This window comes from Polypterus senegalus, chromosome 17 (genome assembly GCF_016835505.1).
Source record: "Polypterus senegalus isolate Bchr_013 chromosome 17, ASM1683550v1, whole genome shotgun sequence".
Lineage (NCBI taxonomy): Eukaryota > Metazoa > Chordata > Cladistia > Polypteriformes > Polypteridae > Polypterus > Polypterus senegalus.
The window spans coordinates 93,358,975-93,479,366 of NC_053170.1; the positions used below are offsets into that span (position 1 = coordinate 93,358,975).

The window sequence follows — 120,392 nt, forward strand, 5'->3', positions numbered from 1 at the left end:
CCTCAAAATGACAAAATCGGAGAAGCGGTCTTTAAGGAAACGGGATCAAGAGACGAACCACCAGGCAAGAGATATTCAGACATGCGAAGATACAAAGGAAAAGTGCAGAAGGTACATGTACGGTAAGAGATCTTCTTATATAATATGCTACTGTAGCTGTCCGTTTGTCTGTCCAGGATTTTAAATCACCTGTTGCTCACCAACTGTTTGACCTATTGACATGAAATTTGGTACACACATACCACGTGACGTCTACTGTCAGCTTTTGGGGTGATGATTGATCTCCATGGTCAAGGTCAAAAATCAACCTGTAGCTTGTAATTTGGGACACTCATACTATGCTTTAACTCTACCCTGCAGCTTCATATTAAAAACGACGAGTTTTGGAATTACTCTTTACTTTATTGTAGAATCAACTCTCTGCAGCAGGGCGGCGGTGTGGCGCATGCGTATGGGTGCGGAATAAGGTCAAGTGTATTCACTGCAGGTTATCGTGCTATCAAATAATTTTTAAATACAGTATGTATGTATTCTCTTTGACGGGTAACTAGCCATTCCTTCAATAAAAAAGTACAAGGTATACAAAAATCGTGAATAATAAAATCTGCACTTCGAGGTGCGGTATGCATAAACTGTATTTATTGCGCCAAAGTAGATATTACTTTAAAAAGAATGCATGTAGACTTATTTAGTGAAGTATTTATATTTAACACAAAAAACGTGAATAAGAAAATGTGCATTAAAAGCACATTTCTCAAAATCAAATCACGTTTGAAGGGTTGCAAGGGAGCCACCCTTACAATCTGGAAAACCCGTTCTCGCTGTCTAAACTCGGAGAGAGAAGAGAGAGGGCATGCCGGGGGTGGGGGGGCAGTTTAAAAATACAAAATTCGCCCTAAAGCCGCTTCTGCCGGTCCACAACTCAGCTAAACCGAGCGGATCTCCCTCTAATCGGAACAGACCGTCTCCTAGCAAACAGACCCACGTTTATCCCGGGCTAAAAGATCACCTGACCAGGGTCTAACAACTCTCTACCCGGTCACGCGCCCAACCCAAGCCTCATCTACGGATGTCACGCCCCGAGACTCCCAGCAGCCTCAGCGCCTGCCGCCCGCCAAAAAAAACCGACGGGCGATGGACGCGAATTTCCACTCGAGGGCCAGTGAAATGAATCGGCCCGCCATACCATCGACCCAAATGTGCGGCCGCTCCTCCTGTGCACCTGGAGAACAAACCGGTAAATAGCACCGCGCATTTTCCTCTCCCTCTTTTTATTTAAGAGACTGTGCCTGCCTTCTTGCTTTTATGTGTTTTTTATTAAAAAAAGCGCAATTCTGTAAGGCGTTTTCTAACATTAACCCAAGTTAAGTCAGTGTCATCGGGGCATCTAATTAGAGAAAACACTCACAAAGCCCTTCGTTAAGGTCAATCGATGGCAGTAGTCCAGTTGTTTTTCATGATCTTCTCAAGTGTTTTCTTTTTAACCATTCATCCTATGTATTAAATATCCTGTTCTTCACAGCAATAACCACCCACCCATGTGGACGTTTGCTGCTCATCATGTAACACAATCTCATTTACTGAGCCTGCTTTTTTTTTGGTAACGAGAGGAAAACACATATTGCAGATACAAATTGGGAGTTGCTTCATGTCAAGTGGCTGTTGCTCTTTGAAGCTAAAGATGAGCTGTGATTCATATTATGATTAGTATAATTGAGACTGTGGACGCCAGGAGCGCGTACATCCGCCCTAACCCGACACAGGATTTTAATACTCTTTCTGTGGGAACCACTCTACTTCACTTCTCACCGTTACAGCACCGATCTACATAACAGTTCAACACACGACAGATCATCTTCGGCCGCTTACTGCCTCTCTGTTAAGCCTCTGTCGTCGTCTTCTTCTTCCTCCAGACTCTCGCTTTCCATTAGCAGTGGCAGGCTCCCTTGAAGCAGATCCTGGGAGCGTTCCAGGTGCTTCATCAATATTACCTGGAATCACTCCCATCACTGCCGGACTCAGCAGCTCCCCCTGCCGGCCCCTACGGAAACCAACAGGGCTTCTCACTCCCAGTCTACGCTGCTGGAGAGGGCTGCCCTGTAGCGTCCCAGTGTGAGCTCCCCCTAATAATAACATCCTATAAGCGTCTTCCCCGTCCGTCACAAGACTAAAGGTTGCATTGTTAATTTTTCCACTGAAAGCTATCTGACTGACATTGGAATATCACAGTATCAATCATTTTTATTATTAACACAGTGGGGACCCCATGTAGCTTGATTGGTGTTTTCATTCTCTTGGTCTAATTTGGATCAATGACTGGCACAGGTGGGTAGAGTAGCCAAAACTTGTACTCAAGTAAGAGTAGCTTTACTTCAAAATAATATTACTCGTATAGAAGTTAAAAGTAGTCCACCAAAAACTTACTCAAGTAAGAGTAAAAAAGTACTTAGTGAAAAGACTACTCAAGTACTGAGTAACTGTTTGAATATAATAAATGGTTTATTCTTTAGAAATGTAATAAGAGACAAAAATATAAAATAATTTGCAGATTCTGCTATTTCCAAATAATAAAATAAAGAGTAAAAATAAATCACATCTTTACAAAATAGATGCACAAATAACACAAAGTTCCAAATCTCAGTTTTTCACAACAAAGCTTTTGAAGCTGATACCTATAACGTAAGGTAACGTATGTTTGAACAGTGCAGACTACTTACAGTGGCGAGATATCCTGTAAACTGACAGTATAATACTGCATATGCACTTTGTGGTGTAGTAGGTCCGTGGCTTCAAAAGAAAAAGGCCAATTTCAAATCCATAAAGCCGTGTCACTTTCTGTGGGCGCAATTGCATGACTGCAGGGAGTTAATGAGGTAGTTGGAGCGAGTCGCACCTGCATGCACGGGTCAGATCGTTCTCAATTGCTTTATTGGTTTCCTGCGGCGTGTGATTAAGGCCCATGGAGACGGGAGTGTATACGGGTCAGTACAAAAAAAAGAAAAGGAGAAAAGACATGAGGTTAAAAGACATGAAAGGCAGGCTTGGGAACGACGATCTGGTCCTTGAAGTGAACAGGAGCCCCGCATGACTAAAAAGTCTCTCACAGGCTGCAAGACGCAGGAAGTTTGTGTGTGGTCATGTGGCTATATGGCTACATTGGTGAAACAGTGGATTGTGAAGCAGTAGATCCACTGGCAACTTCTGTCTTGTAAAAATATAGTTTAATGTAGAAATGGAAAAAAGTAACGAGTCGAGTGTTGCCCAATGTAGCGGAGTAAGAGTAGCGTTTCCTCTTCACAAATGTACTCAAGTAAAAGTAAAAAGTATGGTGCAGTAAAACTACTCTTAGAAGTACATTTTTTTTAAAAGAAAAAGTTATTTAAGTAAATGTAACTCGTTACTACCCACCTCTGACTGGGATCATTCTTATTTTGGTGGCACAGTGGTTAGAGATGCTGCCTCACAGCTCACGAGTTCTGGGTTCAAATTTTGACCTGCACTTTCTCAGAGTGTCTCTGCCCAAGTTTCATCTATCCATCCATCCCCGCTTATCCTGGTCAGGGTTGTGGAGAAGTTGGAGTCTATTCCACCAAGCATTGGGCAAAAGGCAGGAACAAACCCTGGACATGGTGCCAGCCCATCACAGGTTGAACACACAATTGAGGATTGACGGGGCAACAACAACAACATTTATTTCTATAGCACATTTCCATACAAACAGTAGCTCAAAGTGCTTTACATAATAAAAAAATAAAAGACACAATAAGAAAACAAAATAAGTCAACATTAATCAACATCGAATAAGAGTAAGGTTCAATGGCCAGGGGGAACAGAAAAAACAAAAAAAAACTCCAGACGGCTGGAGAAAAAAATAAAATCTGCAGGGATTCCAGACCATGAGACCGCCCAGTCCCCTCTGGGCATTCTACCTAACATAAATGAAACAGTCCTCTTTGGATTTAGGGTTCTCATGGAAGGACTTGATGATGATGGTCACGTAGACTTCTGGCTTTTAATCCATCCATCATTGTTGGAGCATCATGAAGCTTTGAGTAGGTGGTGGTGACGCAGGTCACCACCACAAAGAAACCGGAAAAAGAAACAGAAGAGAGAGTTGGGGTCAGTACAGATTTAAGAGCCATCATGAATAGTTATTATGAAGAATTGAACATACAGAGTATCAGGATTAAGTTAAAGTGAAGTTAAATTGAAGTTATGAGAAGGCCATGTTAAAGTAATATGTTTTCAGCAGTGTTTTAAAGTGCTCTACTGTATCAGCCTGGTGAATTCCTATTGGCAGGCTATTCCAGATTTTAGGTGCATAGCAGCAGAAGGCTGCCCGCCTCACAACTTTTAAGTTTTGTTCTTGGAATTCTAAGGAGACACTCATTTGAGGATCTGAGGTTACGATTTGGAATATAACGTGTCAGACATTCCAATATATAAGACGGGGCAAGATTATTTAAGGCTTTATAAACCCTAAACAGAATTTTAAAGTCAATCCTGAATGACACAGGTAACCAGTGTAGTGACATCAAAACTGGAGGGATGTGTTCGGATTTTCTTTTCCCAGTTAGGATTCTAGCAGCTGCGTTCTACACTCATTGCAAACGATTTATGTCTTTCTTGGGTAGTCCTGAGAGGAGTGCGTTACAGTAATCTAGTCGACTGAAAACAAACGCCTGAACTCATTTCTCAGCATCTTTCAATGATATAAGAGGTCTAACTTTTGCTATGTTTCTTAAGTGAAAAAATGCTGTCCTAGTGATCTGATTAATATGCGATTTAAAATTCAGATTACAGTCAACAATCACCCCTAAGCTTTTTACCTCTGTCTTGACTTTAAATCCTAATGTATCCAGTTTATTTCTAATAGCCTCATTGTATCCATTATTGCTAATCGCTAAGATTTCAGTTTTCTCTTTATTCAACTTGAGAAAGTTACTATTCATCCATTCTGAGATACAAGTCAGACATTGTGTTAGTGAATCAAGAGAGTCGGAGTCATCAGGTGCTATTGATAAGTACAGCTGTGTGTCATCAGCATAGCTGTGGTAGCTCACATTGTGCCCTGAGATAATCTGACCTAACGGAAGCATGTAGATTGAGAAGAGCAGCAGACCCAGGATAGAGCCTTGTGGACCACCATATCGGATATCATGTGTCTTCGAGATGTAATTACCACAACTAACAAAGAATTTTCTCCCTGCCAGGTAGGATTCAAACCAATTTAAGACCCTGCCAGAGAGGCCCACCCATTGACTAAGTCGATTTCTAAGAATATTATGATCAATGGTGTCAAATGCGGCACTCAGATCTAAGAGGATGAGAACAGATAAATGGCCTCTGTCTGCATTCACTCGCAAATCATTTACTACTTTAACGAGTGCAGTTTCTGTGCTGTGATTTGTTCTAAAACCCGACTGAAATTTATCAAGAGCAATAAAGGCTAGAAACGACACTGTGTCCAAGTTTGCAGGATTTTGCCCTTTTTAATTTTAAATGAATTTTTGTGCTTTATAATCTCTGAGGCTGACGCTGGAGTTGATTGGTTGAAGTCAGAAGGTTGTCCTGGAATGAGCACTGATGGAGTTCAGGTAGTAATAGCAACACAAGGATTCAGGACCAGTATGAAAATATCAAAAAGGAAGTGGATGCAAATTACTAAACCTAACAATGGTGATATTAGCAATAAATGTCAAAAAACATGCAGTGGTATAAAACTAATGTTAAGACTGAAACGGTTTTTCCGTGGTTTCTTGGGATTTGTTTCCAAAGCCTTACGACATACTGTACATTTGAGTTAAAGTAGACCTTATTGTTCAAGAGGGTAGCATTTTTAAGTTAGAATGAAGTGAGCGAGTTAACTCTCTCAGCTGACAGTGCAGTGGTCACCACTGCCGCGTTTTCAGCTCAGCCGTGATCCTGAACTAAATAAGCAGAATAAGTTAGAAAGTGGATAGCTAAGTGAAAGTTGATTCTGGGGTTTGTAGGGTAACTTCAAATTAAATGGACTCGGATTTCAGAAGCAAATTTAAACTGTGCCGGCCAGCAGGCTTCACAGTCAATCTTCGCCATGTCTGTTCCACACACGGTTTTGGAGCGAATGACAATTTTAAATAAGGTGTTAGTTTTAACATTCTGGACAACCATGAATATTTGCCCATGTCCCGTTATCTGCTATTCCATGTTACAGTGTGCCATAAACCCCAAAGGTGGCCGCAGCAATCAGGGCTGCACCAATAGTGCGTTAGTTCGCAGACGTTAATAAACCTTGTAGACTGTGAATTTAATGGCTGCCACTATTATTTCTTTTATCTGCAGAGCAAAAGATTAAAGACGTAATAAACAGAAGAGTCGACTCCGTAAAAATGCAAGTTAATTAAATTTTGATTCGTTTGGCTTCGTCTTCATTCTTTCATTTAGAATGTCTGAATGCTCTAATAAGAAAACCGTTAATCATGCAGCGCTTTTAAGTATCCAGTAATAAGCATGGACTTTTTAATAACGTGAAGAGCCTCGGCTTTATGCAAATTATTGATAAATTTAGAAAATGAATAAGGCTGCAGTGTGACCAAGTAGTTGTACTACTTCAGTCAGTTACCAACCTGGTCATTGTCTGTGTACATTTTTCATGTTCTCTCTGTGTCTGCTTCAGTTTATTTTCCGGTTGCTTTAATTTTCCTCCCATATCTGAAAAAAAATGTGTTTATTGCGAGTCTGAATTAGCTCCTGTGAATGTGTGTGCCCTATGAAAGAATGGCACCCCATCTGCAGCTTTCTCTTATCTTGCACCTGATGCTGCAGTGAACAATGAAGGCACAGAAAATGAATGGAATATCGTATTACTGCCCACGATTACCAACATGATCTCTCTTGGTAGGACTTTCCTAATATCTGCTTCTGTACAGCACAAGCCGATCCACAGGGGTGTATAGTGGAATGGCGAATGGTCCAAGATAGTGGGCTTCCATAACTCTAAAACAGGATTGATGATTAAATGTGGGTGGCCTCATTTAGGCCTTGTACCCACATTGTGCTTTGTGCTGCTTGTAATTGAGGAGGTGCACCTTGCCTTTATGGCAAAGGTGGTTGCTTTGGCCTACCCCAATAGCAAATGACAAGAAAGAGCTCAGTGGCTGATTCTTAACAAGAAGCAAACCTAATGGATGTATGAGGGAGGATGACCATATGCATTATGAAGGGAAAATGGCAAGTTATTATTGTTAGTGCAGAGCAAATTATTAGAAAGTAATGCACTACTGCACTTCACAAAGACCTGCTCATGGAAGAAGGTACGCTTTAAAGTGTAATTGTAACAAAGAATTGTAGCTTCTACTGCAAGATATAAATAGAGCCTGTTTTTTGCACTAAATTTTAAAATACTTGGAGCCCAGAATCAGGAGTAAGGAGTACATCAGGGTAGTATTGTGGGAGTTCACCTGTGCTATATAGTTTTAGCTAACAGTGATGTGTGTATGAGTGCCGTGTATGTCTGCTTTATAGTGCACTACGTGTACAGCTTTATCTGCCTCAGGTAAAGTTGGAATTCTGTGTAGCTGCTTTATAGTGCGATACATGTACTGTCTTATCTGCCCGCAGACAGCTGCCTTAAGCAAAATGAGACTTCTGTGTAGCTGCTTTATAGCACCCCGTTTGTACTGCCTCACTCACATGTGGATAGCTGCCTCTAGTAATGAGATTTATTAGATGGACATGAGTAGACCAAACGGTTGTCTGCAGACCTGAGAATAACTAAACACCTGTGCCACTTACAGAAGCAGGTGCCAATTCACTGGGTTGCGTTCCTATTGAAGATGTCTGTTCTCACCTGTTTACCTTTGTAGGAATGTGGCACTCGCCCACACTAGGTGCTGATGACACAATTCAAACAATACCTGTATGTACTTGCAATGGCAACAAAGCAAAATTAATAAAACCCATAAAACAAACTATAGCAAAACATAGGAAATATATTTTAAGGAGTATTCCGTGGGTGCTGTATTGACCTGCAGATGCGAGACACAGAGGAATGGACTGCACAAAGCTGGCCCTTAGAAGGACCATTGGTTTCTGTGATCCGGCCCTCTACCTCTTTCATCAGCTGGTCCTCTCTCTACACCACACAGGTCTTCTGCTACTTTATCTCAGTGCCCATTCATTCATGCCACCAGCCTTACTTCACAATGCTCACCCGTCAGAGGAAATTCACCTGCCACCAAACACAGCTAACTTGCAGTCACCTTCAACACTCTCAGGAACTGCTTGTATGACCAGCTTCTTCAGGTAGCCCTGTCCCTTCTGACAGTCACCAGCCACTTGAGGAATGTGACCCTTTCAGGTCCGGACCCACAAGTTTACACTACTTCCTTGTTAAGGATACGTATGATGAGAATCCCCTTCAAACCTGGCTGCATAGCTGCTTTAGAGTTTCTTCAGTTGGCTAAGATTTTGCTTCTTGTCAGTTTCAATGGGAATGCAGGCGTGTTGTCTGGGTGGTGGTGGAGATCTCGTCTCTCTTTGTGGAGCATGCATCCCAATCTTAAAGGCCTCTCTTAATGTGGAGTTAACATTGATTACATAACTGATTGATAATCTTAAAACCATTTATCATGCTTATATTATTTAGCATTCTGTTTTTTGGTATTCTAAAAGAATTATGTTCAAATCAATAAAGATTTAGAGTTTTAATTAATACATACAGTAGCAGTTTATCCTACTATCTGCAGTTTGAGTTTGAGCAAACAGTCTTTAGTATGGCTTGTTAGAAAACTTTTCATAGTGTAGCTGCTTGTTGTTCAGTCTTTTTTAAGCTTGTTACAGCTCTTAGTTTATTGTATATTTAACATTCATTGTTCAGTATGGTTGGTTTGATCATTTACTGGATTAAAACAGTCTTCAGTGTAGTTTGCAAACGGGTAAGCTGTATTTTGTATTATGTAAAATGGTATTTTGTCTTTTAATGTCCTCTCATTTAGCATGACACTAGAGAGGACTCGACTACTTGAATGGTGGTCATATATGCAGGTAAGAATTTCACTGGACGCATGACAGTATTAATACCGATACTACTGGCTACTGCCTTGTGTCCAGTGCTGACCCTTAAATTGGATAACTGGGCACTGTTAACTGTGCAGCGAAGCTGAGTGAAACAACCTCTCTATCTGATAACTGTGAAACAGTACTTGAGTGCAGCTGTTTTGCGATTCAAAGAGTAAAAGTCCAACTGTCCATTCTGACCTCATGCTAACATCACCATTCAGATAAGCTTGAGGAAAGCCGTATGGATGCATCTGGACTGTTAAATCTATAGAGACGTGACTGCAACTGAACCTGGGTCCAATGTGTCACCAACCAGAAGTGCGTGTTTAATAAATAATAATTAATTAAGTTTATTTATATAGCACCCATTGGCCATGTTATTAGGTCCACCTGCTCTTTAACATAAAATGTCTTATTCCTCAAACAGCCCATCATGTGGCTGCTCCTAATTTTATACTGCATATGGATATTGTCAAGAGGTTTCATTTTTTTTTGTCCAGACATTAGTATGGATGCCTGATCTAAATCACATTGACTGTGGTATGATTGCTGGTGCCAGCTTGTCACTCACTGCAGCCACTAGATCTGACAGAGAACGAGGCCATAAACAAAAAACATGAAAGAAGAGGCGGTCCTGTTAATGAGAAAGATCATCAGATAATGGCCAGATTGGCTCAAACTAACGGAAAGGCCACACATATCCCAATAACAGCTCTTTACCTTTGAGGCATGGGGGAGGACATCTCTGAACACACAGCATGTCAGACATTGAAGAGGATGAGCTACAATGGCAGTACACACTGCCAGGTTCAAGTCCTGTGAACATGTGATCAACAAAACTGGAAGACTGAAGAGTAGAAAAATGTCTTTTGCTCTGCTGAACCTTGGATTGTGCCTTTACATACAGATGACAGGGTCAGAATTTGTTGTAAACAGCATAGCTCTATGGACCCCTTCTGTCTTGAGTCAGTAGTCCTGGCTAGTGGTGGTAGTTTAATAGCTTGTGAATGTTTTCTTGGCACACCTTAGGCCTTTGAATATCATCTCAATGATGAATGCCACAGCGTACCCAAACATTACCACTGATCACGTGAACCCCTTTATAAATGGATATTCTGCCACGTCAGAGAAGACGCATCTCTTCAGTTTAATCCAGTAACCTACAAAATCCCCAGAACTCAATCCAATAGAACCCTTTGGGATAAGATGGAGTGAGAGTTTGCAACATGAAAGTTGGGCAAAAGATTCACCAGGAATTTGTGATGGTGTAAAGTTATGTTGTTACTTAAGCATTCAATTAGAGAAGTAAATGTTTAAGTAACAACATAACTACAATGGTATTAAGTCAGCATGGAGTGACATCCCTAAGGAATCCATCCTGCCTGCCGTGGAGGCAGAAGGAAGTCAAGCCAAATACTGGAGAGGTGGCCAAAAAGCTGGACACAGAGCATGTATCAATGTTCATTGACTCTCTCAGTTCACCTAATGAATAAACACAAATACTGTACCAAGATGATAGCAGGAAGCACATCTCTCCATCATGGCCTCTGTAATGACTTGTTTGAATGGCTAGCTAGGTATGTGATTTTCTTCTTGAAGTCTTTGTAGTTCTCTTTTTTTTATGGTGTAAGCATTATGTAGCTATAAAAAGTTTAAATCGTGTGTCTCTTTGCTGCTTTCACTTTGTTATTCAGATCTCCCCGTCACTGTTTATTCTTGCTGTTCTAGCAAATGACAGCAAAGTGCAAAAAAGTCATAAATAAACATGAAACAGCAAAATAAAATCCAAACTATTGGTAGATTTGAACTTGTGTGTACAGCCCATTCAGCCACCATTCTAGCAGGACTGAGCCTGGGAGGAGGTCGTCATTGTGTTCATCCTGATTCTCACTGAGCCACTTTAGACTTACTGAGTGCTTGGAGTGGTAAAGTAGATGAGAGGAAAACAAGAACATGCAGAAAGTCAATACCAGAGTTAGATGTAATGCGCAAAATGACTGCTGATAAACACCCCGGAGAATCTACAGTACAGAGGTCTTTTTGTAGCCGTTGGCACAGATTCATCTGTTGTTCTGTTCCTCCTCCCCCCCACCTCGTCAGTATAACGTATCCTATTTTCTAAATTCTCAGTTTTTCTATTAATTTAATTATCTTAATTAGAATCACTACTGAAACTCATTAGGCATCTATGAGTAGCTTTTGTAATGAGATGAGCACAACTGGCTGGAATGAATCAGAAGGTCCGGGTTATTAATAAAGACAACAACACTAAGCTTGACGTGGCTAATGCTGTTTGTACAGTTCAGTTCACTTGGCGTTTTTAGTCACGTGTCAGAGAGTAGGGGTAGATTCAGAGACTTGGTCTGTGGCACAGCAGCCAATGGGTGATTCTTGGGGCTCATGTACTTGATGGTTACTGCTGTGTATGAGAACGGAGTGAAACTTGGAGGAAGTGAGTCACACATCACATCAAGCCGAGTGTCCCCTTTATTTATTTGGGTTTCAGACTCTCACAGTCTGCTCATCTTCTAGCTGGCACTGATAACACACTGAGAGGCATATTTGGCTATTTTGAGAGATGTCAACATACTGAAGCAGGTGCATGGCAGGAGTTGGATGGCGACTCTTAAGCTGACCCTGTAAGATGGAGTGTGTGTGCCATGTGTGCAGCTGTGTCCAGCTATGAACTGGAACCTCATCCGCCCGCCTGGGATATGCACTTGCTCTTTTCATTCCTAAACTGAATAAATTAGCTAAAAATGGATGTAAGAATGCACAGATGTCCTTATTGTTTGGCTATAGTGTTTTCACTTTTAGTTTGTCATGAAATTACCTTCTTGGTTTAATGTGGTCTTAACTTGTGGGCCATCATGGCAGTAGGTTATTTAATTCAAAAAAAATGGCAGACTTCCAAAATAAATCCCCCTTATCAACTCTGTCTATTGTATTGTGCCTTTTTATACAGTTGCCTGCCTGCCTGTATCTATCTATCTATCTATCTATCTGTCTGTCTGTCTATTGAGAAAAACAAACACCCATAAAGTATACAGAGTAACTTAAAAAGTTTAAGGTTGTTAAAATCATTACCTATTTTGACTGTACATAATGATGTAATGGAGTCGCTATTTTATTATTTTGTAGTAGTTATGAGCTATTGGCAATGCAGAAGAACCAAAACTTCCAGGAAACAGGAAAGACACTATACGGTATAAAATCACAGTGTTACCAGTGTAATTATTTCCCACGTAACCACCTGTGCCGTCATTGAAAATATGCACAGAGTAAAGGACCACTTAGGGGGACACTTCCACTCACCACTTGTTGTCATCTCTGAGACTGCAGGGCATCCAAGCCTGAGTTATCCAGCTGAGCAAAAAGATCCCCCGGCTCTGCCCAGCCTACACTGGGCCTCTGCTTTGTACAGTACCTGGGAGCCTATCACATTACACAATGCAGTGGCAGGCGCTCACTCGGCATTCATGTCACATTGACCCCTCTCTTGAGAGATCCTGGATTAGTTCCCAGTTGTTACCAGCAAGAAATCACATGATGAAGATTGCAAAAGTCTTATCATATTTCCTAATCCATGTCACCAACCTCCATTGCTCTAGATGTTTGAACTCGGCCAATACCCAGTGATTCAACATAGCAGACATGCTTCACCTCGCCTTTTAAATTCAAAGAACTTTCAATCCCAGCTAAAGGCCTTTCTGCAATCCAGCACTTCTCTACCTTGCTTGTCCTCCACATCTGATATTCGAATTTCCTTTCTTATCTCATTTTCTTTTTTCTTCATGTGTATCTTACAGGAGGGCTTCTGTGCGTGAAGGAGTTTCTCCCCCTGACTTGGCTTTTGAGGCAAGCAGCCAAGGACCAAGGAGACTCATCCACCTCAGCCTCCATCACAGCTGAATGCCCCTCCATTATAAGGCCCACTCTGGCACAAACCCACTCTCACATGATCTACTTTAATTAAAGGATAAGTGTGTGTGTGTGTCGTGATCTGGAGAGTCCCGAAAGGAGAGGTACAAAATACTTTCTAAAGCTGCCCACTGGTGGGGGAGTAGCTTCCTTGTTTCCCAATACTATTGTCTATCAAAACTCAGCAGGTTCCTTTTTTTTAATTTTGTTATAGATCATGTCTCTTTCAAGTGAGAAATGACTTCATTAAAATGCCTGCATATTTTTAGACGCTTCCTGAAGTGAAATGGCACTGCTGGGCTGTCAGGGTTCTTATTAAGCAGTAGAAACTACTCATTGGGTCTAATAAATCAGCAGGAAAGGCAATTCCATCTTCTTGTACTTTTATCATTTGACTGCATCAGTAAATAGGATACAATCATCACGATGCAATTTCAGTTATTATTGTCTATTTTTACTTGACATCAAGCATTAATGTCTATTTGTTTTTCATTATAAGATCTTCCTTTAAACCCAATCGTTACTTAATCCAAACTTGTGTCAGAATTGATTTTATCATGCTGGTCCTGCAAGTAAGTACTGATCAATCCAGCAGCTGATCAAAGCAACAAAAATATGTCCACAGAATTTGACGTTGTGCCCCGACGGCACAATGACTTAGATGGTAAGGTTTGTGTGGAATGGACCTCTTCTGCTGCTGTTGGTGAGAAGCTGTGCTCTTGGTGGGTGGACATCTGTGTGGGCTGACGGGCATGACCGGCCTTGGTATAGTGTAGCTGGCTTAAATTTCACTTAAATATTCATCGATCGTATTATTGCATGGACCAGTTTGAGTGAGTGTGGATTGTGCCCCCTGTGATGGACTGGTGCCATGCACAGAATTGGTTCCCACTTCCTACTAAATGTTGTCAGGATAGGCAACGTCTTGCCCAGACCTTAATCTGGATAGGTGATTCGAGTACAGATGAATGACTTCTTCATTTTGGCAGTGGACTCGTGTATCCACCAGGGCTGGTTCTCAACGTGCACCCAATTCTATCAGCCAAAGTGCTGGCTACCTGCAATTCTGAAATGGATATGTGTTTAGAAAATAAAGAGATGAATTATTATTGTCTGCAATGACCTGGCACCCCACCCAGGGTACTGTCACCCAGTTTACTCACTGTAAAACTGGGTTAGAAAATAATTGCACTGATGAATTACCGTATAACATTTTCCAGTGGACAGGTTCCCCGTTCAGTGTTTGTTTCTGTCATGTGCCCAGTGGTGACAGGATAGACACAAGCTTCCTAAGAGACTGCAGTGGATACTGTGATCGATGGTTGGTGGATGGATGGATGGTGTTCCCTTGCCTGGTTAGAAGGCAATTATGGGTGGATGGTCATCCCACTCGGGATGGTTTCTGTTCCTTTTCCCAGTCAGGAGGCCAGTGTAGTGGAAAGACAGGGAGAGGCTGCCTCCTGGGGTCTTGAGTTCCCCTAGTATACTAGATGGCAGCTTATAGTTCAATCATGGATACCCACAAGGCTGTATGGGAGATGTAGTTCTGAAGGGCACCCCTGTTTAAGCTACTGGGAGGTTCTGCCGAAACTGGAAGTGCTGTCTGGTTATGGTGTTGACAAGGTAGAAGGACACCCAGGTCTGGCTTAAAAAGGAGCCCTCCACCTCACCTAAGGAGTCCTAGTCTGGAGTGGACGTGAAGCCTAGTTTTGAAGGCCAGGTGAGTCCTCCTTTAGTACAGATAGGTAGGCTGGTGCTTTCTGATTTGGAGGCTCTGAGTCTGTGGCCAGGCTGTCTGTGTGAGGATATAAAAACATAGAGGGCTGGGGCAGGGTCCGATTTCTTGTCTGTGACAAACACCAGAGTTCTTCTCATGAAGATGAGTTGATAGCTTAACCCCTCTTCATTGTCTGATATGTTTACTTCTTATGTGTATCGCTTCAAGTTTATTTATGTTGACGTTTCATTGGCTAAATAGCCATCCAGATATTGTGCACCCTAATCCCATTATCTCCAAGCCTTGATTTGTAAGACTTCAGGTACTGAATTTGGAACACTCAAGATAAATAATCCTTAGTTACTTCATCATAAAACTTCAGCAAGCACTAATGATGGAGAAATCGAGTAAAAATTACACTAAATAAAATGCTACAATTAACAGTACTGTATTGACCAGCCCTCACGCAGGATCTGAGAGCAGTTACCATTAGTCGTGCCAACTGAAACAAATCAACAATATTTGTTGGATCATTTTTCACATCCTGGTTACTGTCTTGTGTTTTTCTTGACTATGTTACTTTCCAGCCATATTTTCTTACAATTGGAACACAACCTATTACTTCCTCAGGGTCACAAACTGAACTGAAGGCAGTGAAAGAATACTAGCTGCTTAGATAAAAAAAATAACATTTGCTATGTTATAATCTTTACAAGGTTTGGGATTCCCAAAAAAAATCTATTAATATACACACCAAGTGCCAATGCTGTTGCTGGTGGCCCTGCATGTATAGCCGGTGTGTGAAAAGGGCCCTCAGGGACACACGGGCACATCCAGAGGATCAGAAAAACCGCTCCTGCAGCCTAGTGTGTGTTCATTAGAGCACATCTGACACTTTTTCACCATGTCCGGTGTTTAATATCCCTGAAATGTGACAAGGAGTGAAGAAAGGTTAGTAGGTATTTGAATAAGTCAAAGAGAATTACAAAACAAATCATTGTACCTTCAGACACGCTGACCTTTAACTTCAGACCAAGAGGCCACTGGTACTCTTTCTGCAACTCAATGATGGACCACATTTTTAATGCTTTAGAGATTCGAAAAGATCAGCTGTCTTGTCAATAAGTTAACATCACAGTGAGAATGACAGAGTAGTTAAGGATGGTGGGGTGATGGGGGGTCTGTGCCCCCTATTGGAAGGTTGGGGGAGTACACAGAGCTACGGTAGAACCACTGCACACCCATTCAGCAGTGGTATTTGGTAAATGTTATAAAGATTATTAAAAATCATTTAAAGTTTGTCGTGGTTTAGCCAGGGCTTTGTAATTTGATATTTTTGTTATTTCCTTGCAGTATGTTGCTTTTGTGCATATTATGTTGATTATGTCTTTGGTCTGTTTGTATTTTGTGTTTTGAACATTGTTTATGTATTATATGTATCAATAGAGTTTCCCTTACATGCCCTGTCCCCTTTATCTAGAGCTGAAGGGGACGGGGCCACCTCAGTCTGTCAGCTTGAGAACTTCCCCTCTGCCTAAATATTCCATATGTATGGAGAACTGTGGTGGAAATGTCATTTTTGTGTATTTTCTGGTTTTTGATTCTTTTGTGAATTTTGAAATTTGATTTACAGTTTGGATTTGTTTGAATTTTAGGCAAGTCCTTTCCTCCTATTTTTGAGCTCTGCTTTGCCCATATATGTTTGGTAGTAAAATGTTTAAATTGTAAAGACACAGCATTTTCACAGTTACTCTCCAGCTTTGTGAATTTTGATTAAAGTCTTTGAAGTTTACTAAGGATTATTTTAGTGTGGGATTTTTCCCCTTTTTGGTGCTGCACAGGCCAAATCCTCCTTGTAATTTGGGAAAAGGCCAACTTTAGCCATCATCTGTGGCTTGGAGGTACGCTTTTGTTGGGAAAGCTTTGTTTTTTTTTTTTATAGTTGTGTGTTTGAGATCCAGAAAGATACTAACAAAGTAGAATGTACGAATCACAACTCTATATTAGCATCTACACCTACAAGCAGAATTGAACAGATTTCTACAGAGAAGAAGAAGTAGTAGTAAAAAGTTAACTCATTACTTCTATTCACTCAGGAGTTCATTTTCTTTCTAGCATATTCTCAACAAGAGTGAAAAAAGATCAGTTATTATTGTATGGCTCTCCATTTTGTTTCCTCACATCTTAGCTCTGTTTGTGTCTTACGTTCTTACCACTCTCATCTGAACTTTCTCTAGTGCTGTTGTGGTTTATAAAGAGGCCAGAACTCTCCACCTTTACACAGGCGAGGCCTTACTTGTGCGTTATACAACTTAAGCTCCACACATCGCAGGTGCTATATAACCTAAGAGTCTGTTAGCTTTTTAATCTGTCCACTGTCTGGAAGTCGAAAATGATGAGTTCCCTGTGACCTCCAAGTCATTCTCATTAAGTGTACTTTCAAAATCCTCACTGTGTATTGAAATGTAACATTTTTACTCCATACATTCCAGTGTGTGTGTGTATTTATTGATTTACTTACTTGTCTCCCAATTTATATATTTATTTAAAGAGCTTCTGTAAAAAGCCAAATTCCCCCTGGGGGATGGATGTCTGTCTGTCTGTCTGTCTGTCTGTCTGTGCTAATTATCAATTATTTGGTATTCCACCTAGTTTAGTGTTGGCTGATAAATTGACCAGCTCGTTATTTATACTTTTATCAAAAAGTGGATTAAGCATTTAAAAAATGGACAAATAGACAGAGAAGTTGTGCCTAACTCCAGTGACAACAAAGTCCTTTGCGATTTATTGCCCTCTCCACGTTTGGGGGGCTAAGTCAGTCTGCTGCCTGTGCGTGTTTGTTGTTGATTTTGTTCTAATCATCCCCTTCCATTTTCTGTTCTGCAGTGCAGTTCTCTTTCATCTTTGATGCAGGACCTCACTGAAGCTGAGAATCCAAAAGCATCCTGCTTTATCACCAGTTCACTGTTCTGGGTTCACTTCTTGAAGTTAACATGTTTTCCTTGTGAGTTTTCCTCAGGGCTTTTTTTACACAATATTGATTCCAAAGTGGCAGGCCATTCATTTATGGGCCTCTTCCCGCTGCTGCTCTGTAAAAATATTCAGTCATTTTCCTAATTATAAGCACAGTTTTTCTTCACACCGCACAAAGAGGAACAAATTATGCAAGCTTTAGCAAATTGAGATAAAAAAAGTGGTTAGGCCTCTGGCATTGTGCGAGCAACACAGAGTCCTTTTAAAAAATTAAATGACTAAGAGCATTTTCCCTGTGGCCGAGTTAAGAATTATGGTTATTATGCAGAACATGCACCCATTGATTCTGAACAAGTAGCCTTCATTTAGTGGAGCTCTGAAGTCACTAGTAATTATGCTAAGCTGCCACTGTGAATTAGTCTAATGGTGAAGGTGGACAGGTCAAGTGTTCATTGGGAGCGCTTTGGCTAACACACTTGGAACAGAATTTTTCCTTTTTTTTTTTTTTTTTATCGCTTCTCAACTCTTCTACATTGTCTCTGAAGTAAAGTGCCAGTGGCTTTCCAGCGGTCCATTTCCTCTTTTTGCCTTCCCCCTTTACGTTTATATTTTTATTTTCCCGTGCTCAATATGAAATGCAGCTCTGAATGATGCCTCCTGGGTTTTCGGGTCCCAGGCTTGGTGTAGTATTAGAGCTGACCTTCTGCCAGGCCAGCCTCCCGTCCAACAGCTGAAGGCTAATCGCACTAACTGAACAGAAGACTGACAGATTATTATGGGTAGGCGTTATTGTATCTATAACATCAATCATGGCTAATTAACAAAACTACTTCTGTCATTGATAATGACAGCTCCGAGTGAGTGTCAGTCAATGGAGAGGATTGAAGCACATGTCTTCAAAGTTTTGAAAAAAAAATGCAAAAAGAGACAAATCCAGAAAAATGAAATCCATAGATCTTCAAGCCCACCCAGAGGCCTATCTTCCGCAACATTGCATGTTCATCTGACATTGTTGTCCAAAGTGACACATAACAACAGCTTACATATATTTTGAGCACAGGCAGGTTATAGGATGTCCTTGGGTTGACACAATGAGTCAGAAGCAGGGACTGAAACACTAGCTTAAGGGGTTAAGATCCTGTGCATGGCCAGGTGTAAAAGGGGCCCGAACCGCACTGCCATCGACCCCTTGTGTGTTCATTAAAGGAAGCTCAAACAAAAAGGATTTTTTTTAAATGTTATACTTACACCATGTAGTTTGTAATGATAGCCAAGAAAAATAATTTAATCTCATGTTTTCCTGCAAAATGGAGATAAAATGTTTGATACAAAACAAGTGAATGGTGACTGATGCTGTACAGCAGCAAACAATGTGAAAAATGTCTATGAAATACAGAAAAATAAAAATCACAGTGCTCATGTGACACAATTCACACATCAGTTATCCAGATTTAACCCCCGGTTGCTGCTTCTAGGAATTGAGTAAAGGGTACCACTCACTAAACGACGACGTAAATTAAGAGTAAGAACGACGCACTTGCAGGGTTTGATTTCTCACACAGTTTTGTGAAACTGACGCTAAAATTTGTTTTGCAGGTGATTTCAAAATGCAGAATTGTCTAAATAGAGTTGGGGGGGGGGTTAAAGGTGTTTTTTGGGGTCGAAAACACACAATATGTCTGCCAAAGGCTTTGTTCACACGTCCAGGTCTACCCTCAGTATGTCTTGCCGCTGCACAATGCATGTAATCCGTCACACGGCAGTAAAACCAATTCTGTTTATGCCTGTCGGTCATTCACTTCACCAAATAAGTGTAGGCTTTTTTTTATTTTTTGACATTTACCATATGAAGACACACCAGTTGAGTACATTGCTGTGTGTTCTCCATAGGAAATCTCCATTGCCCTTGCAGTAGAGGTTGAGGATACGCACTCTCCATGCTCTGGGGACCTTCACATTTCTTTTCAGTCTCCAAAGCATCTTTCAGGCTGCAATCTCCAAGATTGTTATCATCATTGACAAAGTGGCAGTCATACCACCAGGACACGTCCAGTAGCTCAAGAAAATATCTACAGGTGATTGACCCTCCAGAGACTGCTATTTAAATACTAAATAACAGGCAGTCACCTGCAGAATTAAGCCATGTAATTGCCTTCAGACAGACGCTAAACGTGTTTCTTTCTTTTTGTTTCATCCGTAGTGACTGCGTTTTGTGAAAATCGTTTAACTCGTCGTTAATTGGAGTAAAAACCTGCAGCTATGGGGCCCGAGGACTGAGCTAGGGAGCAGTTTGCACAAGTGCAAAATGAAATACAGCAACCAGATAAAGCAAATGCTTCGGAGCAGCCGTAACATTACGTGTGGTGGGTGACTCGGGGTACTAAGTCAAGAAAAGGCGTCTCAAAGCTGACCCTAGAGGAACACGGCAACAGCATCATGAGGCAGCAGTGCTTGCTTTTTGACGGAAATAAGAGCACGCCTTCAAGTTTTTACAAAACAAACCCCTCTTGATGTTAGGGGCTTTAGTTTTGGTTCGTTTATGCCGCCATCATCTCCCCGGGCCTACCCTCGCACGTCTGAAAAGTGCCATTGAGTTTAGCACTTCATGCTGTAAATGAGAGTACGCTGCTCTCACGATCGACTTACCTTCAGAAACTCTCCAGAGATGCGCTCTGATTTATGGACTGAACCTCTGAATCGCTCTGAAAATGTTACATCTCTGAAGGCCGATATGCATTAGCAGCAGCTTTTTCTCAGAAGCTTTTAAAAGCAGCCACATGGCCACCTGGTGTGAGGATTGCCCTTTCCCTGGGTTCTGCATTTTCACCTGCTCTATGTTATTTAATGTTTAAATGGGCTGCGTGGTGGCGCAGTGGGTAGTGCTGCTGCCTCACAGTTAAGAGACCTGGGGTTCGCTTCCCGGGTCCTCCCAGTGTGGAGTTTGCATGTTCTCCCCGTGTCTGTGTGGGTTTCCTCCCACAGTCCAAAGACATGCAGGTTAGGTGCATTGGTGATCCTAAATTGTCCTTAGTGTCTGCTTGGTGTGTGGACGTGTGTTTGTGTGCGCCCTGCATTGGGCTGGCACCCTGCCCGGGATTTGTTTCCTGCCTTGCGCCCTGTGTTGGCTGGGATTGGCGCCAGCAGACCCCCATTTAACGGGTTGGATAATGGATGGATGGATGTGTAAATGAAACATCTCGCTAGGAATGCATACCACCACCAGCATTAGAAAGGAGCTGCAGTAATGGAGGCCTTCTTCTCAGTTTTACTCACCGCCATGTGCCGTCGCTGAGCATAATGATGATGAACACAAAGCTGTTGGCGCTCATCCCCTAAAGGCCTTTACACTTCTAAAATCCTTATCTTTAGATATCTAGAAGCTGTTATGCTGACCTCACATGCTAGCGCTATGAGGTTGGTGGCCAACCAGAAATCAGTCAGTCAGTCATTTTTGTTGTGATATGACATTTTGCATACAATTTAATAAATATTTTGTATATCTTTATTTGTAATTTTGACAAAGCAATGTAATATTAGTGTTACATCATTGATAATGACAGCAATGGACTGATGATTAAGCACCCTTTTTAGGACTGAGTCTCCTTGTAATTTTACGACAGGGTTGGGGTGAAGTGCCTCAAACAACTTTGGCTAATATTTCTCTGCCAAAGTCTCTCAGTCAACCCCCACAGGAAAGCCAGGCTGCCTAACTGCCAAGCTTCACGGGGGCAGGTATGAGGGTATTCTGTCTCCCCCATTGGTCTGAAGTATGGCTGTTTGGAAGTGGCTTGTATCAGAAGCCTTTAAGTACCACAACGGGGTTGGACACAAAATCTATAAATTTGCTTGCTTTACCTCATCCTCTCTCTCACACCATGAACTGAAAAGGACAACACAATGAAGAGCACAGCTCGGCAGCCATATTGAGACAGGCATGCGGCCTGTTCTGAAGAAAGCCGACCACAAAATGAGGCCTTAACTCGAGACATTTTAAGTAACTAACAAGTCTGTGTGCCGCCTGAAACTACACATCACCATTTATCAGGTTGTATGGTTGCCAATATTCACTTATACTTTGTTATTATTTATGAATATTATCAATAATACATTATTTAAATTGTAACTTAACTCCTTCTTGTCTTTTAGTGCACCTAATTGCCTGTTATAAATGTAGAAGGGAAGATGAGGAGAAGTTATATGGTACAATAGCTTATAAACAGTGGCAAGTCTGTGACATTCGAGGCATTCTGACAAAGGCTACATATTAATAATACAAAAGGGGAAGTCAAGTAAAATATTACTCTACCAAGACAAAAAAATTGTCTAACCCGCTTAATCCTGAACAGGGTCGAGTGGGTCAGCCTGAGCCAATCCCAGCTACCACAGAGTGCAAGAGGAACAAACCATGGATAGGACGCCCGTCCAACATGCATCAGCCTCAGCCACACACTAAGACCAATTCACCTTGCCTGTGTGTCTGTGGGCTGTGGGAGGAAACCCACTCAGACACAAGGAAAATAGGCAAACTCCACGCAGGGAAGACCCGGGACGTGAACTCTGGTCTTCTTACTGCGAGACGGGAGCGCTATGACTGCATTATCATGTCGCCTCAACCAGAAGTGTAATGAGACAATGGGAAGTCCTCCTCCCTCCATTGGTGTACCATACACCACATCCACTGACTGAGTCTTCCCTCAAATGTTACCTTTTTTTCAAAATTCCACAGTGGAGAGTCAGACTGTAATTGTTTTAGTAGAAGCACACCCACAAACAACTTAAAGACTTTAGAGACCAGACCAAGAAGAATAAGATGTGGAGAAGGATTGCTGCAGGACTTTATACATCAGGTTAAGTGTTTTTATCTGTAGAATGGCTGACGGTTTGCACACGTTGTACAGCTCACAGATTATTAATAAACATTCTAACATAACAGTTTTATCTTGGTGTGCAAAATGTGATAATTCATGGTGATGGACTGCCAACATTAGACTGAGGCATTCTAAACCCACATCCTCACCATCACACTGCGTATGCCATCTTGTTGCTTCTGCCACTGTAGCCATGCTTATTCTAGGTTACCACACAGTGTACTGGCATTACCATCAACATATCAACAGGCTATTAGGGGTCTGTCCTGCACCCTGGTGGGCATGAAAGCCATGTGGTGGTCTTATAGGGATTCACTGTGTACCTACAGACGTTGACTATAATAATAATTCTTTACATTTATATAGCTCTTTTCTCACTTCTCAAAGTGCTTCAGTGAGTGGGGAACCACTTCAACTACCACAAATGTGTAGCATCCACCTGAATGATGCGATGGCAGCACATTTTGTGCCAGTATGCTCACCACACATTAGCTGTTACATGGTGAAGGGGTGTGCAATAGTTATCCAGATAGAAACAGGGGATGGTCAGGGTGCCAGAATGACTAGGCCATGCTGGGCAATTTAGCCTGGACATCGGGACCCTCCCAGCTCTTTACGAAGGATGCCCAGGGATCTTTTATGAGCACAGAGAGTCAGAACCTCAGTTTTACTTCTGATGCAAAAGAAAGCGTCATTTTTACAGAAGTGTCCCCATCACTGCACTGGGGTATTGGGATCTACACACAGACCACAGGGTTAAGCACCCTCTGCTGGTGTTGCCAATACCCCTTCCAGCAGCAACCCAAGCTTTCTGAGATGGTCTCTCATCCAAGTACTGGCCAGGCATGGAGATGCTTAGCGCCCAGTAGATGACCTCTTCTGAAGTGCATGTGGTATGGCTGCTGGACATAGACAGAGAGATCTGGGCTTTCTTTAGATGTATGGTAGCTGAGGTGTTGGTGTGCCTTCTCGATTGTGATCAAAATGTGCTGCGCCTAATGCAGGTCATCCGTGATGGTGACTCTCTCCACAGATATAAACGGTTGTAAGCCTTGCATTAGGAAAAACTACGAAGTAGAGAGCTGAAACCAAAAGTCAGTCCTATTGAACATCTACACCCAAATCGAAATGCCAACACCAGAGTGAGGAAATTGAACGTACAAGTGAAGCACCAGGAAGTCAACATTGTAGAGCTGGCACAGGCCAAAGGTATTTTTTCTTTATATATCTGCAGATTAGAGATACAGGAGGGAGGCGCACGGAGAATGCCAGTCCTGTAACTTCCAGAGCCATATTCCACAGAAACCATCGGTATGCCGTCACCCCAGGGAAAACTAAATGGTGCAAAATAATTTCTAATAACTGAAAACCATTTCCATTATGAAAAATAATATATATATATATATAATACTTTTTAAAAAACACGCTTATATTAAGTTAAAAAGTGTACTAAAAAGTAAAAAATAAGTCTCTCATACTTCACTCGTAAAATACTGTAAAAGCGTGGGCGCTTTTCATCAATCAACATTCAAAAAAACACTTCTTAAAATCTTAGCGAAAGTGCCCACCTTTTATTTTACGAGTGATGTATGAGAGACTTATTTTTTACTTTTTAGTACACTTTTTAACTTAATATAAGTGTGGCTTTTAAAAAGTATTTTTTATATATTGTGACAGTTTAGGGACTTTCTCGCTCCCTTGTACCCTCAGACCACACGTCAGCCACCAGGTAAAAGTCCAATTATAAGATTTATTATAATAATAAAGTGCACACAGCACGCTTCTCTCCACAATACTCCACTAACAATAACAATAATCAATAATCCAGTCCTCCACTCCTCCAGATGCTTAGCCACCCTGCCTCCCAACTCAGCTCGTCCGTCTGGGATTTCCCAGAGTCGTTTATAGTCCTTGACCTGGAAGTGTTTGTCCCTCCCTCAGTCCATGTGACTTTCTATCACTTCCGGGTCAGGTAAAAACTCCTTTTCTTCATCCTGGAAGCACGTCATTTCTTCTGTTCATGTGACTGGGACGTACTTCCGGGGTGTAGGGAAAATAGTCTCTGGGCCGCCCTGCAGCGACTCCTGGTGGCCCCCATGGTATCCAGCAGGGCTGTGCATTAAAAGTCCACTGTCCATAATTCCCTGCTGGCATTCGGAGCACCTCTATGCTGCAAGGAGGGCTCCATCTGGTGGCCTGGGGGTATTGGCCGGGATGAATGGCCGGCCATATCTCACAGTATATATTTTCAACTTTTTAGTCTCGGGTTTGTTGGGTTTTATTTTATCACTTCCTTTATTGTTTCTATCCGTGACTAGCGCCATCTATTGGTGAAATCTTGAACTATTCTTCATATGAAATTTAAATTTCTTAATTAACATGGATTAATTGATCAATTAGTAAAACCAATTATTGATTCATGTATTGTCATCGAAATTGTGCAAAATTTCAAGTCATTTGGACAACAGGAAGTGGGTTAAATATCGATGACAAGATTTGTACCAGACAACAAACAGGTGAAGTTAAAAGAAGCGTGGTAAGTAATAATAATAATAAAATAATAAATGCAAAATTCATATTTAGCAACGCAACATCATGAGAAATAACCAGTAAGGAAAACAGTGAGTGAACAAAACATTTGTAATTCTAACATTCTGTTTTGTAGCTGATTAGAAGGCCAGATGCATATATGCAACTATCATGGGACATTTTCATCTTGTGGCGAAGTGTATCAGACAAGCATGGATTTCATTTGTGCCTCCAGCAGCTGCCTTAGAGGGGCTGCTGTTTTGCTTTCTCAATTATGGTGGTCTAATCTGGTCTGCCTATGGGGCTTTTCCTCCCACACCCTATAGATGTGTGTGTTAGGTGTGTGAGCCCTTGTGCCTGAGTCTGCCTTTAATGGACCGGTGCCTTGTCCCGGATTGGTTCTTGCCTTGAGCTCAGTGGTATCGGGGTCTGAAAGTCTCCTGTAACCCCTGAACGGCTGAAACAGTTTATAGAACAGACAGATGGATGCTGTTTGTCGCCATTCATTCAGTATGGCAGCATGAGTAACTAACCCCATTCTTGCTTGTGTGCTTCTTTTAAAAGCTGTTCTTTTCTGTCTGCACAGCCGTGCTGTTTGCTTGCTTTTTTCAAATCTGTACATGATATTCCAACACTTGGCCATGTGTGACCAGATGGTGTGAGTGAACGTCTCTGGTAAAGGCCCTGGCTTGGCCTTTTGATGACACGTGTGCTGAAGAGAAAAGTGACTCCCCTGTCACAGGCTTGTGGTGGCCTGCCTCTTAAACCAGAGCCTTTACCCTCCTGCCAGTGAGCCCTGACACTTGTCGGATGGAGGTATTGTTTTCTACTTGTCCCACAAAGTGGGAGTGTGCTGAGCAGAGAGCTGTCCAAAAATCCACTTACTTAACTTGCTTCTTCTTATATGGAGTTCTGAGCAAAGGGCAGTGGCTAACACCTCAAAGGGGTCCCAGTCCATCACAGGACACACTCACTCGCATCTGTCACCAACTAACTTAACCTGCATGTGTTAGGGATATGGCAAAGCCAAGATGGTGACAGAGAGGACATGCAAACTGCACACAGATGGGCATCAAAGAGCAGAAGTTAAGCCCCTGAAGCTGCCAGGTAGGGGTACTAACTGCTATGCTGCAAAGCCATCTGGCAAAGAAATGTTGAATATTGTTACAGTTTCTAAAAGATACAGTTCCCCTTATAAACGCACTCAGGGAAAACCTGACTGGCACCTTTGTTAGAAATCAGAGCGTCATAACGTGTTATTTAGAGCACTTGGCCTCGTTAAGGGTAATGGAACGTGAAAACCGTCACAAATGGAATTCACGCGTTTTCAAAGGCAAGGAATGAAGAGACCTCCTATCAAACAGTTTCCAGGCTTCTGCCTCTAAATTCTGAGAAAATGTCACCCATGATTTATGGAAGGCGGCGTGGCCTTGACAGAGTCGCTCCTAATCAAGACACCGTTTCATTTCAGTGAGCGCTTATCAGTTTTCTTCATTGCACTGCTTGGCTTGTAAGCAGCTGTCTGTCTTGACTTTGTGTGGAACTTTTCTTCATGAGAAAGGACGCAGAACACAGTCACACACACGTGCATTTTATAGAGAGATAGACCGGTTAAAGGCACTCTAAAATACATAGATAGATAGATAGACAGATAGATGTGAAAGGCACTATACGATAAATAGATAGAAATAAGAATGAACAAACTTTTTTTGTCCCCTGAGGGAAATTTCACTTTTACAGAAACTCCTTAAATAAAGAAATACCTAAATAGGTAGAAAAGCAAGTAAGTAACTAAATAAATATAAACGCATATACTTTGCTGTGAACACACACCAGATAACTATAAAGCAAAAACAAATTAGAAAGAAAACGTCTGACACGGCAGACTCGGTCACGGAGAGGCGCTATACAGGCGTATTACTGTTGTTATTAAGGAGCCCCTTTCGTGTTTCTTGACAGCCAGAATAATAAACAGATGTCATGTTAACGGGGATTGTTGCAAGCTGAGAATTACTAACGGGGCAGACAGACACAAGTTGCACACCTCCAGCGGTAGCAGTTGCAATTCTCAGATAAAGGGGCAGAGAAGTCAGGGCTGTCCGAAAATCAAGTGCAGTTGTTTGAATTTTGAAAACATGTGAGGAGGACCCCCACCCAAAATCTGCTAGCATGTCCTAATTACCCAAACTTCCTACATTCACATAGACTAGACCGGTGTTTCCCTTCCCAACCTATGAAGGGAATTAGTCCAGTGGATCGAGACGGTGACTTTAAAATGAGCTCATCAAGAACACGGGGACACAGTTGGAAACTTGTGAAGGGGAAATTTCACACAAACATTAGAAAGTTTTTCTTTACACAAAGAACGATAGACACTTGGAATAAGCGATCAAGTAGTGTGGTGGACAGTAAGACATTAGGGACTTTCAAAACTCGACTTGTTTTATTGGAGGAAATAAGGGAATAGGACTGGCAAGCTTTGTTGGGCTGAGTGGCCTGTTCTCGTCTCGATGGTTCTAATGTTCTAACCTCGGCCCTGTGGCCCCCCTGTGACTGCAGGTTTTTGTTCCCACCAGCTTCTGTTTCTAATTGAACTCCTGGACTAATTAAGTGATGTGTTATTTCCCAAGTTCTGTGTTTTGGGAACAATATAGAAATTAGAAAACTAATTTTGCTAAAAAACAAAATATATATTGAAATGTACCAAGCAGTTATATAGGAATAATGCATTTTTTTCTTTTTAACAGTATTTTCATCTTGATTTTCATTCTACTTTTCTAGGTGTTCTAATTGTTTAATTAATCCATTATTTACTAATTAGTGGGTCTGACGCTAAAGTAGCTGCAGCCTTTGATTATTCCTGGGTGTCTGCTCTGCTCATTTTAAATTGTCATTAATAAGATACAATGAAGGGGAAAAACTGCACAGAGAAAGGGCAAAGTAGAATGAAATCATCAAAAGAGCGGTAAGGATTTAAATCAATAGCAAAAGCAGAAATATTTCTAAATGTCTTATAAAGGTAAAAATCACGCTGCTGTGCTTTTCTGAATGTAGAATAAAAGAAAAAAAAAAAAAACAGCTAATTAAATGAGATCGGTGCTCTCAGGTGTTGTCACTGATTAGGATGCTGATGGGAACAAAAACCTGCAGCCACAGGGGGTCGCCCAGGACTGAGTTTGGGAAACGCTGGACTAGAGTGTGTTCTGGCAGTACTGGGCACAAATCAAATGCCAGTCCTGGAAGGGACACCAGTGCATTATTCATGTACTAGCAGAAGAGGTCATCTACGTGAAGCTAAACATGTCCAGGCCTGGCCAATACTTGGATGGGAGACCATCTAGGAAAGCTTAGGTTGCTGCTGGATAGGAGTTGATGAGGCCAGCAGGGGTTGCTTACCCTGTGGTCTGTGTGTGGAACCCAATGCCCCAGTGCAGTGACAGGGACACTATGCTGAAGAACTTGGCACTGTCCTTTAGATGAGATGTAAAAGTGGGGTCCTGACTCTCTGTGGTCATAAAAGATCACTGGGCATTTTTGTAAAGAGCAGGGTGTATCCCAATGTCCTGGCAAAGCTGCCCACCATGGCCTGATCCTTCTGGCCCCCTAAACATCCCCTGTCTCTAATTTTCTCTCTCGCCACTTCACCACCTAACAGTTAATGTGTGGTGAGCATACTGGCAAAAAATGGCTGCTGTTGCATCATCCAGGTGGGTGTTACACATTAGTGGTGGTTGAAGTGGTTCTCCACTCACTATGTAATAGCTCTTTGAGTAGTGTGAGAAGTGCCATATACATGTAAAGAATTATTATTATGATTCGCCGACGGCAGGCGCCTAGTGCTTCGGCCTCCCCATTGCCATGAAAATGTCAGTTACCTGTATGAAGCCATGGCTGGTTCCTTTTATTAACGGCGTCTTGTTGGCTGTTGGCTTTGCTATGTAAAAGTTGCTCTTTGGTTAAGAGGGGCTCAATAAAAATAAAGGTGGCAAAGTATTTTTAAGGCAATGCCATAGTGAAACATTTTTTTTGTTCCCAAAAGACCCATCCACATGAAGATTCCAGACAGACCCTTTATTTGTTTTGTTCCATAAATGAGATTCTCAAATGAACAGATGATAACAGATTTGTAAAATGCCAGTAGGTTTGTGGTTTTTAAAGGGCGCTTGCCACACACAATCACACAGGCTGAGGCGACACTTTCATGACCTGTCAGAATCCCATAGGTCGCCTACTAGACATTAAAGATTTCTGTTTCGTCCACGTATAAGGAACCTGGTGAAAGACCAAAGAACCAATTTCATGTGCAAAGAGCCCATCCCAGAATTCAGTGGTTCAATTTCAAGCAATAGTTCAGCAAAGAGCCACACAAGCCAGTAAAACGCCTTAGCACCACTTTGGCTTTGGGCCTTTCTGGGATTTTGACCGACCTCAGTAACATAGCAGAGAAATCCTCACACTGCACTCGGAGATGGCCATCCCAGCGTGAAGGTTACTTTCCAAATCCACCCATGAACTTGCAATGTCTTTTCTCTCCAGCTGGCTACTCTTTTCCCCTCACTAGTTGTTTCTCCTCATAACTTTATTGACATCACCGTAGGACCTTCTGCTTAAATTATTTTTTTTGTGAGAGCTGCCCTGCTTACCTTTGATGTTTACTGCCATTTTACAGCACTACAGGATACACACTGCACAGATCATGGACACTTCATGCTGGATGGGACAAGAACACCGAGCCAAACATCAGCTTTGTCCGGACCACCCACGACCCAACTCCAGGTAAGCCTTTCTTCAGCTTTAGCCAATCTGCAGTGCATCATCAGAGCCTGTGAAAAGATCATAGGCTGTAACTTACCTCACATTCAAGTCCAATATGAGTTCAAGGTAAGGAAGGGGGGCACAAAGATCATTGCTGATCCAGCTCGCCCAGGGCACCACCTATTCCAAAGACTTCCAGCAAATGGATGATGATATGCAGTAGGTCTATAAGTGGGCTCCAGCAGGTCTATTGTGCAGTGAAAGCTAAAACAACACATCACCTAAACAGTTTTTTTCCCACCTTCCGTTATTCTGTTTAATTAGGTCTGAGCTTCTACTCAGAATCCATGTATACCTTCACCCAGACTCTCTGGACATTGTAATCCTACAGTCTCTTTATTTTTTGTATTGCCCTTGTATGCTGCATCATATTTTATCATTTGGTATTTATCTTTTGTATTCTGTGTTGTCCTTGTATGTTGCAGCAAATGCCGAGTACCCTATTAGTGTACCTGGCCAGTAAAGTAGATTCGGATTCTAAAATTAAAATAGAATGTATTTCCAGTATTTTTATTTAGTATCTCTATTGTATTTTAAAATGTCATTACATAGTGAAGGTGTTTCTGCTGGGGTACAGGACTACGTTCTGTAAGCTAGTAAATATTTTTCTTCAGTGATGCATTTATCTCGTTACCGGCAAAACACATTTAATCCCAGTAAATGTTCCTGACTAGAGAGAGGTTAGGATCACGCGCTGATACAGCGAATTGCCGCACCCACCACATGACAAACCAACTCAGGATCCCAGATTAGGACCCGAGTAGAGCCATGCAATGGGAGACACCTCAGCACCACACTAGTTCAGATGGAGTGGACCCAGTGGGAGGTTTTTTATGGTGGCTGGAGTGCCAATTCTGCCACCAAGCCCCAGGTTTTTCACTGCAGGTTAGAGGGCCTACATGCAGGGCTGGATGCAGATTAACGTCATACCCTGGACGGAGCAATTGCAGGTTAAGGGCCCAACAGAGCAGAGTCCCTCTACGGGATTCAAACCAGCAACCTTCCGAATGCCAGTGCAGATCCCTAGCCTCAGAGCCAGCACTCCACCACTCCCTGCATAGGTGTCAATAATATTTCTTCATATTTATAGACTGTACATCATCATTTAAACTTTCTTTTAATTTTTCTTTTGTGTAACTTTCATTACTTTTTAGAGTATTAAGCATCTGAGGTGACAGACCTTATACAGAACTAAGATAACAGCAGTTGAATGATAGAAGTGTACATGTGTGTTGTTGCCTAGAGGGGCTGGGTGGTCTCGTGGCCTTGGAACCCCTGCAGATTTTTTTTTTTCTCCAGCTGTATGGAGTTTTTTTTTTTTTTGTTTTGTTTTTTCTGTCCTCCCTGGACATCGGACCTTATTTTTATTCTATGTTAATTAGTGTTGCCAAATTTTATTTTCTTATATATTTTGTCTTTTTTCTCTTTCTTCGTCATGTAAAGCCCTTTGAGTGACATCATTTGTATGAAAATGTGCTATAGAAATAAATGTTGTTTAGAGCCCTGCCACCGTGCACACACCTGCACGTACACACAAAGCAGAAGGGCGCCCTTTTATACCAAAGCAGCTATCGGCTTGTTTTCATGTGCAAGTTGTCTTCTTGCTCCTCGAAAACATCCAAAAATTTGGAACTGCGTGGCCTGCTCTGCTGACGAGTGTTGTGTTTGGCTGCGCTCACACTGAACGTATGGCAGCACTGAACATTCACAGACTGGCTTCAGCCAATTCAGGGTGGTGTAGGCCCAGAGCCTTTTATGGTAACGCTGGGCACAAGGCAGGAAACGGCCCTGGTGAGGGCACAAGTCCCCTACTGATTCCACCCAAACATTCACCCACTGACGGGCCAATTTGAATCCGCACCATTAACTGTACCTTCACGTCTTTGGGGATGTGGGAGGAAATCCCCCACGTGCACAGAGAGGGTGAGCTGACTACACACAGATAGAGTTCAGGCCCAGGATCTGTGAGGTGGTAGCGCCAAATACTGCACCACCCTGACACCTGCAGAAGACGTGATTTGGCCCTCAAACCAAGAGCATATGTTAAATGTACTGAGCTGGCATCCCTGAGAAGCAGGTCTGCATAACGATGAGGTTTCAAGTGAGGGATTAGATGCTCAGTTTTGCATTCAGCATTTCATTATCGTAAGAGCTAATGAAGCGGTGATTTACTGCACGTTGGGAGCCAGCTTGTTGCGAATTCTTCATTTTGAAGGCGCGGTCTTTAAAACTCTACGTCGATCTGCATATTTCTCTGTGCAGTTTTCTTTGGTCTAACACATAAATCTTCTTTGCCAACTGCTGTTTTTCTAAACAACACACATCAGGCAGATTAAGAGGTGGAAGGATCTCGGGAGCCCAGTTTACATGCGTCTTTATGGATACGAAATTACTAATGGCACCTGCTGCTTATTACAAGGATGGAAAAAGTTAAAATAAATAAATGTTCCAGAACTTAAAAATAAAGAATACATCCGAATATCAAAAAGCAAAGCATATGATCCTTATGTACATTTTAGGTGGTTGTTTAACTTGCTCCATCCATCCGCAGTCACACCTGGGTGATTTGGAGCTTCTGATCAGCCAGACGGCTTTTCTTTGGTGTGTTAAGTGTGACACAGCGAGGACCTGCACACTCAAAATAGTCTGACAATGCTACTGTGAACCAAAAAGGGTCAATAATGAAAAGGAGCTGACAAAATAAACAAACACTTTCTACTCTGTGGTGTCTTATAGCTTTAAATTAAATCTGGGTGAGTGAATGGGTGGGCAAAGTAGATAAGGGTCAGAGCTGCCCCCAGAAAAAAAAGGCATATTGATTATTGAGACACATAACTTGAGCCAGGAGCCTAGCAATGTGACATTGACTTGACATTTTTTTAATTTAAATCAATGCTCCCTAAACCTGTTGACGGGTGGCTTAAAAAGACGACATTGGAAGCATTGATGTGCACTGCCGTGATCCTCGACAATTGTGCATTGAAACTGTAGATTTCACCCATTTTAAAACCCTACTTTATCTTACAATATAAGGATGGCAGTCCATTGCAGGACACACACACATACATACAGTTAGGTCCATAATTATTTTGACAGAGACAACTTTTTTCTAATTTTGGTTCTGTACATCACCACAATGAATTTTAAATGAAACAACTCAGATGCAGTTGAAGTGCAGACTTTCAGCTTTAATTCAGTGGGGTGAACAAAACGATTGCATAAAAATGTTGTCTCTGTCCAAATATTTATGGACCTAACTGTGTGTGTGTATATATATATATATATATATATATATATATATATATATATATATATATATATATATATATATATATATATATATATATATACTGTGTTATAATAATAACATGTATGTCCAGTGTGCAAACAAAGTTGGACCAATTTCTGTCAAAATTTGCATACCACCAGTCCGTGGCAGTGCCAGGTTATTCTGTACATTAGGCCAAACCTATTAGTGCACCAACTGACTGTTTGGTAGCAAACCTGTATGGCTGGATTCCTCCCCACCCTTATGATCTGCACCTTAGGCGAGTGCCCAATTTGCCTTAATGGTGGCGCCAGCCCTGCCTCCATGTTTGTCAGGTTTTTAATAAAATCTATAATCCATGGACAGCTTAAAAATAGCAAATTTGTTTAAAAAAAAAAAATACCTGAGGTAGCCAAACTGACACTGAAAAACTGGGGGGCCGTGTCAAGAGCGAGAGGGTGTTAGGTATGTACCATGACAGCCCTTAACTCTCCTTGGTGATATTTTGTAGGAATAGAATGAGTATATATAATCACACAAGGGGTTGGGTTAGGAATAGAAGGGTGAAAGTGATACAATGTTTAAATAATAAAAGTGTGGGGGGGGTGAAAAATAGCCCACAATACTCCATTGTTTTTGTTTTTTTGTTTTTTTTAAAAGTAGCCCCCAAAAAAAACACAACCCACAAAAGCCTATTTTTTCCTCTGCAGACAATGAACAAAAACAGCCCAACTGAGTGGGAAAACCGCAAACTGGGCTACACAGCACACCTCCCTCATTTGATCAGTAGAGGATCATAGACTCAACTAGGCCCCAGCCTGGCAGTACCTTCGGTATTTTTTTTCCTTCCTTTGCACTAAAACTTGAATGACAGTGCCACCTAGTGGCTCGGAGCAAGTGAAACAACAGAAGAGACGAGATGTTCTCGACCAGCAGATCCACAACACCTGATGTCACCACAGGTCTATGTCAGCAGTTTCAGGGCAGACGTTTCATCACCGCATGGCTAGACCAGCAGTTTGGTAATAAATGTTTACAGCTCATCACAAATCAAATCGATTGATATGGTAACCACACCAAACTGACCCCTAACTTTCACCATTTTTCCTACATGCTAACCATACTCACCCCTAACCTTAACTTCTGTCCTATAACTGCTGGCGTAGACCAGCGGTGACATATGGTGCTCTGGTTCTGCAGTTAGACATTATTGGAAGAGCCCAAAGCCAGACTAGCAGACAAACAGAAAAGAACTTAAAATGGTGTACCTGTGCAATGCTGGATGCTGCTTCTAGTGCCTTATAAATGTAAAAACCCACACTGGTGTGCTTTTTCTGAATGTGGAAAAAAAAAAAAACAGAACAAAAAAGAAAAAGACCAGCAACGTAAATGGGGTCAGTTAAAGGTAAAAATGGCTCGCTGGGGATGAAATTGGTTGGAACAAAAACCTGCAGCCACAGGGGTCCCCAGAACAGTGTTTGAGGACCTCTGTCTTTACTCAGTCGAGCTCAGATGACAACATGGAGGAGTAACAAGTGAATACGAGTCAGAGTTGGGAGGACATATAGGATATATCAAATAGCTTGGATACCAAAACAAATCTTCAGTTTTATTCATATGTAGACTTTACATTAAAGACATACAGTTTTAAAATGTATATTTTTCATAATCCACAGAAGTTTTGTAAACAAAAATAAAGGTAACACTTTATTCAAGCGGACTAGGAAGCCGTTCATGTTTTCTCAGCCATCAGCAAGGCCTTCCAATGCACGTGACTACAGCTGACTGGACAGGTGAGGTTGTCATAAACAGCTATAAAGATATAGAGGGCGACCAGTCTAGAATGGGGTCTTGGGGGAAAAATTACTTATAAATGAATATTCAAAAAGCATAAAAGTACTTTGAAATGTGACACAAAATACAAAATAACATGAAATGTGAGCAAAATAATGACACGTGTCACAAAATGTTTTTGTTGCTTATTTCTTGTATACGTATTTATGTAATCATTTCTTCATTTAACTTTGTTCAGTCACACCACCTGTTACATAAAACAAGCCCTGAAACGACGGGCTGTCACTTTCACTCCTCAAAGCTGAGAGGAGGTGGGCTCTAGCCAGTGCAGTTTTTTGATTGGTGAATCATTCGCAGAGTTGGCGCATGTGCTTTGCGCGACTTCGGTATCCTCATGTGGCACAAAGCTGTTGACTGTGTGTGTGCGCCTCCGATAGGAGTGCAAGAAAAAGTTACCTAGAATGGTCGTGTGAAGCAGCAGGTTCAATTCAAGAAACTCCTTATTAGGAGACTGTGAGTGAAGTGCCTTGTGTTTTTCGGAGCTTCTGTAAAATTTGAAGTTCCTAATGAGGAAAAGTAAAGTATAATCTAATGCAGTGCTTCCCAAACGTAGTCCTGGGGACCCACTCTGCCTGCAGGTTTTTGTTCCTACCCAATTCTGTTTTTAGTTGGACTTCTAGAACAAATGAAGTGAACTGTTATTTCTCAGTTGCTGTGTTTTGGAGTAAATAGAGAAATAACTAATTTTAGTATTTTTTTTATTGAAATGCTAGGCACTTATAAGGGGATAGTTTTTTTTAACAGTTTTCATTCTGCTTTTACAGGTAATCTGATTGTTTAATTTGTTATCTACTAATTAGTGGGTCTGACGCTAAAGTTATTGCAGCGTTTCATCATTCAGTGTTGTTCAGCTGGCTGTCAGTTCTGTTTGTTTTAATTAGCATTATTAGGATATAATGAAGGGCGCAAAAAAATTGAACAACTATAGAAGAGAGGTAAGCGCTTAAAGCAAAAGTGGAAATATATATCTAAATGACTTATAAGTGTAAAAATCATACTGCCATGCTTTACTAAAGGTAGAATAAGAGAAGGGAAAAAAGACCATCTAATTAAATGAGACCAGCTATTATCACTAATTGTATGGCAAGCCAAATTAACATTTAGAGATATCTCAAAATGAATTTTGGATATCTTAAAATGTAATTTACTTTTTAAGATATCTGAAACTCGCTTTGAGATATCTTAAAACAATTTCCTTTACATTTTAAGATATCTGCAATACATTTTGAGATATCTCAAATGTATTTCAAGATATCTCAAATACAGTTTCAGATATCTCAAAATAATTGTGTCTGCATTTCAAGATATCTCAAATGAATTTTCAGATATCTTAAATTGACCTTTCATGCATTTTAAGATATCTTAAATGCATTTCAAGATATCTCAAAATCATTTCCTGTAAAATTGCCTATTATTTCAATGGGACTACTTGTTTATTATAAGATATCTTAAAATGTATTTGAGATATCTTGAAATGTGCAGGAAGTCATTTTAAGATATCTTGAAATGTATTTGAGATATCTGAAAATGGACAGGAAGCTGTTTTAAGATATCTGGAAATGTATTTGAGATATCTTAAATTGTATTGTAGATATCTGAAAATGCTATTGAGATATCTTGAAATAATTGAGTGTCCTTTTAAAGATATCTTAAAATGCATTTTAGATATCTTGAAATACAATTTGAGATATCTTGAAATACATTGTTAGATATCTGAAATGGAGCAGAGACCCATTTTAAGATATCATGAAATTAATTTTAGATATCTAAAAATGTATTTGAGATATCTGAAAAAAAATGAATTTCAAGATATCTTGAATGCTTTTAAGATATCTAAATTATATTTCGAGATATCTCAAAATAACTTCCTGTGTATTTCAAGATATCTCAAATTCATTTTGGGATATCTCGAAATAGACAGGAAGTCCCATTGAAAGAATAGGAAATGTTACAGGAAGTGATTTTGAGATATCTCAAAATGTATTTGAGATATCTTGAAATGCACAGGAAGTTATTTTAAGATATCTCGAAATGTATTTGCGATATCTCAAAATGCACAGGAACGTATTTCAAGATATCTCGAATTGCATTAAAGATATCTTAAAATGCATTTCAGATATTTCAAAATCTACAGCATATCATTTCAAGATATCTTGAAATCTATTTAAGATATCATAAAATGCTTTTTAGATATCTTAAAATAGATGCATTTTTAGATATCTGTAAGTCAATTTGAGATATCTAAAATGCATTTCCAGATATCTTAAAATCCATTTTGAGATATCTCTAAATGTTAATTCGGCTTGCCATACTAATTGTGAATTTGGCTGGAATGAAAACCACAGTGGGTCTTGAGGAACCGCTGAAATCTAAATATGACACTTGATGGTTGCAGGTTTGCCTCCGCGTTACCGGATGATTCACCAATCAAATCACAGTACTCGATAGAACCCGCCCTCTCAAATTTGACAGTTTTCATTTCAGGGCTGATTTCATGACGCGCGCATGTCACTGAAATAAACACATAACGAAATAAGGAATCATCGGACTATTTAGTGGCACGAGTAATTATTTATACTCACGTTTCACGTTGTTGTTATTCGTTTAGTGTCATATTTCACACAACTTGGTCCGAAATTCCCCTCCAGAGCAGCCTACCGCACTCAGCCGAACACGGTTTCGCACACGGTCACCGAGGAGATGCTTTTGGATTTCGTGAGGCGGCTGCTTGGATCGTCACACTCCTTCCAGCCTCCGACTTCCAGACCCGGGTTATCGTGCGCGTATCTGTAGGAGATCAGCATCGGGGTGGCAGTGCTGCCCTGGGATTGTGACAAGGACAAGTTGAAGACGGAGGACATTTTTTTCCCGTAGCTTCTTCGAAACTTCTTTGCAGATCGATACAAGTTCCCCACAAAGCAGTAGCACAGCGGGTTGAGGGCCGAGTTGGTGAGCCCTAACCACTGTGCAAAAGGTCGAAGGTGGACAATCCACTCGTGTCTGTCCTGCTCAAAACCGACGTCCTCAGCCAAAGGCCCATTTGGCAGGTTCAAATCGATCCAAATGTCCACCACATAAAGAGGCAACCATGAGAGCGTGAAGAGCACGACCAAGGCCACCACCATTTTGGCCACTTTTTTGCGTACCTTCAGTCGTGACTCCAACTGAGCAAAGGTGCACTTGTTGTATTCTTTCAGTTTGTCGTCAGGGTTCCACAGTTTTCGAATTGTGAGAAAGCAGATGATGAGATTGAAAAGCACCGGAAAGCCATAAAGCGTGCAAAAGAGCAGAAAGTTATAGGCTTGTCTGAGCTTGAAGTAAGGCCAATTTTCCACGCAGAGATCGATCACATGCTTTCGGTCTGGTAGTTCTAAACGCTTAGTCTTATTCATAAATGCAAGGGGAACACAAAGCCCTGAGGAGAGCGTCCAGACCACCCCGACCATCCAGCAAATCTTCCTCCACGTAAAGAAGTACCTGGCGTTCAGGGGGTTGTGGACGCTGTAGAAGCGGTTCAGGCTGATGACTGCCAGGCTGAGGACGCTGGCGGAGACAGATACAGCCTGCACAAAGGGGACTGCCCGGCACAAGAAGTCCCCAAAGACCCAGGCTTTGTACACCTGGTGCCCGAGATTGACCGGCATGCAGATGCACAACACCATCATGTCGCACACGGCCAAGTTGATGAGGAGGCTGCGTGTTGCGGAGACCCCGATGAGCTGTGTCCGTCTTTTCTTTGTTAAGACCCTTAGAGCCATGACGTTTCCCACGAGCCCGACGATAAAGGAGAGCGCGTAGATAACGATCAGCGCGATGGTGCCAGGTTCATGGCCAGAGAACAGCACATCATCCGTCATAGCGAGCGACTCCTTAAGGCTGGGGTTGTTAATGTGCCTGAGAAGGGACAGATTCTTAGGGAACAGGTGACCGAAATTTACATAGAACTCCGTAAAATTCATGTTGACCCAAAGTCGTCCCCTCCGTTATCCACAAGCGCGATCCCGCTCTTCTTTAACACGCAAGCCTCCCGGCAGAAGCAGAACTCTCCCGTAAAGTCAAACGGCTTCAATCAGACGAGTAAAGTAGCATCGTACTTGGCTAAAGTCCACGAAAGACATTAAGTTCAGTAACGGGTAACAACAAATCCCCGCGATGGTGTGGGCGACAGCTCCCTCCACTCTGATACCCTCTCGTGGCGCTCCTGCCCATTTCTGAGAAGATCGGCGGCTTCGGGTCCAGAGCCGTCAGGTCTGTGTGAGAAATGCGTCTGTGTGGCGCTCAGGTATTCAGTGAGCAAAGTGACGCACTGAGGCAAGCGGGGGGGGGGGGGGTCTTGAGAGAGGGAGAGAGAGAGAGAATAGGAGACAACCCGAAAGGAAAACTGACAGAAAATGAGACGGGGAGAAATAGAGAATTGGTGAGTGGGAAAAGGGCAATGAAGGAGTGAGAGAAAGAGAGGATAAGAGAGACGAAAAGAGAAAGAATGTGAAGGGAAGGATTTCCATTTTACACGAGAGGTGGCGAGATGTCTTTACCAAGACCAACGATTACTTCGGATATCTTGTTACCGATGAACTTATGCCCTTTATGCGTTTTATTTCAAAGTTATGTCATATGTGTAATATTAGCGTACGTCAATATACACCACATACCCCCCGGGATATCTACCTATCTATCCATCGATGCACATCAGGCGCTCGATGGTCGCTTTATTTATTATTAATTTATTGATTGTGCGCGTAATCAAGCGATAATCTAAGCACAAATGCCACTTTCCACAAACGGAGTATAAATTTGGATACATCAATCACCTGTAGGGCTGACGGAAGATCCTAAAAAGGACCTTACATTCCACGAAAGCTCGCCTTATGGATACGTTTAGCGCCGGGCTTGGGGCGACTTTAGTTCAGGATTTCAAACATTAAACATTATCAGGTGCACATAAAGTGCGTTTCACTTTTATATTTAATATAAACATAAAAATTAACGCTAGGCATCCGTCTGTCCAGCCATCCATCCGTTTTCTTAACCTGGTTACCCAGGCAGGGATAGGCGCAATAGACCAGGGGCTAAAGCATCTGATTGCCCCTTCCGTTATTTGCATTATCCATCCATCCAATCCCATCTATTCTGAGCATCGTATCTCAGCAAGCATCGGGCTAAAGGCAGGAACACCACCTGGACAGGGGGTCAGTCCATCAATTGGGCACACACTCACCAGGAGCTGATTTAAGAGCCGCCTAACCAACATCTGCACCTGGGAAGGCGACGCCATTGGTGACCTCCAATTTAGTACCAAACAGCCGATCCAAGCTGCAGATACAACGAGCCTCAAGAATCCCGTGCACGCTTGCAGTGGATCAGATTAATCAACTCCATTGATTTTGAAGATACCCGTGTTAGACACAGGTGTGTGCACAAACCCGGATTAAGAACTTGGATGTCTAAGCTAAAAAGCTTTGACAAGTTTGCATTTTCGTTTCGTTGTCCTTTTGTCAGTGTTTGCTTACGGCGAGGAGTTCACATATTATACACCTAAGAAGATGGGCGCACAGCAATAAAAATGAACCGATGGTTGAGTTTTTGCCCAAATGTTTTCATCAGCGCACTCTTATAATCTGCAGTCACGATGAACTGGACTGGCCTTGCAGTTCATGTTGGTAGGCGATAAACTTGTCACGCGTGTTTCGGCAATTAGGGACACAATAATTTTGCAGATCTCCTCCTTCCACGGTGGACACGCTGTTGTTCATTTTTTAAAACGGCCGAATTTTCGAGCGGAGGCAAACGACCAGTCACAGGGCGTTTATCACGTGACGATCTGTTGCGCTAAATTATGTCAAGATCGACCATCACTGTACTGTCGCACGTTCTGCCATAAAGGGACCGGACACTTCGTCTTCCTATTCAGACTTACAAGATTTATTTTCATCCCTCTAACAAAAAAAATCCTTACTGGAAAAAGAAATGTAACAAAATGTATCACAGATGCTAAAAGTCGCCTCGAATAAAGGTGTCAGCTAAAATACGTAAATGTAAAATTCCTGCCCAGTTGCCCGTGTTTTCTTCTAGGTTCTCCATGTTACTCCTCACCTCCAACTTATGCATATTAAATTAGCGAGTGACTTTAAATTGTCTCCGTATGAGTGAGCTTGGGTTTTACCTGAGTGTACACTACAGTGAACTGGAGCGCCACCTATTGTTGGGCTCTGCCTTACACTTGCTTCTAAATCTCTCGAAAAATGACACATTTTATTGGCAAACTTAAAAGATTACAATACGCAGGCTTCGATGCCAACTCCGGCCCCTGTTCAGGCAGTTGAAGGAGGGGCCTGAGTTGCCTCGAAAGCTTGCATATTGTAATATTTTTAGATGGCAAATAAAATGTGTCATTTTGCTTGACTTCTCATTGCATCAACAATGGCTAACTCAGTACAGCGCTCGACCACTACAAACCTCTAGAAATAAACTCGCACCCAGCGACCCGGACCTCGATTAAGGGACTGTAAACTGCTGGGTAAAACTTAGTTACTGACAGAATGACTTCATCCAGGGGCGTCGTTAAGATTTGCAGAGATCAGGATTTTAGTTGGCTTGGGGGGGCTGAGGCGGGTGGTGTTGTCTCTTTTAGCTTTACGCGCAGTGATTACGGGGCAGAATCACTTAATCTGATTAATCTGAATTAAGAGATCAGGGGTTTACCGATATTATTATTGTACATTCTTGATAAAAGATCATTGACTTGGCGCAACAAATCAGGGTCCAAAGCCTCTGATGTCACCCCTAGGACCCACGCCACTTACTTCATTCATCCATCCTATCGCACATATCCTTAGCAGTGAGGCTGAAGCCAATCCCAGCAAGCACCTGGCGCGAGGCAGGAACATCACCTGGTTAGGATGCCAGATTAATTTATCCTTGAAAAATCATCTATCCATGTTCTATCTCGCTTGTTACTTGTAACTGATTTAGCGGCCACATGAAGAGTTTGGCTTAATATTGAAGGCGGTTTTAATCTTAAATTGGCGATCGCGCGGTTTAAATGTGAATTCGATGCGCACGATATGACAGATATTTTCCATTTTTCGAATGTTGTCCATTTTAAAAATGCAGGCCACAGCTGAAGATTGCTAAATGCACCACTGATCACATCCAGGAAGAGTTTAATTGGGTTAATTAAATGCGACTTTATTCTTTAAATACTTCTCAACGAGAGCCCGACAGTTTTTATCGATTGAACTTCTCAGTGTGGTGTAGAACGAGAAAGGCACTACGTGCCATCATTTGTTCTTTAAAAATCAATAATTGGAGTCAATCCGAGTCGATCTTTCTTTGTACCCCCTTACAATATGCAAAGCAAAGCAATTCGGCACGGGAGCTGTCCAACGGTACTGGTGCTGAAACACCACAGTGATTGCAGCAGGTCACATGAAGTGAATCAGCATTAATGGCTGCCAGTGATTTACACAGGAGAGGTGGCACGGTGGTAGCTGCAATGCTGCCTCACGATAAAGCAATTCAGTGTGTGGGGTTTGCATGTTCTCCCTGTGTGTGTTTCCACCCAGGTGCTCTCGTTTTCTTTGATACTCCAAAAACAGATGAATAGGTGAATTGGTGATGCCAAATTGGCACAGAAGCGTATGTGTGTTCACCATGAAATGGACTGGAACCCTGTCCAATGATTGTTCATGCCTTGTGCCCAGTGTGATAGGCTCCAGCTTCCCTATGACCCAGCTCTGTCTTGGAAGATGGATGGCTTGAATTTAAACAGATGTACCTGTGTAAGGTTACACTGGTTGCACCACACAAGGAGCAAAATAATCCTAGACAGGGTGACAGTCCACTACTGGGCAAAACCATACCTAAGTGCACACTCGGCGAGACTGCGGCTGTAGAGCCTTCATACAAACAGCGGGGATGTCTTGCAGGACATTCTTTCAGCTCCCTGCTGCCAATCAAGGTGTTGTTTCAGCCCCAGCGCCACTGGACAGCTCTCGTACCAATTTGTCTTGGTTTGCAGCATCATGTTTTATTGTAAGGATGTACCAAGAAAGAGCTGTTTTGATTGACTCTGAGCCATGTACCCTAACACACTTCTCTAAAATGAACAGCCCATAAGGAGATCGCATGGATAGGACATTGAATGTAACAATCAAATGGAATTTTATAATGGCACACAGTACCTGCAGAGTGTTCCTTGGTCATTAGATCACAGGCTTCTATCCCAAAAAATCTTGTTCAGTCTTTAATGATAACAAGAGATCTGTTTATACCACAAGACTAGTTAACTGGCTTCCAATCTTAACCTCATTCTCATTAAAAAAAAAAAAAGGAATCTTTTTATTTTAAATGCACATTGGCTTCTTTGTCAGCCTGCGCATAATGATGGAAATCTAAAGGACTGCCTTTGTCCACAACCCCTTTAAAGATTTTGAACACCTGGTCCCTGGCACTTATTTTTCATGTACGAGCTGATTTATCCTGTAGTTGATGGCCACAAAAAATTTGTATTTATTTATTTATTTATTTATTAGAACAGAGGAGGCTAGAATGGCAGACTTTGGATTCCATCTCACTACCCCATTTCCTGTGCACAATCTTTATTAAATAGTCAAATTTCTTATTCATTCTTTCCTCCCATTGCTTTGAAGATGAGTGTCTTTCATATTAGAAATCACAAACCTCATTTTCAGCATCGTTGTGTTCTGCATATCTCAATTTATAGTAAGTACCAGCACAGGCTCTGTACGTCCTCTTAGTCTACATGGGTTTCTTCCCACATTTCTGAGACATGCTGGTTAGAGCACAACTAATTTGACAATATAATGAAGGAGAGTACAGTGGCATGGGTTAGCGCTCCATGCACAGTGGGTTTGTGCTTTGCATCCCATGCTACTGCGACAGACGCCACCCTGCAATCCTGTATTGGAACAGGAGGGTTCAGGTAATGAATGAATAAACTAACAAAAGAAATAACTTGCAGGGTGTAAGTGTCTTTGGCTCAGTGCCATTCTTCTTTTAGTGTTGCATATTTAAATGCAATTTTATGAACCGAGGCACTTAAAGAAACCAGGAACAAAGAACCAGTCTTATTCTGAATGTTACATGTCATCTAAGTCTGCTACAGTGACTTATCATGTGCTCAAAGGATGGCGGCACTTGGCACTTTCAGTCACCCTGGGGGGAAGTTTACTTCACATAGCTTGGTGCACAAAATATAAAAGATATGCACCTGTGTAAAAATGTTTGACATTGTGCATAAGAATGGGGTGCGTCAACAGCCATGGCCACCGTCTCCGTACTTTATGAGGTAATGACATTTTTGTTATAAATAAAATAGTCATTAGTCATTTGCACAGATTCCTTCCTTATTGTGTGTGTTTACATTTCCACAGTGTTTCTAGCATACTCCATTCAATAACCGATGATTGATAAAGTTGTCATGGCTGACAATACGCTCGGCTTTGCCTGTAAGTAGACATATCTGTCAAGATTACATTGGCGTATTGAAAGATGAAAGCCACTTAGCTCCAGGACTACAGAGTAGAATAAGCCTCTCTGTTGCTTTGCTTTTGTGAACATCCATTTTCTTAACTGAGTTTCTCCCTTGCATTGCCACAAGGAGCTGATGCCTAATCTTCTTGCTTCATCAGTCCCTTATTTAACATGCACAGTCAACCCTCTCATGCGGAGCCAAAATGAAGTTCGTAATCAACCTGATGAGCATGCAGTAGGGACATGAACCCTGGTCTCATTACTGCAAGGCAGCAGCACTACCACTGCACCACCGTGCCACCCACCTACAGTATCGTATGTATTTTAAATATCTCTAAAACACCTTGGGTAAAGAAAAGTACAGTGGAAAAAAAATCTCAACTCTAATAATATCTAACTCTTATACTGTATAAAGGTCATACAACCTAAGCAGTTCTTTGCCAGGTTTTTCTCACAGCTTTCAAAATAAATGTTATTTTATATAATTGTAGGCCAAGCTATTAAAATGATGTTTTATTACACAAGGAGTTCCTGCTGGGAACTGAACCTGCTACCTTGTGCTTCATAATCTGCCATGTAAGCCACAGGGTGCCACGCTGCATAGCCAGAAACACAGTACACTGTACAGTACCACAAAATGTAAACTTGTATTTACTAATCGCTCAGTAATGACGCATTATATATTAGTTATAAGAGCTGATTTACTCACTCTTACCCCTGGTTGGCCAGGTTTGCTTTTTGCCTTTGTGGACTATGGCTGGCAGCTTATCTCAGCCAAGACCCCCAAGCCGCCAGATGGAGCCCTCCCTGCAATGTGGAGATGCCCCGAATTCCAGCAGGACATCATGGAATATGGAGTTGTAATACACAACCCTGCTGGATAACGTTGGGGCCACCAGGGGACGCTGCAGGGAGACACAGAGACATTTGGTTTTTCTACAGCCCGGAAGTACTTGCAGATCACGAGGACGGAAGAAATAAAGTGCTTCCGGGCTAATGAAGAAAGAAGAGTTTTGATTTGACCTGCAAGTGCTAGGAAGTCACATGGGCTGCAGGTTAAGGAGCACTTCCGGGTCACGAACTATAAAAGGACTGTGGGAGCTCCCAGACGACGACGAGCTGAGCTGGGTGGTAGGTGGGCAACACGTCTGGGAGTGGAGGATTGTGCTAAATTGGATTAGTGTATTATTTATTGAGAATAGTGGAATGGTGGTGCTTTGTGCACTTTATTATTATAATAAATAATGGTTCAAGGGAGCAATAGCGCCCCCTACTGCTACACCTTGTTGACAGGATAGGCTTCAATCCGTGTGACCCTATGGCTTCAAAAATGGTTGGATGAATGAATACAATGTTTGCACTGTTAATTATAAATCAAATCACAAATGAATACTGAGTTAAGACAATGCACATCCCATTTAGCATTTTATGCTATTACTAAAATTACTGGTCCTGTACATTTAAATGGGTCTAGCAGTCGTGACTTCTTTTCTTCAGCTAGAGGACCTGGCCACATCTGAAACCTCGGTAATACAAATTTACTACCTCATGCAAGGAGATGTTCCAGTTACAATAAATGTATAATGTATTTCAAAGCTACAATGAAAGAGAACATATATTCCCTGCTGCTGCACAGCTTGAACAATTCAAATGGTAATCATTCCTGGAAAACCGGTTGTGTCATCGGGATCTTGTCTTCTGTCAGCCGCCTACTTGAGGAGGCCCTTCAGCAAAGAAAGGGATTAATAGAAAGGGTTATTGCTCACATAACTTTTCATGTGTCATGAAAAGTGCAAAGAGCTTTTAGCCCTTAATTCACCCATCAGATTCATTGTTCCAGTAAGGCCATCTGATGCAGCACTTGCTGCTTGGATTGCGTTAGGGCGGTTTGGTGTCCTCAAACAAATGTTAATTCTCTTTGGACGCAGGACTGCTGGCCATGGTGCGCACACACACAATTACTTAGTCATGGCCAAGCCATTTCACAAATACTAGACTGCATATTTCATTTATTTCTCGTTCTTTTGCTGTCACCCTTCTTTTTTTTCTGCCTCTGATTTGTCATTCACAGCAGACACTTCAGCACATGTCAAGACATGGATTATTAGGATTAATAAAAGGTTATTATTTAATATTGCACTGTTTTCGGCTGTTGAACATGCTTACTTGTATTCCAAAACTAGACAACATCAGGCAGTGGGGACAGTGCCTATACAAAGTGTCCCCTGGAACTTTCTGTATTTTATTGTTTTACAACCTTGAATCACAGACAATTTAATTTGGATTTCTTGACATCATTCAACAGAAAAACTCTTTAATGTCAAAATGAAAACAGATCTTTGTATGGTTGTCTAAATTAATTACAAATGTAAAACACACAATACTTGATCTCATAAATACCCACCTCTTTCATCTGACACTCCTGAATTATCACTGAAGGAATTACGTCAACCACCGTCTAAGGTTTCAGATTGTAGTCCAAATGCTCCTGGATGTTGAAGTTACAACTTGTGTGAGTCAGTATGGTGGGCTAACCTACAGCATGAAAACAAAAGAAAACCAATGAAAAGCACAGGGCAGGGAATGGAAACCAGAAAAGATCCAAGTCACTGAACATCCAGTTAAATCAGTCAATGAGAAATGGAAAGAGTATGGCAGACTAGAGCAGGCCGTCCACCATAATCCTCCAATATAGACATGTAAAGGAGGCCACCAAGAGATCGCCGAGAACTCTAAAGGAGTAACAAGCTACAATGGATGAGAATGAAGAGACTGTGCAGACACCAAATGTTCCCAGGGCTTGACAAGTTTCAGCTTTATGGAAGACTGGCAAAGAGAAGAAAAACACACAGGACATCTCAGCAGGAGCACATGAAAAAGGGTCAGTGGTCAGATAAGACCAAAGCAGGGCTTTTCAACTCTCAGACTAAACGCCATGTTTGAACACCGCACATCAAAAAAGACGCCATCATCACCACGAAGTGTGGCCGTAGCAGCATCATAATGTTGGGCAGCTTCATTAAAGGCCCTTCAAGGCTTGTGAAAGTAAAATGACGGCAGCAAATACGGGGAAAATCTGCAACGTGGGAAAAGATTTAGTTTCTAACAAGAACCCAAAGGTACATAGGAATGGCTTCAAAACAACAATGTGAATTGTCCTGGATGCAAGTCCAACTGAGAATTCGTGGGTGGAGTTGACAAAGGCTGTTCGCTCGTGATCTCCATGACACTTGACAGAGCTTGAGCAGTTTAGTGAAGGAAAATGAAGAAACCTGGCAGGGCTGATAGAGAGACATCTGAACACTGAGACTCAAGGCTGTCATGGCTGACATCTGCTAAATATTGACGTGAAATGGGGCGAACACTTATGCGATGGTTTATTTTGTGTTTTATACTTGAAAATAATTTAGAGCACTTTGCAGAAGTCTATTTTCACTTTGACATTAAAAAGCATTGTCTGTGGATAAACATAGAAAAATAATTTAATATTTTATAACAATAAAATGTGAAACCCACCAAGAAGGTGAATACTTTTTATAGGCTCTGTACGTTATAGGAAACCTGCTGTTTGGGTCAGACAAGGGGTTATGTGTTCATGGCATTCGAACTGTGTGATAGTTTGGAGTTAGCGGCTATTACTGATGGGAAAATGAAGTCTTGTGAAGCTTTGAGGCTTTGAGGCTTTCTTTCTAGTTGTGCCAATAAAGATTTGAAATTTTGAAGCCAAAGCCCCAGTATGAACAGCAACATCTGGTGGTTAACTGAGGTCAAAGCAAGCTCTCAAGGGCACAAGTAAAGCAGCATTCACTGTTTCAGTCTCATGTCACCAGTAAAAGGTCAGAAAAGTCTGTGTTCATTTTATTCTGTAAGGTCCTTGTCCGTTTATACTATTTAATGAGTACACTGTCATTCAAGTTTGTATCCGAAATACTGGATTAAAAAGACATACCAGAGGTATTTCCTGCTGCAGCTTTACAAGTGGCGACGCAGGTATATCAACATGGATGACACACCTACACAGTATTGTATAATTGTGACGCGACAATTTTATCATTCCATTTAACAGTGTTAGAATAAGATTCTAATCAGAACATAAAATGTAGACCATAAGGAGGCAACATATTCTACTTTATTTGGTTGTATGAGTACTCAAACGTTTGTACGCCTTTTTCCGCTGTTAGTTGCCATCTGTCGCCAAAGCTCTCCAAATCTCTCTCCTCACAACCCAACATTGTTGAATGAGAATGATGCATTTTATATACGCTACCTGTTAATTTAGCACCACAGCTGTCAAACAAATGAAGCGCACTGTGAAGCTCTAATGACGTTTGTCGCAGTAGGGGGCAGTAGTGCTCCCTTGAACCCTCAGGTACCACACCAACCACCTGGTAAAAGTGCTACAATAATTATATTTATTATAATAATGTGCACCAAGCACCCTCCACTCCACACTATTCATAAATCAATAACAATAATAAATCAATAATAATCCTCCACTCCCAGACGCGTTGCCCTCCTACCACCCAGCTCAGCTCAGTGTCTGAGAGTTCCCAGAGTCCTTTTATTCCTCCTGACCCGGAAGTCTTTCTGCCCAACAGTTCCACAAGTCCTTACTCCTTCCGGGTCAGGGTAAACAGTACTTTTCTTCACCCCGGAAGCCCGTCGCTCTTCCTGTGACGAACTTCCGGGTCATGGTCAAATGAGTCCATTGGCCTCCTGACAGCGACTCCCAGTGGCCCCCAAGGTATCCAGCAGGGCTGTGTATAAAAACTACATAGTCCATGAGGCCCTGCTGGAATCCGGGGCCCGTATATGCTCTCGGGAGAGCTCCTCCTAGCGGCCAGGGGTTGAGGGCCGGAGTAAAATGCCGGCAATCCACCACACGTTCGAAGCTTTAAATGTCACTGGTCACATGTCAGTGGTGTTTTGTAGAGATGGGAAAATGATACTGAAGCATCGAAGTCAGTCATTCTGAACTGTATTGAGTCAAATTACTGTGTCTGTGCTTGGGTCAAAACATTGCTGTCACGTGACCCATGACGTTTAAAGCTTCGAATGTCATCAGTGCTTCACTCTGCGCTTCATTGGTTTGACAGCTGTGGTGCTAAATGAACAGGTAGCTTATGTAAAATGCATCATTCTCATTCAACAATGTTGGGTTGTGAGGAGAGAGAGTTTTGGAGAGCTTTGGCAACAGATGGCAACTAACAGCAGAAAACGGCGTTCAAAAGTTAAATACTATAAATGGACAAGGACCTTAGCAGCTGACCTTTTACTGGTGACACGAGACTGAAACAGTGAGTGCTGCTTCACTTACGCTCTTGAGAGCCTGCCTTAACCACCAGATGTCGCTGTTCATACTGGGGCTGAGCCTTCAAAGCCTCAAATCTTTTTCGGCACAACTAGAAAGAAAGCCTCAAATTTTCCCATCACTAGTGTTTTGACACAGCGATTCGACTCACTACGCTTCAGATTGACTGACACAATCTTCGATGCTTCGGTATCATTTTCCCATCTCTAGTGGCTCTACAAACCACTGAAAGGAAACTGGCAATTACAGATAGAAGTTTTCTCAAACACTACATATTGAAGTTATTTAATGCGAGCGTCTTAGCTCTTTGATGTTGTATCAGCCATCCACTTTCTGAACCTGCTTACTGTAGTTCAGAGTCACAGGGATTGACGGAAAATCCTAACACCATGGACATTGACTGGGATGTTGTCCATCGTGGAACACATTCAGGTACAAACCCACACTTATAATGGAGCAAGTTAATATCATCCATCTAAACACAAAAGACAAGAATACGTTTCTTGAAAACATCTCCAACAGTCAAGATGTCAGAGATTACGGCCAAGCAAAAAATCAAAACTAGCTCTCTATAGTTTGGAAATTCTGATGTTAAGCACTGCCATCCGGCTCATTTATTACGATGTTAAAAATGTGATTCTCTCTGTCTTCACTTTACTGGGGATACAAGTACAAATGACTACTGATCAATCTGCAAATCATTCACATCCCTACTTGGTGCGAGCATAAACTCTGGTAATTACATCACATTTCTGTTTTCTGCCGTGTTTTATTATTTACTGCTGTTGCCCTGCTATACTCGTGTGACTCCAGCGCTTCATATAACAGATCAGAATCCCAGTGCCTTCTCACACGGCCGAGGCTGGCGGCTTCCTTAAACGGTTTTCAGATTTGTATTCATAAACAGAATGATGACTTGGATTACTGAGAAGTAACAAATCAATAAACTGTGCGCTAAAAGAAGTGATTTCACATTGTGCTGCTATATTTCAAAAAGCCAACAGTAGTTTCATTGAACAGCGCAAAATATGCGGCACATCTTTCAGCATTCATCTCAAAGGGCAGGAAGCCAATGCACTGCAATTGAAAAATAAATCCTTTTTAATGCATACAGTATGTTTTGTGCAGCAGAACAGCAGCCTGTTTTTTAATGTCCTCTTATGACTTGAGGAGGAGTGACAGTAAACCTGGGGACAACCTGAATCACGTGACATTCTGTGAGAAAGTGGAAGTTAAAAGGCAAAGGCAGCTGCTGGAATTTAATTACTGTCCTTTATCAAGGCAAGTGGGGCAGAAAACGTCTACCCCTAAGTCACTGAAACAAAGCCATGTGTTAGAAGAGTCCACTTTTCGGTATCCCTGGATTTGTGCTCTGATTGGTTTGGAGCTCTTCGCCAGTGCTGATAACTTTTGTTCCCTTGTCCTGTAACACTTGCTCTTCTTAAACAGACTGCCAGAGTGATGTTTACTCAGTCACGTTGTCATCTTTTGTAAGACAGTTTGGATAAAAGCATCTAGTAAGTGAATTAATTGTAAATTTAAATCCCAAGATTACTTAAGTCTGATTCCCATTCCACTTTTACATTCCTACATTGGAATCCAGTGGGTTCATAAAGTGAAAAGGTGGATGGAGTTCAAAATATTGACCACCAACAGTATGCGTTACTTTAATTTGGACGTGAATGATTTTTGCTTTAAGAGTATTCACTTTTGTTGTGTAGTTTAACATAAACAGTGTGGCACCTTCCTTGGTAAGTGGCACAGATGTTGGCTGATGCTCAATGCTTTTGCCATTTTATTAAGTCTCTGTGCTTGAGGCAACTGTCTACACCTTGCATTTGGGACACTGTAAGTAGTTATGCTCATGTCTCATTTTGCTTGATTACTTGACACAGGCATCCTTGGGTGGATAGTCATACGTGTAAGGCGCTATAAAGTAGTGTCCATGTGTAGATAAAGCTTTACAGTTGGGGCATTATTAAACTTATTTAGCTGTCATACACATACCAGAGTTAACTATTGGCTATGTAGCGTACAAGAACCAAAATAATTAACAGAGGAACGTTTACAATAATGAATGCAAGAGCCAATCTTAGAATGTTAATGCTTTAATTTAAACTCTTAATTTGAATAGAATATAATTTTCTTTCATTGTCATAGAAAATGCTATTAGTCCAGGGGTCCTCAATCACAGTCCTGGAGGGGCGCAGTGGCTGCAGGTTTTTGTCCTAACCCGGTTGCTTAATTAGAAAGCAATTCTTGCCAATAATTTAATTTCATGGCTTGCTAGGCTTTAACTCTGCTATGTCAGCTCATTCTCATATCCTCGATTTTCTTCCCCTTTCTAAGGATATCATCCAAATGATCTGAAGGCTAAAATGGAGGAGTAATTCTCAGTCCTTCACTTTTTTCTCTTCACTTTCCTTCCAAGTATTTAATTAAACCCAATAGTGCACGATAAATACACACGGGTGTAAATGGAAACAAGCTAAATGGAGAAATGCTGCTCTCTTTTGTCATTTGCATGTTATTGCTAATTTGGAGCAAATAAAAACCAAAACTACAGCCATTTAAGACTAAAATAAGCAATAAGGGTTCAAAATCGTAACAAGCGAGACAACGAAAACAAAGCAGAAGTGTCACTTGAGCCATAAGAGCTCCTCATTAAGCAATTAGGTTGGAGCAAAAACCTCCAGGACTGCGACTGGGGACCCCTGCAAGTTAATATGAGATAGAACTGTCTTGCTATATCTGTAATACAGAGCGTTAATTGAGGCAGCTGTCGTTTAGAATGAGCCCAGCACTGGTAGGGACTGAAAAATGTAAATGGGATATGTAGACAGTTCTCTGACCAGTTAGAAATGGTTCAACTGTATGAGAGAACTTAAAGAAACAAACAAGACAGAACAACAACATTTAATAATATAGCACATTTTAATAATAGTAATATATTTTATTTGTGGGCACCTTTCTAAACACTCAAGGACACCGAACAACAGATAACACACACAATATAAAATTTAAAATCAGTCAGTCAGTCATAAAATCAGACGGAGCAATTGTAGTCAAAGTGAAAAAGCCGTCTTAAACAGATGAGCTTTAAGTTTAGATTTGAAAAGTGAGAATGATTTAATATTACTAAGCTCAGATGGTATTGAGTTTAGAACTGAACTGAGTGCTCTGCTCCCCATGGTGGTAAGATGGACGAAGGAGACATTGAAGTGGACGGAGGAAGAGGATCTAAGGGTACGGGAGGGAATGGCAACATGGAGGAGGTCGGACAGAAATGGAGGGGTGAGGTCATGGAGAGCCTCAAAGGTTAACAGGAGAATTTTAAACTGTGGAACTGAACTGGAAGACAGGAGTGATATGGTGAGTAGAGAGGCTTCTAGTAATGATGCGGGCAGCTGAATTCTGGACCAGTTGAAGCTTATAAAGGGACTTGCGAGAAAGACCAAAGAAAAGGGAATTGCAATAATCCAGACGAGAAGTGACGAGGCTATGAACAAGGATAGCAGTGGTGTGGGGAGTGAGGGAGAGGTGAATACAATGAATATTACGCAAGTGGAACTGAAAGGATAAAGTACTGTCAAGGATGACACCTGTGGGGAAGGGGAGACAGAGGAATTATAATAATAATAATAATAATACATTTTATTTATAGAAGGCGCCTTTCAGAGAACTCAAGGACACCAAACAAACAATAAATAAACAAATTAATAAATACAAAACACAATTTTAAACAACTTAAAACATCAGAAAATCTAAAAGTTAAAACCAAACAAAACCACTATAATTAGGAGGAAGAAGAAAAGCCATTTTAAACAAATGTGTTTTAAGTTTACATTTGAAAGATGAATATGATTTGATATTTCGGAGATCCGCAGGTAATGAGTTCCAGTGCTTGGGAGCAGAACGGCTGAAAGCTCCGCTCCCCTGGTGGTTAGACGGGAGGGAGGAACGGTCAGATGGGTGGAGGAAGAGGATCTAAGGTTATGGGATGGAATGGCAACATGTAGAAGGTCAGACAGATATGGAGGTGCGAGGTTATGGATGGCTTTAAAAGTTAGTAGCAGAATCTTAAAATCAATACAAAACTTGATGGGGAGCCAATGAAGCTGCTGCAAGACCGGAGTAATATGGTGAAAAGATGGGATTCCAGTGATGATACGTGCTGCAGAATTCTGGACTAACTGAAGCTTGTGAAGAGATTTATTAGGGAGACCAAAGAGGAGTGAATTGCAGTAGTCCAGCCGAGAAGTGACAAGACTGTGAACAAGAATGGCAGTGGTATGAGGAGTGAGGGAGGGACGAATGTGATTAATATTACGTAAGTGGAAGTAAGCAGACCGGGTGATGTTATTAATGTGACATTGGAAAGATAGAGTACTGTCGAGGATGACACCCAGACTCTTGACCTGAGATGATGGGGAAACAACAGAGTTATCAATAATAAAAGAAAGATTATTGGTTTTGGATAATGATGATTTTGAACCAATGAGGAGAACCTCAGTTTTGTCACTGTTTAATTTAAGAAAATTTGAAGAGAACCAGGATTTAATTTCAGAAATGCAGTCAATAAGTGAGGGTGGTGGAAAAGAGGAGGTGGGTTTACCAGCAAGGTAGAGCTGGGTGTCATCAGCATAACAGTGAAAATTAATGTTATATTTGCGAAAAATATTGCCAAGGGAAGAAGGTAAATAATAAAAAGAAGAGGCCCCAGGACAGAGCCTTGTGGCACACCAGAAGTAACAGCGGTGGGTTGGGATGTGAAAGTTTTAAGCTGTATGAACTGAGTGCGGCCTGAGAGGTAAGATCTAAACCAATCAAGTGGAGTGTGAGTAATGCCAATCAAAGATAATCTATTAAGGAGAGTGGTATGACAAATAGTATCAAAGGCCGCACTCAGATCAAGAAGGATGAGAATAGTGATTAGACCAGAATCAGCAGCCATAAGGAGGTCATTGGTAATTTTAACAAGTGCCGTTTCTGTACTATGAAGGGGGCGAAAACCAGACTGGAACTTCTCATATAGATTATTGTGAGACAAGTAGGTGTGAAGTTGGATAGCTACTATTTTTTCAAGAATTTTGGAGATAAAGGGCAAATTCGAAATGGGGCGAAAATTATTGAAATTAGTAGGATCACAACCAGGTTTTTTTAATATTGGGGTTATAGCAGCAGTTTTGAAAGATGAGGGAATAATACCAGTAGTAAGAGAAGAGTGAATGATGGCAGAAATAAGAGGGACTAGAGAGGGGAGGCAGGCTTTAACCAAAACTGTAGGCAGGGGGTCCAGCTGACAAGTAGATGACTTGGATTTACAGATGAGATCTGAGAGTTCAGAGGAAGTGGGAAGCTGGAAAGAAGAGAAAGAGTCAAAGCCAGAAGTCCACATGACTGTCATCATCAAGTCCTTCCATGAGAACCCTGAATACCATGAGGACTGATCAGTAATGTTAGGTAGAATGCCCAGAGGGGACCGGGTGGTCCTGTGGCCTGGAACCCCTGCAAATTTTTTCTTCTCCAGCCGTCTGGAGTTTGTTTTGTTTTTTCTGTCCTCCGTGGCCATCAGACCTTACTTTTATTCTATGTTAATTAGTGTTGTCTTATTTTAAGTCTTACTTTGTGTGTTTTTCTCTTTTCTTCATCATGTAACGCACTATGAAAATGTGCTATATAAATAAATAATAAATATATAAATAAATGTTGTTGTTGTACAATAAATAAAAATAGTTATGAAAAGCAAGGAAAAAAAACTCAAACTAAAGCACAGGTGTTTATATGCTTAGAATGAGGATGGAAGACAACTACAAGATGAAGTTTGAAGTTACCATTAATTAGCTAACACTAGAGGACCATTTTTCTTTGAGATTCATTTCTGTCGACCTTGATAAATGCATTTCAAAATGTAAACAATTACAACGATAATAAAAAATCCACTAACAAAACACCAAGTTATGATGAAATAATTATTAGCTTACCGCTGTGCAGTCTTCTTAACAAAGAATGAAAACTTCTTGGGCCTTTTTCTCTCCTTTCCTGCTGCACATCTGCCTCTCAAGAATTGCGCAGGTCCTTTCAAATGCCATCTGAATGAGCCAAAGGCCGCGTCCTTCACTGTTCAGAATTCTGTTTAATGTTGAGTGTTGTGTTTATTTTGGATTCTTTTATGAATGCTGCACTTGTTTACACAATAAGATTTTAAAGAATAGAAAGCAGCCATCTCTCCTCAGAAATATGCCTAAGGAATTGACAAAAATCAAACCTGGGCCTGTTTGACACCACTAGGGTACAATGGCAGAGACGTCATGTGAGTTGGTGCTGCAGCAGAGCACAGCTGGGCCTCGATGGAATAATGGCTGGTCAGTGCCACTGCCGATACCAGGTGTCTTGAGTGGTTGGGCTAGCAGTAGTTTTGGTGCTAGAGTGGGTGGCATATCTCGGGATGTCTTAGCTAATGTTAGTGTAGCAGAAATTGATTTGCACAGCTGACTTTTTAATTGTATCAATGTTCTAATTTACATAAAATGAATTAAACAAAACGAAACAACAGATATTGTTACACACACAAGCTGAGGGAGCAACTTACCAGCTTTGGGCAAGAAAGACAGATTAGGAAAGATAAGGGTGAATCAAAGTCCTGGACAGATCCTGCTAAAAGGCCAAACCCTGACATCACTGCCACCACACACTTCCACCACGGCTCCCATACAGGCCGGCATACAACCGGGCGTCAGCATGCATTCTGAACTCTGATCACAACAAGAACAGAACTCTTGGTTTGAAGACCAAAAGAACGATTGGAAAGGGCTGACAGTCCCCACGTTTGTTGCCTCTTTTCACTTGCAATCCTTGCCTAATTAAATGGAGCTTCCATCTTGTTACTTCAACACCGTACAATAAACAGATAGATAAGGCACTAGATACTAAGTAGACAGATGGATAGGATATAAATTTTAGGTTTTTAGAGATGCTCAAGAAATATAATAAACCTCTTCACCTTTCTTTGCAGTGAGAGAAAACTGAGGCACCTGGAGGAACCTCACATGGACATGGGGAGAACATGCCAACTCCATGCTGGGAGCAGCTGGGATGTCAACCCTAGTCTCTCTGTGTTGCAAGGCAGCAGCGATACCATTTCCCTGCCATGCTCAGCATTTCTTATGATGAGATTACAAATAAAACAGGAAAAAAATCGGAGGTTAATTTTTTGAAGGTTAGTATAGTATCTTAAAATGAAAATACATTTACATTTTTGTTGTTAAGTAATTGCTTCTTTATGCTGTGTTCTCGTACATTCAATGTTATGTGTCATTTATTCAGCAATGAATGTTTTAACAAAACTTGCTCTTTGCTTTGAGTGTCACAAGCAGGCGCAGTAGGCTGCCAGTGAGAACAAATTGAATGAACACAATGAATCAAAGACAATGTGATGTTTTTAATTTGCCTCTTGCTTACCTTCATTATTCAGTGATCAATAGCTCATTTGGAAAAAAACTTAGCTGACTCTGGGGACAACAGGAAAAAAATCCTATTTAATAGTGTGTGTGCCAGCAAAATCTCTTCAAACTGACCTCTTGACATGATTTCTGCATTGAAAACAGAGAATATGACTGTCTGCTTATTCAGCTCAAACATGTCGCCTCCCTCTGTGCAAGTGAAATGTTGATTATGTGTGTGGAAACACAACTGGAAAGCAACATCGCACACTGCAAGGAGAGAGAGACGAAAAAGACTGTAGGAGTATATTTTATTAAAACAATAAAAGTTAAATAACCTGAAGCATAGTGAAAACAGCATTCATATTTTCAAGATAAAAGATCATTTAAAAAACACATGGCATCCACGAGACAGAAATCCTGTGGCTTTTCTTCATCATGCAGCTATTACATTTGAGTTAGCAGTCACAAACAATGGAACATTATTAAAGATAAAGAAACAAAACGCCACTAAAATAGTATTTAGTAGCCAGTTAGTAGGACCTCCTACTACCAAACACTATATATATATATATATATATATATATATATATATATATATATATATAGATATATATATATATATATAGATATATATATATATATATAGATATAGATATAGTGAAGTCCAGGGAGCATACAGCCACCTTAACACAGACAGGCTGAGACACAAGTTGCCACACAGCACACTATTTATTTACACAAAGCAGCCCAGTATATAACAGCAACACAGTAGCAAAGTAAAGCACAGTCCCTTCCCTTTGCCAGTCCTTCCGTCTCCACTCCTCCTTACAAGCTTCATCCACTTTCTCCCGACTCAGGCCATTGCGTGGTGATGATTGGCTTCTTTTATAGGGTACCTGGAATGACTCCAGGTGCCCAACAACCTTCTTCTGGCAGCACTTCTGCCAAAATTGGACCCTGCAAGCATTCAGACGCACCCTGGCAGTGGCTATGGGCCCCAGCAGGGTGAACTTCCATGATCATGACCTGTGGCCCTGCTGAGAGACAATGGGGCCTGTACATCTGTCAGTCCGGGGGAGAAACTGTCCTGAAAATACTCTCTCCCCTGGTCCTTCCATGGTTGGTGGCATCCCAGCCAGGTAAGGACCCTAGCCGTTTGCTACAATCTTATATATAAAGCAGACTTGTAACAGTCTTGCAGTCTTGTATGTATGTTATCATCCAGTTGACGCTCGGAATATTTACTGAAGTGCCAGCTATCGGCTGACTAGGAAGATGACATGTAACTATCTATATATAAAATCAAATGTCTGTCTGTGGGTCTGTCCACGTTTCACAAGAGAACTACTTAACAGATATAGATATAGATATATATAGATTATATATATATATATATATATATATATACACTAGCAAAATACCCGTGCTTTGCAGCGGAGAAGTAGTGTGTTAAAGAAGTAATGAAAAAGAAAAGGAAACATTTTGAAAATAACGTAACATGATTGTCAATGTAATTGTTTTGTCACTGTTATATATATACAGTATATATGACAGCAACACTCATATTAGAACACTCTAGACAAGAACAGGCCATTCAGCCCAACAAAGTTCACCAGTCCTATCCACTTGTTTCCTCCAAGAAAACATCAAGTCAAGTTTTGAAAGTCCCTAATGTCTTACTGTCTACCACACTACTTGGTCGCTTATTCCAAGTGTCTATCGTTCTTTGTGTAAAGAAAAACTTCCTAATGTTTGTCCAAAATTTACCCTTAACAAGTTTCCAACTGTGTCCCCGTGTTCTTGATGAACTCATTTTAAAATACAGTCTCGATCCACTGTACTAATTCCCTTCATAATTTTAAACACTTCAATCATGTCACCTCTTAATCTTCTTTTGCTTAAACTGTAAAGGCTCAGCTCTTTTAATCTTTCCTCATAATTCAACCCTGTAGTCCTGGAATCAGCCTAGTCGCTCTTCTCTGGACCTTTCTCTAGTGCTGCTATGTCCTTTTGTAGCCTGGAGACCAAAACTGCACACAGTACTCAAGATGAGGCCTCACCAGTGCATTATAAAGGTTGAGCAGAACCTCCTTGGACTTGTACTCCACAGATCGTGCTATATAACCTAACATTCTGTTAGCCTTCTTAATGGCTTCTGAACACTGTCGGGAAGTTGATAGCTTAGAGTCCACTATGACTCCTAAATCCTTCTCATAAGGTGTACTTCGATTTTCCGACCGCCCATTGTGTATTCAAACCTAATATTTTTACTTTCTATGTGTAATACTTTACATTTACTGACATTAAATTTCATCTGCCACAAATCTGCCCAAACCTGTCTGCTGTCTAAGTCCTTCTGTAGTGATATAACGGATTCCACATTATCTGCTAATCCACCTATCTTGGTATCATCTGCAAACTTAACCAGCTTGTTACTTATATTCCTATCTAAATCATTTCTCTATATTCAAAATAGCAGCGGCCCTAGCACTGACCTCTGCTGGTCACCACTCTTAACAACAGCCAGTTCTGATGAGGTTCCTCGCACCATCACCCTCTGCTTCCTGTGTCTGAGCCAATTCTGCACCCATCTAAAACATCACCCTGAACTCCCACTTCTTTTAACTTGATGCCCAACCTCTCATGTGGCACCTTATCAAATGCTTTCTGAAAGTCCAGATAAATAATATCATAAGCTCCACTTTGATCGTATGCTTTTGTTGCCTCCTCATAGAATTCCAACATGTTAGTAAAATACGACCTCCCTCTTCTGAACCCATGCTGACTGTTCAGAATAACTCCTGTCCTTGCCATGTGTTGCTCAATCTTATCCTTAATAATTCCTTCCATTAATTTTCCTGTGATGCATGTTAAGCTTACTGGCCTATAGTTGCTTGGATCTGCCCTGTCACCCTTTTTATATAATGGGATGATATTTGCCATTTTCCAGTCCTTTGGAATCTCTCCAGTGCTCAGTGACTTCCTAAAAATATGTGTCAAGGGTTTATATCTGTACTCACTAGCCTCCTTAAGAACACGAGGATAAATATTATCTGGGCCTGGTGATTTGTTTGATTTCATCTTATTTTCCTCTATAATTTCCAAATCCCTCAGTACCTCCTTAGTAGTCCCTGTTACTGCTCTGAGGTTGTCCACTTGCTCACTTGTAAACACCTCAGAAATATGTAAGTTTAGGGCATCTGCTATTTCATTGTCCTGATGAACTTGACCTCCTCCTTAACTGTTCTTTTACTACTAAAATCTATATAATAAAAGCCCAGCGCGGTGTCCGTGTCCGCGTTCCTTTTGGCTGTATAGCCGCCCCGTAGAAAAGCCCCAGTCCGTCCCCTCTCAGAATTCCTGCTTACCCCCCTCCGTTCTTTCCCCTTTTCTTTTATTTTTCCTGTTCCCGAAAATCTTTTCAAAACAAAAGTAAAGAAATAGACAGAGCGTCACATTAACGTCTTCTCCCCTCTGCCTATTAAATAATCAATAAAATGAAATAAAAAAATCACGAAAGAAATTGAAATCTCAACCTACCCTTACAGCGTCCAACGCGCTTCTGGCGTTACAGCCAAACACGTGGTGTATGCAGGTTATGAGGTGTGACGCTAATTAACGCCCGTACTACAACAGATTATATTGTTCATATACTATTAACTTTTTACAGGGATCAACTCTTTTGGGGAAGTTCATAACAAAAAAAAAAAATTAAATTAAATTATAAATAACATGTGCACTTGAGTATTTTGAGACCCGCGTCTGAGTCGGATGGTTTCCCTGGTCACCGATTCGTGTGTTTCACTGTGCCCACTATGCCTTTCCGTCTTCAGCTACCCATGTGCACTTGTACGGAGAAGACCTTACGGAACAATGCCGAAATGAAACACAACTAAACCTGCTGCTGCGAGAGAGGACACATTACAGCGTGATCACGAAGCAAAGAGGCAAAGGCATGACAGTCGCTCGCAAGAAACGGACACTCAGCATTCACACAGATTAGCTCAACGACGCGTCTCTGCCGCACAACGAAAGGCAACTGAAACCCTACAGAGAGAAGACAGATTACGCCGTGATGGCGAAAGAAAGAGGCAAAAGCGCGCCAATGAGACACCCGACGAGAGGTCCTTACGATTGAGTCCTTCAAATGTGGTCATCCAAAGTGCAGCGTAGCGTGTGCCAAATTGCTAGTACTGAAAGAATCTCTTGGGGTCTTCTTTCGCCTTATCTGCTCTATTCCTCTCCAACTGTCTTTTAGCCTCTCTGATATCCTTCTTAATGGTTGCCCTCATGTTCTCATACGCGCTACGATTCACTTTGCAGTCATTAGTCTTATATGCCTTATACAGCAGTTTTTTCCTTTGCAACTTCTTTTTAAAATCTTTATTAATCCATCATGGAGATTTTTTTAGTTTCCTAATAATTCCAAATTTAGGTCTGTATCTGTCCTGCATTACATGTAAAACATTTTCAAACCTGTTCCACTGCTCCTCGACTGTCTCCACATTTAAAAGCTTATCCCAGTCTATCCTACTTAGACTTTGTCGCAACTGCCTCTGCATCTGCCTACCAAAGTTCAACTTAACAATTTTAGCCTTTGCATCGGCACTCTTACAAAATACTGAGAATTGTATTACATTGTGGTCACGTGACCCTAGTGGTCCAATCACGTATACACCCTCAATTCTATCTTGATTATTACAAAATGCTAAATCCAGACAGGCTTCACCCCGTGTTGGTGCTTTAACATGCTGTGTTAGAAAACAGTCGCTGATTACTTCTAAAAACTTCTGCTCTTGTGCTCCTCCATCTGCAAGGTTATCCTAGTTAATATTTGGATAATTAAAGTCCCCCATGACTATAATATCCCCCTGTAAACTTGCCTTTTTGATATTACTAAAAAGATAAGTATTGAAATGACTGTCTGAATTGGGTGGTCTATAACACACTCCTAAAATAAGACCTCCTTCCCTAATATTTTCCAGGCGAAGCCACATGTCCTCACTAAGATGAGGCTCATCGTCCAGCTGAAGATGACTTACATTTAAACCCTGTTTGGCATAAACAGCAACCTCACCTCTTTTTCTGTTCTGTCTATCTTTCCTAAAAAATGTGTATCCCTCTATGTTACACTCATCCCCATCTTTGTTATTTAGCCAGGTTTCCGTTATTGCTATAATATCATAATTATGCTCTGCTACATACAACTCCAACTCACTAAACTACATTACTAAGCATTTTTATTTCTACACCATTGTTTGTTCTTCCATGTATAGATCTAAACCTGGCCTATCCTAAACTCCCTGCCCCCCCATTCCCTAGTTTAAACAATCCTCAACTAGCCTACACATACGCCTCCCCAATACATTGGTGCCCCTCCGGTTCAGATGTAACCTGTCACGGCGGAACAGGTCCCATCTGTTCCAAAAGGAGTCCCAATGCCCCATAAACCTATACCCTTTTACCCTGCACCAAGATTTAAGCCACGCGTTAAGCCTTCTAATCTCCTCAATCTTACCTGGACTGGCGCGTGGCACAGGCAGAACTTCGGAGAAGACTACTTTGTCGGTTCAGCTTGGCACCTAACTCTTTGAATTTGGATTGCAGAACTGACAAACTACCCTTATGTATGTATGTATGTATATATATATATATATACATACATATACACACACATAAACATATATATATATATATATATATATATATACACACATACTGTACATATACATACATATATATATATATATATATATATATATATTTACACATACATATACACACACACATTATATATACCCTTTGGGGTGCGAGCAGCTGTTGCTGGGGGTGCCAGAATCCATCGAGGAAGAAAAATTAAAAACATTATTTGTACAAAATATTAATTTATCTATCCATTCCTAAATAATTAAATGGGCAGGCTATTTCATATCAGTGCAATACGCTGCTTGTTAAAACGGATGACTTCCACTCTTACGTGCACATAGTGCTGCGTGGGCATTATGAACTATCGTATCTGTTCAAGTTCTATTTAAATTTTAAATATAAGTAATTTTTTATTTAGACGACAGAAATATCTTTGGTAGGAATGTAAGTTAAATTTAGTCATCATTGCATAAATTTTTCTAAATTCAACCTACACTTCTACCAAAGATATTTCTGTCGACTAAATAGAACGTACTTATATCCAAATAGAACTTGAAAAGATATATTTTTTCGATTCTGAGTGCGCATTTTATATCGACTAAACGCACACTACATCGAGCCCCGTGCTATTGTGCTCTCGCCTGCCTGCCTCAATAAGTCACCGTCACTTCGCTCTTACTTTTTTACCGTTCATTTAATCATGGGCCTCTCTACAGTTTTGTTTATTTTCAGGTTGTAATGTTCATTAAATTTACGTATCATCTGGTCCATTGGTGGACCGTGCATCTCACACCTAGGCCTTCAGTACTGCTCCCTCTGAATCAACCCGCCCCTGAAAAACTAATTTATGGTTATAAAAACCATCTTAATATGCAGAAATACAGTATAAAGAGCCGCTGCATCGCAGATAACTCCTGTAGCCACAATAAATGCCTTTATTGAATAGACAAACCAGGGGTGAACAAGTTCCTTTCTACTGCAGCCACAGCCGCGACACACATAAAAAACATCAATAATAACTCATAAACTTGCAATATTATTTAGGAAAATTGCAACATTTTACTCACCAAAAATTCGGATTATTTGTAAACAAAATCCATCCTATCCTCTTTCCTCAAAAACAGTTCAATCACTCTGTCGTACGGATTATCCGTGTGCCTCAGTTCCATCAGAAAGTCCCTTTCTATCGCCATCGAAGCTAATGCTGAAAGTCGAACCTGCAGCTTCTATCCAATCAATGGGTCTGAATACGGTGACGTCGCTGTACGCCTGCAAAAACTGATTGGTTGAAGCAACAGGTTAATCAACATTTATTCTGTGTTAGAGTGCCTGCACAACGGATTGTGAAAGCCTCTCTGCCTGGCAACAAATGATGGCTGAAATGTGATTGGTTAAATGCTTTAATACGAAAATACATGCCTGGATGCAGCACACCCATCGGAAAAGCTATTAAAGGAAGCGGACAGACTATTTGGAATTATTTAATAAGTATTCATGGACAAAATATAATTAACAGGCGCTCAATTACATGGGAGGCGTGATGACGAGAGACGCAACTCCGCCTCCCACGACCATCGAGCTACAGCCTATTACAGTATATGGATGAAAAAATAGGTTCCAGTTATGACCATTACGCGTAGAATTTTGAAATGAAACCTGCCCTGCTTTTGTAAGTAAGGAATAAGCCTGCCAAATTTCAGCCTTCTACCTACATGGGAAGTTGGAGAATTAGTGATGAGTGAGGGCTTTGCCTTTTATTAGTATAGATATATACAGTATATACATTGTATGTAAAAGCTACATGGAATGGCAGATAATCTAGAATGCACTGAATCATTACAAGGAACATGGACAGCAAAAAGGCTTGGAAAGATGAAATTTAATGCAAATAAATGTAAATTATTACATGGAGGAACTAAAAATAATAGATCTGAATACACAATGGGAGGTATGAAAGTGCCCCTTATGAGAAGGATCTGGGGGTCACAGTGGGCTGGACAGTGGACTATCTACATCAAGATAATGGACAGAAGCCGTTAAGAAGGCTAACAGAGAGGGACTTTTTAAATTGAAAAACAGGACTCTTGACCAATGAATGGTGAGAAGAGATGGGTTTTCAAGTCAAAAAGTCCTTCCTGCGAGTCTTTTGTGTTTTAAGATGAGTATGTAACAATATTAGCATAACATTTGTTTTGCATGTTTTGAGCTAGCAACTGTATAAATGACATTTGGATTATTCTCACTCCCCCTTTTGGACCAAAGGCGCTCACATTAGTGTATTTGAAACAGTTTCTGTCCACAGGTCACAAGCCTAAAGAGCATACAGTTATAATAATAAATACTCTTCTTATTCTTGCATTTATAAACTGCATATGTTGCTTTCTGTCCATCATGTAGTTTTGTTTGGGTGTGTCTTTTGTTGGCATTGTATGACCGTCAGTATTCTGAGGAGACATGTAAGAATTTCATTGTACTGAGTACACATGACAATAAACTTCACCTTACCTGTGCAGTACCTCCTGTAACGCCAGAGATGTAAGTTAAGTAGCCTGAAGCTATGATCAGGATGACAGAAACACTGGAATGATTAAAACATTTTGTAAGAGCTAATTTTAGAAAGTTAATATTAAAAGTTCACACAAGTGTTTGCTGAATTTGAAATAAATACTTAAGTTTCACATTATCCCTTAATGATATATAGTAACCTTGTACCCCCTCTGTAAGCTGACATGTAATAAGACATTCTCAGTTATTTCTGTAATAACAGAGCCCTGGAAGCTGAGGCTGTTAGATTAGCAACAAATAGAACAATGGCTGACAGTTTTCTAACTGTAAACAAATATGGAAATACGAGAAAGTAGGACTATATGAGCATATACAGAGAAATATAACAAGACACCTATAAGCTTTAAACATCTTGTACAAGAACTTTTCTCTTTTTAACAAAAAAAAAATGTAATTGTATTATTGAGGCCTACTTGAGCCTTTCACAGCCTGTAGCCATTGTAACACATAAAAGTCAAAGACACTAATTGTTTGCCACCAACCAGCACATCAGTCTCTAGAAAGATAAGGAGAAGCCAGCTCTCTCCACAGTGAACCCGCTAATCATTTTTAATTTGCACAGAAATACACACCAGAAAAAAACACTTTCAGCCATTTGTTTTTCTTTTTATTATGCTTTGCTAAAAACAAGTGAGGTAGAACAGCAGTCGCAAAACAAGGAGATTTCGTTCAGCTCACCCCAGGATGAATAAACAACTTTATTGGTTTTCATTTTTGCAGGCATGAATATTTTGAAACTTCTAATTCTTTGTTCATCAGGAGATTTATTTTCAGGTTGAGGACTGCTTCTGAACATATGCTAAAACTGATGGGTTTCTACTCCACACAGGAGTTGTCAAGCATGGGATGTAAAATTAATAATGACATACATTTTTAAGTCATCATGACGTCAGTCGGAGATGGAACTGGAGACACTGCATAAAGAGAGTTCCAGGAGAACCATCTGGGCAGATCACATACATTTAGGCTTACACCTCTACAGCGCCCTGAAGCCCCTGATCCTCAGATGAACTTGTAGTGTAAAAGTATGCAAAACAGAGGTTGTGCTGCATAATGCAAAAATTCGGAAGTGCTTACACTTTCTAAGTTCTAACCAAAACATTACTTACTTTGGTAGTATTAATATGATCATACACTAGGCAGCATTCACCACTACTCGCAGTCAGATCTTTTAAAAGAATGAAAACAAAGTAAGAGAAACATCCATAAATCCAACTATATTTCTGCTTATTCAAACGCAATGCCATATTAGACATCAGTGAAATGTCAACTGGCACTGCCAATACTTTATGTGATTATATTAAAAAAAAAAAAAACCCTGAGAGAGACTTAGATTGCTAAACTCTAATAATATGTTGTCAAACAGACATCTAAAGCATCTGGAAAGACTGCCTTCCGAAAGTAAGGATGAGCGAGATTAGTGATTCAAACATTTGGTTGTTAGAATTCACATTGTAGCTAAGTAGGAACATTACTGGGGTGGGACATTCCAGTCAGTACACAAGTACTTGGCCGCCTAATATTTATTGTGCCTGATAGTTTATTCGTTGTTTTTTTAACTCGAACATATCATGAATTCAAATATTCAATATGCTAAAATGCTACTCTGTGCAAATGTACTTATGAAGTCATCACAGTTATTTGCATACATTAAATCCTATAAGAGATTTCCATTAACAGTACGGGTGAAAGCCAGGAGGCCCTACCGCACATAAGCAACTAGGCGTCATTTTTCCAGTTAGCAGGATTATGTTGTTGATCCTAAAGCCTTTCACTAAAGTCTGAGAATAGTTATGTCCTTGTAAACTTCTGTGTTAACCATATATGTCATAAAAATTGATTATGACAAGCATTTTGTAAGCGGTTTGCCAATTAACTTGACTCGTATCAGTATCTTAAATGAAATTCAGTCTCTAATTATGAGATGAAGGACAGAATCTCCTGACTTCTTAACACAGGAGGTTGGCTCTCCCATTCTGAAGAAGTGAAAATGTACAAAATATCACCCATCAACCACAGTATAATTTCAGAGGAGGTAATCTTCCCCACTCAATAAAAATAATGCACAAATAAAAAAAAATGTTATTCTATTATTATGCAATAGTTCACTGTACAAGAGTGGAAAAATGTCTTTTAAAAACAGAGAAACTTCACAGTTTCATGAAAATTTCTTTTATGTAATTCCAGAAGTGGAGAATGCTTTTGATAATCATCTCAATGTCCAAGGTTATTCACACCAGAAGAACGAACCCCTCTTTCCTGTAAATATACTTTTAAAAACCCTCAGCAGCTTCCACTGATAAAGGCGGTTGGTGGTGGTGGTGGTAGCAGCAGCAACAGTTTGGCACAGTATGGTGAAATCCCTGTGATATCATCGCCATCTGGTTCATCCCGTTATGCCCTTTCACTTTCAGGCTCAGTGTGATCTTTGCCAGTTTCGCCATTCACAGTCTGTTCACAATCTGTTTCAATCTTCCGTTTTAAGGATTTCTCATACTTGGTTTTGAACAGTAAACCATGGCCTTCAGGAAAAACAAAGAAAAAATGAACAACTTCGATTTAATTAATACTGTGTGCAAATTACGCTTTCAAGACAGCAGCTATGGGATACAAACCAAACAACTTCATGGTCTAGTGTAAAAGGAGTAGCAGCCAGCAAAGGAAATTTTGATCTCCAAAAGGAGCTCAGGGGTCCGCTTCTATGTCATGTATGTGGCCATCATCACCTGCTAATGGCACTGTAACAAACTGAAGTAACTGGAAATTTACACAGGATGTTGGATCTTTCCAGAGAGCACATGTCCTCAAGGAAGGAAGAGATACCGTGAAGTTTTAATTTTTGTTCTAATCGTTCTTATGACCAAATGTCAAACCCTGCCTGTAGCCACACCTCACAAAAAGGCGACTTAGAAATATACTTTATATAAAACTTTTCTAAATAGATATCATGATGTTTAAGGAATACTCAACCGAAAAATTATAAATTGTTATATGTCCCATGTAATTTGTAGTGATGGCTGTAAAAAAAAATGTAATCTAACTTTTCATGCAGAATAAGACATTACAGGTGACTGTACACTAGTACTCAATGTGAAAAGCATTCATGCAAAAATAACTTCTCACATTACTCGTGTCATAAAATCAACAGGCCAGTTGTCCAGTTTTGTGCTCAAAATATGCAAAACACACATGTTTTTGCTAAATTATTATTATTATTATTAAAAAATCTGTTTAAAACATCATACACAGAAAAAGCATTCCCATGATACTGTGCTTCTGAATTGAAGATGTGCCTCTCTCTCCGCATCATGAAGTGACCTTCAAGTCAGTATTACGGGAATGCCTCTAGCATTTATGATATACACTGATAATATTTTAGTAAAAACTACATGATTTGCATGTTTCGAGTATACAAATGGATAACGAGCCTGTAGATTAGATAGATAGATACTTTATTAATCCCAATGTGACACAAGTGATGCAAGAGTTGGTTTTTTTTTTTTATTTTCCCATGGGTGTTTTTCACATCATTTGCATTTGTACACTGCAGGTCATAATTGACGTGTATTATACCATAAACTTTTTTCTCTCTATTCCGCATGAAAACATCAGATTTTTTGCCATCACTACAAAGTCCAATGGGTAAGTAACATACCAAAACAGAATACCATTTGTAGGTGCTCACTTATATTCTCACTTTAGGAATTTGTATTTTTGTTTATTTTCATAATAAGATTCGCACAGGACTGTTGCTAGATAGATAGATAGATAGATAGATAGATAGATACTTTATTAATCCTAAGGGGAAATTCACATACTCCAGCACCAGCATACTGATACAAAAAAACAATATTAAATTAAATAGTAATACAAATGCATGTAAAAGCAGACAATAACTTTGAGTAATGTTAGCATTTACTCCCCCGGGTGTAAAGATATATACTTCTCATCTAAAGATCCTCTCCTCTGTCTGTGCTGTAATTAGTGTGAGTAGATAACTTGTGTTTAAGTAAACTGTGACCATAATCACTAACACAGGACTGCAATTTACACAAAGGCAAGCACCAGTTCTTGTGCTGTTTAACTGTCTTCATCTTCTATAACATAACCTATATTTAACTACCTATATGTAGACATTAATCTGTGTGTAGAAGGAATAAAGTAATAGTAGAGAAGGCCAACCTTATGAGCTCATTTTAACTTGCTACCTTGGAAGACATTGACAAGATAAACCCCAGGATGAACAAATGTGTTAATCGTTCAGGCAGTAAGACAAGTAAACTCTAACTGATTAATGCTCACCAAACTAGTGGACAGATTATGAGGTCAACAAGAAAGTTATTAGAAATTCTATTATGCAGTAGCCATTTCCTAACTATTGATGGCTGAACCATTTCTGAAGCAGTCATGGCCATCATGCACTTACACTAGGAAGACTGAGTTACAATACTGCAGGTGTCAGAAGGTAAAGCTGCATTGACCAATACCAATATACCAATATTAACAGACTGGTGGAGGAATGAGGGCTCCTAAGCATAATTAACGATTAAAGCAGGAAATAAATGAATACAGCAAATGCTGCAAAAAATTACCAGTAGTTTTGACTCACCAGGACAGTCTGCCATTTCTTTAAATGCCTTCTTTTTACAACACCCTCTACATAAGCTGAAGACACATTTATTTCCCTGTAATAAAAAAAAATGTAAGTGTTGTCAATATCAGATTCTTAGCTGTAGATTTATAAGCAACCTTGAACACAGACATCACAGTTTAACAAAAAGTCAATAATATATCAGTAGTCAATAATACCAGACAGAATATGAGTGTCAGATCCAGTTTTGTTTTTGTAATTTCAAACTTTGCAACAGCACCCTTATTTTTATGATCTGTTATTATAGCACTCAATACATATTCACTTGGTGAAACTTCTGCATTAACTGAGTGCAAAGGGAATTCTTGTCTTTCGCACAGAGAAGATCAAACCCCAGTGTAGTCATGGCTCTCCTTACGCGGTGACTTCAAGTAGTGGCGCACTAACATCGAACATGTATCTGACCACTGTGTAACACAGTCTTGTACTTTGAAGTTGACACGGTGTTGGGAGAACCTCATTTTGCAGCCTTTGTAGAGTAACTACAGGCAGAGAGGGTCACTTCAAATTGCTTTCAGTTTTTACTTGTCATTCCACTCAACAATAAATATTAAGACCCCATTTCGATACAAGGGGAACGAGTAGTGTTTATTTAACTAGATTAAGGTTCACCTCGCTAATGCTTTGAAGCCATTTCATCTTAGCAACTGAAGCACTCCTCTGACACACACAGTGAGTTACACTGCAGTCTCAATTGTTTAAGCAGTGTCTTACTGAAGAATCCTAAACATGAAACATATCGCATTTATCTAAAGCATCTCTCTCAAAGAAATTTGACAGGAAAAAAAATACAATTCAGCTGCACTGTTATGCGTGACTGAATATTCATTAGTAAATAGCAGCACCGCACTGTGCACTTCGCTGCACATAAAAATTTATATTAATGCTTCTTTGTATACCACACTAGCTGAAATGAATTACCCAGTATTGCCCGGGAGGAAAATAAAGTGTTTTTTTTTTTTTTAATTGTTTGAGAAAAATATAATAAAAAAACAGAACTTTAAAAATAAATAAACAAACAGTGAAGACTCATTAATGTGCTTGTCTTTCATGTATGTTATCATCCAGCTGACGCTCGGAACCGGCCAACTCTATTTCATTTCAAAAGCAACAGGCGGGCGCGGTGGTGGAGCTCAACCATGAAGAATGCTGGCTGTCACCTCCAGTTTGCCCTCTGGTGGTCGCTCTGAGTGATAACTGGATGATAACAAGACCGCACGATCACCCCCACCGACCCAGAAGGGGGTGAGTTAGGGTTGATTTCACCCTACAATATTTTTTAGTCAACCAATGAGAAACATGTGCACCAAGTTTCATGAAAATCGCTCCAGCCGTTAGGAAGTGATACTGGAACATAAATACACACACACACACACACACATACATTGACTTCAGTATTATACAGTAATATTTATTCCTTTGTATCTGTGGCACTCACTTTTCCTGTTAATACTGCATAGCAAAGCATGGTATCACAGTATAAAAACCATATTCAATAGCTGTCTACTGTAACAAATGACCGACAGCCACACCATCTCAACTGGCCCCCAATAAGACGCAGTTCATTCAAAGACACGTGACACATTGAGATCCAAAAAAAGATACCTTTCCAAAGTTTGCTGTAATATTCTTAGTGATGCTTGGAATGACGTATACATTGCAACACCTTTACAAAATCTACCATTTACACTTTCATATGTATAATTAAAAAAATAAAAAGTGAAATAAGAAATAAAATGTAATATAAAAGATAATTCATTAAGGAATTCAGCACAGATATCCAGTTTAATGAAAACAATTCCAAAAATCCAAATAGTGTGTAGGATTAAATGCGTATGGCCATAAAATAAGTGGCTGGGTATTATTTTTAAATAAACCACGGGTGGGTAACTTTCTGTAGGGGTCATCTTTAAAAACAGCGAAGCAGTGATTGCACAACCACATTTGCATTAATTACCATGCAAGACCTGCAGAAGTGGATATGAATGTAATTACACTGATCAGCCACATTAAAAGCACTGACAGGTGAAGTGAATAACCTTGCTTATCTTGTTACAATGGCGCCTGACAAGGAGTGGGACATATTAGGTAGCAAGTGAACAGTCACTTTTTAAATGTGATGTGTTGGAAGCCGGAAAAATGGGCAAGCGTAAGGATTTGAAAGAGTTTGACAGGGGCCAAATAGTGATGGAGACACGACTGGGTCAGAGCATCTCCAAAACAGCAGGTCTGCATGGAGTGTTTCTGGTATGCAGTGTTTAGTACCTACCAAACGTGTTCCAATAAACGGCAACTGGCGAACCAGAGACAATGGTCATGGACACCCAATGATGCACATGGAGAGCGGAGGTTAGCCCATCTGGTCTGACCCCAGAGAAGAGCACAAATTGCTTGAAAACCTTACTGCTGGCAATGAGATAAAAGTTGTTAGAACACACAGTGCATCAAAGCTTTCTGTGTAGCCGCAGACAGGACAGATTGCCTATGTTGACCCCATCCACCACTGAAACTGCCTACAATGGGCACACAAGTGTCAAAAATGGGCCATGGAGCAATAGAAGAAGGTGGCCTGAACTGATGAATCACATTTTCTTTTAGATCATGTGGACAGCCATATGAGTGTGTGTTGTTCACCTGGAGAGGAGACAGCGGCATTATGGACAGAAGACAAGCTGACTGTGGCAGTGTGATGCTCTGGGCAATGTTCTGCTGGGAAACTTTGGGTCCTGGCATTTATGTGGAGGTACCAGATACCTAAAGATGGTTGCAGACCATGCACAGATATACCCATTCATGTCAACAGTATTCCCTGATGGAACGGCCTCTTTCAGCAGGATAATGCACCCTGCCGCACTGCAAAAATTGCTCAGGAATGGTTTAAAGAACATGATACTGGGTTGAAGGTGTTGACTTGACCTCCAAATTCCCCAGATCTCAATCCAGTCAAACATCTATGGGGTGTGCTAGAAAAAACAGAAGTCCAATTCATGGAGGCCCCACTTCACAACTTACTTAAAGGGTCTTCTGGTCCCCAAACCCAAAAATTGCCAAAAAAAACTAAAAAACATGGAAAATAAAGGTTTTATTACAGTTAAAGGCAAAAAAAAATGTTACTAGACTTCGGAGGGAAAAACACAACAAATGAGGCACTAAAGCAAAATAAAAGCCCTTTCACCCAACTGCTCCGTTTACACCTTACACTGTTCACACTCCTTCCAAGTGAACTCATCCACTCTTCAACCAATGCAAATTTCCCAGAAGCAATGGCCCCTAGCCTATCTTGTACTGGATCCCTGGACTACTTGTGAGGTTACTTATGGTCTCCTTGAATATACCTTTGGCTCAGGTATAGCTTTATAAAAGCCCTGGGGTTGTCTGCGCAGAGCTCTCTCTGGTGGTCCCAGGTATCCCTGTCAGACTACTGGTCCAGTTTTTACCAAGGGGCCAGAGAAACTAGCAGGGGCCTCATTAGCAGACTTCTGAGTCGTGTCATTTACAGGGATGGAAAATGTGCCCTCTTTCCTTTTGCGTTCCCCACTGTCCTTCCACTATATTTACATCCCTTGAGTAATTCACGGGACATTTTTCCCCACATCTCCATCTGGCATCCCTTTGAAGGCAGACTACCATAGGCCTCCTGTACAAGAGCGTTCTCGGTCATTTTGTTACAAGCCCTGACCCCAATCACTTTTGCAATATCTGAATAAATCAAAAGTTGTAATTCCTACTGGAATATTAAGCCTGTCTGATATTAAGGAAAAACAATGTATCCTAAAGAAACCCATTCAGACATACTGTATTAAAAGCATGTAACCTCCATGCATTGTTTGTTTTTATTATTTATATATTACTTTTATGCTTCTCTTTCTTTCCCTCAAGCTTCTGTAAATTTCTAATTTCCCCTTTGGGACAAATAAAGTGCAACTTATCAATAACACATGGTTCTCACTTATTTAGCGGTTTCAACATTTCAATCAGAATATAAACAACAAGATAATGGATGGAACCTGTGATTGCAAGATGCCAGTGTAATTTATTCAATAAAATCTAAAATGAAGTTCTCACACAATTCTCAAAATGTGCCTGTATGACTTATGTTTCAGATATCTACACACATATCCCATAATCGTTTTAATTGCTGTAATATTACAAGTTCTCTCTGGGACTGCAGCATGGCAGAGTGCTTAGCACTGCAGTTCCACAGGTTTGGGTTGAAATTGTGATCCAGTTCCTATTTACGGAGAGTTTACATGTTAACAGATCTTCATTATTTCTAAAGTACTCAACAGGGAGGATGGATTGTGATGTACTAATGACCTGTCGTGCCTTGCACTGCTGCTAGGATAAGTTCTTCTTCTCTGTGTCTAACAAAATGGATGGATTTTACTTTAAATAAAATACTTTTATTGACAAATACATATGAACTGCAAAAAAAGGTAATATCAAAATAAAAAAACTCAAATTTGCACTTACTAAAGTCAATAGAATTACATGGAATGTGCTGATGTGCCTAATGGTGAAAAGGAATTTCAGTTCTATGTTCAAAAGAGGCTGTTTAGTGGCAAGTTCTAAGAATGAAATATAAAATACTGTACAAATTTCCATTTTTAATTAACAAAATGACCTTCCACGTTCTTTAAATGTGTTTCTTCTCAGATGACACTGTAAAATGTACGACGTTTAACCATATGAAGAGGTAGATTTTAGTTCATTTTTAACAATTTTACTTTACAACATTTACATCACTAAATTGATTTTACAAAGCCAATTGCTTTAACCCAAATATGTCATCTGTGTAAGGATCTACACTCCAGCACTGAAATGTTGAAATTCACAGCCACAAAATCAGTGAATAAATGGATATCGAAGTGCTTCTCTAAACCAGCTCTTGTTAAGCTTCATGCTCTGAGTGAAGAACGGCAACAGATTTCTAGTAGTACATCTTGTTTTAGCTACTACAAAGATACATAAGTGTGTTAGTTTGACATTACAATGAAAAAACTTCATATATTAGTCATAACATTACCAAACAGACTCTATCCTTGAACTGTATTCAGCTCTAGTATTAGATTAGCACATTTCTTACTGTGTTAGTCCTCCACATATAGGCCTCTAAAATCTCATTTACAGCAATACACCAACCAGTAGTGAGCTTTGAAAGGCAGCAAATATATTTGTTATTAACACATAAGTTACCAACTCATACAGTTAAGAGTATCATAACTTTTGGGAAAAAAGGTTTCTCACCTAACTAGATGCTTTTGGCAACACAGTGAGAATCTACTTCATCGTCCCGACTTTCAGTTCTGTTCATTCATGTTGACTGTGCGGTTTTTGAATATTCTACCTGTGTCTTTACATTCTCTAGTGTTCCTTTCACATCTTCAAAGACATGCCGTTAGGCTAACCGGCGAATAAGAATTGGCCTCTGTGCGATTGTAGGAGTGTGTGTACAACTGGCATGCTGCCCTTTTCCTATCCATGTGTCTGGTGCTGCCAAGACAGGCTTCAGCTCTTTAGAAAAAGCTACACTGGACAAACTGATATTTAAAATACATTTTCTGTTACTTCAAAACCCACCTTGCAGCATATTCGTTCATTTTCAAATTTAGTTATTATGCTTAAGGCAGTTTTGGATAAGGATAGGAACAAGGCCAGGAAGGGCTTTTAGTTTTTTGCTTGGCAAACTGCATATACTCATAAATATGAAGAAACAATTCTGAGACAACAATTACTGTACATTAAATATATTGTGAATATCAAAATCTACACACCTCTCCTGGAATGTTAGCTTTTACTAATGTAAAGGCTTGAACGAAGACGAATCACGTCAAACCTTTTCTACATTTAGAACTGTAGGAAAAAATGTTAGAATAACTCGTAGTAATTTGTGATAACCAAAGCAGATTAAGACAACTGAAACATTGTAACTGAGAATGTCAGACCCACCAGTGCTTGAATCTAGGATCCTAGAACTAACCATGGTGCCCTTAATCAGTTTAAAATCTTTTGTGCCAGTGTAGGCACTCAGAGTCTTAGGACAGGCAGCAGAATCAAGATTTATTGTATGATGCACATACAGACTCGCTACAGATGCAATTAGCGCCCTGCCATTAGAATCTCTTACATTTATTACAATTCTTATCATACAAGCCATTATTCATCCTCATCTGAGTCCTATCATTTCACTGCTCTAATCTTGCCTCTTATTAATTCTGTCAATATTTCTTAGCTGATGGGGTGTCAAACCCCTCTCTTTCCATCATATCTGCTTGACAAGGCCTATCCTTACTCCCTACTAGTTCAGCACTCACCACCAATATTTATAGTTGGAAAGTTCATATTCCCTCTCTAACAGAGGGGGTCCAGCTTTTCCACCTCTCTTGCATGTCTAACCTTTGGCTTATGAAATACTGATGGTTTCTAGCTCATACATAATAATTAAAAACATGTAAATGGTAAATGGCCTGTATTTGATATAGCGCCTACTAGAGTTCAAGAACCCCCCTAGGCGCTTTACAACACAACAGTCATTCACCCATTCACACACACATTCATACGCTGGTGATAAGCTACTTTGTAGCCACAGCTGCCCTGGGGCACACTGACAGAGGCGAGGCTGCCGGACACTGGCGCCACCAATCCTTCCGACCACCACCAGCAGGCAAGGTAAATCCTCTTACATCTTAATACTTAGTGAAATATAGTGTACACTTTTCTAATACATAGAGATTACCAATTTTAAGAATACATTCTTCTAAATTTTCTAAAGTTATGAGTAGTTATGCACAATACAGAAAACAAACCCTGAGGAGGTCACCAGTATAGCATAGAAAGAAAGAAAGTCCCCTCTTTTTTTTAGTATAGCATATAGTGGAAAGTCTCAATGCACTGAAATCAAATAATGAGATTGTAAGCCAAATCACAACTACGTCCTGGAAACTCCCAAAAATAAACACAGCAGCTGAAACAAAAACCACAGCGGAGACTTTTTAAAGGCCTAGTTTTCAATTACAGTTGAAAAGTGAATTGAAGTTGAGAGAGACTCATGAAAATGTGGGTGTTTTCACTAAAACATAATCCAGCTGCAACTGAAACATGACCACCAAACCAGCTGAATAAATATTCAGGACATTACCTAAATTATCACTTTTTAAAAATGAGAAGACGGTCCCTAGTATTTCACCTTGGATTTAAAGTAAGAAAGTCAAAATTCTAGAGTGAAACAACCAGCTAGCAAGTATGTCGTTTTGATAGGAGCCCTTGGAAGTAAGCTACCCTATTTATTAAAAACCTTTTAAGCAATCACATAATGAGAGTGGAGTAGTTGTGACTTTTAAAGATAATCACTGATTATCTGAGGCTCCATGGGAACCGACTGGAAAACGTTTCTCCAGCTTGCTCTTCAATAAGCTATGATATTTTGTACAGTCAATGCTTTCATCTTGAACAATGTATACAGTTTCATTTGGAACTCAAATCTTTATTTATGCTACTTAAGATCTGAATTAGTAAAATATTCTAAATATTGGAATAAACAATATGTGTACCAATATCTATAATTAGCAGGAAAAAAATATTTTGATACCACCGGGGACTTAGCAGAATAAGAGCTGTCAGAAAAAATAGTGTTGAGTGTGAACTTGAAGAAGTCACCACTGTCAGAGTAACTGGTAAATGAATGGGCAACAATGGGTGGGTCTGCAATCTGTACTTGAACATCAAGACAGATAAAGTGTCAAAAATGTACCCAGTAATACACCTTAAAGAACATAATAAACTGTCTTGTAAGAGCTGTTTGACAAGTCATAGAAACACTTAGTACTGACGCAGTTGCAGATTCTTTTGGTTGTCTCAGGAGACAGCCATGATAAAGCAAAATTAAAGTTTTACCGGTCTGGGTTTGGATTCCAGCAGAGTCACAGTTTGTATGGAGTTCTCCTCGAGGCTCACTGGAGGTTCTAAAGATAGTCTGCTTCTTCTCCCATATGTCAGAGATGTGCACTGTGCCTATTAGGTCATCTGCTGACTCTGTATTGACCCAGTATGAGCTTCGGTTGTGTTACGTGTATGTGAGAGAAAGCGTTCTCATAAAATGGACTTGCGTTCTGCCAGAGTTGCTTACTGCTTGGTGTATAATTCTGCTTCTGTAAGGACATGCTTTGGTCTGAATTAGATTAAGCAGGATTGAGAATGTTATGTCAAATAATTTATAGATGTTTTTGCTTTTGTTTTCAACACACCTGAAATTTTCATTGGTGAAAACATTTATTTGACGTGCTTATTAAGGTGTAATTTAAAGTAAATGACATAGAAACTACTATAATGGTTTTCCATGAATACAACACAATGAGAAAAGTGTAACATGTCTGAAATGAACCACAACAATCACTTTTTTAATTCATGTCATCTATTAACAAAGGCTCCTGCCTTGTGCCCCGTGTTGGCTGGGATTGGCTCCAGCAGACCGACCCCATGACCCTGTGTTCGGATTCAGCAGGTTAGAAGATGGATGGATGGATATTAACAAAGACTCTGTGAACTAACAAAAGTAAAGGGCACAGTTCAGTCAAACAGACAATCCAATCACTCGTGCATTACAGCTGACCCTTTGGCTTCAGTAGAAAGTTTACATGCATAGGCATTTGCTTATTTATCACTATTCAAAAGCACTAAATGATGCTGCTGTCTTTATATCCTGCACGAAAAATAACTTTAATAAATTATGGAAAATTATTCCAGAATATGCAATTGAAATTCTCAGCCTTAACAACAACTAATTAAAACAGGTAAACAAATACTGTACTGTATATATATATATATAATGGTTTAAGTCTAGGTCTGTTTATTGATACCAGTCAAAACAAAGCCGGCTAGAATACATTTATGCCACTGCAACGTCATAACCCATTTTATTAAAATAATTTTCCAGAGCGCCTAGTGCCAAATGGCTCCCTAAATACAGATAAGAAGCAAACAATAAAGACCAAGATGACATTTTTGAAATGAAAGCTTGACTGGCAGAATTCAGCTCACCCACCAATACATTTTCTAAACCTGCCCTGTACTGGTCATGGAGGCATCAAAAGGCTTACGAAAGGCCCTTGTCTGAGAGCGGGTATTCATTTGTGGCAGAGAATGAGTGCCCTCAATGAACCAATTAGAAAGTCAACAGTCATTCTACCTGAATGTAAAAAAACCGAGCTCTTAGCAAAAGTTTGGCTCACTGTGCCGAGTATAATTTCAAGACGAACAAACAAGTGTTTCATGCTTTTAGCTTGTTCATAACACCTCATTTTGGACGGCTTCCATTTTCAAACTCTCCATCTGGTTTGTGCTCATTTTAAAATTGAGGATCATTTATTTTTTGTTTGTTTGTTTCTTCGCAGAATCTATTTCTGCCTTTGGTGGGCGATTAGCTAAATGGCATTGAATGAATAAGGACTACATGGCAGTACTGTAATTCTGGAAGACTACAACCAAACCATAGGAGCGGATGAAAGTACAATTGTCTTAAATTAGAAAAATTGAAAATAAGTATGACTATAATGCAATATACATTTTTAAAATACAGCATAGACGTAGGAGGAGAAAAAGAAAGAAGTATGACAATGTCTCACAGAGCTGGATCACCTTTACACTAATATGTTAAAATATGCATTATATAGATTTAGATATGAAAATATGTATAAAACAGAATATTAAAAATAAAAGAGGCAATGGACGATGGAAACCTTGACCTTGTGGACATATATAAGTGATATATTGCTTAAACCAACCACTGGTCAAGATCTCCTTGGATAAAGCTTAACAAACAATAAGGAACTACTTAAGTACATTTATGAGAGGTAGCACCCCAAATGGCTGGGCAGTCTTTTAGCCTTAAAACCCCTGGAGTCCCCAACCCCGTCTTCCCCAGGCATCTGACCACAGCATTGGACTTCCCATTAGAGACTTAAACACAAATCTATATACAGTATAAGGACTCTACTTTTCTTATCACCTGTATATCTCTGCTATTCTATCTGTTATTTTTGGTATTTACTCATTCTTATTTTATATATTTCTAATGTGTTTTTCATTTTCTTGTAACTTATTCCCTGACATCTTGTAAAGCACTTTGAGCTTCATCCTCTCTATGAAAATATGCCATAGAAATACATGTTGATGTTGTTTAATGCATTAAAAAAAACAGATGACACAAAAAGAAAGCACTACAGCAAAGGTGAAGTGATACAAGTGTCCTCAGAGAAAAGTGAGTGATGGTAGAATTAAAAATCCCAAGCTTAAAAGAAGATCATACAAATACACACATTAACACAACAGATGAAAGCAGGCAGGAAGGTGAGTTACAACATATTAAACATGTAAAGGAAGCCAGTAGGGAGGAAATAAGGAATTATTTAAAAATTGTAAATACCATGCCACTCTACTAGAATACAGTGTTAACAACTAGCTACACTTAAAGAGACACAAGGAATGAACAGCAGCAGCAGAAATTGTGTTTGAAAAAGGGCAAAGAAGCCAACAAGGCAAAGGTGGAGGGAAATAGTCACTGGAAAATCTTTTAAGAAACATTTCAAGGACTCGCTGCTCTACAGCAGTGATTCACAAACATCTCGTATCAAAGGAGTCCTGACAGTGAAAAACATCCTCCAGATTCAAATGTACAAATCTGCAGTCCCAATGGTAAAGCCTTTGACTAATAAGAGTTAAAAATGCTTTCTGTTATGCTCTCTATGTTCCTCTCACCTGAAACTACACTTGAACAGACAAGGCTTTTAACATTTCAGCTCTTTTACTGTAAACAGACCTAATATTCTAGGAAACAACTAGCCTGGGAAGAGAAACTGCATTAAATGTTCACAAACAAAATTCCAGACAAATCATTAATTATAATGTCTGCAACAAACGGAAATATCCTATAATTGCTATAACCTTTTATGCAATAATTTCACATTCAGAAAAATAAATAAATATTCTGTATAGCTTATATATTTATAGCTTACAAAGCAAGGCTAGCAGATTATACGAACATAAAAAACTGAAGTGCCCACAACAAAACTGTTACAATATACAAATAATAGAAAACTTACCTTTGGATTTCCGCAATGTTCACATTTGACATATTTAGCTATTCAGAAAGATACAATAAGACAGCACATTAGAGGGACAATTGATATCTTGCTAATCAGTATAACATATCTTTAAATGATGCAATATTTCTCTTACAATGAGCACTGTAATAAAAAACAAGAGGTAAAAATTAAACATGTTGAATCAAATTGGTGAGCTCAAGTGAGAAAGCTACCAAAAACACAATCACTGAAGCTAAATGTCTTAAAAAATAAACAGAAAAAAGACATACGTTTCTGTGTCGAATCAAAATTCTTGTGTGGGTTTCTCGTTTTCTTCTTTAGCTTGTTTTTTGATACATATTCTGTGCAGCCTTCTTCTTCTTCCAAAGCTCTTTTTGCACATGGCTTTCCTTCTCCATTTTCAATAAGCAGTTCCTTGGGCCTAAGATGGAACAGATATTTAGAAACACAATTACAAAAAATGTCTTTCTTGATTTGTGTGTAAAAGACTTAAAGACTTCCTAGATTTCATAATTCAAATTACATGAGATAATGGTCTCTTCTTAATAATGATTTGCTTTAGGAAGTTCGTCAAGATTTAAACCTGCAGTTAGTTAAACCACTGAAAACAACCAAAGCAAATGTTACTTAAGCCCCAGTGAGACCTACATGGCTGTCATCAGCAGGTCACGTTTTCTAGACTTGTACCACTGTTGATTAATTGACGATACAAAAAACCATAAGACTACTACCCAATATTTAAAGGAAGTTCTAATGCAGTCCATCTTCACATACTGCTATCAGTTCAATACAAATTTCTAAATTGATTTTAACTGTTTGAAGAGACAGTGGAGGTTGTGGCTGTTACTTTTTTTTTTGTTTGTTTCTCTATATTCAAACTTTGTTATTATTTTCTTAATCTATCTTGTATGGTACACTATTAATAATCTTTATGCAACTCAAAAAGGATAAAAAAAATGTCAGAAACAAAAATAAAGCATGTTGATTGCTTTTGTGATTTTGGCTCATAAAATTTAATCTTACAACAAACATCACAAGAAGCATTTATGTCCTGTTATCATTAATGAAAATGCAAGTTTGTTTTCCCAGACAGTGAAGTACATTTCGCGTCTCTGTTCAACTTCCATCCAGTGTAATTTGTAACAAATTTCTCTCATGATTGAAAACAAACTCTTTAGTCCTATTTATTTCAACCTTCTACACTTCAGAAACTGCAATGTATATGTGCCCATAATACTGTATTGTTGTTTATATACCATTTTTATACACTTCAGTTATCTTTCTTGTTGATTAGTTTGCATCGGGGTCTGCAAAGGCGGTTCAGAAGGGCTGTAGTGGCTGCAGGTTTTTGTTCCATCTTAATTGCTTTATTAGAAACTAACCCTTGCCATTACCAAATCTCATTTAATTGTATGGCTTCTTACTGTCTTCATTCTGCCATGTCAGCTCACTCTTATACAGGAGGTCCTCGGGTTACAACGTTTCGAGTTTACAACGCTCACTCCCATAAAAACTTATAAAAAATTGAGACATGAGAAGGATTTTTTTACACTCATTTTTTCTGTTACTACAGTGTAGTGTACAGTACAGTATATTTATGTCCTTTTCTTTTTTCTCAGGCTTAGATTTTGTGTTATTATGTTCTAGATTATGATTTTGCAAATGTGTTAAGATAGGTAAGTGACTTAGGCTAGAGTGTGTTTCAACTTACACCAAAATTCGGGTTACATCACTGTTGTAGGAACGGGACTGTGTCGTAACCCGAGGACCCCCTGTATTGTGCATTTTTTCCTTTCCAAAAATATCATCCGAATGACTTGTAGCCTGAAGTGGATAATGAATCTGCAGTTCTTTGAATTTTCTCCTTAGTTTCCTTCCTAATATTTTATTAAACTAGGTACTTCACGCTGAATACAAACAAGTATACATGGAAACAAGGTAGAGGGAGAACTGCTGGTTTCTTTTTCATTTGTATCTCTATGGACTCAGAAGGAGAATGAGAATATTTTAATGACACGGATATGGGGATGAGACTAAATCAAGATTTCAAGCCAAAGTTGTTACCAACAGTCCAACCAATCAGTCGACAAATTCAATACTTTAAAAAAAAAAAAAAACATCAAAAAACTCTAATACTAAGAAGCAAGATACAGTAGTTAACCAGGAAACATTTATGTTGCAAAAGTCACAAACTAACAATATTTTTATCCAGTTTCTGATACTACGATATGTATGGTGCATCCTTTTACATTTCACCCCTAATGACACATGCAGCATGACCCCTGGATGTCACCCACTGCAGTGCCATAGCTACAGTGGGTATGGAAAGAACTCTTTGTTATATTGCAGCCATTTGCTAAAATCATTTAAATTATTTTTTTCCTCATTAATGTACACACAGCACCCCATATTGACAGACAAAAAAAAGAATTTTTGAAATTGTTGCAGATTTATTAAAAAAGAAAAACTGAAATCTCACCTGGTCCTAAGTATTCAGACCCTTTGCTCAGTATTTAGTAGAAGCAGCCTTTTGAGCTAATACAGCCATGCGTCTTCTTGGGAAAGATGCAACAAGTTTTTCACACCTGGATTTGGGGATCCTCTGCCATTCCTCCTTGCAGATCCTCTCCAGTTCTGTCAGGTTGGATGGTAAACGTTGGTGGACAGCCATTTTTAGGTCTCTCCAGAGATGCTCAATTGGGTTTAAGTCAAGTGATGAGCAGTGCCTGGTTGTCTCCACACACTGAGGAGAGGCAAGACACATGACAGCCCGCATGGAGTTTGCTAAAAGACACCTGAAGGACTCTGAGATGGTGAGAAATAAGATTCTCTGGTCTGATGAGACCAAGATAGAACTTTTTGGCCTTAATTCTAAGCGGTATATGTGGAGACAACCAGGCACTGCTCATCACTTGTCCAATACAGTCCCCACAGTGAAGTATGGCGGTGGCAGCATCATGCTGTGGGGGTGTTTTTCAGCTGCAGGGACAGGACGACTGGTTGCAATCGAGGGAAAGATGAATGCGGCCAAGTACAGGGATATCCTGGACAAAAACCTTCTCCAGAGTGCTAAGGACCTCAGACTGGGCCAAAGGTTTACCTTCCAACAAGACAATGACCCTAAGCACACAGCTAAAATAACAAAGGAGTGGCTTTACAACAACTCTGTGACTGTTCTTGAATGGCCCAGCCAGAGCCCCGACTTAAACCCAATTGAGCATCTCTGGAGAGACCTAAAAATGGCTGTCCACCAACATTTACCATCCAACCTGACAGAACTGGAGAGGATCTGCAAGGAGGAATGGCAGAGGATCCCCAAATCCAGGTGTGAAAAACTTGTTGCATCTTTCCCAAGAAGACTCATGGCTGTATGAGCTCAAAAGGGGGCTTCTACTAAATACTGAGCAAAGGGTCTGAATACTTAGGACCATGTGATATTTCAGTTTTTCTTTTTTAATAAATCTGCAACAATTTCAAAAATTCTTTTTTTTGTCTGTCAATATGGGGTGCTGTGTGTACATTAATGAGGAAAAAAAATTAATTTAAATGATTTTAGCAAATGGCTGCAATATAACAAAGAGTGAAACATTGAAGGGGGTCTGAATACTTTCCATACCCACTGTACCTCTAAAATAAAGGGCAACAGCCAAGGTCAAACAAAATAGTTTTGAAAATAAAAAAAATATAGATTTTTTTAAATCATTCAACTTCTTCAGGAACCATTCTAGAATTCTTCAAGTAATAAAACCCCAGAATGGATGTGCACTTTATTCATAACACTTAACAAATTCTCATAAAAATGTAATAAGAGGCATCAGACATAACAGAATCGTTTTGCTAATAAGGAGCATTTAAAAACAGTGACTGCAGATGTTTAAGATTAAACAAAGCAATTAAGGGTGGGCAAACTTAACAAGCAAGACAATGGACATGAAGCAGGAAAACACTGCTTGAGTAACAAGTGCTTCAACAGCAATAACTGAATTCTTATTAAAAAACTGGGTCAGAACAAAAACCTGAAGCCACTACAGTCCTCCAGGACAGACTTTGACAATATAAACCAGACGTGTGCAGTTAACAATTATGTATAAATATTTGTTGGAAACAAAAAAATTGACTTGTTTAATCATTGCAACATGATCAAGGTCCTTCCTTACAAAGACTAGATGATAAGAAACAACATAAGCAAAAATAATGGTTTTCATGCCTTCAAAAACTCACTGCCACAAACACACCAAAAGTAAACCAGTTTCAAACATTTGATTCATCAATGCTTCAAACCCAGTTATGGGTTATGGAGACTGCATCATACCAAGGCAGCACCAAGCTCAAGGCAGGGGCCAACTCTCCGATTGGCAAAATTTCCAGTAAAGGACAAGGCCTAAAAAATGAAGATTCATTTGAAATAGAGCCTTTCTCATCGAAAATAACACCATTAATGCACGCAAATGCCAAGAAAGGAACAGTGCATTGTCTCTGCCTTCACAACTGGAACCTAACACATAAATGTTTGTTGTTTTCTAAATGAACTGTGTTAAAATACAAAAAGTCATTTATTATATGAAGTATGCAAAAGATATTGGGTGCAATACATGCCAATGTAGAACCTCAGTAGTAGATTTTCTTTTCAGAAAGTGTTTAAGAATGGGTCTTGGTTCTAGTTTTGCTTATACCATAATAAGGTTATAATCATACACATGAAACACTTCTGTGACAAGGATAGAATTATTAAGTATGTCAGCATTTTTATATTGTACCTTTTTATTACCAAGAATGATGTGCATTTTTTTTACTTAGCCACTGGGGTTTGACCAATGAAACACTGGATACAGTTTAATATTCAGACCAGCTTATGTCATACAGTCCATGCGGAAAGTATTTACGGCGCATCACTTTTTCCACATTTTATGTTACGTTACAGCCTTATTTCAAAATGGATTAAATTCATTTTTTTCTTCAGAATTCTACACACAACACCCCATAATGACAACGTGAAAGGAGTTTATTTGAGGTTTTTGCAAATTTATTAAAAATAACAAAACTGAGAAATCCCATGTCCATAAGTATTCACAGCCTTTGCTCAAAACTTTCTCAATGCACCTTTGGCAGCAATTACAGCCTCAAGTCTTTTTGAATATGATGCCACAAGCTTGGCACACCTATCCTTGGCCAGTTTCGCCCATTCCACTTTGCAGCACCTCTCAAGCTCCGTCAGGTTGGATGGGACGCGTCGGTGCACAGCCATTTTAAGATCTCTCCAGAGATGTTCAATCAGATTCAAGTCTGGCTCTGCTCTGGCTGGGCCACTCAAGGACATTCACAGAGTTGTCCTGAAGCCACTCCTTTGATATCTTGGCTGTGTGCTTAGGGTTGTTGTCCTGCTGAAAGATGAACCGTCGCCCCAGTCTGAGGTCAAGAGCGCTCTGGAGCAGGTTTTCATCCAGGATGTCTCTGTACATTGCTGCAGTCATCTTTCCCTTTATCCTGACTATTCTCTCAGTTCCATCCCCACAGTATGATGCTGCCACCACCATGCTTCACTGCAGGGATGGTATTGGCCTGGTGATGAGCGGTGCCTGGTTTACTCCAAATGTGACGCCTGGCATTCACATCAAAGAGTTCAATCTTTGTCTCATCAGACCAGAGAATTTTGTTTCTCATGGTCTGAGAGTCCTTCAGGTGCCTTATGGCAAACTCCAGGTGGGCTGCCATGTGCCTTTTACTAAGTAGTGGCTTCCATCTGGCCACTCTACCATACAGGCCTGATTGGTGGATTGCTGCAGAGATGGTTGTCCTTCTGGAAGGTTCTCCTCTCTCCACAGAGGACCTCTGGTGCTCTGACAGAGTGACCATCAGGCTCTTGGTCACCTCCCTGACTAAGGCCCTTCTCCCCCGATCGCTTAGTTTAGATGGCCGACCAGCTCTAGGAAGAGTCCTGGTGGTTTCGAACTTCTTCCACTTACGCATGATGGAGGCCACTGTGCTCATTGGGACCTTCAAAGCAGCTGAAATCTTTCTGTAACCTTCCCCAGATTTGTGCCTCGAGAGAATCCTGTCTCGGAGGTCTACAGACAATTAATTTGACTTCATGCTTGGTTTGTGCTCTGACATGACCTGTCAACTGTGGGACCTTCTATAGACAGGTGTGTGCCTTTCCAAATCATCTCCAATCAACTGAATTTACCACAGGTGGACTCCAATGAAGCTGCAGAAACATCTCAAGGATGATCAGGGGAAACAGGATGCACCTGAGCTTAATATGGAGCTTCATGACAAAGGCTGTGAATACTTATGTACATGGGATTTCTCAGTTTTTTTTATTTTTAATAAATTTGCAAAAACCTCAAGTAAACGTTTTTCACGTTGTCACTATGGGGTGTTGTGTGTAGAATTCTGAGGAGAAAAATGAATTTAATCCATTTTGGAATAAGGCTGTAACATAACAAAATGTGGAAAAAGTGATGTGCTGCGAATACTTTCTAGATGCACTCTAATTGCTTTGCCTTTCCATTATAAATGAATGTACATGGCTTCAGCTCCCTTTCAGATATATTATTTCAAAAATAAAGTGACTAGATACTGAACAGGCCACCACAGTACATGCCTAAAGCCTTTTTTAGAAAAAGAGTATAAACAATCTAAAATGACACAAAAAGCCACATATACACAAAAAATAAAACAAACTATAAAATGCCACCATTCCAGCATACTTCAGTTTTTACCAAAGTATGAACATACAAATACAGTACATAAAAAGTTAATATTACCAGCAACACAATTAGATATCTATTTTAATATCTACTCAACACAAATAAGAATTAACATGCAAGTCCATATAATAAAAAATTGTAAAAATCTCATGTCACTGATAAAGTAATCAGAAGAAAACTTAAGTGAATGACATTTTATTGTTTTACTTATTTGTGAGAATAAAGATCAGCTGCTATTCAAGCTGGTAGGCAATTGTAAGGGATGGGTGTCCCAGCATTCCCTTTCCCAGTTGGCAGATAAAATGAGAGGGTGGGAGTTACTGCCTCCTAGGGCCAAGTGTTCCCCCAGTATTTTACCTCTGGTGCAAGTCCCATTTGGACCCCTGCAGGTATTCAGGGTGGCCGCTAGAAAGTTTTGTTTAGAGTAAGCTCCTCTGTCATATGGAGCTTCTAAAACCAGTGCTGATGTCAGTTAAAAGAAGCCCTTTATGTCACTCAAGTAAGTTGGAGTCAGGGAGGAGTGCAGGAAGAGAAGAAAGTAAAATAATTGTAGAGTGTATTCTGGATTGTGTAAGATGAAGAAGAAGCCTGTAGAGGGTTATTTTGTAAAAATCAGAAGGTCATTTAAACTGGGAGACAGAGTTGGTCCAGATGTGTCTTGGGTTTGGAGCCTCTGGGATGTTCTCTAAAGGCCACATCATGCTAAAAGTTAATAGACTAGAGTCTTGTCTGATGTTAAAATCAGTCTCACATCAAACCTGCTTGAGAGCTTCCAGTTAAACTAGCAGGTTTACTTTAATAACAAACATCCATTAGAAATACATTAGTAACAACATTTTACAAAAGACTTGTGGTTCCTACAGAGTTATGAAGCATGTTAAAAATACTTAAAATGTGATTATTAACATTTATTCAAAGCATTGTGAGAAAGTACCGTAGAAGAACATGGCTCTAATTAAAAAAGCACTTACCTTGGAAAAGTCATTATATTTTGTGTTTATTTTTCCAGCGTATTATCATAAAGATAAAAGACCACTGTGAGGCAACAAATTATTTTTTCTCTCTCTCTCAAGATGAAGAATGTAAACAGTAATATAAAACAAATGTGAATAGTTTTCCAACACATACTTAAAATTACATTTTGCAGAGACAATGCTAAAGGCAAGCACTGACTGTGGCTCCATTATTTGAAAACAAATGGCTATTTTTTGCTTAACTCAATTAAAAGGGAAATAAACATATTTATACTAAAGCTGTATGTAAATTGCTTGTTCCTAAACAGTGTGGAAGGAATTGTATTTGTAGAGGTGTTCAGACTGCACTATTTCCAAGTTAATCTCAAAGCAGAAAATTAAACCACTCCAGGGTTAAAATATTTAGCTCCTCCACCCTGTGCCAAAACTCTAAAACTTCATTTCAGTGTTAGTCTCACCCTGGCCGAACATAAGGCTGGCAGATCCAGTGAGGGAGAGGCAGTCCTCCAGCTGGCTTCATACCTTCCACCAAATTTGCCATCTCCTCCTAGAATCGAAATCACAAATTGAAGTGAAATAGTCAGGCAAGGTGGCGTCTAGGTGCACTAAAAGAAGCAGCCTATAGCTTCAAGGTAGGTCAAGAATTGGAAGAAAGAAGTTTCTTTAGTGTTTGTTCAGTATAATACAGTTTTAAAAATGTAGCCATAGGCACAGCTGCAGGAAACTGAATTTAAATACTGAAATCGTTGCTGTCGGTTCACTTAATGCCCAGTGGTTCTCCATCTTTCCTCCCACAGCCCAAAGATGCATGTATAAAGTTAACTGGCAGCTGGCTCAGAACAAGTGTGGGTACAGAATATATGTGAATGTGCCCTGTGGTAAACTGAGCCCCAACCAACGTATATCACTGGGCAAGCTGGTTCCTGCCTTCTGCTCAACAAAGTATGGGTAAGCCTCCAAACCATGTGAACTCTGCTTTTGAAAAAGGCATCTTCAGACCATGGATGACTGTGTACAACTCTCAAACACGGGTGCTAAATGGTTAAGATGCTGGGCTTAAAACCTAGATTTGTTGTCTTAACCCTTACTGCTGACTCAGTGGTCCTAAATTAGAGACATTCTGTAAATTTTACTGTGGTCTTGTCCTTGTAAAGCTCTAGGTATGTAAATGTGATAAAATGCTTCTAAAATGGTGCTGGCCAGTAATAAGAGGCCACCCCAAAGCTGCTAACTGTCACATAAATATGAAAATGCCAACATCTGCATTAAAATCAGACAGTGAGCTTATCAATTCATCAACACTGACCACCAGCAATAACAAAAAAGAATGCATTTCAAGTTCAGGTTTAAATTTACTGTCGTGTGTTCACAACACAAGGAGATTATTACCTGAATGTCTCCAACAGACATACATGGATAGACTTAATACACTGTAATATGGTTTATAAATGAACATATACTTCTACTAATATGAAAATAATGAAGACTAAATATGTGCTTTACATGCACTTCCATTTGCCAAAAAACTGAAGATTTCATATAAAGGTATCTATTTACTGTCTTTGAGAGAAGAAGGCAAACTCAGTCTAACAAGGACAGAAAAAAAGGGGAAGGCCCGGATGCACAACTGCAAAGCAGAATAAGGACACAGTGTGTAGTATGAGAAGTAAATGATTTATAGCTACTCAGTTGGCATTCTCCTTAAATACATGCTAAATCCCAATGTCATTTACAACAAAGAAAAGACACGCTGTGATATTGACCATAATATACTTTTCTGTGTTCTTCTGCCCATTTTGAATTATTCTTTTTATTTGCCAGTATCAGTTATGGCGTTTTCTTTGAAAACTTTGCCTTTAAGGCCAGTAACCGGGAATTGTCTTTTTATCTCTGCAGAGGACACTGGGATTTGGCATGTATTTAAGAAGCCAAATGGGGACCCGTAGGGTGTTTGTTTCTCAAACTAGACTCTACAGATGTGCTTATCCTGTTATGCAGTTGTGCATCTGTGCCTTCCCCCATCTTTTTTTATCCTGCTTAGATTCAGTTTGCCGTCTTCTCTCAAGACAGTAATGGACACCCTTGTAATGCATCGTCAGTTTCTTGGAAGTCTGTCACATGGTATAACCTTCATACAAGAGATTGACATGTTTCTTGAGAAAGAGGTTTCATTTTAGCCATTTTTAACCCAAAACTGCACGTTAGGGATGCCAGTATCTTGCACCACAACAAAAGACAATTTACATGTTTTATTTTCTGTCCTCCCTGGTCATTATAGGACCTTACTTTATTCTTTGTTAATTAGCATTGCCAAATTTTTATATTTTTTTCTTTCTTCATCTTGTAAAGCACTTAGAGCTACATAATTTGTATGAAAACGCGCTCTAGAAATAAATGTTGTTGTTATTGAACAGATCAACAGGTTTCAGCATTGCTAGTGCAGTTAGAGGTTTCTGTAATAACCAATCGACACTTAAACATAATTAAGGAGAACGTAAAGGAGTTTACCATTAGGACTGTTGCAGAAAATGTGGCTTTGCACTCATATGGTAGTAAAATATTTTAAATCAGTCCTTTCAAGCAGTAATATCCATTAGCAACACTGAGGTGTTGGGTGTACTGTACTTCTAAATCAATTTAATGGTATCTTGATAAAAAGGTATCAATTTCTTTTAGAAAAATGAACATTTCTGAATGAAGTGTGTGTATATTTACAGGATGTCTTGATAACGCAAGTGGATTCCATACCTGACAACGTTTTTTTAGTTCTCTATTAACTTCTATAATTCCTTCAAGACTTTTTGCCTTGGCCAGCTCATCTCGAAGTGTCTGGTGAATCTGCAGCCTAAGAAGTAGAAAAGTAGAATGTAAATAACAGAATGTAATGCTTACGTGTTTAAGTACTTTATCAAGTATTAGTATATCTTTATATTTATGTTAGGCGGGAGTCATAAGATTAAAAAGATATGGTGACTTTGCTACAAAATAAACACATGGAGTGATCTTCAAAAGAGAAATTCAAGTACAAAAAACAAAGAATAAACAAGTAAACCTGAGTCCCCCCCAAACCCCAAATATAGTTTAAAGCTGCACTCTTCAAAGATACGAAGTATAATTGTTCACAGTCTTCATTGGCTCAGGCTGGCTGGGTGCATACTGTATGTGATTGTACCCTGCAACTGACTGGTATCCCTTCTTGTACATTTTGCTTCTGGGACAGTCTTCAAAGCACAAAGGCAATGTAAATCAAAAGGTTTATATACTGAATGGATGAATCAAGATAAAAATGATAATAAACCATCTGTTGAATGCAGCTGTAGCTCATGATGTGTTGCCAGCTGACTAAATACAATTTAAAATATCTGCACTACAAATGTAGCTCTGTAGTGTGGCTATTTTAATAGAAGCACACAGAAAAGCATAGAAAAATGTAACAAGTGAAGATTAGGATATCAAAAAAGCATTACAACGTTAAGACTTACGTGTGGTGCCACAACTTGAAAAGATGAGCCCGGACATAAGAGAGATTACAGGGGTGTTTGTGGACAACTTCCAAATATTCCTCAGCCATTTCCCAAACAGGAGGATTTCTTCCCTCAAACAGGGCTGGATTATGAAGATTACCTTCTGCAGAACCAAAGGTGAGGCTGTTGAAAACATGCTTAAATATTATAGAGGCACTTTCTACTGGGCAGGGTGACAGCTAACAATTCTGCCATCACTGATCCTCAACACAACCTTCACAGACAAGGGGAGCATTGAAATGGCAGATGTTGTGTTCTGCCAAATTTCAAAAGTGTGCAAAAGTTACGGCAGTGGTTTAGACATGATGATGGGTCTTAACTAGAACAACATTAAGAAATGCAAATCTTGACTATCACCTTATTTGTTGTTAATTACACAAAAGACTCAAATGCTTTTTACCAAATATTAAAGTACTATGACAGTGGCTATCGTACTAATTTAATAAAAATATGAATTATTATAAAGTATAACCTCACAACCAAAAAAGCAATGCTATTATGTTTTGTTCTTTTAAAGCTTTTCCTACTTTCATGTGGGGTCCCTACCATGTTGTTATTATTTATCCTATAAAAACAGATTTGCATATGATATTTCATTTGCTTTCATTTTCTTGGATAGAAAAACTGTAGTAATTTTACCAGGAAAAACAAATAAATAATATAAAATTAACAGTGATGCTATTATAGCAAATGCCACAAAGAAGTGTATAATCATCACTTATGAGCTAATAAAGAAAGGAGTGAGGATGAACTTAACTAAATGACATGGCCTTGAGGCGTCAGTTTTTATTATTAAATATTCTGGATGTGTCTTTACCCGAGGTAACTTATAAGATCAAGATGCTCTATATTTGTTTACGACACATATTGGTTTTCACAATCTGAGCACAGGCACGTAATCTGCATTGAAGTTTGAGACATCAACAGTATTGTATTTCTCTTGCAGCATGTTTACACTTATACATTTTGCAAAATTGCTGAATACCACTTGTATACTAACTGATAATTTGTTTAATTATGGAGCACTGAGTTTACCAACTGTGAAGGAACATAATAAAAGTAAAATGAAATTGAAATTCAGAGACAGACAAAACCCTTAGCATCACTTAATAGTGAATGTTAAATAAAAGTAAGTCTAATTCCACCATGAGGGGTGTTTTTTGTTATTATTAAGTTGTATATTAAATTGCCATTTCCAAAAATGATTTTTTTTCTCCCAGAAGTTAACACAAACATTTAAGATTCTTGATGGTTACAGTTACCTTTCAGCTGTAGTTTTAACTCACATTGTTCTCAAATTAAGGGGGCAGCATCATAGTTTACAAAAAAAGGGAAGAATGCAATTTAATAACAAAACAAATGTATATGACCGGTTTCCTCCCACAATCCAAAGACATGCAGGTTAGGTGGATTGGCGATTCTAAATTGGCCCTAGTGTGTGCTTGGTGTGTGGGTGTGTTTGTGTGTGTCCTGCGGTGGGTTGGCACCCTGCCCAGGATTGGTTCCTGCCTTGTGCCCTGTGTTGGCTGGGATTGGCTCCAGCAGACCCCCATGACCCTGTATTCGGATTCAGCGGGTTAGACAATGGATGGATGGATGGATATATATGATTACCTTGCAAGGTGTGAGAAAAGAGAAAAAAAAATTCTATATACCAAAACTGCCTTAGACAGAGAGGGGTCTCTTCAAGAAAGCAGGTTTATGTGAATTTTCCCTTGGGATTAATAAAGTATCTACCTACCTAGTTCAAAATCCGGTTAAAGTAAGTCAGGATTCATGGAAATTAGGCCAACTCCATTCCAGAAAACTTAAATTTAATCAAATCTGTGTTTCTGGAACAGATTAAGCCAGAATTACAAGATCCGTGAGGCCAAAGATGCAAATGCTTTTGGAATGGCTTTAGGATATTTGCCTGATTACTAGAAAGAAAGATTTGATGAAACCCAGCTCAGTTACTGGGGCAATCAATGCCCTGAAACTAACCTGCAAATAGCAGGTTTAACATGAAGGATTACCTTTTTGAGGTCGTAATAATTAAGAACATCCAATCATAAGATCAAAGGTCGTAAATGTCTGGTCAGAAATGCTGCACTATTTAAGAATCAGATAAAGCGGACGAAATGTTGAAAATGTCATGTTTTGTAATTACCAGATAATATGCGGTTCAGTGAAGAAAATACAACATAACATAACACAGTCATTACCAGAACAACTCTATGTATGCTAACACTTAATTTCGTGGGTCTTAGGCCTTTTGCTATCATTGATATTGAAAAAATGGAATGCAACAATTTAACACAAAGTTTACATCGATTTCACACACTTATTCTTGCATTGATTTTTCTCCATATCATCTCCCTTTCCTTGGCAGATGTTGCTGTGGTAATGCTCCTCTTTTGAAGGTATACAGGTAATTTTCATGAACCACCACCAGCACCGCTTGCTCTGCTGGCTTGACAGTTTTTCCTTCACAGACTTGTCATCCATGGTTGATTGGCTGTTTAATGCTTGACTCATAAGGGCTTATAAGTTTTGCCATGAATGCACATATATTGAGAAGAACCTATCTGGGATTGTGTGAGCGAACTGAAATCCGGTGTTCTGAAACCGACTAATACTACTGGTGCAAAATCACACTAAAGCATGTTGTAATTATTTCTGAGATCTACGATTATCTAATCTCTCTTTTTTGAAACAGGCACTAGATCTCCTTTTATTTAACAATAATGACAAAAAATGTAATAAAATGCGAGGTGTGTAGTTGGACTGCTAGGTAGTTACAACAGACAGTATTTGTAATTGCCATAGCTAAATAGGATTGTCATTGTACAAGCTGAATCTAGAAAAAAAAATTGGCTAGATTAAAATGGCTGTCAGCACTTCAGAAATTATTGTGCTGCCTTCAGTGAGCTGTCTTCCTCAAAGTAAAGCAATTACTTCATTAAGTTACTCTTCTCACATGTTTCTACATGTAAGCACAAAGAAAGTGTTTTTTAGATAGATAGATAGATAGATAGATGATACTTTATTAATCCCAAGGGGAAATTCATTTAAAATTCAAAAATGTATTTATTATTGCTGAATTGTTCCTCTGGAATATGTACTGACTGTAGCTTAACTTCACACAATGAAAAGTAGAACTTATTTTTATAATGAAAAATAATCAGAAAGTATGGTTGGCTGAACAACTTTTGCAAATGTCTATTTTTTTCAAGTGTGGTAATAGAATCCTATATTATATAACAAAAAATAGCAGTTAAACGTTCACACAGTAGTCAGTGATGACAGCCTCCTACACACAGCCAGCACATGAGGATTCACTAAGAAGAAGATGTACCTGCGCTCATTACACCCTGAACCCCAGTCTCCTGGAGGCAACGCTCCACATCAGAAAGATACTGGATGTTACCATTTGCAAAAACCGGGATATTCACTGCTTTCCTGAGAAGATAAAAATGTCAAACACTTCTTTATTTGGTTTAGACTACTGTTAAATTTAAAGTTACAAATGATGAACTTTAAAATTACAATTCAAGGAAAGGAGATAATAAAAGTGTTCAAAATATTACTACTGTGCAGTCAAAAGAAGAGACAGTGAACATTGCAGATTCACTGCTGTAAATTTATCACCATAAAGAAAAGATTAATTTGGGGCAAGTTAACCAACACACCTGTGAAAAACCCATGATAAATTCATAAACAACATTTGTTAAATAGAATGATCATTTACATGTTCATTTATCATTCTTCAAAAATCACTGAAAAGTACTGTAAGTGGTTAGCTGAAACACACCTCACAGCTTTAATATGATCCCAACTTGCCACTCCAGTTAACGGCCCCTTCTGTTCCTTAGTTCGTCCATGAACTGTTAACAACTTCATGAAACCAAACAAAATATGAAGAAGTTAGAGCTCAGTCAGATTCCACACAGACATATGTAAAATAAATGGTTTATTAGAGATTGAAATTGAACCAATAACGGCAAGTGTGGGTTTGCTATGTGACCTATCAAGGCCCTGTCCAGTCCAGCATGACACCTGTTGCTGACATCATAAACTCTACTGGATATGCAGATTCAGAATATGGGTGGATGGAGTTATATTTTTATGTGATATAAGGGCCAAAAAAAAGAAATATAACAATACTGCATTTTTGGTAAGGATTAAAAATGTGAGCTGGATTATAAAAGTGTTCAATTGCATGCGGGTATGTTTACAGTGGTGCTGAAAAGAAGTGAAGTTCAAGATCCTATTAGAAAACAGAGCAATGTGCTGTAAGTCATAAAGGAAATGGGACTAACAGTCAGGCTTGTGTGTGCTGTTGATGGTGAGACAGTGCAAAGTCAAAGCATTACTGGTAACCACTGCTCATACTGGCACAGTCCAGGTAATCTCACAAGAGAGTAATACTTTACCTGGCATCCTGCCTTTTCCAGCATCTTCGCATACTGCACAGTTTTATCAATTTCTGGAAAGACTCGAATTTTGCATGTGACAGGAACAGAGAGCTTCTCATTGGCAACAGTGACTAAGAAATACATAAAAAAAGAGTGAAGACTACAGTAGTTGGGGAACATCTCTCCTTGAAGACAAATGAGAAGACAAAAGGTTCTGTAAATATACTTTAGCCATATAACTTGTCAAAAATAACATACTGTATAAGAAAAAAACAATCTGATAATATCAGTAGGAGGTATAAATAGTTTAAGTACAGGCAAGTCAACATTTGGATTTGATCACATGCACATACAAGTACACTATATAAACTTTTATTTACAGATTATTTTCATGTTTTATTCTCAAATTGCCAAAGCAACTGTTAAATGTAAAAAAAAAAAAAACACACAAACAGGAAGACATTTTGCATTACAACTGGTTGGTCCATCACAGTGCACTTTCACAAATGCTCCTGTATTCACTCATGCCAGGTCATCTTAGACCCTCCAGCTCACTTTAAATGAATATACTGTAGAGTGGTACCTCGGTATACGTCCTTAATCCATTCCAGATCCTTTGACTTATACCAAACAGGACGTATACCAAACAAATTTTTGTCATAAGAAATAAAGGGAAAATGATTAATCCGTTCTCATGAAAAAAATCCTATTGTTATTGGCATACAGGATTTTGATTATGAAAATCCACAAGAATGTTGGGAAAACATACAAATTACACAAATTAGTGAGCAGGCCTTGAATCAAACCCAGTTGTCTGGAGTCAGAAGACATCAGCACAACGTACTGCACCACTCTGTTACTTTAGCTATTTCTCTTGACTATTTATCCTGCATTACAGATGGCAAAAGAAAACAAAACAAAAAACTGTACTTAAGACATTTCTATGCACATGGGATTAACTAACACACTGCCCATGAGTTCCCTTCTTTATACAGGTGTGCTCCAATACTACCATCATATACGCAAAACAAAATTAACCTTGTAGGATTATTCAGAAAAAGGAGTGTACTGTATTAACACTACACTGAGAAAAATAAGACAATTGCGTGGGGAAAACGTGAAGCTTACTCATTTTATGAAGAAGGCTCCATTCATCCTGAAGAAATGCTCCATAGTGTCCTATAAACAGAGGACAAAACAATATTAAATGTAAACGGACCAATTCTAATTGGAAAAAATACACACACAAATAATAATAAAAAAAAACCCTTCTTTATCTGAGTTTGAAGAAAGGGGACTGATACAACATTCAACTAAAAGAATGTGAGCGCTTCCTGCTCAAAACTAGGAAAGAGACAGCTATTCCTCACATTCCAGCTGTCCTTATTGCTCAACAATGATTAACATGATCACTAGACAATGGTCAGTTTCTGACTAGGGCTCTGTTCCACAAAAAGAGAGAAGGCGCCCTTCTTTAGCTCAGACTGCCGGTGCCAAACATTTTACTGGAAACTTTGCAATTGCTAATAGCAAGTCTCATTATTCACCATGCTGGATCAACTCTCTAAGAAATGTGTGAAAGTAAGCATCTCTGACATGATGAATCAAGCTTGTTTAGTTTAAAATTAACTCCACGGTTTGTATGTTTGGTTCAAGCAGTTCACAAAGACAAACCCATCCATTTTCTAACATTATTGTTTAATTAATTGTAATGGAGGATGGAGAACAGGACGTTTTGGGTGCGATGTGGAAACTGATTTCAGACAAGGCACTTGTCTACTGCTGGAAACACTTGAGTGCACACCTTTACTCTGTAACACTAAATCTTGCACTAGTTACTGCTGTATGGAGTTTGCATATCTGATCAGGTTTCATTGCTGTTTCTTTTGATATTCCACTTTCCTGTGACCTCTCCAGGGTTGTTTTCTGCCCGGCTCCCATGCTGCTGAGACACACACTTTTCCTCTGTGACCTTATATTTATTGCCTTGTCTGTTTAAGGCGGTTTTATTAATTGCCAATTTAAAAAAAAGTTGCATGCCAGACACCTTGAATTTTATCCATATGTAGGTAAACCACTTTGACAAAGAACATCCATCCCTCCATTATCCAACCCGCTATATCCTAACTACAAGGTCACGGGGGTCTGCTGGAGCCAATCCCAGCCAACACAGGGCGCAAGGCAGGAAACAAACCACGGGCAGGGCGCCAGCCCACCGCAGGGCACACACACACACACCCACACCAGGGACAATTTAGAATCGCCAATGCACCTAACCTGCATGTCTTTGGACTGTGGGAGGAAACCCACACAGACATGGGGAGAACATGCAAATTCCACGCAGGGAGGACCTGGGAAGCGAACCTGAGTCTCCTAACTGCAGGGCAGCAGCGCTACCCACTGCGCCACCATGCCGTCCGACAAAGAACATATTAAGTCTAATTTGAAACTTGGTCTGTAACTCTTTCAAAACAAACGGATATCAAAGTTGTTCTTCTAGGAAGCTCTACTGATCTTAGCATGATATCTTGATAACCACTCACTTGTGGTCTTAACTAAACTTGACCTTTTTTTTTTTTTGTATTTTTGTAAAGCAGGGCTCTTCAGGCTATACTCTAATAATCAGCTAATTATTTGTAACTTGTTTTATGCACTTCACACAAACTGAACTCAGTAGAAGACAAAAAGAGTCATGGGTTCACTTACATTATTTCTGCACAAGTAAATTAACAAAAAAAAGTATAAGAACCAATTTTTATAGTTAACATGTACTGTAATATTTAAAAAACTGCACTTTCGGTTCACAAAAACTTTCAAGTAGCACTCAATGGCAAATGTCGGAGTAAAATCAATGATTTTTTTATTTTGAGTTATGGATCTCAGGTGTTGTTTTTACAAATGACAGAGATAAACAGTCTATCAACCCAGGATTCATTAACCAAGAAATACTTACCTCAATACATAGATATGATCGTTTTATTAGGGAGGAAACAGAATGCTATTTTGGGCACATAAAGTCCAAGAGTTCCTCTAAATCAGGAACTGCCCAAGGTCAGAACCAAAAAAGCTGTATTGAAATATGGTATCCACAGCAAAAACAAATCAGTAAATTGCCTTTTCCAAACCACGGCACCTTCAAAAGAAGAAATAGGCATACAGATAGGACACCTGAGGTAGCAGACACCTAGCCGGGGAGGCATCTGTATAGACTAGCAGGAATGGGCAGCAGAAGGGTAGTTGGGTGATGAACACCTGCACAGATACAGGAACGAGTAGTACTGTGTGGGTGAGGTCCTAAAGACTACCCAGTCCAGAGAAACAAAATGATGAGGGACAGTTGCTTCATGGCAACTCAGTCCAAAATGAAGGACACCAGACGAAAGCAAACAGCTGCTAGAATTAAGCTGGGTCTGGATGACAGAACAGCGTAATTTAGCCCACGTACATACAACGCTTTTAACGTCCTCCAGGAGCCCACATATTAAAAACAGGTGGCAGCTGAATCGAAACAAAAGGACAAAAAGAAAAGCTCTATACTAGATGTTTACTCATGAATGTAGGAGAAAGGCAAATGTTGACCGGGCAACAGACAAGGCTAGATGGCTCAAAGAAACTGAAAATATAACTCATTCTGTTCAGTTACTGAATGTACTCTGAAGCAGTCAGGTGGTCCACATGCATGTCTATTATAGCTAAGAAAGCATTACCAAGTCCCATTTTCTAGAACTTGACTTTTTTATGCATTTTACATAAAAGACGGGAGTCATTTGTTTATTCATGGGATATGTATTTGTATATATTTTTACATTTTAAAAATGAAATGCACTAGTCGTAAACTTTTATTTGTACTTCAATTAAAAAGACTTACACTTGGATGGGCCTAATTTTGACCTTCCGTTTGGACCACAAGAGTGATTAAATGTTTTGTAATATATTTTTTTCAGCTCTAAGTAATGTTTAACGTTTCAGTCTGTTTTCTATAAATAAATAATAAGAAGAAAATTCTCTATTGGCTCTGAAATGCCTGGAAAGACTTAAAGGCTCAAAACATGACCACTAAGTTAGACCCAATTCAATCTGAACATTATATTTAAGAATGCAATGGACAAGGCCAACTCTCTGGCTCTAAATATTGCCCCCGAAAATCTAAAGGAGACACCAAACTTAGGGTGTCAGTTGTTGACTCTGCCTTTAACACAACTGCTTTTTTTTCCTAATCTGTCCTATAAATGTAGATAATGTATCTGAAATCATCTTTGAGTAAATTGTGCATTTTCTAATGTGAACTCATGCCACGAGCATTTGGGCCACTGCAGTTGTGTGATGGCTCCACTGATGCAGGGTCTATATGCAGTATGTCTTGTATTAAGTATATTACACCCCACATTGGTTAGTACAGTTTGGAGCTTTACTCTCTCTTTATACTGAATACACACTCACCTAAAGGATTATTAGAAACACCTGTTCAATTTCTCATTAATGCAATTATCTAATCAACCAATCGCATGGCAGTTGCTTCAATGCATTTAGGGGTGTGGTCCTGGTCAAGACAATCTCCTGAACTCCAAACTGAATGTCAGAATGGCAAAGAAAGGTGATTTAAGCAATTTGGAGTGTGGCATGGTTGTTGGTGCCAGACGGGCCGGTCTGAGAATTTCACAATCTGCTCAGTTACTGGGATTTTCACGCACAACCATTTCTAGGGTTTACAAAGAATGGTGTGAAAAGGGAAAAACATCCAGTATGCGGCAGTCCTGTGGGCAAAAATGCCTTGTTGATGCTAGAGGTGAGAGGAGAATGGGCCGACTGATTCAAGCTGATAGAAGAGCAACTTTGACTGAAATAACCAGTTACAACCGAGGTATGCAGCAAAGCATTTGTGAAGCCACAACACGCACAACCTTGAGGCGGATGGGCTACAACAGCAGAAGACCCCACCAGGTACCACTCATCTCCACTACAAATAGGAAAAAGAGGCTACAATTTGCACGAGCTCACCAAAATTGGACAGTTGAAGACTGGAAAAATGTTGCCTGGTCTGATGAGTCTCGATTTCTGTTGAGACATTCAAATGGTAGTCAGAATTTGGCGTAAACAGAATGAGAACATGGATCCATCATGCCTTGTTACCACTGTGCAGGCTGGTGGTGGTGGTGTAATGGTGTGGGGGATGTTTTCTTGGCACACTTTAGGCCCCTTAGTGTCAATTGGGCATCGTTTAAATGCCACGGGCTACCTGAGCATTGTTTCTGACCATGTCCATCCCTTCATGACCACCACGTACCCATCCTCTGATGGCTACTTCCAGCAGGATAATGCACCATGTCACAAAGCTCGAATCATTTCAAATTGGTTTCTTGAACATGACAATGAGTTCACTGTACTAAAATGGCCCCACAGTCATCAGATCTCAACCCAATAGAGCATCTTTGGGAGGATGTGGTGGAACGGAGCTTCGTGCCCTGGATGTGCATCCCACAAATCTCCATCAACTGCAAGATGCTATCCTATCAGTATGGTGCTTTCAGCACCTTGTTGAATCAATGCCACGTAGAATTAAGGCAGTTCTGAAGGCGAAAGGGGGTCAAACACCGTATTAGTATGGTGGTCCTAATAATCCTTTAGGTGAGTGTATCTCATTTTAATTTCTTTTTCAAATATTGTAATTACCAAAGAAATCTACTTTGTTAGTTACAACAGGCAAGTGAAACTTAACAAGACAAAGAAATTTAGTGTACACATTAACAGGCATAGAGAGAATGGTCTGCCAGAAGTGCAAAAAAAAATCCCTCACCAAAAAGATTTCGGTTTGGGTACTGAAGAAGCATCCGTAGAAGTCATTAGGCATTTCAGATGCCAGATCTACAACAAATTGGGACTCGCAATATGAGCTCCAAGTGAATAAAGCTCTATAAGCACCTTCATTTAAGAGGTGCCTGAGGAAACTCAGAATGACTTAAGATGGTACTCTTGGATTTTTATTGCTGCACTATAGAAAATGTAACACAGCCACAAAGGACAGAGAGGAAAACAATAAATCTAATATATCTGATCAGAAGTAAAATCATAGCATGTAACGTTACTTCAGACACAGAGACCTCCGATTTCTACTACTGTAACTGAGACCGAGTCTATGATTCTAACCTAATCAAGAACAAACCTGGCATCACATTTACAGTCTGGCAAACCACAGCACCAGAGCCAGACCACTGGTCCACTTGTGAAGGTCATACTTTGTGCTTTTTTTTTTTTTTTTTTTTAAAACATTCCCTCCTATCCGGCAACACCAAAAGATTCAAATTTCCTTTTTATTTAGTACTAAGAGAATACATACTTGTAAGACAAATAGTAACTAATTAAACTACAACCTAAAATATCTAATATAATCATTGTGCACATGTATATACTTATTTATTGATACCATTTTGAAACATCTTAACATTATAACAAGCTATCAAAATTTAACTTCCTAAAATCATACATGCAAGTACACTACTGTAATATAATTGGACATCTGAATACAATGAAATACAAATGTTAACATTTTTTTCATTACGGATTATTAATGAAAATACAAATGTTAAAAATACTATAGATAATAACATGATGGAGTCAAATGTGCGTAATTTATTTTAATTTGTCATACCTCGCTTTGCAATCATCTGAGGACAACCTATATTGAGGTCGATGGCATCACAATAATCCTGGGCTAAAAGAGCTGCCTGGACAAACACGTCTGGGTCGTTTGCACAAAACTAAAATTAAACGGAGAGATGTTAGTGAAGCAATAAATTGCTTATTAAACCATGATAAACATGACCACAAAGTGCTTGCAATAACGTACATGGAAAAGCACATATTAAAATAAAACAATTAAAGGCTTCTAAAGAGGCTGAGCAAGGAAGACAAAGTCAACCCAAAAGAAAGTAAGACAACTGCCAGGTTTAATTGTTGTACAGTTCAGTTGCTCCTCCAGCAGTTAAGAAAACCCACCTCAAGCACATGAAATGCATACAACAAACTGATATTTCTCAGGCCATGTAAAGCACACCTGAACCACACGAGCTGCAGATTCAATAGTCATAAACCTCCATTTAATGAAGCCTATATGAAGTGTGTTTGCTTCTCAGTTCCCTGATGTGATACTTGGTGTCACTGCTACACTGCAAAGCTGCTGCTCCTACCCGCAGAAAATTCAACATCCATCCATCCCTCCATTATCCAACCCACTATATCCTAACTACAAGGTCACGGGGGTCTGCTGGAGCCAATCCCAGCCAACACAGGGCTCAAGGCAGGAAACAAACCCCGGGAAGGGTGGGCACACGCACACACACCCACACACACTAGGGAATTTTGAATCGCCAATGCACCTGACCTGCATGTCTTTGGACTGTGGGAGGAAACCCACACAGACACGGGGAGAACATGCAAACTCCACCAATGGAGGTCCCGGGAAACAAACTCAGGTCTTCTAACTGCGAGGCATCAGCACCACCCACTGTGCCACCCCAAAAATTCAACAATAAAAGAATGTATCTTAGTCTCATTACACCATATATGTATTTAGATGCTCAGGAAGATAAGGGAGACCATTTGGCCTAAGTCATCAGAGCTGTGACTTTGTCAGTGACTGTGTCTGTCAGAGCAAACTGTGGACATCTTACAGGTTTATTTTCTTAAAGAATGTTGTTAACAGAGTATGTCTCACGGTACATTTAATGTAATTTCAGTGTATTTGTGTATAAAATTACAATTTACTGTCAGTACATTACGCTGTAGATGGAAATATGTGCAAGCACTGTGAGTCTGAACTCCGTGAACAGTAAAACGACGTACACGGCTTTACAAAATAAATAGCACTAGAAATTGTCCTGTATCAAGAAGTAACTTTTCTCCTTAGTGAACATAACTAAGATAATCTGAAATGTGAAAAGTACAGAATAATGCAAAAAAAAAATCTAATATTGGTAAAAACTATTTATGGCAGTAAATGTTTCCAGATGCTTAGAAGCACAAGTAACTTCTTCGCAAGACAAATAAAATGAAGCCACCTTAAAACGGGTACCAAATCCAAAATTTTCCTATGGAAATAAAATTTGCTAAACAATTCATTGTAGGGCACTGCTAAAAATACTAACACAGCCCTCTGAAAACAGCTTGAAATGTGAAGTGGATACAAGCAGACATGCTCACCTGAGCAATGAGGGGGCGATCCTCTGCACACACCTCATTGTAGAGGTTTGCTTTCCGGTAGTTGCTGTCACGTATAAATACTTGGGCATGCAGCATCGGTGTGTAGCACAGCTGTGCCCCATGGCGTCGGCTGAGCAACCTCCAGGCAAGCTCACTCTGATCCACCATTGGAGCAACTATGTAACGAGCCTCCTTCAGTGTGGTTCTCCAGAAATCAAACCCCTGTAGTTTTGCCATGATGTCCAGGCTGTTGATAACAATACATAATAAATATACTCTCAGTAATATTATATATATAAAAGTATGTTTATATATACATATAAATCCGAGAGAGAGGCTATGGACCGGGTTGGGGTTGAGGGGGGTGTGTCCTCAGGAGTGGGGAGCCGGGCGGTCTTCCTCTCTCCACGTGTTGGAGCGCACCTCGCCTCCGCTTACCTAGCAATACCTGCTTGTTCAGCAGACACTATCATCTAGAGATTGTCAAGGACTAACGTTTGACATTTTTGAGAGAGAGAGAGAGAGATCAGAGCTCTGTGTGTTTTAGAGGGTAGCTGCTGATTACCAGAGATATCACGGCCACGTGCTCTTCTTCCCACATGGGGGACGCTCTCCCGTCAGAGCTGAACACGCTCAGATACAGTGGCGACATTTGATGTTGGAGTGTCCCTACCTTCCGCTTGGCCAGAGATACCTTGCCAACTTTGTACATTTTTGGCAAAGGGATCACAGCTACATTCTCACCCCTGATATCAAAACCAAAAATATTGTATATCAAGAGAACCTCGGTTACAGCAGCTATCAATATAAATTCCTCTCAATACAACATTTATTTATATAGCACATTTTCATACAAAAAAATGTAGCTCAAAGTGCTTTACAAAATGAAGAATAGAAAAATAAAAGACGCAGTAAGAAAACAAAATAAGTCAACATTAATTAACATAGAATAAGTAAGGTCCGATGGCCAGGGTGGACAGAAAAAACAAAAAAAAAAACTCCAAAAGTTGGAGAAAAAAAATAAAATCTGCAGGGATTCCAGACCATGGGACCACCCAGTCCCCTCTGGGCAATCTACCTAACATAAATCAAACAGTCCTCTTTGGATTTAGGGTTCTCATGGAAGGACTTGATGATGATGATGGCCACGTAGACTTCTGGCTTTCAGTCCATCAATGTTGGAGCATCATGAAGCTTTGAGTAGGTGGAGGTGGCAGGCGGAAAAGAAACAGAAGAGAGAGTAGGGGTCAGTACGGATTTTAGAGCCACCATGAATAGTTATTATGAAGAATTGAACATATAGAGTATCAGGATTAAGTTAAAGTGAAGTTATGAGAAGGCCATGTTAAAGTAATGTGTTTTCAGCAGTGTTTTAAAGTTATTTTTATTTTATTATAATTTTTTTTATTGATATTTTAAAGTTTTTCCGTTTCACTACTATGCAGGTGGAGTCATGGGGGACAGCTAGTAGGTTATATAGTTATTTATTATAAAATTTAACATGTTACGTTTTCTTCTATTTCATGAAAAACTGAATATTTCACTGGCCAGCATTTATTATTAAATCCTAAGCCCAGAGCCGATTCATAGCAATATTTTGATGTGTGAAAGCAAAAATAAATTACAACTTCACATGCTGAAAGAAGGAAAAATAGATGTTTTATTACATTGCCGATTGATGAGTCGGCCATTGTGTGAGCTGGCATTCCAGGCCAGCTGTAGAGAAGCCTACACAAACAGCCAGCCTGTCAGAGCAGTGCGTCAACACGGAGCGAGCTACCTGAAAGAACAACGTAAAACCGCAGTAATGCACTGATACTTGGCATCGGCAAGCACCACAGTGGCATGGCATGGCATTACAGTATGAAATAAGTCAGTCTCGATGATTGTGCCTTTGTGATTAACACTTGAAGGCAGCAAGACATATTACAAGTTCTGAACAATTTACCATGCAGGTGAGCGGCATATACTGTAATTTAACTTTGCAGTATGACAACATAAAGAACATCACAAAATAATCATCCATCCATTTCCTGTAGACAAGCAGAAGACCCTTAGTGTTAGGAAACCTCTGAGTCGTGCGTCTGTCAGTGGGGGTATTAGGTGACCCAGTAATTGTATTAATTAAATTCTATTGCTATTTAAGACTCCGCACCCTTCTTTAATTATCAGCCAATAAATAAGGAGATACAAAACTCATGACCACCTAACCTACAGTATGTCCTGTACTGTATACAATGTGTGAAAATAAAGAATGGTAAGGGTCTCAGTAATGTTGATCTGCTCAGGTCATCAAAACATTTCGATGGTGCTCTTAGAAAAAAGAAAAATGAACAGTTTTGGAAATTTCTGCTGTGGCAGAATTAGAGCAAGTCACAGAATTAAAAAACAGGTTTAATTAACATTAAGAGCTGGCTTCTAATTAACAAACTGGTTGCAGTTTGAGGTGCCGACTTAGTTGGTCATCTGTGGACTAACGTCACATCTCATTTTTGTTTGGCTGCTATTTAAGGAAAAAAGAAAAGAGCAATAAGTCAGAAGACAGTCCTAAAAAACGGGAGTTAAAATGAAGGGAAATGAAGTAATTTAACAGCAGAAACTGGTCATGGATAAAGAAATTGGCAGGAAGGAAACCCTGCAGCCACTGCAGCCCTCCAGAATCGGAGAGGGACACACCAGAATTAAGTATTTCACTACATATTGCACCGTGTATTTGCCAAATAAAATTTGATTTGACACAACTTTCATAAACTTTCCCCTCAATGATTTTAAGGGTCCTTTAGAAAAAAGAAAGGAAAATATAAAAGTGTGGAAACTTTTTGAATGTCCCTCGTAGTAGCATTTTGAAACCTTCAAGTATTATATGGACTCATCAATAGTTTGTACAGTATATAGTCAAAGAACAGCTAGACTATGACTGGTTGTGCTAGATTGAATGGTCTGTTCTTTTTAAACACTCCCATGTTAGTTTGTGTTTCATTTCAGCAGTGCTGCAGAAAATCACCAATGAAAATGTATCTTCTAATTTGATTGGAAATTATAAAAAATAGATCATTTGTTCTCTTCCCCCATAAGCCTGCAATCAAAAAATGTACTTCACAGGGTGGATGGTTAGAGACGTGTGTGCACAACATAGTAGATGTCTTAATTTAAATATCATCAGTCTATTGTTAAGTTATGCATCCACTTTCTGCACTGCACAGGTGTATTGCCGTTGGTATTAAGGAGCTCCATTAGCATTTCTTCACACTTCTGATGAATGCTTTGTTGGCTGAAAGTGTCCGGTGCTAGTGAGTCAGAGAGTGATTATATAGCACTTTTCATAACAGCACTCATTTTGTCTTCTTTCTCTTCTTTGCTACGGCCTCCAGGGGGTCCAGAGTGTGTCCCATAACTGAGCCTGCCTTTTGAATCAGTTTGCTGATTTGGTGGGCCTCTATTGAAGTGATGTTACTGACCCAGCACACTACAGCAGGGAAAATCGTACTGGTCACCAGAGTTTAAGAATACGGAAAGAATGTCACTGCCAAAAAAGAGTCTGCTCTTCCCTTTCTTGTATAGTCCCTCTTTGTTACAAGATCAGTCCAGCCTGTCATTGATGTGGACCCCCAAGTACTTTCAGCAGTGCACCACTTCCACATCCACTCCCTGGTCAGTGACCGGGTGTACAGGCGCTTTGCTGCAGCGAAAGTCAATAATTAGTTCCTTAAGTTTTGCTGATGTTAAGTTGCAGACAATTCTTTCTACACCAAGAAGTTCTCCACCTGACTCCTATTCTCTGTTTCATACACTCCATAAATACATAATCATCAGTAAAGATTTGCAAGTGACATGACCTGGTGTTGTATTTATAATCTGATGGGTACAAAGTGAAGAGAAAAGGAGGCAGGACTGTTCCTTGTGGTGCTCCATTGTCTCTCATATCCACATCAGAGACAGTCTTTGAACCTCGTACGTAGTTTCAATAAATGACAAATAAATATATTTAACTTTAATTTAAAAGCCAAAATTCTTTCACCCATAACAAGAAAGCTTCCATTAGGACGTCGCTAAATTTCAAAGCGTCATTATATAATGTGATTTCATAATGGATACTCAACTCTCATCAGTACCCCAGTCAGACGAAATCTGCACATGGGCTGTGTGGAACTGCAGCGAAATGTCACGATGGAATAATAAACCTTCGGCAGAGATGAAAACCATTTCAGTAATGACTCGAACTAACTAAATACAGTACATGAAACTCCGATCGCCAACCCGACTCCTTGTAACCCTCACTAGAACTGTTTATTTATAAATATTTTACTTCTTCATTTAAGAAAGCACGCTATGCGTCAAACTACACACAAGCACGCGCTTCTGCGTCATGTAAAGTTCAGGAACACAAGAACTCGGACAGTGAACAGAGAATGTGCCGATGCTAGTTATCACGGCTCCAAAACGGTTGTCACGGTTCACCGCTATGTGTCTACTTCTCCGTTCTTCACATCGCACCCCTCATCACACACCAACTTGTCCCCAAGTCTACTCACCAGCCCGAAATGCGACGACGTGCGTCAGCGGGGGAGCTCGACTACTCTGAGTCTGCGCAAACTCACGCCGGGCGCTCCACCTGCGCTTCTGTGTTCCCGGTTTCACACTCCGACTTCCCGCCCAGCGTAGGGCGCACCGTCCAAAAGCAACCGGGCGGAAACTAGCAGCTTCTTAGTGAGCTTTATGAGATGGGTTTAACTTGGGTGGAGTATTTCTACTGTTTTATTCGAAGAAAAAAAAAATCGGAGAAGGTGCGTGTTCGCATTAAGGCTCAGTCATACAACATGATAACGGAAATACAAAAACATGGTTCACTATATTTTCCATGTACCTTTGTAATTGTGAAAGTATACATATTCTCGACTGCAACAGAAATTTGTCATTTTTCACCCTTCCAAGGTTTTGATCCCTAGTAAAGGATCAAAATAATATCATATTCGTAAATTACTGACCTTGAAACAGTCTAAAATGAAACGCCACATGCTTTTCTTTGAAACTTGTCTTTTCATCATCTGGGGGTGGCTCTTAGAGGGCAAGGACCACCGGGAAAGAATCACATCTCAAAAAGATGATCATATTCATGAGCAGCAACCTCGAAACAGCATAAAACGACACCCCACTTGCCTAGATTACCGATCCACATTTTTTTTTTTTAAAGTTTTATGAAAACGAGTAACTTTGAACCCTCGCATCTCTTTAAGGGGGTGACCCACTGGGGTCGGTTGTTTTTATGCACAACTTTATAAAGTATGATCAGTTTTGCTGAAGGCATCTGTTGGTTTATTCTTGATTATAGGAGTCTAATTTCCTGCATAAAATATGTTAAAAACGGCATAAAAATTAGGGTTTTCGGGTCTAGAGGGCCAATAATGGGGAACCCAAAAAAGCTTGACGTCTCGCACAACTAGACATCAGGAGGAATCAAGCAGTGTATCATAGGTGGAGGCTTTCTTGTAACAGTGACTCGAGTTATTAGTAATTTTTACACTATTATTGCCATACAATATTCTTTCTTTAACCATACTTAATTTTTCCTGTGTTTGGGTTACAGAGCTGGGACGTTTTCAGTGCAAGGCAGAAACCAGCCTTGGTCTTCGGAGGAATATTTTGGACAAAAATAAAGAAATAAAAATGACAATAAAACTACAGTGAAATGTGGCAATAAATAAATATTTCATGTGACATGCACGCACCATGAAACGAAAACTGTCACTTTCACTCGTCAAAGTTGAGAGGGCGGGCTCTAGCAAGTACTGTTTTTTGATTGGTAGATTGACTCCGGAGTTCATGCGTGTGCTTTGGTTGACCTGGGAATCCTGCGGCTCATATGAAAGATTAAAGCAGTGACTGAGCACGTCGGACACGAGTGCAAGGAAGAGTTGCATAGAATGAAAGTGTGAACCGGTGACTTTAATTAAAAAGAAACTCTGAATTCACCATTAGCAGTTTGTATCTAATGTATCTGCGGAGTATGTGGCACTTGATGACCCTTGAAGGTTTACATCCACTCTACTAATGAACCACCATTCGAAACACAGTCCTCACTAGGGCCCGCCCTATAAACTTTGATGAGTAAAAGTGACAGTTTTCATTTCATGACTTATTTCATACTAGCTGAAATTCCTGGCGTTGCCCGGAAGGAAAATAAAGTGTTTATTGTTTGAGAAATATATAATAAAACAAAACACAACGTTAAAAATAAAAATAAATTATTGTTTGAGAAAAATATAATTAAAAAAAACACAACGTTAAAAATAAGAATAAATTAACAATGAAGACCCACTAATGTGCTTGTATGTATGTTATCATCCAGCTGACGCTCAGAACCGGCTATCCATCCATTATTCATTATCCAACCGGCCAACTCTCCGAGTGTCAACTGGATGATAACATGAATAGAAGATCGCAAGATCACCCCCCGCCCTACCCAGAAGGGGGTGGGTTAGGGTTGATTTCACCCTACAGCCTTTTAGTCGACCAATGAGAAACACGTGTACCAACCAAGTTTCATGAAAATCGCTCCAGCCGTTCAGAAGTGATGCTGGAACATACACACATACATTGACATATCTATATAGATTGGGTGCAATGTCATTAAAATAAATAAATGAAGAAATACCGTAATTAAATTCCTAAAGAAATGAGTAACAATATAATTTATACTCATGGTTCATGTTATTATTTATTGTCACATTGCACAGTACTTTTATTTGTGTATTTATTTATTCGTCTGTAATATTCCTCCATATTGAACTTGTTATGGGCCATCATACAATACACACACACAGTTAAGAGAATGGGAATAAAGATAAAAACCCCATGCAGACATGAGAAGATGTGCCTGCTTATTTCAGTTTAAGTAGATCTTTACACCAGACACAGCTCCCCACACCTTCTTAGGAGCAGCACATGTAGTGCCAGTGTCTGTTCATTACGATCAGCCGTCTCTTCACACTTACTTAGGCGTTAAGCTCTAGTTGGCCTCCACGTGGAGTAGTACAGGTAGTGAGTATTTGTGTAAAAATATAGTTGATGATTTATGCTCTTAACAGTCACAACAGAGAAAATAGTGAAGCAAGAAATTTTAAACAGGGAAATACTTTATATTACAGGCATATATTGAGAAATTGGCTGTAAAGAAAAGCTAAAAAATTGTGAACGACAACACTAAAAGATATTTTATTCTGTTGATTACTGCGTCCAGCCAGCTAGGATATTTGTAAGATTAACTCGGCCCCCTTGTGCTGTTTAAGTGCTCACCTATAAATGTGTGGCCTTTACATGACACTCTTGGGTCATCTCTGAATTAAAAATGAGCACCAAGGAGGTTTGAGACTAACAGATCAACAAACGGGGGTTTTGTTGCTAAAATAAAAGACAGAAAGAGAAAGTACAGTACGACATAAGAAAAGCCTTTACATTACATACTGTATATTGAATCCCTCTCATGGAGAAACTGGCTGGAATGAACAGCAGAAAATGTTGTATTTGAAGTCCATAATTCAAGCCACCTTAGGGTCCCCACAAGACCATCAATCCTGCCATTTACTGCTCCAGGCCAGCTGTTTTGTATTATTGGGTTCTCAATATTTTGACAGTCTGAATGTTTGGCTTTCAGGGGCGCTCTTGAGTCATCCTCCAAATTAAGAATTATAAAGACTAAACTATAAATAGCAGAGTGCTTTACTAATAAGACTAGGGGGTTTTGCCCCCTGCTCACTTCACTCGCCAACACCCTGGACCTGCGCTACTCGCTGGCCTCTTTGCGGTTCTGCCGCTCGTGTATTAGGATGCAGATGTACAATTTAAACAGATTTTAATTTTCATTTGAAGTGTTACATTTGCATCATGACATACAACTGCCTGTAATTGAATTTCATTTCTTTCTCTCTATTAAATCAAACAACTTTCTCGAATGTTTGGCTCTGAGATTTGTTAATTGTCTTTGCAAAAGCTATTCTAACAGGAAACTTTTAACATTTTAATAAGAATGGCATATCAAGATCTCCTTTGTTGTCTGTTATCCCCTGAAGATGTACTACATTGTCTTTCCTGGATACATCCTTCTTTCTACAGTAATTCGTGCGGTGGAAGACCAGGCGGTGTTAACAATTGTAGATATTCTTCATGATATTGTAAGTTGATGTTTTCATCTTCTGCACCATCACCACCAGCTGGTTCAGCAGAGTCTATTGAGACACATTTAACCAATCTGCCGTGTTACAGATCGACATTTTTGGAGTTAATTCATTTGACTTCATCATTTCTCAGTGCTAGGATTGCCCGTGTACTCATTTCTTCTGTTGATAACCCTTCATGATGAAATTCTTCAATAAGATTTGGACATAAGTCTTCTTTAATTAGGAACTTAAAGTGAGGAAAACATTAAAATATATAAGAGCTGAGAGCGCTGGAAATGTGTCTGACAAAAGCATTCAGAAGACTGAGAGGTGAGAGGACCGTGGTCTTGTTTGAAAATGGCTGATAGGAGGGCGTGACTTGAAAGAATCTTTTCCAAAAAGTCTTGTCTCCTAAAAAGTTTTGGCGCTTTTAAAGATTTCTTTTATATAATAGAGGGATAAGAACACAGAACACAGACATAAGGCACGGTAAAAACGACTTTACATTATACACGTAAAAAACTCTCGTAGAGAAAATGGGTGGAATGAAAAGCAAAAAAGTGCTGTACAGTAATTGATGTCCCTGATTCGGGAAACCCTGTGGTCCCTTCCAGTGAATCACTGCTGCCGTTTACTATCGCAGGCCAGCTGGGACATTTCTAAGACAAACCCATACCTATTATACCAATTTGTACTCTTTTACAGCACTTTGAAATTGGGACCGTTAGATGATGCTCTCAAGTCATCCCAGAATTAAAAATGAGCACCAAGAAGAACAAAGTATCATCAAAAAGGCAATTTATTATTTAAATGACAATGCAAGGGGATGAACCCCGACAGAATACAAAGTCACAGATAACAAGGCACAGAGTTTATTGCCTCTCTGGTGCTCACTATTGAGGAGTGAACTTGTCTTAACGTGTGGGTCGCCCGGTGATACCGAGCGGCCTTCCACAACACGTAAGTATTATAAGTTACGCATCAATATTTGAAAGCAAGACACTGCCAGGTTTGCATCCAGTACATGAAGCTGGTTACACTCTACCAGGAGTGGGAATGCTGGAAGTGTCTGTGGGGTTTTACTGCAATATAAATTATTGAGTAAAACCCATCATACATTACTATGGCAGACTGCTCTGGGCCTTGGACCGGCCAATTTAGGATAGTCATACTCATCCACCTACACCCCACAAGTAAAGCAATGCATGGCTCTTCAGCAGAGTAAAGTCGGGGTCAGTTCATTAGTCACATACTCTTAATTCCGCTGTCACCAGTGCCTCATGCAATGCTGCCTCACTTTTTATCACCTTAAGCCTGTCTGTGCCAAGTAAGCCATTATGTTACCCTCCAGCATGGATGGCGAAAACAGTGAGAGAACTCAGCTCTCTTGACACTTTCAGTTTGATGGAGAAATATTTTTTTTCAAATGGATTCTGTTTTCTTTCTTTAGAGAATGAACCTTCTTCCAGGTTCCCTGGATGTTCTTCAGGACATTCCTGCAACAGAGAATGACACAAATGACCTGCAGTGTTACCCTCTGTATCTGTAAAGCACAATCTACGTTTGTTTATGTACAGCTAGAAACTGAAATTCTGCAGACAGGTACTTCTCGATATACGTACAGAAATACTGTGGTGTCATCCGTCAACCGAGAAACCGTGCCACACTTCTGTGATGGTCAGCATACTTTCCTTTCAAACAAGAAATTTGGGTTGAAGTCCTGTCTATTTATGGTTGGTTTTTTCCACCAACCAGGTATTATTTCCCTTCACTGTTTTGGGCATGGCCCACCCCAGGCTCACCAGAGTTATTTAAAGTAATTTGAGTTGTGGTGGAAGCTAAAACCGAGCATCACCAAAACACCTTTTTCTTTCCAATGTGAGGTTATGAGTTTCTACTCTGTATCTGTGTTGACCGACCCACCTTGGACTTTTTTTCCTTACTATATTATCATAATTTTATTCTTAATTCTTATTCAGTCAGTCATTATCCAACCCGCTATATCCTAACACAGGATCACAGGGGTCTGTTGGAGCCAATCCCAGCCAGTACAGGGTACAAGGCTGGAACAAACCCCGGGCAGGGCGCCAGCTCACCGCAGAATTGTTATTCATTCTCATTATATTTTGTATTGCCCTTGCATGCGACATCATAGTTTATGTTTTTGTATTTTGTGTTGACAATGAATGTTACATCAATACTACCAACACAATTTCCTTCCTCACGTTAGTGTACATAGAGAATAAAGCGAATTCTGATTCTGAACTTTGACGAGTGAATGCAGCAGTCTTTCGTTTCAGGGCTTATTGTGTTCATTATTTGCATTTTTTATTTTTTTATGAGCACAGTGGCGCAGTGGGTAGCACTGATGCCTCGCAGTTAGGAGACCCAGGTTCGCTTCCCGGGTCCTCCCTGCGTGGAGTTTGCATGTTCTCCCCGTGTCTGCGTGGGTTTCCTCCCACAGTTCAAAGACATGCAGGTTAGGTGCATTGGCGATCCTAAATTGTCCCTAGTGTGTGTGTGCCCTGTGGTGGGCTGGCGCCCTGTGTTGGCTGGGATTGGCTCCAGCAGAACCCCGTGACCCCGTAGTTAGGATATAGCAGGATATTTATTTATGTTTGTCCAAAATATTCCTCCATAGCCCAAGGCTGGTTTCTGCTTTGCTCTTAAAACTGCCATCATGGATTCCAGCTCCATAACCTAAACACAGGAAAAATTGAGTACAGTTAAAGAATGAATGTTATACAGCAATAATACTGTAAGAATTACCAATACACAATTTGAAATCATTCTGTTTTTTTCTGCCAGGCAGGCCCTTCCCATCTCACCAGTATGAAAAAATCCCCACATATGACAAACTCTCTGACCTCTTTTGATGGCTACTTGTGCAAGACGTCAGGCCTGTTGGGGTTGCCTCCTATTTTTGGCCCTCTAGTCCCATAAACACCCATTTTGGTCTTTTTTGAACCACATTTTGTGCATGAAATTACACCCTTATGACAAAGAGTAAAACAATAGGTGTCTTCAACAAAAATGATCAGGAGGACTTGAAGTTGTGTGTGCCACATCAGCAGACCCTAGGAGTTCACCAGAAGTCTAAGTTACTGTTACTTTCACAAAACCTCCAAAAAAAATTAGATGATTAGATTAGATTTGTGATGTTGTTTTATATACTGTTCTGAGGTTGCTGATCACAAATATAACACCAGTAACGGCGCACTGCACGTACACTTGACTTGCGCATTCCTAGTTTTGCTCCTCTTTCTCTGTACGTTTAGCATTCGTTTGCTCAGAGGTTGATGCGCTTGCTGCTTCCTGAGCAGCTCTTCTTTTCTCCACCCTAGCGGCCCGCTTCTTCTCTTCTTTCGCATTAAAACTGATTAAGTCAGAGTTTGTGTTTCAATTACTTAGTATGTTTTACTTAATTTTTCACTTAAGCTGGCACTTAAGTCTTCAATCTGCCTCAAGAATAATTTTAGATGTGAAGAGGTAGGGGAAGTGACGGCGAAGGTGGTAGGGATGAGAATGGCGCAGGTACGCATGCACTGCTGGCTGCTGCCAAGAGTTGATCCTACAGTAAAATAAAAAGTGGAATAACCTTGGAGGTCAATCATCACCACAAAAGCGGATAGGAGACATCACCTAGTATGTGTGTACCAACTTTCAGGTCAATCGGCCAAACGGTTTGCGAGTGACAGACGATTTAAAATTCTGGACAGACAAACGAACAGCCACGGTAGCGTATTATAGAAGAAGATTTTTGATATTTGACTGTTTCCCAGTGTTTCTAGCCCCCCTAATTAAAAATTCAAACATAAGCATGCTGAGTATTGTTATTTCAAGTCTAAGTCAGCGGTTATGAAAAGGATGTTATTTTTGATCCTTTACTAACCCTCAATGGACTTCTATTGAAGACTGTAAATGACAAAGTTCTGTTACAATGAAGAATATTTAGACTTTAAACTATTAAAATTGAAGCATGCATGTCAAAAATATGATGTAACTATTCGTTTTTATTACATACCCCTACCTCATGAAGTAAATCATTATGGTCCTTATGAAAACCCCTAATTAGATTGGATTAAGTTAATTCAGACTTTATGTTGTGTGCTGTGTCAGTGAAATAAATGAAGAAATAAATACATAAAAATAACCAACAAAAAGCATTTCATGACACAATTATTTATACTCGTGTTGTTATTATTTATTGCCACATTTTACAGTACTTTTATTTATTTGATTTTGTGTACAGCACTCTAACATAGAACTTGGTCTAACAGTCTAGACGAGAGCAGGCCATTCAGTCTAATACAGTTCGCCAGTCCTACCCACTTAATTCTTCTAAAATAACATCGAGTCAAGTTTTGAAAGTCCCTAAAGTCTTACTGTCTACCACACTACTTGGTCGCTTATTCCAAGTGTCTATCGTTCTTTGTGTAAAGAAAAACTTCGTAATGTTTGTGCGAAATTCACCCTTCACAAGTTTCCAACTGTGTCCCCGTGTTCTTGATGAACTCATTTTAAAGTCACCGACTCGATCCACTGCACTGATTTGCTTTATTATTTTAAACATTTCAGTCTCACTCAAAAATATAAAAGCAATGCACTAAGCAAGTAAAACCGTTATCTAATTTTTGTGGTTGAATTGTTATTTGAAACGATGCGATATACACTTCGTGCATTTAGACTTCTTGACCTTCATTATAAAAGTAGAAAACATCGATTATGTTGGGTCGATGTTGCAAATCAATAGCGCCCTCGAGTTTTTACACAAACTGTAAGTGAAAAATGATGTGAATGGAAAGAAGTGGATTTAATTTGTGAAAACTCTAAAATAACTCCACAACCGTGAAAGAAGCATAGAAAAAATCAAATGACTTACCGGGACTGTACGTGCAGCGTGCCTCACCAACGGTGTGCTCCGCAGGACTGCCACTTTCCCGCCCACGGGAAGTTCTGAGGGCGGCGGGCGAACTGCTCTTCAGTTTGGCGCCGAAGAGAACTCCCGCCTTCCTAGGAGGTGAGCTCCTTTTGATTGGCTAATTCGCTCTTCCTCTCGCTATTGGCCCAAAGTCAAAATGACTGACATTAATATTTACCAATAAAACAAAGAGTGAATTCTCCAGGCGGGGTCTGTCTTTGACAGTTCCTATCGTGGTCCTCCACTGTGAAGTGTATTGGGACTCTCCCGGCCAAGCAGCGCGACAACCTTAGAAAGTCCATCCGATCAGCGTACGTCCTCTTGCTTACGCTTTCCGCGTCGCTCCACTAGAGGTGTAACAGAAGCGCCGTCTTCACCCACATCCTCTTCGTCACTGAAATAATCACCGTCATCGTCGTCATCGTCGTCGTCAATACACAGTTCTCCGATAAAAAGTATCAATTGCCACAAAAAACATATAAAGGATATGAGGGTAGGGACGGCCATCAGAAGAACCTTCATCTCCCACAACATTTGCAGATATGCATAGACGTTCATCGTTCCCCTGGATTTCTCGTCAAACTCTATGTTGAGTTGACCCATTTTTTCCTTCAGCACCGCTTCTCGTGTCTGCTTGTTTTCGAGCCCGTTTGAATGATCCTGCTCGACCCCTGCAAGTAGGGGGCGCTGTACCACTCCGGTGAGCAGCAACACGCAAACAACAAGCAAACTCATCGTCTCGTACGGAGCAGCCAGGAAAATCGGAATTGACTACGAAAGGATCACGTGTAGGCACTGCAGTCCTTTAACTTCGAAAAGATCCCCTTCTGACATGTACCCCAAAAGTGATGGGCGCGAAGAGTCAGAACGCTTAGCTCATCTACTTGGGCGATCCGTTCTTCAGCTGCTCGAAAATCGTACTGCTCGCGTTTTGCACCTGCGTTCACTCACACACTCAACTCGCGATCTTTGCGGCGTGCTTGTGACGTAGTGATGACTACGGAGGCATTGGGGGTGAGGGATTCTAGGGCAGGATGATGGGCGCCGGACCGATCGATACAAATTAATGTCGCCATTGGCTGCACAGAAAAAACGAGTTTGTGTTCTACAATGAAGGAGTTGGTAAGCAGGGGCTTTTACTGTAGATGGGTTGTCAGTTCAGGAGGGAATCTTGCTGTGGGAGGACATAATTTTGCAGGGTTCGCAAGTGTCGAGACGGAATTCGTTATTTGAAACTGAAGCTGAGAAGATCCTCCGAAAAAACTGAAGTGACTGAGTTGGGTCCTCGAGAGTTTCTTAAACTATCGGTCACGCGTGTTGACCTGGTGTTATGTGGGGACGGGCGGTTAAAGCGTTCGACTTTACTCCGCTTTGATGATTGACGAATTCTTCAAGTGGGGAAACGATCGACATGCGTCTTGAAGACACCAAGAAGCGCAAAACCTGGGTCTCCAAAAACAAAACAAAAAAAAAAGAAAAGAAATAAAGAACCCCTGCTTCCGCCGATTCGAGATTCTGCGACCGACGTATTGGAGTAACGCTGCGCTCCATTTAACGCGGAAATGACGTCACATCCGAGTTGATTGCGTTAAGTTTTGGAAAGCCAATGTGTATGCGTTCAGGATTGCCTCATCGGAATAAATAGCAGGTGTTAAGATATTTTGCGTATCCAAACATCGTAACAACACGTCATTTTGACAGTACTGCGTGTAAGACTGATTTAAGGAGACACGCACTGACCGATGTGCTAATAAACAGTATAATACTACAGCGTGTTCGTCGGCATTTTAAGTTGACGTCATGATCTGAAGTCGGATTTAACGGACCACGACAAGTTTCCGAGTTGGGATTAGGGGGGGGCATTTCCAGTTGAAAATACCAATTAAGAACTCGCAAATACCGATTTCCCAATTCCAGTGGAACGCAGCATAAAGATCATCACAGATTACACACCCCAACTTTTAAGAACACATTTCACGGAAAGGGGTCTCAACTTTCATTGAAGACGGGAAGTTTGTTTTTAATTTGCCCTTTGTGTGTATGTGAGAGCGACAAAGAGAGGGTGAATGCCATCCAACCACAGGGACACTGGGGTCTGCTGAAGCCAATCCCTGCCACACAGGACGCAAGGCAGGAAACAACCCCAGGGCAGGGTGCCAGCCCACCGCAGGACACGCACACACTGGGGACAATTTAGAATCGCCAATGCACCTAACCTGCATGTCTTATGGACTGTGGGAGGGAACCGGCGCACCGGAGGAAACCCACACAGGGAGGGTCTCTCCTAACTGCGAGGCAACAGCGCTACCCACTGCGCC

The 120,392-nt window shown here is 40.0% G+C and overlaps 2 protein-coding genes and 1 long non-coding RNA gene across 3 annotated transcripts; 1 reads left to right on the plus strand and 2 right to left on the minus strand.

Moving 5' to 3' along the window:
• The first annotated feature begins 1,122 nt into the window (after window positions 1-1,122).
• On the plus strand, window positions 1,123-56,991 carry LOC120517162. Its single transcript, XR_005630999.1, has 3 exons — window positions 1,123-1,237; window positions 29,720-29,826; window positions 56,809-56,991. It is a non-coding gene; the product is annotated as an uncharacterized LOC120517162 (long non-coding RNA).
• Window positions 37,292-39,253, minus strand: LOC120517161 (galanin receptor 2a). Its single transcript, XM_039739322.1, has one exon. The coding sequence runs from the start codon at window positions 38,944-38,946 to the stop codon at window positions 37,651-37,653; it is 1,296 nt and encodes a 431-aa protein (XP_039595256.1). The 5' UTR covers window positions 38,947-39,253; the 3' UTR covers window positions 37,292-37,650.
• Window positions 56,992-67,519: 10,528 nt separating the features above from the next.
• Window positions 67,520-109,639, minus strand: dus1l (dihydrouridine synthase 1-like (S. cerevisiae)). Its single transcript, XM_039739321.1, has 14 exons — window positions 109,533-109,639; window positions 105,001-105,247; window positions 103,451-103,559; window positions 97,933-97,983; window positions 96,823-96,935; window positions 96,201-96,283; window positions 95,745-95,848; window positions 92,366-92,510; window positions 91,632-91,728; window positions 89,342-89,430; window positions 81,469-81,620; window positions 81,197-81,234; window positions 70,059-70,134; window positions 67,520-67,971 (listed from the first exon to the last, which is right to left on the minus strand). Exons 2-14 carry the CDS (start codon window positions 105,235-105,237, stop codon window positions 67,844-67,846), a joined length of 1,422 nt encoding a protein of 473 aa, XP_039595255.1. The 5' UTR covers window positions 105,238-105,247; window positions 109,533-109,639; the 3' UTR covers window positions 67,520-67,843.
• Window positions 109,640-120,392: the final 10,753 nt, after the last annotated feature.

Bases quoted from the DNA above. Each gene is read 5' to 3' on its own strand.
- LOC120517161 (XM_039739322.1), bottom strand. From the start codon at position 38,946: ATGAATTTTACGGAGTTCTATGTAAATTTCGGTCACCTGTTCCCTAAG.
- dus1l (XM_039739321.1), bottom strand. From the start codon at position 105,237: ATGGCAAAACTACAGGGGTTTGATTTCTGGAGAACCACACTGAAGGAG. The intron at 96,936-97,932 runs GTAAGCTTCACG...TGTATTTCTTAG, and splicing joins GAGCCTTCTTCATAAAATGA to TCACTGTTGCCAATGAGAAG. The intron at 96,284-96,822 runs GTAAAGTATTAC...GGTTTCATGAAG, and splicing joins TGGAAAAGGCAGGATGCCAG to TTGTTAACAGTTCATGGACG.